This window comes from Myotis daubentonii, chromosome 16 (genome assembly GCF_963259705.1).
Source record: "Myotis daubentonii chromosome 16, mMyoDau2.1, whole genome shotgun sequence".
Lineage (NCBI taxonomy): Eukaryota > Metazoa > Chordata > Mammalia > Chiroptera > Vespertilionidae > Myotis > Myotis daubentonii.
Genome location: NC_081855.1, coordinates 34423766 through 34567944, shown reverse-complemented (window position 1 = coordinate 34567944; position 144179 = coordinate 34423766). Strand labels below are relative to the sequence as shown.

The window sequence follows — 144179 nt, the reverse complement described above, 5'->3', positions numbered from 1 at the left end:
CCTGCCCTGGCCCCTGCCTTGGCCCGGCCACTCTCTACCCGCGCGAAGGGGGTGAGCAGAGGAGTTAATGGATTACAGGGCCGGGCAGGAAGAAGAGAGGATTTTTCATTTTAAAATGTTCAGAAATAATTCATATTTGCTTTGCAGGGCAGCGTTGTGCGCTGTCAGCTCTGTAATAACTTCTAGGCCTTTATTTATTGTTTTGCCTTAATGATTTCATGTTGCTCTGGTGTGGAGAATTCACAGTGTCTTGTAACACATAATGGCAAAGAAGGCCCAGGCCGTGGCAGGCCCCAGCGGGGAGGGGAGTCCCGCTCCCCCACAGACCCTACCCGGCCCCCTGGGGATGGCAAAGCCTGGAGCAGGAGGCAGAGGAGGGCAAGCTCTGTGTAAGGGGCTTTACCCGTGAGGGCCAATTCTCACAACACCCTACAAAGCTGGTACTATTATCCCATTTTACAGAAGTGAAAACTGAACCTTGAAAAGATGACAAGATTTGTCGCCTGACTTTGGGTGACCAAGCTAGGAGTTAAACACAGGTGTGTTATATTCCAGCCTTCTGTATACTGGTGGGTCTTCAACCTTGGTATGTGCTGGAATGGGGACAATCTTTTAAAATATGGATTCCTAGGGCCCAACTCTGAAGATCGGGCTTCAGTAGTTCTAGGATGGTGCCTGATGCTCTCTGTATTTAACAAGCTGCCCCGATGAATCACAGCCATATTGGGAGACTCAACTGGTGGCTTGGACCATACTAGTCACACACTTGGACCCTCCCTGTTCCACGAGAGTCCCACAATCGGCCATCTCCCATAGCCCATTTCTCTAACAAATGTCACACCAGCTACCCTGTCCCCTTGTCATTCTCCATCCTGTATCCCCGAGAGAGAGCTCCGACTCCTCATCAGACCTCTATCCCCTTTGGTAAAGCCAGGAGAGGAAGGGAAAGAGAGGGAGGAGAGGCTTTCTTGGTTGTCATGGTGATTCTCCACCTCCTGGTCTGTGGGGGGAGGCAATTTCATTGTGAGCCTCCAGCCAAGGCCTGGAGGGCAGCAAGCTGTCCTGTGCGGGGAGGCGGCAGAGGGGTGGGAAGAGGACTCTAGTCACTGGGGAGAGGGAGGAGGGGAAGGAGGGTTAGAGGACAGGGTGGAAGACCCTGCGCCCGGGACAGCCAGAGAGCCAGCCCCTCCAGGTGCTGGGGCTGCCAGCCTTCAGCCAGGGTCGGGGAGGAAGAGTGCAGGAGCTGAGGCTGACAGGGCCTGATGCTCCCTGAGCCCAGAGCTGGCAGGAGACGCTGGGCAGGTGGTGACAGAGATGCAGGGATGCACGAGACAGCCAGAGGCTGGCACCGGATGGAGTCAGAGCCTCAGGGCTGGGACAGACCAGGGCTCCGAAAGCAAAGAGGAGGTATGGACAAATGAAACAAAGCGGCAGACCCCCAGACTGCAGCCCACTCCCACCCCTAGCCGGGCCGGGGCTGGCACGGCCTGGGATCCCAGCCTGCTGGGCTGGGCTGGGCTGGCAAGCCGGATGGCACAGGCTGTGGCAGAGGCAGATGGAGCGAGGAGGGGGCCTGACCCCCGGCCCACCAGGGAATGGCTGGGATTGTCTGTTCGTTGGAGCCCTCCCACTGCCCCCACCCCCAACCTCCCGCCTCTGGGAGCATGGCTGGGGAAAGGGGTGGGGGAAGAAGCAACATTTCAGAGCCAGTGTCTCCACCTCCTCCTGCTCCCTTTGGCTCTCTTTCCCTGCCAATGGCATGCACTGCCTGCTCCCAGCCTGGCTCTGGCAAAGGCTAAGATGTGTGTGTGTTCGGCAGCGGGGGGGGGGGGGGGGGGGGGGGGGAGGGGGGAGCCATGATGTGAGAGGGAGGAGGGAGGGAAAGAAGCTGGAAGGTGACATCCCAGAGAGGAGTAAAGGAAGACCAGGAAAGAGGCCTGAGGGGAGCTACTCCTTCCACCACCATGTTTTAAGCAACGACTTCCTTTGGATCAGGCCCCATTAAACACCTTACATGTATTAACTCATGTATTCCTCACAACAGTCCCAATCAGCAGGTGCTCTTATTGTGATCCCATTTTACAGATGGGGAAATGAGGCAGAGAGAAGTTGAGTGACCTGCCCAAGATCACAAGCTAGGAATTGACAAAGGTTCAAACCCCAGAAAGGTTCAAAGTTCATGCTCTTAGCCCCCACACTCTACTGTCTTTCAAACCCCCCCCCCACCCCACATGTTTAGTCTATAAATTTCTTCTTCCTTTTTTGCCTCATTTTTTCTCAGCATTTCTTTAACCAACCTTTATTCCTTTAGGTAGCTTGTTCCAGTCTACCCAGGTCCCCATGCCAGCACTGTTGCCTGAATGGCCATATCCACATGCGTGGATGCATGAACACTCACATGCGTGACCATTGGGGAGCCCACATGCAGGTGAATGTATGTGCATACCTCGTTCACACACGTATCCCCCAGACACACCACACTCTGGGTAGGTCTTGAGTGTTCTCACCAACAGAGCATTAACTGTGGCAAGATAATCCCAAACAATAGTGAAGCCAAAAAAATCTGTTTGGCTTTGCAATAAAGTACTGCTTGGCATATGGGGTTTTTGGCAATACGTTTACCTTTCTAGGTTTAGCTCAGGCTGGTGTGGTTTCCTGCATGTCCACAGCTTGGCAGCCCCAGATTCTAGGGTAATCAGCCCCTGAGAACCTGCCAGATGCCAGGCCCTCGGCAAGGCACCTCCCAAACATTCTCTCCAGTCCTCACAGCCATACACGAGGCAGGTCTCGCTGGTCCCATGTTATAGGTGAGGACACTGAGACAGCGAGCCGTGCAGTTACACAGGGAGAGTGAGGATTTGGACCCCAGGTCAGCCTGAGGGTCTGTAAGGCTTGAGTGCCTGCAGGTGGGTTGAGCCAGACATGTGACTTCCCAGGCGTGCCTCATCCGTCTGGAATGCGGCTGCCTCACCGTCTGGTCACGTCTGGGCCCCTCTTCAGCCAGGCTGGTGGGCGTGGATAGGCTGCAGGGGCTCCTGCTGAGCCCCGCTACAGTATGCAAAAGCCTTTTCCCCAGTGATGATGAAGAAGATAATGATGGCTCAGGCGATACAAAGACCCGACAGACTGATCACCCACCGCTGAGTCTTAGGCCTACCCATTCCTTTGGTGTTTCCCGAATACCTACTGTGTGCCTGGCATTTTACTGGGCTCTGAGGACAATGCAAACGGATTCAAACTTGAACTCTGTCTTCCTTCAGATAGCTTATGAGAACAGTTTTCAGTTATGGAGAAAGCTTTAATATAATGTTAAAAGAAACCTAAATGCTATAAGAGAGATGCAGATATAAAGTGAGAGAGCACTTCCAGCGTGAAACATGGAAGAAGCCTTCCTGGGAAAGAGGTGTGAGGTGGGTCTTGAAGAGTGGGGATGACCTAATGTGTCCGTGGAGAAGGGGATCTTGATTTCCCAAGGCACACCGTCCAAGGTGCAGGTGGGATAATGGCAGGTGGGTCTGGAGAGAGCAAATAGCTCCATTTTTCTGTGGCAAAGGCTGTGTGGAAGGAATGGTGGGAGGTGGGTTGGGGTCCAAGACCAGGACAAGGAATTTGGACCATACAGACAATAGGGAAGGAGCCATCAAAGAATGTTGAGCAGGGGAAGGCCTCAGGAGCTGTGTTTCATTTAGGAAGACTAATCCACGTTTGTGAGCAAAGTAAATTGGAAATGTACATGCATGTACATATACACATGTGTACATTTTAGGAAGGTGTAATACATGTGTGCACAGATGCACAGGCCCAAACGAATAGGGTTCATTCCTGAGCCCAGCTCTTTTTAAATTTTGAATTGTATCTGTTTGTTGAAACAGGTAATACATTCATGTGACCTAAAATTCAAGAGGAATCCCAGAGAATACCCTGAAAAGTAAAGCCACCCCAGTCCTTCCTCCAGGCCCCCAGTTCCTCTGCCTAGAGATTAATCCAGTGCCCATGTTAGGAGCTTCCTTCCACAGTTTTCAGGGGGTTTTTTATGTCAAAAAAAAAAAAAAACCACAGTGACTTTAAACATAATAATGGTACATGCAGTGATCCTTAATATTTCAATAAAAATGATTTTAAATATAATAATGTTACATGCAATAAACATTAATGTCTCAAGAAAAAATATATTAAATATGATGTTACATGCAATACACATCAATTGTTCAAGAAAAATGATTTACATATAATAATATTATATGCAATAAACATTAATATTTCAAGAATAAAAGGATTTTAAGTATAATAATATTACCAAAATTATACTAACATAGTATGATATCACAAAAGTTGTAGGAAATATTAAAAGTCTTCAAATAACAGGATTGCTTCTATTATATCTAGAATATTTTCCCCCTCTGGCTCTATTTTTGTTCATCAGTTTATGTTGTTCATTATATTTCACAAATGAGTGAGATCATGATATTTATCTTTCTCTGACTGGCTTATTTCACTTAGCTGCTCTCCAGGTCCATCTATGCTGTTACAAATGGTAAGAGTTCCTTCTTTTTTACTGCAGTCTAGTATTCCATTGTGTGAATGTACCAGTTTTCTAATCCACTCATCTGCTGATGGGCACTTAGGCTGTTTCCAAATCTTAGCTATTGTATATTGTGCTGCTATGAACATAGGGGTGCATGTATCCTTTCTGATTGGTGTTTCTGTTTTCTTGGGATATATTCCTAGAAGTGGGATCACTGGGTCAAATGAGAGTTCCTTTTTTAATTTTTTGAGGAAACTCCATACTGTTTTCCACAGTGGTTGCACCAGTCTGCATTCCCACCAGCAGTGCATGAGGGTTCCTTTTTCTCTGCGTCCTCGCCAGTACTTGTCATTTGTTGATTTGTTGATGATAGCCATTCTGACAGGTGTGAGATGGTACCTCATTGTCATTTTGATTTGCATCTCTCAGATGATTAGCAACTTTGAGCATGTTTTCATATATCTGTTGGCCTTCATTATGTCCTCTTTCAAAAAGTGTCTATTTAAGTCCTTTGCCCATTTTTTTATTGGATTGTTTATCTTCCTTTTGTTAAGTAGTATGAGTTCCCTGTAAATTTTGGAGATTAAACCCTTATTGGAGATAACATGGGCAAATATGTTCTTCCATGCAGTGGGCTTTCTTGTTGTTTTGTTGATGGTTTCTTTTGCTGTGCAGAAGAAGCTTTTTATTTTGATATAGTCCCATTTCTTTATTTTCTCTTTAGTTTCCATTGCTCTAGGAGCTGTATCTGTAAAGATATTGCTATGACATATGTCTGCTATTTTGCTGCCTATGGGTTCTTCGAAGATTTTTATGGTTTCCCATTTTACATCTAAGCCCTTTATCCATTTTGACTTTATTTTTATGTACTGTGTAAGTTGGTGGTCTAGTTTCTTCTCTTTTTTTGCAAGTATCTGTCCAATTTTCCCAACACCATTTATTGAAAAGACTATCTTGACTCCATTGTATGCTCTTGCCTCCTTTATCAAATATTAATTGAGTATAATGGCTTGGGTCGATTTCTGGGTTCTCTGTTTGGTTCCGTTGATCTATACGTCTGTTCTTGTGCCAATACCAGGCAGTTTTGAGAACAGTGGCTTTGTAATATAGCTTGATATCTGTTATTGTGATCCCTCCAACTTTGTCCTTCTTTCTCAGGATTGCTGCGGCTATTCAAGGTCTTTTTTTATTCCGTATGAATTTTTGGAGAGTTTGTTCTAGGTCTGTGAAATATTCTGTTGGTATCTTAATGGGCATTGCATTGAATCTATAGATTGCTTTGGGTAGTGTGGACATTTTAATGATGTTGATTCTACCAATCCATGAACACAGTATATTCTTCCATTTGTTTATGTCTTCCTCTATCTCTTTTTTCAATGTCCTGTAGTTTTCCAAGTATAGGTCTTTTATCTCCTTAGTTAAGTTTATTCCTAGGTTTCTTAATTTTTTCGGTGCAGTGGTAAATGTGATTGTTTTTTTAGTTTATCGTTCTGTGAATTCATTATTGGTGTATTAAAAAAGCCATAAATTTCTGGGTGTTAATTTTGTATTCTGCTACATTGCCAAATTTATTAAGTCTAGTAGTTTTTTTGATGGAGTCTTTGGGATTTTCTTTGTACAATATCATGCCATCCGCGAATAATGACAATTCTACTTATTCTTTTCCAACTTGGATGCCTTTTATTTCTTCTTCTTGTCTGATCGCCTATGGCTAGCACTTCCAGTACTATGTTGAACAGGAGTGGTGGGAGTGGGCATCCCTGTCTTGTTCCTGTTCTTCGGGGAAATGGTTTTAGTTTTTGCCCATTGAATATGATGTTGGCTGTAGATTTGTAATATATGGCCTTTATCATGTTGAGATATGCTCCCTCTATTCCAACTTCGGTGAGAGTTTTTATCAAAAATGGGTGTTGGATTTTGTCGAATGCTTTTTCTGCATCTATTGATATAATCATGTGATTTTTGTCTTTCAATTTTTTTATGTGATATATCACATTTATTGATTTACAAATATTGTACCAACCTTGCATCCCTGGAATAAATCCCACTTGATCATGGTGTATGATCTTTTTAATATATTGCTGGATGCGATTTACTAATATTTTGAGGATTTTACCATCTATGTTCATCAGGGATATTGGACTGTAATTCTTTTTCTTTATAGTGTCTTTATCTGGTTTTGGACTTAGGATAATGCTGGCCTCATAAAAAGAGTATGGAAGTGTTCCTTCCTCTTGAATTTTGTGAAATAGTTTTAAGAGTATAGGTGTTAGTTCTTTGAATGTTTGGAAAAACTCCCCTGTGAAGCCTTCTGGACCTGGGCTTTTGTTTGGTAGGAGTTTTTTGATTACTGCTTCTATTTAATCAGTTGTTATTGGCCTATTCAGGTTTTTTTATTCTTCCTGATTCAGTTTTGGGAGATTGCATTTTTCTAGGAATTTGTCTATTTCATCCACATTGTCTAGCTTGTTAGCATATAATTGTTCATAGTATTTTCTGACAACCCTTTGTATTTCTGTGGTGTCTGTGGTTACTTCTCCACTTTCGTTTCTGATTTTATTTGGGTCCTCTCTCTTTGTTTCTTGATGAGTCTGGCTAGTGGCTTATCAATTTTGTTTATCCTTTCAAAGAACCAGCTCTGGGTTTCATTGATTTTTTGTATTTTTTTCAAGTCTCTATGCTATTTATTTCTGTTCTGATCTTTATTATTTCCTTCCTTCTACTTACTCTTGGCTTTTCTTGTTGTTGTCTTTCTAGTTCTTTAAGCTGTAGGGTTAAATAGTTTATTGCTGATTTTTCTTCGGTTTTTTGTTGTTGTTGTTGTTTGTTTGTTTGTTTTAGGTATGTCTGTAGTACTATGAACTTCCCTCTCAGGACTGTTTTTGCTGTGTCCCAGAGATTTTGGACTGTTGTGTGTTTATTTTCATTTGTTTCCAGGAAGTTTTTTATTTCTATCTTGATCTCATTGGTAACCCATTCATTGTTTAATAACATGCTATTTAGCCTCCATGTATTTGAATGTTTTGGGGTGTTTTTACTGTAGTTGATTTCTAATTTCATTCCACTGTGATCTGAGAAGATGCTTGATATGATTTCAATCTTCTTGAACTTGTAGAGACTTGTTTTGTGTCCTAACATGTGGTCTATCTTTGTGAATGATCCATGAGCACTTGAGAAGAATGTATATTCTGCTGAGTTGGGGTGAAATGTTCTATAATGTCTATCTGATCCAGTGTATCCTTTAGAGTCTCTGTTTCCTTGTTAAGTTTTTGTCTGGAAGATCTGTCCAGAGAAGTCAGAGGGGTGTTAAAGACCCCTACTATGACTGTATTATTGTCAATCTCTTCATTAAAGTCCTCTATAAGTTTTTTTATATACTTAGGTGCACCTATATTGGGTGCATAAATGTTTACCAGGGTTATATCCTCTTGTTGGATTGATCCCTTTAGTATTATGTAGTGACCTTTGTTTCTCTCGTGATGGCCTTCATTTTAAAGTCTATTTTGTCTAAATATGAGTATTGCTACTCCAGCTTTTTTTTCTTTTCCATTTGCATGGAAAAAATTTTCTCATCCCTTCACTTTCATCCTTTGTGTGTCTTTTGTTTTGAGATAGGTCTCTTGTAGATAGCATATAGTTGGGTCATGTTTTCATATCCATTCAGCTAACCTACACCTTTTAATTGGAGCATTTAATCCATTTACATTTAGGGTTATTATTGAGAGGTACTTATTTATAGCCATTTTAATTCTGTATGGCTAGGTTTCTCGGTTTTTTCTCCTCAGTAATCCCTTACAGCAGTGGTCCTCAACCTTGGATGCACATTAGAATCACCTGGGAATCTTTTTAAAATGCTGATTTCTGGGCCTCATCCTCTGGAAATTCTGTTTCTTTGTTACTAATGTTGTGGCCCCACCCCATAACAAAGAAACAGAATTTCCAGAGGATGAGGCCCAGAAATCAGCATTTTAAAAAGATTCCCAGGTGATTCTAATGTGCAGCCAAGGTTGAGAACCACTGCCTTACAGCAATCCCTTTAGCATTTCTTATAATGCTGGCTTGGTGGTGATGAAGTCCTTTTGCCTTTTTTTTTTTTTTTTTTTTTTGTCTGGGAACCTCTTTATTTGACCATCTATTTTGAATGATAGCCTTGCTGGAAATAGTAATCTTGGTCTCAGATCCTTGCTTGCCATTACCTTGAGTACTTCATGCCATTCCCTTCTGGCCCATAGAGTTTCTGATGAGAAATCAGGTGTCAGCCTTATGGGAACTCCTTTGTAGGTAACAGTTTTCTCTTCTCTTGCTGCCTTTAAGATTTTCTCTTTGTCTTTAATTTTTGGCATTTAAATTATGTGTCTGGGCATGAGTCTGTTTGGGTTCTTCTTGTTTGGGGTTCTCTGTGCCTCCTGAACTTGTGTGACTTTTCCTTTACCATGTTAGGGAAGTTTTCTACCATTATTTCTTCAAACACCTTCTCTATTCCATTCTCCCTCTTCTGGCACACCTGCTATTCTAATATTGTTATGTGTCACATTGTCCCATGGCTCCCTTCAGCTGTCCTCCTGTTTGTTTTTTCTTTTTGGTTCTCTGAGTGATATTTTCAACTCTGTCTTCTAATTTACTGATTCAATACTCAGCTTCCCCTAATCTGCTGTGTATTCCTTCCAATGTGTTCTTTGTGTTACATCATTCTTTATCTCAGACTATTCTTTTTACATAGTTACTATATCTTTTTTCATACTGTTGAGCATTTTTACCATCATTACTCTGAACTCTGTTTCAGATAAATTTCTTATCTCTGCTTCATTTATCTCTTCTTCTGGAGAATTCTCTAGTTCTTTCATTTGGGGGTTGTTTCTTTGTTTCTTCATTTTGGTTGTCTGTTTGGGTTTGTGACTATGTATTAGGTCAGCCGTGGGCAAACTATGGCCCGCGGGCCGGATCCGGCCCGTTTGAAATGAATAAAACTAAAAAAAAAAAAAAAATAGACCGTACCCTTTTATATAATGATGTTTACTTTGAATTTATATTAGTTCACACAAACACTCCATCCATGCTTTTGTTCCGGCCCTCCGGTCCAGTTTAAGAACCCATTGTGGCCCTCGAGTCAAAAAGTTTGCCCACCCCTGTATTAGGTAGATCCTGTACACCTCTTAATCTCTAGTACAGGACAGTGTTAAAGGTTCTTTTTGACTAATTGGATCAGGCAAAGACTGAAAGCCTCCAGAGACAGCCTCTGTCTACAGAGTGATAGGATTCTGACTTGAATTGCCCCCAGGTAATTGTCCTCAGGTGTGCTGAGAGTTTTTTTTCAACAGGGTGGGGCATTTGCTTCTTCCTGGAGGCTAATTGTTACTTTTAATCTCTTAAGTGGCCTCAGGGCAAGGTGTTTTCCAGTAGGGTGTGTCGCCGGCCTCCCCCTCCCCAACTTCCCCCCCCCCCCCCCCCCCCCCGCAACACAAGGCAAATATCTATGTGGGAAAGATGTCCTCCACTGTGTGAGGGAATGACTCAGCCCAGGAAATTTGTGGTGTCTGCCTTCTGAGCTCTAGTCCCCAGGTCCCTAGTCCTGGGTTCTGCTCTCACAGCTCTAATCCACTTCACCCTCCCTTTGTCAGAGCACAAGGTGGGTAGCTCTACAGGGAATTTTTGTGCATTGGCCCTTTAAGAGGGTGCCCAACCTTTCAGCTGCCACTCCCTGGCAGACAGCACCCCACTGTTTTTCACAGCTAGATGTTATGTGGGTACCCTCCTCAGTTTGGTGCTCTCTGCTAGGGAGCCTAGCTTTGGGATTAGGTCCCAGAGTTCTCAGTGGCACCCCCCAGAGCGGAGATATCTTTTCGGGACTTCAGTTGCCATCTGTGGGTGCCCAGCCAGCCCTTTCGCGCCTCTGCCCCTCCTACCAGTCTCTATGCAGTCTCCACCTTCGGTCGTTGGGTACCAGGGTTCTCTCCTGTGAGGTTTCCTTTGATTATTCAGGAAGCCTTTCCGTATTTCAGTTGTATTCCCAGCTTGTTCCTGGGAGCATGAACGTGCAGCATCCACCTACTCTGCCACCAATTTTATTCTCTATCCAGCTGCATTTTTATTACACACATTTTTCTACACCTTGCTTTTCTCATCTAATAATATCTCTCAGAAATCCTTACACATCAGTACATGGAGAGCTGCCTTGATATTTTTAATAGCAGTATGTTATTTCATTGTAGTTGGAGACTTACATTATTTCTGGTCTTTGGCTCTTACCAAAAATTTTGTGATGAATAATATGTCATTTTACATATTCATCCATCCACTCATTCATTCATTCGTTCATTTATTCATTCATTCAACAGACATTTATTGAGCACCTACTATGTACTGGACAGCAATCCAGGTCCAAAGATAGAACATTGAACAAATGGGCAAAAGTCCTTGCCCCCACAGAGTGTATTTTCTGATGTGTCTGAGTAGATTTGTAGGATACATCCCTAGAGGTAGATCATTGAATCAAAGTGCGTGTGCATTTTAAAATGTTAGTAGATAAAGCCACATTTATCCCCAGAGAGGTTGTACCAATTTACCCTCACAAGGTAGGAGAGTGTCTGTTCCTTACCCTTTACCAGCAAAACATTATCAGACTTTTTTATCTTTGCCCATGTGACAAATGAAAAAGAACTGTAGTTTTAATTTGCATTTCTCTTATGATGAATGGGGTTAAACATGGTTTCATATATTTAAGAACACTATTCAGGTCCTTTTCTGTCAATTATCTGCTATCCTTTGCTCATATTTCTATTAGGTCATGGATCCTTTTCATGTTGATTTGTGGATTCTCTCTATCTCTTAAGGAAATTAGCCCTTTGCCTGTGATATGAAGTACAAATAATTTTTCCCTAGCTTGTCATTTGTATTTGAACTTTGTTTATGTTTTTTTAAAAATACAGACTTTTTAAAACATAAAAATAAAATTGAAGAAGAATTTTGCTCCTTCCCAGCTTTGCCTCCCATGGTGACATGCTTGCTAGGGTTGAAGGAGAGATAGGTCACAAGGACACAATCTCAGGTTCCAACCTGGGCTCTTGATAGACACACGAGTTCCAGGCAGAGGAAGGTGATAGTCCTCCCCTGTTCTGATGCCTCATCTCAAGAGGTCTTTGGACAAAGAGAAGCAAGTTTGGGGTGGGGGGGAGGATAACCAAGACAGTAAATCAAATCACATAAGAGATGGGGACGGAACTGTGTCTCTGAGCCTGGAGCAGATCGTTGTCTGTGATCGTTGTCTGTGCAAAACCAGGGCCTGGGGTGGAAGCTCTGGGAAGCTGTCCGATAATCAGGCTCTTTTTAAGGCAGCGCTGTCTGAAAATAGAATGGCCTACTTTTCGAGGAAGTGAGCTTCTTGTCATTAGAGATGTACAAAACTGAACTACCAGGACCACTTACTGGAGAAACCAGGGGTTAGGCCAGAAGCCTTTCAAAACTTCTTCTAATCGCGGGAGCCTATAATTCTAGAAGACCACAAGGAATCTTAAAGTTCCTCATTTTGCAGATGACAAAAGCCGGGGGTAGGGGGGACCTAACATGCATTGAGCACCTACTTTTGTCCCAGGCACTTTGATACGTGTGACCTGATTTAAAAGGATAGGACCAGAGAGGCTGATTCATGTAAGGCTGCATAGCAATCTAGTGGCAGAGCCAGAACTGGAACCCAGGTCCCCAGAATCCAAATCTAGAGCTCGCTCCACTGAACTATTGGTTCCTGTTCAGTAGTTAAATACACGTGGCCAATGTGAGCATATAATATGCAGGCTATTTGCAAAGCCTCAGGGTCTTTGCTCTGCAGAAGGTCACTGCCTAGTGGGCAAGTACAAGCACCACCTCTGTGTTGCCTGGCTCAGTGTGAACGGTGCTCTCTGGAGTTGTGGTAGCCCTGGGTAGACCTATAATGAAATATGAGGCAATTTGGTAAGTGCTGTAATAAAAATGTGTATAGAGTGCTACAGGAACACAGAAGGTATGATTAATTCTGCCAGGGTAGGGGATCCAGAAAAGCGGAGGTGACATCTGAGCAGGGCCTTGAAGGATAGGTAAAAGAACAAAGAGCAGAAGGAAATAATTTCTATATTCATCCCACATACATTTATTGAGAAGCTCCATGTTGCCAGGAAGAGATGAATAATTCACAGTCCAGTGGTGGGGGGCAGACAAGTCACCAATAAATTGCCATGGAGTGTAAGTGTAATAGTGGAAATCTGCTCATGGTACAAAAGTGAAGTAACTCCCAGAATAAAGTTGTGGGGGGAAGGCTCCTGGAGAAGTGAAGGCTGAGATTTGGGGAAGGGAAATAGGAAATTTCTTAGGCTGATGATAAGAGGGTTGGGAGAAAGGAGAAGGCATTCCAAGCAAAGGAAATGGCATTTGCAAAGTTCCTGAGTCTTGAAAGCGCATCCTGTCTTTAGATACGCAGAGTAGATCTGAAAGGCTCCAGTGTAAAATGCTGGCATGGTGGGCAGCCAGGCAGGAGGTGGAATTGACATACAGGCTTTTAGGCAGGATCTACCCGGCTTCCGGATGAATGGGGACGGAGCATCGGTGTGCACTAGGATTTAGCAGACTTAGCAACCTTCCTTCAAAGCTGTGCCCCAGATTGAGAGCTGGAAGAGGAAAGTGTGAGCCATAAATCCCCAGCTCCTCCTGCTGTGCCTGGCGCTGCCGAGCCCGGGAGTCTCCATGGCTCTCCAGTCCCACCGCTGCGACCCCGGCTAATCCAGCCTCCTGGCCCATCTGACACACACTTCCACTTAACATTTTGTTAGCGACTCTATAAACGAGCTCTCCCTGACCTTCAATCCCTGGCTAATTGCTGGTTTCATGTACAAGACTAGCTTAATTTTACGTGATAATTACCTGAGAGTGGCAATACATATGGCATTGCATGTTCGAAATGTCAGGCCTGGAAAACTACCAAGTGGCTGTAGTCAGGGGCAAAAGGAGGAGGCAGCTGGGTGGCGAGGGCCTTCAAGAGGCAGCCAGGGGATGAGGCCACGAAGGGAGAGAGAACATGCCCAGTGCAGACAGAGCCCTGGAGAACTGAGGCCTGGCCTGTGACAGGGCCCAGAATCCTCCACTGGGCCCGGAACACCCAGGGGCACGCAGGCCAGAAGAGCAGCACACACATTTCAAAGTCACACATGCACACACCTCGTGGAGAAACACGAACCAGGTCAGAGACACAGTTCATACACTCTCTCAGTCACCCAACAAATGCTCACGGAGCTCCTGCTACATGCCAGGCAGTGTGTGGGCACATCCACTGGTTTCAAGTCCCCACCCCGCTCAGGGGGGTTGGAAGCATGTGGAGGGCATGTTTGAGTTGTCATAATTATTTGGGGGGATGCTACTGGTACTGAATAGGCAAGGCACCCAGGAACACTAGAAGACTTGCAGTGCCCGGAGAAGTCCCATTCCATAAAGGACTGCCCTCCCCACACCCAGTGGAGAAACCTCACGCTAAGCCGGGCCACGGCCATGAAGATGCCGAGTGGCCCCTGCCTTCTTGGAGTCGACCAGAAGGATGACAGTGGCAAGGATTGGTTTACAGTGCGTGAGATGCCAGTGATGAAAGAGGACTCGGGACATTTCGCAGGTGAACGAACAAAGCCCAGGGTTCAGAAAGGACTTCCCCTAAAGTGTCATTTGTTCCCCCCGCATCTCCAGTTTGTGCCTAGAGCAGTGATTGGCACAAAGATGGGCAAATACCGAAGTGTCTTCCACTTAACATTGGGGTTCAGGCCAGTGCACCACATGCCACACACCTGAATACATTCACGCTCTACAGCAGCGGTTCTCAACCTGTGGGTCGCGACCCCTTTGGGGGTCGAACGACCCTTTCACAGGGGTCGCCTAAGACCATCCTGCATATCAGATATTTACATGACGATTCATAACAGTAGCAACATTACAGTTATGGAGTAGCAACGAAAATAATTTTATGGTTGGGTCACAACATGAGGAACTGTATTTAAAGGGCCAGAAGGTTGAGAACCACTGCTCTACAGAGAGATGGCTTGGGTTCACTTTTTCCTTATTCAAAATTCACGTTTCAGGGAGCAGTGCAGGCAGGTGGGGTCCAGCGCCCTGGGGCAGGGGCATGTAGGCCAAGAAGGAGAAAGGGTGCCCGGCCAGGAGGGAGGCCCTTCCACAGGAGCACATGTGCGTACCCACAAAGGCCACGGCATAACGCAGCACAATCCCCAGATTAAGGCGAGTCCCCTCTAGCCTCCTCACCCGTAGAATTGTGGACTCCTGAGCTGTGTTGGAGTAAATTACTTGCTTAATGAGATTTCAATTAACAAAAACAAATTAAAATCACTTTAGTAATTAAGCTGCTGTGAACCTCGCCAGCAGCTCTCCCTCAGACCTCAGATTTCCATGGGGAGGGAGCAGGGAATCGGGGTCCACTCAGCCATGCTGTGGAGGCCTGGCCAGGGCCAGGAGCTCCCTGCCTTGGGGATCCCACCCCGGAGCCACAGCTTCCTGGAGCCATTCTATAGGCACCAAAAATGTGGGTGGAAGGGAGGGGACAGCACATAGCAGCTAAACTGAGATTCAAATTGTAGCCCTGCCACTTGGCTGTGTGAGCTAGGGCACATTAATTGACCTCTCTGAGCCTCAGATTTCTCATCTGTGTAATGGGGATAATAATAGTCCCTACATCATTGGGTTGTGGGAGGAGTGAGTGAATGAATGCGTGTAACACATTTAGTAGAGGGCCTGTCCCACAGCAGGGGCTTTTAATCTGCTTTCCCCAGTGGGTTCAAGCCCCTCACAAGGTTGTCTTTCCAACCTTGCAATTTGCATTGGCCTGAACCTTAAACCCCTCCAGGGCAGCCCTATTGCTCTGAGTTGGGTAAGAATCTACCAGGGGGTTTCCCTTGGAGGTGAGATTTCGGCCAGGTTCTGTCCCACCTGGGCCCACGCCTCTTTCCATCAGAGCCAGTAGCTCAGATCTGGGAGCTATAACGTTATTTTTTCTCAGGTGACCTGGAAAATACACCTTTCCTTGGGTTACAGAATCACCTGAGAGGCCTGGAAAGTTACATAGTGCAGGGTTCACTGGCCCAGGGGTTGAAAGAGAAAAACAGTTCTCAGTGCTGGCAGAAATACACATTTGGTCTTGTGCATTTTTAGGAATAAAATTTTAGTTTTTGAGTCACTCTTTGCTACCTTCATTCAGAGGGACTGAAACAGGAAATTAAAATTAGTCAAAATTCACAAAACTGACTAAGTGTATAATAAATCTATATCGAGTTTTAAATAATTTCTTTGGTTTTTAAAGTTTGTAGCACTTATACTTTTGAAGTTATTAAAGCAAAAACTGCACTAAGCCTTTTGGGATATGTGTGTTCTATATAACATATTTTATTTATATGTAAGTACACACACACACACACACACACCAAATGCTATTTTCTCTGTGGTAGTTAAAATTACAGATGGTTCTGTAATTTTATGTGTTCATTCATTCAACATTTTTTTTCACCCTACACACTATTTAACTCAATAGCAGCTTTTTTAGTGCTCAGAGAGTGCCACAATGAACAGGCCAGACTTGAAGTCTGCTTTGAAGGAACTGAGAGCTTGTTGAAGATGGACATTGGACATGAAACAGTGAAGCGACTGTTGCAGAGAAGGGAAGGCAGGGCCTCGGGAGCTTCTCACAGAAAGGGCAATCCTGGGGGTGGCAGTGGGGCGTCTGTACTAAACATTTCTTTCTTTCTAAAAGTACTGAAATATAACAATTTATATATTTTTCAATGAATCCCAAGAGTCCCATAGCTAGTTAATATCAGGACTAAACGTAGACCTAAAAGCCTTCTGGTTCTCAGGCAAATGATTTTTTTTTTTAATCTGACACCAATACCCTGGTTAGTTTGGATAGCATCCCAATTCTGACAGAGGTGGTCCCATGATCTATGCACCTGTCAGACCTAGAAGGTATCCCATTCACACCTCCATGTCAGATGGAGGTGTGCCTGTGTGTGTGTGTGTGTGTGTGCGTACGCACGTGCACCAAGCAGGACTCGTGGATGGGTGTCTCACCTGCAGCATCTGCACCTTTTCAGTCCAAACACTGCTTGGTCTCAGCAGCACCACCCTCCCTGCCAGGCTGGTCTCTAGGGCTCTTTCAACCCACCCTGGGAACCAGGCCAAGGGGAGAACATCCCAACATCCAGAACCTCCCACCGTATGTTCCCTCCCACTCCCTGAGAAGCACTAACCATGTAGCCCCTCCCCTGCAAACCCCTCTGTCCTGGGGAGGGAGAGGGCCGGGGGCCCTTCTCCAAGCACCCAGCTCAGTGAGGGCTGCTGGCCACAATGCCCCTTCATCAGGAGATGCAGCCAGCAGGGTGGTCCTCTCCCTGCCCAGACTCCTCGTATCATATTTTGTGCTGACTTCAGGCAACCAAGGGAGGAGGACACAGTTGTACTTTCCAAGTAGCTGGAAACCCTTAATCAATGTTAATTGGTTCTAATTAGCATATGTTAATTAATGATATTTACTACAAATTAAAGGTATGAGTGCTCCCAGAGGGTTTCCTGTTCATCCAATTAGTGCCAATTAGTTGCAATTAACACGTGTAAATGAGATTCCATTGAACCCAAAACAAACAGCACAGAATCTCTCAGATTCCCTCTTGTACCTTTTCAGTCAGCCAGGGAGCTAGGGATGGAGGGTGGGAAGTGAGGGCGGGAGCTGGAGAGAGACACCCTTGGGCTGACCTCCTATAGCAAGATACTGAGTCTCTATGAACCAAGTTGGAGAAAAGGAAGAGCCAAGCTGGGTCAAGCAAGCTGCTGGACAAGTCTGGCCTCCCGAGGCCTTGACTATGCTCCTGGGGGCCATGGGCCATCCCTTGGGCATCTCTGTACCTGCCAGGGCCTAACCCAGTACATGGTGTATGGTAGGTGCTCAGTAAAAATTGGCTGAATGAAAAGTTGGTTCCTTTGCATCAAGGACCAGTGTCCTTGTATGTAACATTACAGGATGCATTGATTAGGAAAACACACAGTGTTCTCTTCTCCATAAGGTCTTCCCAAGGGCTCTACCAAAGAGCAAGATAGTATTTGCCTCTATGACATCATTTTACTGTGATCTTTGTATGTCTATGGAGATTTTACTTTACTGCCAATGTTGCCACTTCCTAATTTTATTTCCTTTCCACTTAACTACTTCCTGAGGCCCAAACTTCCATCATGGTGGTAACTGGCTATTAAAAAAGCCAGAAGGGGCCACCATGAATAATGAAATGCTACCCCAAATTCTCTACCCACACAGAACCTTCTCTGAAACTGTGATGAAAGCTACAGGCCCCACTAGGTTGTTCATTCTTAACTCACTTTTGCTATACCATACCTTCCATTAAAGCTGATTCTCATTTTTTAAGTATTTGCTGGGCACTATGCTGGGCACTATTCCAGGGGCTAGGGAAACAGCAGCAAACAATCCTCTACAGACCCCTGTGCCCGTGGAGCTCACATTCCACTGTCTTTACCTCCCAGTGGGATTGCGATGTATCTAGAATCAGACTTGGGTTCATATCCCAGCTCTGCCTCTCGGCAGCTGGGGATGGGAACAGGGTATTTTATCTACTGGGCCTTGGTGTATTTATTGTAACGTGGATATAATAATACCTTCCTACCCATCCTATAGTCCTGTTATTGGGAGGATTAAGCTTCCGTCCTTGTCCCATCCCTTGGCAGGGCAGGACTTGGAGTTAAGCTACAATGACGGTAGGAGAAAAAGAGACAAAACTCCATCTGAGCCCACAAATAAAAGTCTGATTAAGTCATCTCTACACCTGGATCTCTACAACCCGGCTGGCCACAGGCCCCCACTCCCTGCGCTGCACTTCACTGTTTATAAAGCCAGTGCACGACCAGCCTCCCTGCAAGCCAGTAACCCCCACGCTGTGTTACCTAAGTGGGGCAGGGAGGAATGGCTCAGAAAGAGGAGGTGCCCCTGGCTCATGTCGCTGCTAAGACTGGAGCCCAGACCTCCAGTTCCTCTGGGTACAGCCTCCTTCATCTGTGGCCTTTCTGTGTGAATGGGGTCCAGAAAGGTCACTCCCGCTGGCCAGGAGCGGGGGCTGGCCCGCCAGTGAGGGGGCGAGCCTGGCCCAAGGTGCACCTTTGTGTATCCAGGTGCCAGGACCCTTCAGCTGGGCCAGCCTCACCCAGGCCAGAAACCACAGCACCTGCAGCTTCTGTCTCCTCCCTCACCCTCTCAACTCTGCCCCCGTGGGTCCCCAGCAGGGTGTTTGATCATTTCAGATTGCCTGAGCATCCCCTTCGTAAAGCAAAAGAGTCTGCCCAGATGGTGTCTAAAGCCCTTTCGGACCTGGTATTCTAGGATTTTTACTATCCTCTGAAGAATGTACTGCAGCATATGCACCAACATCTGGGGGCAACTACATGGTTGATGGGCAATCAAAAATAACCTTGATTTCCCTCTTTTTTGGGGATCCCTCCCACCTGTGATGGCCTAATGGCTCCCACCCCACCCCACAGCTATTTCCCAAGGCTCTTACATTATCCCACTCCCACACAGACCTCCAGCAGGAAGGATGAACCACCAGCCCTGGTCCCCAAGACACCAGACTTCAGAAAAAGGTCTCCCTCACTCTGGTCAAATTCAAAGTCGATTTGGAAGGCCAGTGGGAGGAATGGAGCTGACAGTGTTTAATAAAAATTGCTCAGCTGGGTTATCTTCCTGGAGGGACATGCACTGGGCCTTCCTGGGTTCAGTATTTCTTTCCCACCACTGCGCCCCACCCCAGGGCCAGTGGGACATGTTGGGGGGATATGGAAGCAAGTGGAAAAGACCCCTTTCTGGCTGCCTTTCTGCCGGGGTCCAACCCCAGCAGGTCCAGGGATCCCCAAAGGCGTGGACGGAGTCGGCGAAGAAGGAATGACACAGAGGCAGCGTTCAGTTGATCAGCAGCCTAGCCAGGATCTCTAGCCCGGATCTCCAGCCAAGTTCTGGTCTGGATCTCCAGAGAGGTTCTGCTTCGGATCTCCAGCGAGGTTCTGTAGCCATGTTCCCTCGCTAGGTTCTCCAGCCAGGTTCTGTCCAGGCTCTCCAGTCAGGTTCAGTGTCCAGGTTCCAGTCAGGTTCTCCTGCCAATCTCTGTAGTCAGGTTCAGTCCAGGATCCCTTGCCATGTTCTCCCGCTAGGCTCTGTCTCTAGGCTCTGAGGCCAGTCCCTCTCCAGGATCCTCCGGCATGCTCTCTCCAGCAAAGTTCTTCTGTCTCTAGGCTCCTTGTAGGTTCTGTCTTCTTGATTCTGTTCTAAGTTCTGAGTGTTTCTGTCTTGTTACAACTGTATTTATACCAGTTGATTCAATTCTATCAATCTCTATTACAAAGGTTAGGGCGTTTCTTATCTCCATTCCAGGGAGAAAAGATTATGTAGTTTAAGCATGATTGTTCGTAGTTAAAGGGATTAATTACCCGCCTGGCACTTAGTTGAGGGGTTTTATTCCCTCCCTAACTTCAGGGGAAAATCCCTACCTGGGGATTCAACCTTTCTCGGAGAGGTGACTTTGGTTAAAACACAGCACCAAGAAGGTGAGCAAACATATTAAGAACCGTATGCCATATATGCCAGGTCCCTTGAAACAGCAAGGATGGACCGGCTCCCGGCACCTTTCCTTCCAGCAAAAATAAAATCACCACTATTGGATACCCGCCATATACTCGGCACAGGGCTCGGCCATTTACTCGCATTACTTCCATTCAGAAAGGATGGCATTGGCTCCGTTTTCATCTCTAAGTGCCTTGAGCATCCTGGGCAGGGCCAGGCTAGCATTGGGACCAATAACCAGCCAAACTTGACCATGGAAGGGAGAGCAGGAAGGCTGCAGTGAAAGATGAGGAGAGTGCTACTTGTGTGTCCCCACAAACAATGCACACACACACACACACACAGGCACACTCACCCTCCTCTCTCTTGGCCAGATGGGTGCTGGCTTCACCAGTCAACAGAGGATAGCCAGAGGGAGGAGGCTGCCACTGAGAAGGTTGAGTGTCAGAAGCCAGGGACACAGTGGGGGGAATTCTCAGCTTTCAAGGACAAGGAGGTTGCCTCCGAAAGCCAGGAGTTCTGGGAGCCCTAGAAACTCCGGGGTGGAGAAAAGAAAGTCAAGCGAAATGTCTGCTTTTTATCCCACTAATGCCTCTCGAGAAGTGATATCTCTCGAAAAGTCAAAGTTCCTGCGATGAGGCTTAACATGGCCACTTTGGAAAAAACCTCAGCTCCAGGAATGTAACAACAGAAAATAATTAAGGTCTAATAAGGTCACTGTTCCACCTTAACACCTTTTCAGTTCCAGTTAAAACCTCTACTAATTTGCCAAGAAAAACCAGCCTCACTTGGGTCTTATTATTTGAATCACGTCCTGTCTCTTAATTTAAACGAGAGGCTCACATAAGGATTTTTTTTATTTTAAATTACAATGCCGACTTTCTTCCAGTTGATTACGGTATATGACTCTCTGTTGGAAAGCCATTATTTTTTGCTATGATTTACAAAGCATTTAAAGCGAAATCAATGTAATAAATATTGAAGTATTGTAATAGATAATTCCATATATTTAACCGGAGACACAGTGCAGCCTGGTTCGGGCAGCCAGGAGAGGAGCCAGGAGGGGACGGGGTGGGCGAGTGACCTGATATTCACTCAGAGAGTGACGTCTTCTCTTCTCTCCTGGATTCATTCAGCCCGATTCACTGAGTGCTCCCTAAGGCCCTGCACCCTGGGCTTGGGACTGCGGGCAGTGTGGGGTGCCCAAGACGTGCTCTCTAGGTGCCAGACACTCTTTGGGAAAAATTTGGGAGGGACTGGAAATGGAGGCCACCAGACCTGTGTAAGGAGCCCTGTGATGGGGAAAGGCCCCCCAGTAAGGGAGGTACCACCAGTGGGTTGGCCCCCATAACATACCTCTGGTGCAGGCAATGTGCTCTGTCTGCAGAGCCACTTGAGTGCCTCGGAGGTTTTCGTACAGATTTTGTCGACTTGTGATGGCGCATGGATAGTGCATGCACACACACGCGTACACATGCACACACACATACACGCACACGCACGGCCACACATGTTTAGCAGATCTCAGAGGAGGAAGATATATTGTCCTTTGCCTTCCCACCCCAAGCCTGAACTCAAGCCCCAAGTCCCTAGCTCTGAACATTTTCCACCATAAATCCCAGGAGGGGACACACAGAGGGAAAGGAAGCAGAGAGAGGAGATTTACAGCAAACTTGCTTCCTGACACCTCTTTGGCCCATCCCATAAAATAACAATTTTGCCAGATAAATCACTCAGAGTCTCAGGGGTCTTACTCTTGTCCTTGTGGGGTCTTTGGTGGAAGTCAGCAGGACATGGTCAAAGGATTCCACTTAGCTGGGTCCTCAGTGACAACATCAATCCTGGACAGCATGGGGCAGGTGGTGACTCAGATCTAATCCCCGGAATATGGGGGTGGGGTGGAGAATGGGGTGATGGTAGAGAGCATTAAGCTATCATCACCCAAGAGAGAGCATGGCATCAGGGATTCAGCATGGGCTTTGAGCAAATCCCACCTCAAATTCCTAGCTGTGTGACTTTGGGCAAGTTATTTAACCTCTCTGGGCCTTGGTTTACTTCTCTGTAAATGCAGGACATAGAATGTCCACCTAACAGTATATGTATGAAAATTCATTGAGAATAATGTAGCCAAAGTGCCTGGCATAAAGTAGGTATTCAGAAATCGGTCTGATTCAGGGGAACCGAGCTGGCACAATTTTGAGGGAGTATGTGTGTGGGGCTGGGGGCTAGAGGGGGCATGCTCTGGCCTGAGGATCAGGAGTTCACCCGCAGGGCAGCTGTCAGCAGCTCAGTGGATGGATGAGTGAAAGTGTAAGAGGTGGGAGGCGAAGGTGCTGGGGAGGGAGCCATCTTCAAATAAAAATGAGAGGAGCATGGCGGCTGAAAGAACGGGGCTGTTTAATATAAGCCCCACCCGAGACATCTCTGCCCTGGGACCCATCCTTCCTGCCCCACTCCCTCCAGTCCTGTGTCCCTGTCCTGTTTCCTAAAGTTTCCCTCAGAACAGAGGCCCATTCGTGTCCCTGATCCTTGGGAAGGCCAGAGAGCAGCAGACACCTGCCCCCTCCCCCCCCCCCCAATCCTGGACTCCCAGCCCCTCCCAGCCTTCCCCATCTCCCACAGAGGATGGGGACCCCAGGCAACCTGCTCCCAATGTGATGTCTGGGCAGATAAGTGCCCAACGATGGCAGGCCTATTAGGAGGCCTTCGTGGGGGAGGGGTTGGGGAGGAGGAGGGGATTTTCCATTCTCTGAGCCACTGGATTACCCCGTCAGGGGATCAGGGAAGAACTCGCTGCTTAAACTGCCTCTTCACAGCCCAGCCGCTGCCCTGGCTCTCAGCCTTCCGTGTTCTCAGCAGGGATCTTAGCGAGCCTCGCCTTGCCTGCTTTTGAGGTGGTTTTTGTGTGTGTGATCTGAGTCAGCCTTGTGGGCAAAACAGTCTCCTCTCCCTCCACCCCCAAAGCTATGACACCAAAGAGGGACTCTAAAGGGATCAGCATGCCACCACCTCCACCAACCTCACCTTCCATGAGACCTCAGGTCTGAAGATGGATCCAGAAGGTGTAGTTCAGAGACGTGAAGTGACTTGCTCTGAGTCACACAGCAAGAAACAGGCAACCAAGTTGGTTTCCTGACTGTGGTTGGATTTATAGGGGCATGTTCTCTGCCGAGCGAGCCAGGTCTATACCAGGGACGGGAAGGAGCCCAAGACTCTACATTTCTCCCTTAATTGAAGATTTGCTGCTGAACTTCCCTCAGCCCCAATGTGAGCTTTAGAGGGAAGGGAACCCATTCAGTCTCTCCGGCTGCAGGGGACCAGCAGATGGGGAGGTGGGAAGGAGATTAGATTTAAAGACTTTAAAGTCGTAAGGTCTAGTCCCAGCCTTACCTCTTAATGTGCTGTGTGACCTTGGGCAAACCACCTCCCCTCTCTGAGTGCAGTTTGTCTTCTCTGCAAAACGAAGATAACATCTCTTTCAGAATTGTTTTGAAAATGCAGGAAGAGCATCAAGCATAGCCCCTTACATACTAGCTGCTCAAAATCATGGTGGAGGCAGAATTAGAGGTGATTTTATTTCCTTTACCCAGAGCTGTGCCCATTCCCCAGAACAAGAGTCTCCACTGCACATTCAAACAGCTGGTTCGTCCCACTGGGAGGGCAAATCCATCATGTTCGGCAGCTATTGGCCTCCCCCGCCTGGTGTAAGGTTATTGTGGGGTCATGCCCCCACACCTTGTGTCCACTTTCTAGAAAGAGGCCCAAAAGCCCCCCACCCCAGCCCCGTGCGGCCCCTAGGAGCCTTTAGCTGACAAAGTGGTCATCTGTGACCTTCCTAATGGCCTGTGTTCCTTTCAGTCAGAAAATTCTATGATCCTGTGACCCCGTAAAGCCCTGCCCTGCTAATGGTTTTATGATCTTCCAGAGGAATCCTCTCTTTGCCCTCCTTAACCCCCAATCCCCTTTCAGTAGGTCCTAGTCAAAATAAACAACGTTTATGACCAGAGAAGGATTCAAGGTCCGCATTGCAAACAAACCGCAGAGCCCTTTGAAGGTGCCTGGAGAATCCATCACTCCTGGGGTGTGATGCTCCCCAGGCCCAAGGGGAGGTGGGCCCTGGGAAGGGGCGGCAGGCCTGGGAAGCTGGGCTCTGGGTCTAGATTTAGAATCTGAGGATCCTGTGCCACGTCAGGGGCTCTCTCCCCAGCACCAAGCCTGCCCCCCTGCAGGGAAGTGAGGGGAAAGGTGGAAGGGGACTGGGCACAGCCCAGCGATGAGCAGACTTTTCTGTTGCATGTGCCTGGCATGTCATCAGGGGAGAAGGGGACAAAATGAAAGAGTGGGGGTGGGGGGGGCGGGATAAAGAGGCAAATGAAGAAACAGTGAGCATGAGTGCATGAGAGGGTTAGAGCCGAGAAACCCGGAGGTCTCAGGCCTCATCACTACCTCCACTGCCCTCGTGGATGGTGGCTTAACGGTAGCCACCTTAGGACAACTTTTCTTAAAGAAAACTAGTCCAACTGCCCTCAGGAGAAAATCAGCCAGCCGAGCTAGAGAGAGCGGGAAAGAGAGAGAACCGGACTCTGTTCTGTGTTTCCCTGGGAGGCCCTGAGCATCCCCCTTAGTGAGTGAGAAGTGGAGACCCTCCATCCAGAAGGAACACTCCTCCTCCCCCTACCCCAGGTGAAGGCAGAGCCCCTCCCCCACACTCTTTCAGCACCCTCAATGGGAGAAAGGGGCCCACGGTGGTGGTCGTAGGTGGTCCATAGCCCATGTTGTCTCAGCTCTGCCTTCCTCTTGCCAAGTGGGTCCCATGTCTCGCCTGGGCTCAGCCTCCTCCGGCAGGTGCAGCTGAGAGCGGATGTGTTTTCAAGGAGGACCGGCTCGGCCTGAGGAACGTTTGTTGGAGAATATTAACACAGAATTCCCAGAGGCCCAAGTCTGAGAGCAGCTTTCTAGGACATGCAGCTCAACCACCGTACCAGCCCCCAGAATTGGGGCACGGGCCTGGGGGCCGGCATGCTCTGTCTCAGGGCTGGGGGAGGGAGGAACCCCCTGGGGCCTGTGCCTTATCATTTGCCCGACTAAAAATACTGTGCTACCGGCAGGTTGGGTGAGGAGCTAGGCAGGAAATATGTGCAGGTAGCAAGGTTTCTATCACATTGATCAGGTACCAGCTTAGAGCATTTGCATATGTGGCATTATAATGAATGCTCGATGAGTGGGAGTCAGGGAGCTGGGAGACTGGAACAAAGATGGAAGGGGAGATAGCTGGAAATGCAGGCACGAGTTTTTCCAGGACAAATATAGTTTGTCCAAAAAGTATCCTCTGCCTAAACTAAAAGAATAATTTCAGTGACTTTTTATGATCTCATATGAGTGAATTTAGAACTTTCAGCAGAGTGCCCTGGTGCCCAGCACAATGCTTTATATATAAAAGGCCCTCCGTGACATAGAATTTAAGGGCTAGAAGGGCCTTGGGAACATCTAGGCCAGTAGGTTTCAATGTTGGTTGAATATGTATCGAATCCCCTGGGGTGCTTTTTAAAAAAATAAAATAAAATGCTGGGCACCCACCTCCGGAGATTCTGATCTAGTTGGTCTGGGTGGGAGCCCAGGTGCCTGTGCTTTTTAAAAGCTCCCCAGATGGTTTTACTGAGCAGCCAGGGTTGAGAACCACCAGTCCAGGCCAGTACTTCACTTTCCAGAGGTAGAAACTGAGGTCGAGAGAGCAGTTTACCTAGGCTAACTGGCAGCAGAACCAGGAGAGAAGGTACCCTGACTCATGTGTTAAATGAGCAAGAAAAGATGGGTCCTCTTTTGGAGGCATCTTTATCTGCAGAGACCAGCTACCCAAACCCCTCCTCCCACCCCCACATTTTCATATTGTTTTCATCAGGGGCCAGGCAGGCTGGCATCTTGACCCTGCTCCTCCTGGCCTCCCATCCTGAGTCCCTGGGGACTCATAGAGGGCAAACACCCAATTCAGATATTGTCAGACAGCCCTGGAACCTCCGAGAGTAACGGGGCAGCTGCATCAGCATATGCCCCAGAGCAGGGGCGCAGGAGTGTGTGTGTGCCAAAGTGCACATGCACCTAGACGCACACGGATGTAGGAGCCTATGCAGATGATCCTCTTGCATATGGGCACTCTCACGTCTGCAGTGAGAGCACTCACGTGTGTGCGCATAGATAGCCACATGTGGGAGGGTATGCATGTTCATGTCAGCGTCATCTATGAGGCAGTGTGGGTGTGTGAGAAATAGGTATAAATGTACCAACGTTTCTAGAATGCTGATACATGTGTCTGTAATGATGTACAGGTGCAAAAAGCTAGGCCAACCTTTACAGAATCTATACTTCCATTGGAGACATATGTGGGACGATGCATACGGAGCTGGCCAGCCACGCGAATGTGTGTGACTGGCAGTCTGTGTGTGCAGGGTGCAAGTAAATGTGGAGAGAGAAGAGGTTTCTGCGATTCCCATCACATGTCTCCTAAGTAATCATTGGGAAATATGTGTTGGAAAACTGTATCGTTCATGCTTAAATATATCTCAGCATATACAGAGGAAACATGATTATTGTGCCAACTGAGATGCTACACATTAACATTGTTTATCATTGATAGAATTAAATAACCCATGCAAGGCCCTGGTAGCATTTCTTACAATTTTATTTAACACTGTTTTGACCAAGCAGCATTTGGCAAACGCCACATATACACTGTAGATGACCGGAACAAATGCATACTCTGTGAGATATAATATACAACACATGAAAAGTGTTAACAGAGGAGTGTTAAAAAATTCCAATTGTCCCCATCTTTCTTTGGGCTCCACTCATCCCCCTTCCTTCCCCAAACCTGATTAAAATCCATCCCTTCACACTTCCCTAGGAGGTCCCTGCATTTGTATTTGAGAGATAAATGGAGGGTGAGGATTTGGGGTGGGAGAAGAGATAACATTCTCAGACCTGGTCTCTGGAATGTTTCTACTCCTCCCCAGTCTGTCAGAGGCAGGCCCGAGCCCCAGCATGTGTTAAAATAAGACCAAAGGAAGCATTTTTATAGGTTCTGCAGACCCTTGGGTTGACTGACAAAGTTATTCATTCAGAATGAGTAAAAAGTGCAATAAAATTAGTAGTAAATCCTTCATTAAAAGATTCATAGAAATGGTTCCCTGCTTCTCTTTTTTTAAGGACAAACCATATCCTTTCTTGTGCCCAAATGAGAACAACCCGACACATAGTTAGAGGTCTGCCATCTCACCTTTCAAAATGTGTGCTGGCCAATGACCTAGCATGTGGGCGAAATGATGCACAGCCTGAGAGAAAAGAACAACTCAGGAGCCGGGAAGCTGGGGTCTTCATTGACAGTGCAGACTGGAGCACGAGCAAGAAAATGGTAGAACTACAAATGGGGGTCATACCAGCTGAAAATGCTCCCTTACCAGCCACTGGGCAGTGAGCGAGGTTGCATTTATTCCCAAAGATTATGAATAAATGACACTTGTAGGCCTTTCCAAACTTGGAAAAGACGTCTTAATCTCGTGGGAACCAGGGCTGAAATTACACATGGAACCTCAAAGCCTAGCTCCCTTGGGTGTGTTTTGTCACCATGAGGCTTCCTTTGGGCATGAAACAGGGGACTCCCTACACCTACCTTCCTGAATTCTAATTTTCTCTAACTTCTCTCCTACTGATACATAAAGACAAAAATGGCCAAGTAGAATTTGAACATTGATTGGATCCACCCCACTCGCCAAATCCTTTGCCACCTGCAATGAAGCAGTCCTCAGAACTGTCTTTCCAGACAGCCCCTGGCCCCTCTCCGCCAGCAGGGATACCAGCCAACCTGCACCAAAAAGCATGGCATCATCTTCACACTGCTCCAGTCAGGACGTTGGCTCTCCGGAGGTTGGTGCCATGCACTGTCTCCTGCATGAATATAGAAAAAAAATTTTCCTAATGTTTGGATTAGAAGTAAGAATGGTGACAAGTACCCATCAATGTGTGTGCCTCTCCCCAACACACACACACACACACACACACACACACACACACACACTCCCACTCGCACACACCCACACGCACCCTGTCCTTGCAGATAAATCATGAATCATCTCCGTGGCTGAACATTTTAGCGTTCGGTAATATTCTCAGAGGCCCAAGGTTTTCAGGCAAATCCCAGGTCTGTGCACAAGGACATTGCATAAATCCCTCCCCTTATGAAAGGCCAGGCCGAGCAGATGGGACCACTCTTAAGTAAACTACCGAGCCCTCCCTTGTCCATCTCGGGAGGAGCAGCAGGGAGCCAGCCCTACCAGCCAGGAGAGCAGAGAGCAGCAAAAGCTGCTAATTCTGAGGCTAATGTTCACATCCCCAACTTATCTCTCTGAGGGAGGTGTCCGTTTGACCACACAATCCTCCCTCCTCTCCCCCAAGGGGAAATCAGATCTTGAAGTCAGATTGGAGGAGGTCTCAGCCGACCAAGTGGTGGCCAGAGTTGGGAAAGCAAACAGAGCATTGGAGAGCCAGCCTGGGCCAGGAGGAGGTGAGAGGCCAGAGGGCCCCTCAAACCCAGTTTCTTTCCGTGCTAAGTCTGGGAAATAACCTCACAACAGCTCCACTTTCCGATAACCCGCCTCATTAATATATATTTTTAAAAATATATTTTTTAAAGAAGAAGAAAGGGCAGATAATTAACACTCGGTGGAGGTAGAGGCTTCCTCCATTCGGTTCTCTGCCTCCGCCCCCCCCCCGCCCCCTGCAGCCTAGGCCAAATACATACACTGTACTATCTATCACCCCAGCCCCTACTCATCTCCCCAGGTGTGTCAGGAAGACATAAGGCAGGTGGATGGAGAGAGAGACAGACTCGGCACCCCAGGTGCTCACAGGGAAATGCACGGACTGTGAAATTACACCAGGGCTGGACAACTTACCACCGTACTGGAACCCTTGGGGTACTGAAATAATTAACTTGCTAATCAGCTACACCTTGCTTCTTTCCTTTCTTTCTGGAAAAAACACACAATTGCAAATCTCCTTCACATCAGGTTCCTATGTCAGTCGCTTGGAGACAAGTGATGCTTTGGAAGAAATACACTTTGTGCCTCCATGTAGACTGAAATGCACCAGACCAAGTTGGGCCTCCTCCTCTTGCCCACCCCTTCCCACTAGGCCTGGGGGCCACACAGGGACAGAATGTTTCTGGAGATGCAGGGTTTTTTATGTCCACGCCGCGGAGCTTTTCCATCTCCGCTAAGCTTTCTCGCTTTCGGCCCTCTTTAACTTGCTCGCTGGCGCTAAACAGCCAAGATCCATGTGGAGAAAAGAGGATTGATTAGAATCGTAATAATAATCCCCGATTCGTCCGGCTTTAGCGTTCACAAAGTGTTTTCACACATTATCTCCTTCGGTCTGAGGAGTTGGGAGCTGGAAGGGATCTAAGCAACTATTTAGCCCCACCCCCTTGTGTTACACAGGGGGAAACTGAGGCCCAGAAAGGGTAAATGTCTTCTCCAAAGGCCACAGCTAAGGACAGTGTGGCCAGGTCCCCACTGAGACTCTGTGTCGACTCTGATACTCCGAAAAGAGAGAAAGGGCATGGTCATCTCTTTGCTCCACGGTGGATATATAAGCCAAGAAATCAAAAAATTAAAAATAAGACATTAGAACGAATAAAGGTAATTCTCGTAAGAAATTATTTGGCGGGTGGAAGGCTGGGAGTAGGGGATACTAGTCTAAGTCCTAAATGGAACATGTTAATTAACACACTTCCCTCGCCTCCCTCTCTCTGTCTCTTTGTCACCTCACCTCCCCCTTCTCTCCAGGTTTAAAAATATGAGCATTATGTAGTTTGAGATCTAAGGCTTAATGTGGGCATAGGCCCTGAAGGAGAAAGCATACTTTTCTTGGGTTCAAATCTGGCACCTACCCCCCATCAGGATTCACAGCATGATGGGCTCATGTGTGCATGTGTGTGTCCGCTCAAGACATTGGATTTAACGGTGAAAAACAGGCATCTTGATCCTTTCACAGATCAGATGATTTGCAAATTAATAGCTCTTCCTCCCACCACCAGGCTCTGAGGAGGTGAAAAAAGATTTCTGATGGGAAAGGGGAAGGCAGAAAATTATAAAACGGGGAAAGGAAGTTAAATGACATTGTATTCTGTGGAAAAAAATACTTCCCTGTGAACGGCGAGAGTATATTTGGACACGGGGCTCTGCGTTTCCACAGGGCCGCCTTGCCCCAGTTGCCCGAGCCTGTTGGAAGGTAAGCGGTTCCTTTGTGTGTTCGTTTATTACTAAGCCCAACTCTTTTCCCTCTAAAACTCCTTCTTCTCCCTGTTGAGCTGACCATGCTTCTGGATTTATGAAGAGAGATGTTTTAGCAGAAATCCCCCAGAGTGTCCCATCAGCCCTAAATCCCAGACCCACTCACCGCCCCCCCCCAAGACCCTATGACACACAGCATGCCAACACGGCTTCCTCTTGCCTATGCATTAGCCATCCATTGTGGCAACCTGACATCTCTCACACATAAAACCGTAAGAGAGAAATAAAATATCTGTCTCTTGGCGAAAATAAAGCTTTGCCTCCCTCCTGATGTATAGGATATAAAATAAAGCCGCGGCTCCAATAGTGGCTTTTCCTTATGCCGGAGTTGCCTTTGCACACACAGAGACAATGAAGACGGATGGTTTGGGACAAGGCCCAGCCTCCTGGGGCCACCTTCACCTTTTTTTATTATCCTCTCTTCCCCCCTCCCTCCCCGCCTTTTTCTTTCTTCTTCACTTTCTTTCCTTTCTGGTTTGGATTTGCCTTTTATATGCCCTTCTCTTTCTATCCCCTGGAACTTTATTCCTCCTGCTCACTTTCTTTCTAAAGCATGACAGACAAGAGAGAAGAGCCAAGTTTCTCACCTTCTCACGCGTGCCCGCTATCTCCCCACCTCCCCCTTCTCCAGACCCCAACTCTCTCTGGACTGCCAGCCCCTATGACGAATTTTGCTGTTACTGCTCAGGGATTTGCTTTGGTCAAATATATAAATCCTCCCAAGGGACAATTAAGAATGTGTTTAGTGGGGTGGGGGGTGGATTTTTTTTTTCCTGGGGAGCTGCTCTTTCCCTCTCATTCCTCTCTCTCTCTAGGCTGGCTGGTTTATGGATCTCAACAATTATTTATTTAGTCTCTGAGGAGGCCAGCAGGGCAAACCTGCTAACTCTGAGGGGTGAAAGTTAACATTCACCTCCCAAACTCAAGCCTCAAAACTGCATCATAGACAGCCCGCAGGCCTTGGGCCTCTTCCTGCCAAGTCCAACATTCCCCTGCCTCTTTTTCCAGTCCTGGAAACAGAGGGTGCTTCGGGGGAAATAAGAGGAGCCCCTCCCCAGGGTCACACAGATAGAACCGTCTCCCTAAGTCACACAATCACAGAAACACCGTCACCTTCCTGCCCTCCCCCACAGCACATGTGCCCATCTCTCTTCTCTTCTGTGCCCAGGGGCCTCACACCTGCCAGGTGTGCATCCCTCTCCACTGTGCTTCTGCGTCTCCCCACTTCTGTCTGGGCGCGTTTGTCCCTAGAAGACTCTTCCCATCCTTGCCCTGACCTCATCCCTCCAGCAGCCCTCTATCCATCTACCATTCAAAACCTCCCCACTCCCACCCAGGGCTGCAGGACACACCTCAGGTCCTGGGAAAATAGTGACTGAAAGAAGGGGCTCAGGGTCTGGGCTGGGCGTGGGGGGACACTATGGGAGGGGGAGACTTGGTGTTGCCTGAAGGTAGGAAATGTCCCACAGAGGGGCAGTGGGTGGCTTTCAGCCTCTGAGATGGATGAAGGGCGTGTGTGAGTGTGTGTGGAGGGCTCCTGGTCACCCCTAATCGGAGGAGATTTTTATTAATGCAAACATGGAGGGGCTGGTGAAGCAGCACCATCTATTGAACTCTGCCCCCCCCCAAAAAAAGAGGGGAGGGGGGCTTAGAGCAGCCAAGTCCAGAAAGAATTCAACCCCATTCCCAAAGGTAGTTAGCTTTGGGGTCTCTCCCCCTCTGTGTCTCTTTCCACTTGATCTCTCTCCAGATCTCGGCAGTGACCACCGCCATTAGGTAAGGGGAGAGAGTCAATTAGTGGGAGGATTAATTACTCGGCGGCGCGAGCCCCGTTTGTCTTCCTTACGGGGTGTGTGTGCTCAGACCGGGGAACACGGGCACGCACCCAAGTACACATTGTTGTCACGCCGTCTTAGACGTTTTATTTATTTGTTGGATTCCTGCCCAGAGCCGCTCACACGCTTCGCTTTTCCACGGGCGCCGCGTCTCCCACCAAACACACCGCCTCCTCTTCTCCCGCCTCGGAGCGCGCCTGTCACCCCCCCGCCGCGTCCCCCTGGTCCCCAGTCCCGCAGGCCGCCCCTCGGCGCCTGTCCCCGCCGCTTTTTTATTTTTTGGTGGTTGTTGCTGCGTGTCTCCCCGCCCCCCCGCCCCTTTCTTTTCCTCTACTCTTCCATGCGTTTCCCCCAGCACGTCTTTTATTGCGGCTGACTCGTTCACATTCCTCCCTCTTCTCTCTGGTTTTCCGCCCTCATTCTCTTTCCCCGTCCCTCTCCCCTCACTTCTCTCTCCTGCCTCCTCCAGCCACCCCACCCCACCCCCCACCCTTCGGAGACCGCCGCGCCCCGTCTTGGCTCCGCAGCACCGACTCGCATCAGCGATCACCGAGCTCCCTCGACCTCGCTCCGCTCCGCGCCCAGGATCTCGCCAGCCCCCGTGGGAAGCCGGGCTCGTTGACCCAGCCGAGCGCTCACGTGAAACCCCCGCCGGATGCTGCCCTTTCCTGGTCTCTGGGTACCCCCCCCCTTCCCCCGCGCACTCCACCCCCAAGCCTTCGCTTGGGAAAACCTGGCCGAGGCCAAGTACGTGGGTGATAAGCCCCCCCAAACTTCTCTCCTTCCGTCAGGCCCCGCCTGAGGGATCGCCAGCAAACCGGCTAACTTGGGTTTCTTCCCGGGGAAGAGGAGACAATCCCGACCCCGCTCTCACTGTGGGGGCCAGGGGACCGAGGGCTGTAAACTGTGAAGTGCTGCACACAAGCAGGTCATTTCCAGGACAGAGTGATGGAGTAAGATGAAGGCACCCGGAGGCAGGAGCGAGTGGGAGAGGAAAAGGAGGGACTGGGAGCTCGGGTCAGATGCGAGAGGCGCGGGCCAGTTTCCCGCGTGGCCTCGGGGCGTCCTCGCCCGGTCCGTGCAGTCTGCGTGGCCTCTGGGACCGGCGGCGTCCAGGGCTCCTCGGGCCCCGCGGCCTCACCGCCGGTCCCAGGGGGTGGTGGGCTGGACAGGAGCGCTGAGGGCGAGGAGGGACGACGGCATCGGCGGTCGCCGCTTTTGGGAGATGAACAGCGGGGCAAACTCGGGTCCTGGGCCTCAGGAGCCACTCTAGAACGTGGGGGAGGGAGGCGAAGCGGGGCTCGTAACTAAGGAGGCAGCGGTGAGCAAGGAGGTGTAGGATAGGGCTCGTTCCCCGCCCCCCCAAACTGCAGAACGGCCGGGAGGGCTGGCAGAACCCAGACTGTCCCGGTTCCCCGGCGGGATCCCACCTCGGGGCTGACCCTCCAGGCGTTTTGCTGAGAAGAAAAGCCTATCCTGTGAAAACCGGCTCCTGGGCCTTCCCCAAGCGTGTCCGGGGGAGGTGGGAGTGCCCTGGGGCGCCCAGTCCAGAGGTTACGGGACCTGAGGAGGTGCGGGTGTGCGTAGAGGGAAGGTTGTTGCTCTCCGCAGAGCAGCCGTCGGTTTAAATGCAGAGCTGAGCTGAGCTGAGCAGAGCTGAGAGGCCTCGGAGAATTTGGAAAGCTCGGTCAGTTTCTTCTCCACGTCTCTGTGCCCAATTACATTTTAAAATAAAAACTCAGTGGAAACCAAGAAAACATCCATCTAGTCACTAGATTCTAGTGTGCTGTGCCCCTGGAGGCGTTAAATCTGGACTTTAAACCTAGAAGCCAGAGCCAGGAGGCGCGCCTGGAGTGGCGCGCCCTGACCTCCTGGTAGCCGCTTGGGTTGGTTCCCGCGGACCTGTTTACTAGCCATCTGGACACAGGGACGAGCAGAGGCCACTGTCCCAGAGCCGGCATCCTGTCCTCACCCTCCGCTCCTCTGCCACGCTGCCCCCCCAGCAACAGAGAGGGTTCCCTGAACCCCCAGATGGGTGCAGCAACCTCCTCCTGCCTAACCGAAGGGAAGCGGCAGCGGGTGTGGGGTTCAGGAGGGGCCCGCAGCCGGGTCCAGCTGTCACCTCGCAGGTCCCCCGCCGACCGCCCTCCCCAACCCCCGTGGCCCGTCTGCTTTGCATAAGAAGAAGCCCAGCTGGGGTGGGGGCGGTGGCGAGCCGCTGGGACCAGGTCCACTATAGATCCCAGGAAGGGGCGGTTGGGTCCCGGGCGCTAGCGGCGAGAACGCAGACAGCTGGGGGAGGGAGGAGCGTGGGGACCGCGACACTGGACCAGCCCCTCCCCGCGACCTACCCAGCACGGCGGGCTGGGGAGACGCCTCGGGCCCCGCTGGAGGCGGCGAGGACCCCGCGCCGCGTATCTCTAGGGTCCTGGAGCACCGGGTACGGGTCGGCTTGTTCCTCTTGAAGTGTCGGTCCGCGGGGGGAGCACAGAGCCAAGTCTAAGCCTCGAAGCCCGCTTGCTGGGTTGGAAAACGGCCTCCTGCGGAGCCCGAACCCAGGTGTGTGTGTGTGTGTGTGTGTGTGTGTGTGTGTGTGTGTGTGTGTGTGTGTGTGTGAAGGGGGTGCGCGGCGAAGGCGTTAGGGGCTGCGCACCCAGAGGTCAGGGTGGGCGGAGCGCCAAAGCGGTGCGCGGCGGGGCCGGCTTCCGAGGAAAAGGTGGCTGGCGGCAAGGCGGGGGCCATCCGCAGGCCCTGGGGGTGTAGGGTGGTGCGGACTGAGACGTGGAGGCAAAGGAGGGGCGTTGGCAGAACTCAAAATCCCAGTCCCACTGAGGCTCAAACCAAACTCGCTGTAGCAGTTTGCCGGTTCGCCGGAAGAGGGTATTCTATTTGCAAAGGGCTCGATTCCCTGCCCCACCCCCAGGCTCAGTGCAGGTGGGGTCCAGGGCTCATTTCCCCCTCGTGAGCCCCGGAGCTTGTGTGGGATGTCTGACCCTGCACCGCGAGCCGGGTAGAAAGGCCAGTCCCCAAATCCCGGCTGGACCGGGCTGGCTGCCTATCCTTATTTTCTTCCACGCTAGGGCCGGATACTGTCCCCCAGCACCCCTCCTTCGAAAGAAAAACAAAAAACAAAACGGGGAGCAAAACAGCAGGACTGCCTAGCTTTGTCGCCTTCAAATTTCACTTCGGGAGAAATCCCAGTTACTGCATAGAAACGGTGCTGTGGAAACGGAATTTGGTATTTGACTGGTGTGGGCCGGGGAGCCAGACTGACCCTTCGAGGCTAAGGCTTTCAGGACCCCGAAGCGACCCCCATGTCCGCGATAATCCGCCCCCGTGGAAGGTGGTCCCGCGTTTATACTCTGAGCGGGGAATTGGTGAGGTAGTAGGGCTCCCTGAGAGGGCACTCCGGAGGGTGTGCACTGTCGGCGGTTGTCCGGGAAAGTTGAGGCCAGCCCGAGGCCTGGAAGAGGGGAGGACCGGTAGCTAGGCTCACCCTGCCCGGGCGCTGCACACCCCAATCCACGGCAGCCTCTAAGTGGTGGTGCCCCAGGGACGACCCCCTTCCCACCGACACCCCCATCCCCACACGCCCCTGTAGCCCTGCGGTTTCCCGCCTCGTCGCTTGTTTTTAGGTGTAAAAGGTGTCTCCGGATCACAGCTTTCTCACAACAACTCGTCCGGGTTGCAACTCTTCACCCAAGGCGTTTCCCCACCCACTCTTGTCCCCTCCCGGGCGCCGCGCCTCCGGTCTCCCCCGCCCCCATCAGGAAACCGCCGGAATCAACTTTACAAGACAGCGCCGCGGGAAACAGACACCCAGATCTCCCAGCGGCCGGGACCCCGTGGACTTCGGCTGGATTGGGGGAGGGGGAACAGGAGGAAGGACCGGAGGAGGGAAATTCTGCTGCCAAGGGCCCTCCCTTCACCACTCCCCCAAAGACGCGCACTGCGGTCGGGCCAAACTTCTAGGCCAAGATAGCAAGAAGAAAGGGGGGGGGGGGAGGCCAACACTCAATGAATTACACTAGGGCCGCCGGGCTCCCAGTCCCAGTTGCACTCCAGTCTTCAACCAGGTTTGATCTTGGAATACGTCCACCCTCCAGCAGAACTGTTCCGCCTGACCTACTCCCGCGTCCCCACCGAAACCGAAGCCTTACCGGAGTAGGAGGGGGCCGGGGCACCTTGCAGCCCGCCGCGCTCACCGCGCCGGGCCGCCGATGCGGCCGCCACTGATCCTCTAAACGCGGTCTCCCCGCACTCTCTCCGGCCTGGGGATGCAGGATGGTTTACAGAGGGACCGCGAGCCGCTGATTGGTCGCAGGCCGCGGTGACGTCGGCGGGCGCTGCATTAAGGCGAGGGGGCTTCTAGAGCTCAGCCAACAGCCGGGAGCAGTGACCGAGCCGCCGGAGCCGGGGAGAGACGCGCCGGGACGGCGGACTGAGCCAGGAGACCAGGGACTGAGGGACGCTTGTCCAGGGAGAGCCAGCCACGCACCGCGGCCCGGGCGGCGACAGCGGCGGCCGGTGCCGAGCTGTTCTGGCCGCGCAGAACTAGCCGCTGCAACCAGGACGTTTTAAAAAGCGCTCTAAGCTACTCCCCCTCTTCCCGACTCCTCCCGCTGCAAAAGAAAAAAAAAAAAAAAAGGAAAGAAAGAGGCTAGAAAGGAAGCCCAGATTTGCCACCACAACGAAAAAAAAGAGGGGACAAGAAAAAGAAAAAGTCGAGCGACTGTGGGGTTGGACGCCGGCAGCCGGAGCGTGGGCCAGCGATGCGGGGCTGCGTGCCCAGGCGGCCGCGAATTGTGACTGGAGCCACGATGCACCGCCAAGCGCGGTGAGGAGCCGGCCCGAAACACCTCCCGACGGAGTCTGGGCGCTGGGAGGGCGGTCCCGAGAACGCGGAGGCCGCCAGGCGGGCCCTGGGCCGAGGTGACGGGGCTGGGGCGGTGGGAAGCTAGCGAGCGCGCCCGGCGGCGACCTCCCGGAGTGGTCCCCCTCCTTTCTCGATTGACACAAACACTTCTCCAAAAGGGGAGAGACCTGAGCAACAACAACAGTCAACTACGAGATCTTCCTCCTGCCCTCCCCTCCGCCCCTCCTCCCGCGGTCTGCCCCCGCCCCCTCCCCCGGCTCACCCCGGGCGCCCAGCACGTCCCGACCCCGCTGTGCGATGCCTGCAGTTTAGGATCCAAAGCTTCTCTACTCGTTTTGTTCTTTTCTTTTATAAAAAGAGGAGGGGAAGTCCGGTGGCGGGCAGCCGGGCACACACACAACCCGCCCTCGCACCCCGACAAAAGCAGATGCACCTTGACTTCTGACAGCTCTACCTCAAGCCCGTGAGAACTCCCTGCAAATAGCTCGTCGCGTGCGTCGCCCTCCTGCTTCCCCGTTTTATTTATTTAATTCGTTACCCTCACCGTCTCGGTGACCTTCACTCCTCCGCGGGTTCTGGGCAGAAGAGTCGCTTTCGCACCCGCCGGAGACTCTTTTCCTCACCCCAGGAGCGGTGGTGGCGCTGCTGGGCCCCGGGCCTTGGGACTCCCAGGCTGCACACCACCGAGGCGCCCAGTTTGCCTCGTCCGTCCCCCTCCCCCACCCCCATTTTGATTTCCTGGTGCGGATTTCGGCTGGCACCGCCGTGTGTGTCTCCTCTTTTTGGAGGGACTGGGGAGCTCCTTTCGGGAGTCAACCCCTCTGCCCTACCTGCTCTTCTCTCTCCGGGCCTCACCCGACTAAACCAAAGACCATGGTGCACTGTGCCGGCTGCAAAAGGCCCATCCTGGACCGCTTCCTCTTGAACGTGCTGGACAGGGCCTGGCACGTCCAGTGCGTCCAGTGCTGTGAATGTAAATGCAACCTGACCGAGAAGTGCTTCTCCCGGGAAGGCAAGCTCTACTGCAAGAACGACTTCTTCCGGTGAGTACTTCCCTCGCGGGCCGCTGCCGCTCCCTCTCCGCGGGCCCTTCGGGGCCAGCCACGGATCAGAGGTCAGCGTGGTTGCGTTAGGGGACTGCCTTTGGAGAGGGCAGCCAAGTCCCGCAGGCGCCCGCCTCCTCGCCAGCTGGCGCGCTGGGCTCCCGGGACGCGTCCCTGCTTGCATCCTGGAAATTGTGGGTCGCGGCTTAGCTGCACGTGCCCAGGAAAAAAGGGTCTGAGCCCGCCTCGGCCCAAAAGCCCCTCCGAGCTTGGAGGAAGGCAGCGCGGCCTCAGGCGTGGTAGCCCTGGCTGCTCTCCTTCCCAGTGCGCGGAGCTCTCCAGCAGCTGCATTCTCACGGCCTCCTGGGTTGCTTGCCCTCCGGGCTGAGCCATGAAGCCCCGTCTAGCTCTACGCCGCCGCGGCTAGAGGTCTCTAAGAGGTCTTGGCGGGAACCGCGGAGCTTTTTGCACGGGGTGTCACAGCCGCTTGCCCAGGCATCGGCAGGAAATAGCCCCTATCCTACACATCCCGGGGCGTTCCCGAAACCCCGACCAGCCTCCCGGCGCTTGCCTCGGCAAACTGCCTCTCCGCCACTGTGAAACGCCCAGAGGCTGCCGCCTCCCTGAAGATCGTTTCCCCTGCTCACCCCGCTGCCTGGGGTTGGCGGGAGGTTTGGCCTCCGCCCTACGCGGACTTTGGCTCTGGGGCGGGGGATCCACTCGGAGCTCTCCCAAGCACTGCCCATCACCCCGCCACCTCCTTGCGGAAACTTGGGGGGGGGGGGGGGAAGCCACGAATTCTCCCGAGGCCCCTCCATTTAGCATTTTAATCGTATTCTCTGAAATTCACTGTTTGGGTCACCAAATCCACACAAACGCACAAGTCAACAGAGAACTGGAGCGAATTCGAATTGTCATTCCCCGTGCGGTGCTGGGAACCTCCCAGTTTCCTGGGCTGACTAGGTCTCTATTTTCTTCGGAGTCTGTAGTGACAGATCAAACTGGGAGAGGGGGGTGGGTGGGAGTTCAAGCCACCTGTCCCCAATGCCACCCCAGGACGCGTGGCTCTGGTTACGGGAGACTGTGCAGCAAAGCGCGGTGCAGGCTGGTATTGCCAGGAGAAGCCCAGGCTGAAGCTCTGAGCCTCGGCAGGCCATGCCCGCTTTCCCTGGCGCTGGCGGGAACCCAGCCGGGGAGCCGCGCACCGTGCCAGTGGGCCCCAGAGGCCTGGCCCTCCCGCAAAGCGCGTCCCGGTGTCTAAAGCCAAGCCGCGGCTCTAGCTTGCGCCAACCTGCCTGTCTTTGGGCTGGAACGTGGCTGCGGTCCAGCTGCGGCCGTCTGGGCTCTCCCAGGCTGTTTGTTCACCTGCAGCGGGACTGGACCTCGCCAACCCCTCCACCCCCCATCCCCCGCCAGTGCGCGGGTCCTTTGGCGGTGAAGGAGAACGCGCGCTAGAAGAAAAGCGGCGCTAGGGTGGCGTTTATAAGGCGCTCTAATTAGAATTTGACTGTTTTCTGAATCTAATCGGAAAATAAGTGCCTCCCTCCCCCTTCCCTTCTCCGCCTTGCCGCCTTCTCTCGGGCAGCGCTTTTTTCCTCGGGGACACATCGGGCATGAGGCTAGGAGTGGGGGCAGTTTGGGCTCCGCGCTCTCTCTCTAACGAAATGGATCTCCTCCCGCACTTTTCGTGGTGCCCACGCTCTTTTCTGCTTTCTTGCCTACTTGATCGGCATTCTGTCTTTGTTACTTTTTTGCTGTCTCTCTTTTTTCATTTCCCCCTTCCTTTTCGCCTTCCTCCATTTTCCACTTATTTATTTCTCCCTGTCTTTTCCCCTGCCTCTGTGTTCTCTGCCCCTTCCCCCCGCCCCCCAACCTCCCTTGCAGGTGTTTCGGTACAAAATGCGCAGGCTGCGCACAGGGCATCTCCCCTAGCGACCTGGTGCGGAGAGCGCGGAGCAAAGTGTTTCACCTCAACTGCTTCACCTGCATGATGTGTAACAAGCAGCTCTCCACCGGCGAGGAGCTCTACATCATCGACGAGAACAAGTTCGTCTGCAAAGAGGATTACCTAAGCAACAGCAGCGTCGCCAAAGAGAACAGCCTGCACTCGGGTGAGGCCCCAATTCCCCGAGCACCCGGGGCGGGCAGGTCCTGGGCAAGGAAGGTAGGCCAAGGCCGCTGCTCACAACTGTCCCTCCCTTCTCTCCAGCCACCACGGGCAGTGACCCCAGTTTGTCTCCGGACTCCCAAGACCCGTCGCAGGACGACGCCAAGGACTCGGAGAGCGCCAACGTGTCGGACAAGGAAGGGGGCAGCAATGAGAATGACGACCAGAACCTGGGCGCCAAGCGGCGAGGGCCACGCACCACCATTAAAGCCAAGCAGCTGGAGACGCTGAAGGCTGCCTTTGCCGCGACGCCCAAGCCCACGCGCCACATCCGCGAGCAGCTGGCTCAGGAGACGGGCCTCAACATGCGCGTCATTCAGGTCAGGGTCCACTCGGTTCCCACAGATCCACAGGACTCCTCCAGGCCAGCTCGCAGGAGTGGAGTCCGGCCTTGGGGTGAGGAGAAGCCCAGACACACCCTTAACCCTTTGGACATTTGAAGCTCTGCCCAATGTTTAGAACGACTGGAAACCCTTAGGTCTCCTCTTCCTGGTGAACGTGGTGGCTGAGGGGGGAGGGAAAGGGAGCTAGGGAGCTCCGCAGGAGTTTGGAGGAAGGGACATGGTGGGACACTCCGTGAGAGTTGGGACGCTTTTTCTCTGCGCCACCTACCCCTGTTCCGAAGGAGCCCAGAGGTCAGTGTGCATGTGGAACTTAATGGATCCTCTGGCTTCTGCACAAGGAGATCTCCCTCTGCATCCCTAACCCCAACTTTATGGGTCTCTTGCCCTAGTTAGACAAGTCCCAGAGCAGAGGCTTCCCCTCTGGAGAGAGTGGGGCATCCTGGTTAGAAGGTGAGGTGGTCAGTCTCCGGGGAGTCAGCCCTACCTCATGGGCCCAGGTAGGATGGGGAGGGAGGTGGCCGTCTGGGCAGCTGTGCTGGTGTTGTAAGCATCTGAGACTGCACGTGCTTCGGGTGGAGGCTCTGGCCCAAGTTCAGTTGTCCCGTTCATGTGCCTGGATGCTCTTCCGGGGTGTGCGTGAATGCGCCTGGGAGGCTGAGGGTGCACACTCGTATGCAAGCTGCCCCGGGGGGATCCAGCGTCTGGGAGGTTGTGCCAAAGTGCACGCACGTGAATGATAGGCTGCATGTCTGTGTCACTATGAGTGAGCGGCTGCGGATAACTATCTTTGGCAGTGGAAGATTGTGCGTGGGTGTGGAAAGGATATTGTGCGATTTGGTGTCACTGTCGTTGGGAGATTGAGTGTCAACAGGAGGCTGTTTAGTTCTCTGTCTGCTATCATGTGGAGGAGGGAGCTGCCAGGGACCGTGGAGGAAAACTGTGTGTCTGACACTACTTGGGGAGGCTGAGTGTCTGTGCATGGCCCCAGAGAAGCTGTAACTATGACAGTGTGACTTAGAAACAACTCCAACTGCCCCACGTTGGGCAGGGCGGCTTGCCCAGGTCCTCCAGGCGGGAATCCTGTTCACCGTTGGCTCAGGGGCCGCCCAGCGCTGCCCTACTCAGAGGACCCCACCCCCAACACCATACACAACCCGCGCGTATATGCGCACGCACACACGCAGCTCTGAGAGCTAGGCTGTGGAGTGTAGGGGCCGGCGGGGCGGCTAACCTGAAATGGGGAGTGGGGTTTTGTGGCTTCACCCCGTGGCGTGTGTGCTTCAGGTCTGGTTCCAGAACCGACGCTCCAAGGAACGGAGGATGAAGCAGCTGAGCGCGCTGGGCGCCCGGCGCCACGCCTTCTTCCGCAGCCCGCGCCGAATGCGGCCGCTCGTGGACCGTCTGGAGCCGGGCGAGCTCCTCCCCAACGGGCCCTTCTCCTTCTATGGAGGTGGGTGCGCTGCCCCGGGCAGGGCTCGGCTAGGCCTGGGTTGGCTTCGTTGGAAGCGGGTGGCAGCGCGGGAGGCGCTTCTCTCAGGCTACAGATCAGAGGAGAGATGGGGGGGGGGGGCTGGGCATTAAATGAGGGGGGAGGTGGAATCCCCGAGCCTGAATGAGGCGGGTGGGCAGTTAGCGAGCAGCTCCAGTGTGTGCACCCAGCCTCCTCCCCAGCTCCCAGCCTGGAAGGGAGCCCCCAGCCGGCTGGCTAGGGTGCCTCCCTGCCCTTTATCCCACCCCGCCTTGACCTCTTCCCCCTGCTCCGCAGATTACCAGAGCGAGTACTACGGGCCCGGAGGCAACTACGACTTCTTCCCGCAAGGCCCCCCGTCCTCGCAGGCTCAGACACCCGTGGACCTACCTTTCGTGCCATCGTCCGGGCCGTCCGGGACGCCCCTGGGCGGCTTGGAGCACCCGCTGCCGGGCCACCACCCGTCGAGCGAGGCGCAGCGGTTCACCGACATCCTGGCGCATCCCCCGGGGGACTCGCCCAGTCCCGAGCCCAGCCTGCCCGGGCCTCTGCACTCCATGTCGGCTGAGGTCTTCGGGCCGAGCCCGCCCTTTTCGTCGCTATCGGTCAACGGCGGGGCGAGCTATGGGAACCACCTGTCTCACCCTCCCGAAATGAACGAGGCGGCCGTGTGGTAGCCGGTCCGCGGAGTTCGTGGTTGTACAGAAATGAACTTTTATTTAAGAAAAATAGAAAAAAGAAAAAAAATCATAAAAATCAAGTCACACACCCCCCCCATTACCACCACTTTCCTCCAGCCTCGGGGACCATTTTCCGTCTGGGGAGACTGGATGGGAAAGGGAAACATGACATAGGATTGAAATCTGCCTGGAGGTAGGACTGGGATCCGCCAGCTGGCTGTCCCGGTGCAGGACTGGGCTTCCTAAGGGAAACACAGACCTCTCCTCGCCTCCCACCTTGACCCGACTCTGTGGACAGACAGCGCGGGCGTGCGAGTCTGGCCGGTGGGCGGCACAGGAATGACCACAGCGGCCTCCGGGGTGCACAGCTCAGTGGTGACGCCAGGAGGGAGGCTGCGCCCACAGCCGGGCTCGGGCTTTGGAGGAGAGAGGTCCTCGGCGCTCCCAGGCCAGCCCAGGGGGCTCTGGCTGTGGGAAACCTAATAGTGTTGGTCTCAGTTCAGCAACAGCGACAACAAACTTAATAGCTTCAGAAACGTCGACCTGCTGTGCATCAGGTGGGACTATATATATATATATATATATATATATTTTGTCTCTCTGGGTTTTTTTGTTTTGTTTTGTTTTTGCCAAAATTGCAAAATTCTAAATGTAAAGCCCTCAGTATCAACTCTTCTACCTTCACAAAGCTCTATACACCTATACACACAGACACACTGGATAGGACGGTCTCCAGCCAGACCTCTCAGTAAAATGACTTGAACATCATCTGTACAAGAAAAGTATTCTACTTTCACACACACACACACACACAGAGTTTTAAAAAAGACTATTGAACTAAAAACAGTCAACTGTTTACGTATAATGTTAAATTCAGGAGTTCAGTGTTTTACTAATACATCCTGTTTTGAAACCTCTTGTTCAAAAACAAAACGTTTTGAGCAGTCAACCAAAATTGTTCATTTTCTTTTCCTGTAGATGTTCTGACAGATTTGCAGGGCTCGCAGCTCACTGTGCTAGTATGTAAAAAGGTGTTTACACAAGGCAAAAAGAAAACACGATATTCAGACACTTGCCAAATAGAATAATTATAGCACAAATACTGTAAAGGTGCCTGGCACCACAACCTGAGAAAGTGTTAAAAAAAAAAAAAGTGTTACAAGGTTTAAGGAAAAAAAAACAAAAAACATCTTTGCTAATTTTTAGTCCTGTTGAACATTCATGGAATTGTTAATATGACTTATATAGACCCACACAGGTTTTATTTTTGTGTCTTTAAAATAAAAGTCCAAAATATTTAAATTTTATGGTCAAATATGCAGTCAGCAGCTGCTACTTTTTTCTTTATATATTAAATTTCTCATATGTCTTTTATTGTTCTGATAAACCTAAGCTTGTGTGACCTCCAGTGCATATTAGACCATTCACTGTATGAAAGAAAACATGATGTTGAATAAATTTGTGAGTTTTTAATAAAAATAGAAAATCTGATGTTTAGATAATCGGTGTGTTATTTGATGTTTTAAGAACTAGAAGGGAGGCAAGATGGGGAGCCGAATGACCCCTTAGAAGTGAGGCAGGACTGAGCTCTCTGCTTTCACCTTGGTTGTGGTTGAACCCCATTGCTAATGCCAGCCAAGTTTTCTCCATGGCTTCCTGCTGTTATTAACTACAGATTTGCATTCTGGGGATTTAACTGGCACAGTTGAAGAGATCTTTGCTGATAAGTTAATATAGAATTTGAAATAGAAATAAAATCCATGGCTCAAAATGAATAACCATAGTCTGTGGTTAGGCATGAGATCCCATGCACTCTTCTCCCCCCTCCCACCCCCCTGCACAAACAAGACTGGACTTGCGAATGTCAGCTGCAAATATATAGTCAGAGGTGGTCTTTTTCAGTTTCAATTCATTTCCCATAGATAATCCTGTTTTCTAATTTGGTGGTTTGAAAGATAATGTAAAATGAATGTACGGTACAGCTAAAAGTGAGATACTTTAATCCCTTTCACAGAAATGATATGAAATAGTTGTTTTATAGTATTTGTTACATTTGAAGTTCCCCGGAAGGAAAATTATTTTGCCGGTACAGATACATATTACGTTTCTTTGAGAGATGAGTAAAAATAACCAATATAGAAATCAAATGTCAACTGGCAGTTGCCCATTAGTTCTGAAAAGTGGTTCAGTCCCTTCCAAGCCTTCATTAAATGTGGAAGGAATTTAAATGTTTTATCTACTATGAAATACATGTGTGTATTTCATGTTTTAATATCAAACGCTATTGGAGTTCCAGGATTTCTTTTCCGCATCACCTAGATTCCACACTGGGTTATTTACTTACCCCTCTTTTTTAAATCAAGGTTTTACATTAAAAGGCATGTAATTTCTAGTGTTGTTTTCATATTTTGTTAAGACACAACCAACTGTATCTTGCCTGACAAGAAGGCTTTAAAATAAGTAATATTTCACTGCACCCATAGGATGGCTTATCGAATGGGGAGGACTATCAGGGAGGAATCTGATGGTGTCCTTGCAGAAATCCAAATTTATGAAATACAGGAGAGACTTCTGAAACACCTAGCCTCTGCACACTGTACATTTCTTTATCCGCTTTGTATGCAATCACTGGATGGGTTTGTTTTTCCTCCCCGTTTAGCGTTTATTTGTGTTAAATCATAGCCAACTTATTTATTATAGCCACCCCCTTTAAAGACATTCATTTAACTGCACCTCATTGGGAAGCTGCATTTTCCTATCAAGCCTACTGAATTATTTAGCAGCTTTATTGTGGAATCGGGTGCTTGATAAGAATCGTTTTAGAGTTGGGCGCTCCGAGGCAGCAGCTCAGTCTTTCCGCCTTGGCGCTGTCCCCTGAACCCTAGCGAATACCTGAACAGGTGGCAAAGCTTAGCAGTCAATTTTGGAGCTGCCCGAGAAGAGGAGATCTAGAAATGTCAGCAACTGTTCTCCTTCCCGTCAGAGCCTGGCTGCCCACCTCTAGCTCTGAGGTGCAGAAAAGCACCTCACCATCCCCACTCCGGTGGGGCTAGGAGCTCCCAGAGAAAGACACAGCCAGCCAGGCAGAGGGGAGCACCAAGGCAGTCCCCTCCTGCCTAGGAGGGCACTCTCCTCTCTGGTACCCTGGTTTCTCCCTGCAGCCATCTTAAAGGCACCACTGCTTGTGCCTTTTGCCGCCTGCCCTCAGGGTGCCAGCAGCAGGGTCGCCATCTGCCCTGGGAGAGAGAGGTGAAACCCACCCACCCAACTTCTCCAGGCTGGGGGAGGCTGTGGGGATCTGGGGGGCTACTTTAAGGTGAGACAAGGTTGGGGAGGACTAGTCAAGGAAAGCCAGGACAGGCATTGGCAGGGCCTGGGACCTGGAGATGGATAGTATCAGAAAAGAGAAGAGAGGCAGTGAAGAACCTGGTTTCCCCAAACTCTTGGTCATGTGACAGGCCGTTGATTGGGACAAGGGGGTGGGGTGATATCTAAGGGCACCCTTGCCCATACTCTGGTATTCCTCCATCTGTCTGCCACTTTGCAGCCCTTAGGCGGCAAGCAGAGGGAGTCCCTCTGACCTTCTCTGGAGAGGACTGTTCTTTTCGGAGTGTGCTCCCATTTACTCCCATCCCCCTGCTTATCTCATCTGTTCTCATCTCTAGAGCAGTCAGAGGTTTACATTTCTTCTAGGAAGTGAAGTCTTTGAAATATGTCCTCCCATAGTCCACACTCCTCTCCTTCCCATCCCCACCAGGAAACCCCTCTTTCCTTCTCAAGAAACTGGAGGGTGGGGGACAAAGAAACCATGGGAGGTTGCTCCCCTGCCCCATGCCTCAGTTTCTCTCAGTTGCAGCTTAAGTTTTAGAATTATCCCTCTTTTCTCCACTCCTGGAATCCTCTCCCTACCCTCAGTATGGGGTAAGAAAACAGGGGAACATTTGGGGGCCCTGGGATGTATGAGACAGGAGTGGCTGTGTCCTGTTCCCATGACAGCTTAGAGGTGGTCTCTCACCTGCCTTTCCTTCCTCCCCCTTTCTCGCTTTTCTTTACCCCCAGGGCAGATTTCTAAGCAGTATTAGGGTTCAAAAGAGGAAGGGAAGAGGATTGTGGGAGGTAATTTCCTAAATATGGGCTGAGAGAAACATTTTTGTCCTTCAAAGCCCAGGACAATGGCCCCTTGTCACAGCCTGAGGAGCATGCTTTTGCTCTGAGGGGGCACCAGACTTCAATTCCAGGGGATATGTTGTGTTTGTTTTTTTTAAAAAGCTATTTTCTAGCTTGAATTTTCTTGCAGACAGTAAAAAGCAGGGTTTGGTTGTGTGTGTTTTTTTGTTGTTGTTTGTTTTTTGCCTGAGTCCCCTGTCCAGGGTGCTCCAGTTCTAGCCTGGTGTTCTTTCCCTTCCATGTTTGTGGGGGAGGTCAATTCTAAAACAGGTCTCCATCCCCTATGCAGCCACCCAGGAAGGGACATATGTATGACAAGGCACACGGAAGTGGTGGACTCTCATTGATCTTGATCCTGAAGGCATATGACGACTGTGAACATCAGGGTTTCCTACTTCCCTTGGGTCCCCCAGTAAACACTGGGGAGCTGAGGGTTCCCTAGGAAGTTCAGCTGTGGGATGCAATTAGCCTGGGCTGTACCCAAGAAGGGCATGGGACATCTTTAACGTCTGTTTTCTGGATCCTTTTGGGGCAGTTTCTGTTTAGGGGTTTTCAGTTCTCTACAAGTGACTTCAAACAGATACTGGAAGGGCAGACGGCTCTGTAAGCACACTCATCTCTTATCGTTGCTTCTATTTACAAGTTCGTCTGCTCATCTAGGCTGATCACCAAGGAGAGACTCTAACTTACTCATCTTTGCATCTCTTCTAGCAGTGCCTGCCACATAGCGGGCGGTCCGGGAATGCTTGAGGAGGAAAGAGAATATTAAAGGATTGTGTCTTCCCATGTGCCTGATTGCAATTAAATAGATCTTATTAAGTCTTTATATTCTGAGTCTACCAGTACCCCTCTAATGGTAGACTTGAGGTTTTCTGTATTTGTGTATCAGTTCCAAGTGTCTGAGTATGCCCTCATCTTTGAACAGCAGAGACATCAATAGGATGGGTGTGAATAGTAGTAACCCCCTCCCCACCCTCTTTTCCCTGTTCAGACAAGGCTACTTGGAGAAACTACATAATCAATCTTTATTTATGCACAACCATAGCGATTCCTAATTATTCCTATTAGTAAAGATGCCAGCAGTCTGCCGTACACTTACACATACACATCTCTGATGTAGGATTCCCAAATGCTGGCTACTGCGGGGCCGAAGTCTTAAGCCCGGCCCCTCCAAATGGAGAAATGCCAGAGCTGCTTTTAGTCCCAGTCGGTGCATGCCCGAGAGCGCACCTGAAGCTCGAGACGCTTACGCTAGACTCCCTCCTTCCCAAATCAACCGCCACGGGTCACGGCTACACTACACTTTATTTCCAAGCAAATCTCGGAAAAATCTGGAGGAATATTTTACTCGAGGGGACAACGGCCGCTCGCATCGCAGTCCCCGCTGAACGCTGGCGTCAGCCACGCACCCGTGCGCGTCCCCGCGCCTCCCAACACGCCCCTCAACGCGCACGCGCGCGGCCGCACGGCGACAATCCCGCCAGCCTCCCGGGCGCTTCCGCCTTCAATCTAGTAGTGACGCCGAGGCCCCGCCCCCTCCCGGAAGTTGCCGGCCGGGAGCTGGGCGCCAGGCGCCGCGCGGTTCCTGACTGGCTTTGGGAGACGCCTCCCGGAGGGAGGACCCCGTGGGGAGAGAGCGTCCCGAGCGAGGGCCGCACGTTCACGTGCGCGGCCCGGAGCGGAGTGAGACCTGGTGAACATGGCGGGGCCGCAACCCCTAGCGCTGCAGCTGGAACAGCTGTTGAACCCGCGACCACGCGAGGCGGATCCAGAGGCCGACCCAGAGGAGGGTGAGGTGACTGGGGCAAGGCCACGTGCGGGCCCGCGCCGCGTGTGAGGGCCGCCTCCTCCTTCCTGTGTGGAGGAAAACTGCCCCCCGGAGGGTTGCCCCGGGCCCCGGAGGGCGCCTGGGCTGCTGACCCGCTGTCCGAGGTAGACTCGGTGCCCGGTGGGCGGGGCGTCCCGCGGACTGTGGCTTGGCAGCTGGGTCCGCGGCTGCCGCGGGGAGCCAGAGTCTGGTCGCAGGCGGGGAGTTCCTGTCAGGGAGCTCCTGCAGGGATTGTGTGAGGAATGGGGAGAAGGAAGCCGCCTCCGTGTTTTAAACCCTGCCTGCCCCTAAGAACCTACTTGGAGAATGAAGACGTGGGTTTCCGTGGTGCGGCTTCAGTCTCTGTAGACCTCACGGCACTTGCTCAGGGGCTGATGAGTGAGGCTCGGCTCTGTCCGCTCAGGTTCGAGGTCTCGACTTGAGTCGGAAAGTGTGAGGAAGGGAGAATGATGACGGGTAAAAATGTGAGTGCTGGACTGTGTTTTAGGAATATCGGTTGAAGGAACTGGGGCTGTTTAGCCAGGATAAGCGAAAAGAAAAGAAAAGAAAAGACACCCCCAAAACTCCGCGAGGGATAGGATGGAGTGAGGACAGAGCATGACGATGGCGGACACAGTGTTTGAGTGACTGTCATACACGGCAGAGGAATGACCCTAGTTCTGTGTGACCCAAGGCGGAGAAGTACCTACTACTTAGCAGACACAGAGTCGGCCTTCCGTGCGGGAACAGCAGGAAGGCCGCCGAGGGCTCCCTTGGGAGGTGGCGAGCTCCCTGTCCCCGGGAGTTGGTAGGGGTTTCGTAGAGGACGTTCCAGTGTGAATGGAAAGGGTTGGCCAGGGTTACCACTGAAGTTGGAGATTCTGATTACTTTTCCCCTCGCCCACAGCCACTGCTGCCAGAGTGATTGACCGGTTTGAGGAAGGAGACGATGGGGAAGGTGACTTCCTGGCCGTGGGCAACATTCGGAAACTGGCATCAGCCTCCCTCCTGGACGCAGACAAAAGGTATTCTGGCAAGACCATCTCTAGAAAAGCTTGGAAGGAAGACCAGTGGGAGCGTCCTCTGTCAGGTTCATCTGGTGAGTGGATATGTTTGCATGTTGTTGTTGTTTTGGGGGGGGGGGCGGTGTTTGTTTTTTTAGCATGGTACTCTCTCTTCCCTAATTTTTTAAGGTTAAGATCCCACCCCCCCCCCCCTTTTTTAATGAATTTTGCAAGACTAGTCTATGTACCCCCACCTATGATCTTAAGAGAGACCATTGATTTAGCTTTAGAAAGGGCCTTAGAGGTACTTAATTTCACTTCATAGGGAAGCAAAAGCCTGAAGGTATTAAGTTGCTACACTCCTTACGTTTAGATTAATAGTTCACTGTAAAATGGAGCAAGAGAAAAGGCAGTGCACATTGGACATTGAAGAGGCTGTGTGTTGAAAAAGCATTGCCTCTGATGAGCGTGCTATTCAGGGATTTTGATCCTTTCCCTTCAGTTTTTCAGTCTTATATTGGGTCATTGTATGACATTAATTTGTGAAACTCATCTTTTGCCATTGCAAAAATAACATAATCCTTCCCTATTCCCTGCAGAAGTGTTAGAAGATGTGAGTTTATAGTTTTAAAGCAGAGTGGAAGGAGTGGTTGCATATGGTAATTACTGAGTGAATGTCATTTGATTTTCATTAGAGAGATCAGAGGTGCTCTGTCGAGAATCCACAGATAATATAAAAGGAACTTTCATTTAGGTTATGATATATATATGATTTAGTCCTTGATATAGTTCTGCAAGTTCCTGATAACCTCATTTCACATTTTTTGCCTAGAGACTGCTAAAGAGACCAGTATGAGACAAATATTATAGTACTTATTGTGTTGTCACCATGTGTCAGGCACTTAGAAAACCCTTTAAATTAAATTCCAAGAACCTGGGACACAGTAAGTCTTCAAAAAATGTTATCACCATTATCATTACATATATAATTTCATTTAATCTTCCCAATAGCCTTGTGAGGTTGATACTATTTATTCCCATTTTACAAATAAAGAAATGGAGGGATAGATTGATTAATTTGTTCAAGGTCATATAGGTAGTAAGTGGAAGATCCCAGACTCAGGTAAGGCAGTCTGACTCCAAGAGTTCTCTTAATTAGTACACTGTAGGAATGTTTCTTCATCTGAAAAATTGCATACCTTTAAAGAACTTTGCATTTAGTTTTTGTATTTATGTATTTGACAGATTTCCCCGTGTCTTTAGTTTATATGTAATTTTAAAAAAAGTACTGAAGGCCTCTCCACATTTTCATGAAATCTTTATTTTATTGAAGAAAGTTGTTGGTAACTGGTTCCTGTGTCTGTAATAGTTATGTTTGCTATACATGGGACCTTTATGTTCTACCATGGAAGAGATAGGATAATCAGTGAAGACCCTAATCAGGTGATACCCTAAGGAAAAGTAAAATCAGGAGCTGAAATTAACATTCCATTTACTGTAGGATCAAGTTCAAACTCCTTCCCATTACAGGTAAGACTCTCCCGATAGCAACTTTATAGGCTACCTACCATTCTGCACTCTAGTGTACTTTTATGGTGCTGGACCTTTGCATATGCTGTTTTCTCTTTCCTTTCCCCTTTCTCTATATGATGAGCTGTTACTTATTAAGTAAAATTATAATGTCTCCTTCTATACACGAAGCCATCTCTTACCTTTCCAGGTGAGTTAAGTGGTTCCTTCTCTATATACTGTACTTATGACATTGTAACATAATTACTGGTGTGCATATTTACCACTCTCACCAGACTATGAAGCCCTCCTCATAGGTATCACATTCTATTTGTCATTCCTTAGCCTTTTTCTATGCCTGGCTCATAATGGGTGCTTAATCCTATATAATAAAAGGCTAATATGCAAATCGACCGAATGGTGGAACAACTGGTCGCTATGATGCACACTGACCACCAGGGGGCAGATGCTCAACACAGGAGCTTCCCCTGGTGGTCAGTGCACTCCCACAGGGGGAGCACTGCTCAGCCAAAAGCCAGACTCACGGCTGGTGAGTGCAGTGGTGTTGGTGGGAGCCTCTTTCACCTCCGCAGCAGCGCTACCGAGTGGCGGTGGCAGGTGCAGCAGGGCCAGGATGAGCGGGTCCCAGATTGCGAGAGGGTGCAGGCCAGGCTTAGGGACCCCACCCGTGCATGAATTCGTGCACGAGGCCTCTAGTAAGTATATAACAGTGTACATTTGTGTGATAGAAATTATGCATTTGGGATAGTTAATGATAACGTATATATTTTTAGATGCAGATTTGAGAAAACTGGTAATTCCCTCACACCATTGAAATCTGACCATTCGTCAAGGTCCAGACCAAAGACTATCTCTTCCTATTTAAGTGTACTTAAATTCACTTGTCCCACAGTTAAAATTTCCCTCTTCTCTGGGTTATCGAAACTTTGTTAAAGCACTTTTAAGTCTTTTCTGTATTATAATTTTATGGGTCTTTCCCACTAGAACCTTTATGGTAGGATTGGATTTATGTTTTGTTCATCTTTGCTTCTCCATTAACATTTTATAGATAATAGATGTGTAATAAATATTTATTGGATTGAGTACAGTGTATAATACTTTTTTTAAAAAAATAACTGCTATGGCCCTTTAGATGAAATGAAAAATACAGCCTGGTATTTGCCTCAAGGTAACATCCATTTCCTTTCCTTCTTCTCTCCCTTGTTTAGACAAGGAAATATCTGATGAGGAAGAGTCTGGAGATGGCGATTCAGAGGGGCTGGGGCTGGAGGAATCTGATGAGGATGCCATGAGTGCTGCTGAGGAACAGGAGTGTGGTGATGATGGGGACAGTAGTCTGGCCTGGAGGAAGGGGAACAGAAGCCGCTCTGGGAAAACACCAGGCTTCACTATCCAGAATATCAGTGACTTTGAAAAATTTACTGAGGGAATGGATGACCTTGGTAGCAGTGATGACGAGGAAGACGAAGAGGAGGAGAGTGGCATGGAAGAAGGGGATGGTGAAGAAGATTTAGAGGGTGCCAGTGAGGAAGACAGGGCTGAAGACAGGAACAGTGAAGATGATGGTGTGGTGATGACCTTCTCCAGTGTCAAAGTTTCCGAGGAAGTGGAGAAAGGCAGAGCTGTGAAGAACCAGATAGGTTTGTACATGGTTTGCTGTTTGCTTATTTTTCAAAGTGTCTGCATTTGATGTCCTTTTTGTTTGTTTTTGGCTGTTCACTCTCTCCTGTGTCCTCCAATTAAGTTTGCGACATGCCCCACTTACCTAGAAGCCTAAAGCCCCATTCCTCTATGCTTAGCCAGCCATTTCTACACTGAGCTGCTTAGTTGGTTCTGCTCTAGTACTTATGGCAACTGTGGAAGATTGAGGAGGAGAGTGTTTTCTCCTCTGTTTGGGCTTTAGCATTTTCTCTCATGTAGCACATATTTGCTTCCAAGATACTGAATTTATTTCCTATAACAGAGAGTGTTTCCATGGCATGAAAAACTGTGATAAAGCTGTGTTGCTTAGAGACAGACTGGTGTGATTTCCTGTCCTTTCCCCCCTCCCTTCCCCAGGAAGATTGTGTAACTGAGGAATGGAATTATTTTTTTCTTTCTCAGCACTGTGGGACCAGCTCTTGGAAGGAAGGATCAAACTGCAAAAAGCCCTGTTGACTACCAATCAACTTCCTCAACCGGATGTTTTCCCTGTTTTCAAGGACAAGGGTGGCCCAGAATTTGCCAGCGCCTTAAAAAATAGTAAGCATACTTATTGGGATACTTTGTAGCATCACAGAGTTGAAAAAGAGAAGACATGATTTTAGTGATAATATGGTATAAAATAGTAGTTTTTAACTTTTTTTTTTAAAAAAGCAATATAGTTTTTTTTATCAAATGAAGATAACTTTGGTTGAAATGGATTGGGTGCGGAGTCATGTCTGTTCTGCTGTTTTTCTTACCTCCCCCTCTCCTTGGCTTTCTGAGTTACTTCTTTTAATGTTCAGAGAACACTCGTTGGAAATCTACTGTTACAGAATGAAAGGGAGAGAAGGAATGACTAAAGTTAGTTCATTTAAGTTGGTTGTATCACATACTTAAAAGATGCCCTTTTTTTTATTGTGAGGTTTCTAGAAGATGCTAAGATGATCTTATTCATATCTTCCTTTGAGTTGCATAGAGTGAGGCAAGATGATGACTGCAGAAGGAGGAAAAACGTTTTAGAAGAGAATTGCTGAGCTGTGAAGGCCAGAAATTTTAGGAGAAAAAAGGAATTTAGAAATATTTTGGTTCCCAGTCTCTTCATTTTACATATGAGAAAACTGTGGCCCAGAGAGAATGAGTTGCTGAGAGTTACAGAGCTTGTGTATACATTGCAAGGCAGAGAGAAAACTCCGGCTTTTCTGCCTTTTGATCTCAGAGTCCTCCTTCTGTACCACACTGCCTCCCGTGTGCTGTGTGCCTGTACGCTCAGAGGCACCAAAAGACTGGGGTAGAGAGAGATTTGGGGCTAGTGCACTGTGGTTGGGATCTCTATTCCTCATTTACATGCTGAGGGTTAGTGTTTTCATTTGTTCTTTAAAACGTATTTTTATCTTATGGGGTTAGGTTTGGAAGGGAGCTGAGGAGGATTTGGCATCTACCTTTAGGGAGCTTACACCATTCAAAATAAATAGGTAGGAATTCTAGGGAAGGAGATTTTGTGGACCTTTCATGTAGGAAAACGTGGTTTAATTAAAAATTACGTCCTAGAGTCCAGTCTTTAGATTGTATGTCCTGCCATACTTGAAGTCTGTTTCCTATGTGAAAGTCCTGGTTAATCCTTCAGAAACCCTGCTGATAACTGTGAGGGTGGGTCATTTATATCCCTCTCCCGGCTTTCCCCCTTTTCTCCCTTAAATAAATGATAGATGGCCAGTTTTCAAAATTTTTGAGATTTTTGGAGCATTTCTCTGCTATCTTTGACCTAATGCCTGGTTTGGCTTGTAATGAGACCAAAACTGTCTGAAATGTTTTTGCTGAAGGCTTTTTCCATTTTGTTACTTAATAGTCTTCTTGTTTGAGCTTTTCCATTTTTATTTATGTATTTATTTATTTTTTTAGTCATCTTAAAATATTGATAATTTTAAGTCAGTATCATGTATAATGGACACATTTTTATTCTTGGATATAATTTATTATCTTTAGCAGTTTTAATGTTATATTTAACTTTTACAACAGTTCTTATTTTTTTTATTTTTTATTTTCTGGTATTTCACCAATTGCCTCTTTGCCTCATTGGTGAACCCCAGTTAATCTGATGGATGTCTATTAATCTGATGGGGTGGGCTATGGTGGAAGAAGGAGAAGAAAGGAATGTTTGTTTGATATCATATATTTTACGATGGGAAAGTGGGGAGTTTTCTGATAACCAGAATTTCTGCACATCTTACAGGTAGTTAATTTTTGTTTGTTTTCAACCTTCTGATGACAATATGATGTAACATGTTATATACCTGCCTGTCTTGGTAAACAGAGTTTAAGAAAAATGTCTTGACTACTTTACTCTGAATGAAGAATTTATACTGTGTAGTAAAGCTGATGTGGAACATAGGCTGAATTTGTGCTTACCTCAAGTAAACACTGAAACTTAACTGTCTTTAAGTAAATTTCTTTTCAATTTGCTTGGTCTTGCAGTAGTTAAAGTCAGACTGCGAGGGTTTAGATTCCATGTCTGTGACCTTGGGCAAGTTACTTAACATCACACTAAAATGGCGATAATAAAGTTGTGAGATTAAAGGACATGATCTAAAGCAGGGGTCCTCAAACTACGGCCCGCGGGCCACATACAAATACAAATACTGTATTTGTTCCCATTTTGTTTTTTTACTTCAAAATAAGATATGTGCAGTGTGCATAGGAATTTGTTCATAGTTTTTTTTAAACTATAGTCTGGCCCTCCAACGGCCTGAGGGACAGTGAACTGGCCCCCTGTTTAAAAAGTTTGAGGACCCCTGATCTAAAGCCTTAAGCACAGTGTCTGGCACACAGCACACCACAAATGTTAGGGATGAGTATTATCTTTTTCTGCTGAAAGAGGTATTTGGCAATGTTAAGCTATGTGAACGATGGGCATCATTGTGTCATTGTAACAAACTATCCCCACTGACTTCAGTGTTTTTTGACTTTTTATTAGTATTTATAGTCCCTGTATAATCTAAATTAACCATTTGTGCTGGAAAGTGGATAGTGTTTTATTCTACTAGAGGCCTGAGGCACAAAAATCATGCAAGAGTAGGCCTTCCCCGGGCTACCTGCACTGGCTTCCCTCTGGCACCCGGGACCCGGGCTTCCCTCATAGTCCTGGCTTCGTCAGAAAGATCATCCAGAAGGACATCCAGAAGGACGTCTGGTCTAATTAGCATATTGCCCTTTTATTATTATAGATAATACTTACAATTCACCTTATGCCTATGGAAAGGTGAGCATATATTTTCTTATTGCCAAACCCAGCCTATTGCCTCCCTGAAACGTTCAGTCTTTCCTGGAAATATTTCTCTTTGACTTTGGTGACATTACATATGCTGTTTGGGTTTTCCTGCCTTTCTTTTTTTTTTTTTTTTTTTTTAAATATATTTTATTGATTTTTTACAGAGAGGAAGGGAGAGAGATAGAGAGTTAGAAACATCGATGAGAGAGAAACATCGATCAGCTGCCTCCCGCACATCTCCCACTGGGGATGTGCCCGCAACCCAGGTACATGCCCTTGACCGGAATCGAACCCGGGACCTTTCAGTCCGCAGGCCGACGCTCTATCCACTGAGCCAAACCGGTTTCGGCTTTTCCTGCCTTTCTTATTTCTTCTCATCTTAGACTCTTCTTTTATGCTGCCAATGTCACTGTCATTGCATTTAGGATCCTGTTCTCAGGTAGTATTTTCTTGATATATTCTCTCCTAGGCACTGTCATTTACCCTCATAGTCCTAACAATAGTCTCTAAATCAGCAGACTTCCAGCTGTATTTTAGCCACAGTAAACTTCTGAGCATGTCTTTGTACCTTCAGTACCCTAATGTCTACTTTCAGAAACTAAACAAATATCTCCTGCCTTCAACAACACATATATGCACATAGTCCCCAATCACCTTGACATTACATGTTGGTAATTAACTCTTTAACTGTGAAGTAATTTCAAAGACATTTTGAAAATATTTTAGTAGCAGCATAGTGGTAAATCATGAGGTAACCTTGGCAAAATTAAGGGATCTTCTGTGTACAAAACCATTTCTCTAAACAGATTAGCTTTTCCTTTGATTTTCTTTTAAAAAGTTCTCCAGTACAGTATTTGGAGGAAGGTCTTTTATGTTGGTAGCAATGATATACAAGGAAGAGTGCAAGTTACTTAAGGAAAACTCAGCATAAGTTATTTAAAACTTTTCATTATGGGATATATCAAACCTACATAAAAGTAGAGAGAATTGCCAAAACCGGTTTGGCTCAGTGGATAGAGCGTCGGCTTGCGGACTGAAAGGTCCCAGGTTCGATTCCGGTCAAGGGCATGTACCTGGGTTGCGGGCACATCCCCAGTAGGAGATGTGCAGGAGGCAGCTGATCGATGTTTCTCTCTCATCGATGTTTCTAACTCTCTATCTCTCTCCCTTCCTCTCTGTGAAAAATCAATAAAATATATTTTTAAAAAAAAAAGTAGAGAGAATTGTACAATGAACTCATATACCGTTACCAGCTAATACCAGTCTTATTTCATCTGTACTTATACTAACTCTCCCCTTATTTCTGGATTATTTTGAAGCAAATACCAGACACCCTATTATCTTATCAGTAAATCAGCATGTATCTGTAAAATAAAAGGATTTTTTTAAAAATCACACCACCATAATTTCACATAAAAACATTAACAATGATTTCTTAATAAGCATAACTGATTTTAATGAATAGGGAATTGAGAGAACATTTTTGTAACAGGTACTCTGTACTGTCTTTTCCAGAGTTTGCTCTACAGCTTTAAATGAAGTGATTAAAGGAAAGCCAAACTCCAGCCATAATAAGTTGACCTTTTAGTGAAATGCATGTTATTAATGTATTTAATGAGATGCATTACAAACTGCAGTGAGCACCATGTTTCATTACAGGTCCAAAACGCAATATCATTAAAGACCTTTAATAGAAACAATGGTTGACATTTTGATATTTCCCATAAGCAAAAAAATCCAAGAACACAGTATAATGTAATATAAATATAGAGGCAGTGTTGGAATTTTTTACTTGCCTAAGAGTGTAAAAACAAATTCCATTATTAATAAATCACATTTGTTTGCTCCCCCTCATCTTCCCACATATGATTCATACTCATCTTCTCATCTCTCTGTGGTCTTTCCTCTGGCCCCTCAACTATTTTGACTTGAATAGATTGAAAACTTTAATTCTCAATTGACCTCAACACTAATAGATAACTTAAAGAAGAACTTATAAAAATTTTTGAATAAGTCATGAGCAACCACAGAGCCTTGATAAATGTTTCTGTTGTTTTTACATTTTATTTATTTTTAAGTAAGCAGTACATTCACATGGCTCAGAATTCCAAAGATACTAACAACTACATAGAATTCTCCTTCCCATTCTTTCAACACCCCCCTCCAGTTCTCTATCCCATAGACAACTGATGTTATCAGCGGAACTCCTCCCTTTAATTACTTCGTTGCCTTAGGTGACAAATTCATGAACATCTATTTCAGTGTTCTCTCTCAATTAACACTTTATGGGTTCATGACAGAGTTCTCACAAATGGTCTGTAGAACCCTGAAATATTCTTAATTACTTGGAATAGGTTTAAGTATTGCTTGGGATGAAGACACTTGCAAGCTTCTCCAAGAGTAGCATTGTGTAGAATTAAGGACCTTTATCACTGTGGACTTCATTAAGCCAAGGTGATGTAAGATTGATCTTTTTGTTTCAGCTGATGGCTGTCGTTTTTTAAAATAGCTTTACTGTTCTAATTATAAAATTATGTTACGCTTACTTCAAAAATTCAGGAAATACATCTATATATATAAAAGGCTAATATGCAAAATGTCCCCCTGGGAATTTGACCACTTGCTATGATGTGTGCTGACCACCAGGGGGCGGCATGGAACGAAGGAAGGCCCTGGCCAGCAGCCAGGGAAGGGAGGCCCCGACTGGCATCTGGAAGGCCCCAATTGGCCCTAATCGCTGGCCAGGCCTAGGGACCCTACCCGTGCACAAATTTTGTGCACCGGGCCTCTAGTAAAAGCATAAAGAAAAAAATAAGGATTACCTGTATCCTGCTGCCCACAGGTAATCACAGTTGTCATTTTGATGAATATCCTCTCAGATCTTTTTCTGTGATTACACACACACCCCTTTTTAAAGTGAAATTGGACTCTTAAAAATATGTACTATTTTGTAAACTTATTTTTTTTACTTAATTTGTCATTTCATGTTAGTATATTTAGATATACATCAGCATTTTCTGTGGCTACAGAATATTCCACTTTATAGATTTACTGCAATTTGTCTAACCAATCTGTGTTGATGGATGCTTAGGTTTGTTCTAGTTTTTCACTTTTATAAAGCATGCTTTGATAAACATCCTTGTACATACATATCTGTGTAGTTTGTCTAAAAGTAGCACTGTCCAATAGAAATGTAATGCAAGCCACATGTGTAATTTTAAATTGTCTGGTAACCACATTATAAAGGTAAAAAGAAAGAGGTAAAGTTAATTTAATTTTATTTAACCCAACATAGCAAAACATTTATTATAATTTTAACATGTAGTCACTATACAAATACAAATGAGGTATTTTATGTATAGTTTTCCATGTTAAGGGTTGAAATTAAAAGTGTACTCTACATTTTTCAGTGCATTTCAAAATTTGGACTAACCACATTTCAAGTGCTCAATACTCACATGTGGCAAGTGGATACTGTATTGGACAGCACAGATCTGCATTCCCCGGAAATGCAGTTGCTAGGACAGGGATCGTATGGTACCTTTTATTAAAAAAGGCTTTTGGAATATGTTGAGAAATTGGCCATAGAAGAATTGTAACAATTAAAATTACCATCTGTAAGTTATTGTCCTGCACTCCTGCTACCACAAGAATATTATTTTTTTTAATTTTTTTCTTTATTGATTAAGGTAATACATATATGTCCTTACTCCCCCTGCCCCCCAAAATATTATTTTTTGATCTCTTCTCTTTTCCTAGATGGGAAATGAAAGCAATCATGTCTTGATGATAACTTTCTATTTGATATTTATATCATACCTGTTGACTTAGCATTGAAATGTATGATATTTTTTGTCTATTTATTAGTGAATGAGCTCTGTGTAGGAAGACATTTGGTCCCTCTTGAACTACTACCTATTTTGTCCAACCTGGTTAATTAGGCACTTATATTATGTAGAGAGTAAAGCAAGTGCTTTTCCAAAATAATCAAGTAGTGCAAGCAGGAGTAGAGTGTCAGATTTCCCCAGTGATTCCTCTTGCCCTGAAAAGATGAGATGGAGCCGTGAAAGCTTCAAAATTATGGAAATTTGTTTTGTTTTGGGTTTGTTAGGGATTAGGGTTGTCTTTAGCCCCAGAAACAATTAGTAACTCATTAATAGTAATGAGTTAGATAAGGCAGCAACCCTGGCTAGTAGTAGCTTGTAGGAGTTCCAGGTAGGATACCTCTATCTGTTATTCACGATGGAGTTGTACACCGAATATTGGGACCTTTGTATGGACATTTAATTAACCTTTTACTATATTCCTGGCCAAAAGAAAAAGAGGGAGAGAGAAACAGCTTCAATAGTACCAGCAATTCTGCCTGCCATTTTATTGAGTGTGTGAGTGCCCTGGAGTAAGCATGAGAGGGCAACTGGATCAATTATTTTCTGTTCCTGAATACCTCTCATCAGACACACTATGTATGAATCTAGTGTTTAAAGTTACAATATTCAAAAAAACCCCAAAGTGACAGCATGCAGTCTTTGTATAATGGTCCTAAACACAATTATCTGTTTAATCAATGAAGTAGCTGCATATTCTAGTGTTTGAGGGGAGGAACTGAATATGTTGAACTTGTGGAGAGACAGCATGGTGCTGAACTTTAAGGGCAATTTTAGGGATTTTTAAAGTAGTTCGCTTAGAACTTGATTTTTACTTTATTCTCACACTTTAGACTTCAGAGCCTAGCCACTGCATAAAATGCTTACTCTACTTTATTGTTATTTATATCTTAAAAGCTATTTTTAAATCATTTTATGAAAATTACACTTGAATATGATAAACAGTACAGAAGTATTCTGGAAGACGAGTTCTTTGTGTTATATTTAGTCTCATTCTATTTCTGTTTTACTCCTGTAATTGTAGATACTTTGTTTTATGTCAATTTATTTATTCTCTGGTGTGAAAGATGAGAATGTGCCTGACAGGTTAGGTAAATGAGGATTGAGAATTGAACATTTAGTTTTGCAACATGGTGGTCATCTGTGATCTTAATGAGTTTTTAAAATTTATATTTTTATTGATGTCAGAGAGGAAGGGAGAGGGAGAGAGAGAGAGAAACATCAATGATGAGAGAGAATCATTGACTGGCTGCCTCTTGCACCCCTCCTACTGGGGATCAAGCCCATAATCCCTACACATGCCCTGACCAGGATTCGAACTTGTGACCTCCTGGTTCATAGGTCAACGCTCAACCACTGTGTCACACTGGCCAGGCTAGTTCTTTTTTGGTTTTGTTTTCACTTTAGTTCCTAAAATTGTCCCTATCTCCACCAACTTTTCTGTTTACCTTAGACCATTTCCCTTTCTTTTAAATTTTCACGCAAGTTATACATGTATATAATTTGAAGAGTCAAATAGTTTGACAAAGCTTGTTATGAAAACCAGATTCTGCTGGCTGTACACATCACCCCCTTGCCATAACCTGCTCTCCTAAAGCAACAATTAAATTTTTAATTATTTTGTTTTTTTGAGAATCCATAGGATTTATCTTTATATCTCTAGTTAACATGTTTTGTTTCTACTTGATTTTTCCATTTTAGGCATTATCTATTGACTCTTCATTATGAAAATGAGGATTTAGCTCTCCTACTACACTCATACACACCTCCTTGTGTCTTCATGGTTATATTGTAATTTGGTTAGATCAATAGTCGGTGTTTACAATATTATGTCTATGTAAACACTGTTTACAGCTGAGCTGAGTAATATATATACTGTGATTATTTTTCCTTTTCCACACTCCATTTTGTTTTCTAGAGTTAATAATTGTTCCATTTTTGTTTATTTTGTTTTTTATGCAGTAATTCAAGCCCAAACTTTACTCTGGTTGTCTAAATCTCCCCTCAGGATATTCAGTTGCATCAGATATTCTGCTGATTTATCTTCCTACAAAAGTCTCTTAGAGCCTTTTGACTTGCTCAGTCTGAACTGTTCACCTTTTGTGGCCAGCTAATGTGCTGGCATTACCTTCACTTCTTGCTTCTGTGGATCTCTCCATATTCCAGCATCTTTCTTGGCTTATCCCCTTAACGTTGGTAAAGCACATTCTCTTGTGGCTTGCTAAGAAAGGGTGCATGAGAGCAACTTTTTTAGACCTTGCTTGTTTGAAAATACCTTTATTCTGTAATGACACTCATCACAATTCTGTTTGTATATTGAGTTCTATAGAATATTCCATTGCCTTCCACCTTACAAAGTTGCTATTCATAAGTCAAAAGCCATTCTGATTCCTGATCTTACTTTTCCCCCCTCCATTTTTGGATGTAGTAACTTCCCTTTGTCTGAAGAATTCTGAAGTTTCATGATGCTGCCCCTTGGTGTACATGTGTCCTCATTCATTGTGCAGAGTACTTGCAGGGTCTTTTCAGTCTGGAAACATATCTTCCAGTCCTGGAAGAGTTTCTTGAAATTATTTTGTTAGTGATTTTATTCCCTCTGTTTTCTCTCTTTCTGGAAGGTCTATTATTTGGTGTTAGACTGTTCCTCTGGTTCTCTTCTTTTTTTTTCAGTTCTCTCTTTTTCTTCTCTATCTCTGGTTCTACATTCTAAGATAATTTCTTTAGCTTTATTTTCAATTTCTTTGAATATTTTTTTTCCTTTTTATTGAATTTATTGGGGTGATACTGGTTAACAAAATTATACAGGTTTCAGGTGCAGAATTCCACAACACATCATATGTTCATTGTATTGTGTCTTCACAACCGCCAATCAAGTCTCCCATTTTCCCCCCATTTACTCCCATACTCTCAGCCCCCTCCTCACTCCCCCCTCCCCCAGTCTTCACCATCCTATTGCCTGTGTCCATGGGCTATGCATATCTTCCTATATAATAAAAGGCTAATACGCAAATTGTCCCCTCGACCGGGAGTTTGACCAGGGGGGCAGGGCTGGCTGGCCAACCTGCAGCCCCTCCCCAACAGGCCCCACCCCCGATCAGCCCCCCATCCCGATCGGGGGCGGGGCTGGCCAACCAGCCTCCCTTGGCCCCTCCCCCTGGCTGGCCCTGCCAGACTCCACCCGTTCATGAATTCATGCACTGGGCCTCTAGTACATATATGGTTATATGTTTAATTTTTAAAGAAACTGCCAACCTGTTTTCCAAAGTGGTTTTACCATTTTAAAATCTCACCAGCATTGTGTAAGAGTTCTAGTTGCTTCACATCCTCATAAACATTTGATATGGTCAGTCTTTAATTTTAGACATTCTCATAATTGTTTCGTCCATTGGCTTTTTAGCTTACCAAACTGAGTTGCTGTCATCTCTCTCATACTTTGTCCTCTCATTGTGGGTTTATTTATTCTAAAAGTTACTTTAATCAGTGGAATAGAATAGAGAGTTCAGAAATATGGGTAATTGACTTTTTACATAGGTGCAAAGTCAGCTCAGTTGAGACAGGATAGTCTTTTCAATGAATGGTGCTAGAATAATGTACATTCCTTGCAAAAAATGACCTTTAATCAATAGCTCACACTTTAGACAAAAATTGACATGAAATAGATCATTGACTTAAAACATAAAACTATAAAGTGAATAACACATGGGAAAAAAATCCTCATGACTTTGTTAGGCAAAGAGTTCTTAGATACAATATCAAAAGTACAATACATGAAAGAACAAATTGATGACTGGACTAAATCAGAATTAAAATTTTGCTCTGTGAAAGATATGTTAACAGAATGAAAAGACAAGCCGTAGGCCTAGAGAAAATGTTTGCAAATCACATATTCAATAAAAGACTTGTGTTCAGAATATATAAGGAACTCTCAAAACCCAACTATAAAAAATACCCATTAAAAAGAGAACGAAAGCCCTGGCTGGTGTGGCTCAATTGGCTAGGCTTTGTCCTATGCACTGAAAGGTTGTTTGATTCCTGGTCAGGGTATATGCCCAGATTGTGGGCTTGATTCCTGGTAGGGGGTGTGCAGGAGGCAGCCAATTATGTTTTGTTTTCATATCACTGTTTCTCTCACTACTTCTCCATTCCTTTTTAAATATATATTTGAACAGAAACTTCACCAGGGAAAGTATATAATGGCAAGTAAGCATATGAAAAAATGTTTAATATAATCATTAGTGTTGAGGTAAATGCAAGTTAAACTCACAATGAGGTACTACTACATACTTATTAGAATAGCTAAAAACAAACACCTGACAACACTAAGTGCTAGCAAGGATGCAGAGTGACTGGAACTTACATCTGTTACTAGTGGGAATGCAAAATAGGACAGCCACCTTGGAAAACAGTTGAGCAATTTTTTTTTTATAAAGCTAAACATGTATTTGCCAGATGATCCAGCAGTCCTATTCTTAGATATTTACCATAGAGAAATGAAAATATATGTCCACATAAAGACTTGTACAAGCTTGTTTATAGCACCTTTGTTGATTATCACCCAAAACTGGAAACAGCCCAAATGTCCTTCAGTGGCAAATGGGTAAACAAATTCTCGTACATTACTCAGCAATAAAAAGGAACAAACATGATAAATGCAAAAACTTGTTGAATGTCAAAGTTATTATGACAGTGAAAGAGTCCAGTTTTAATAAATTATGTACTTTAAAGAAGACATATGTAATATTATATGTAATACTTTAAACAATAAAAAAATAAATTATGTACTTTAAAATTCCATTCAGATGACATTCTTTTTAAAAGGGATGGAGAGCTGATCAATGGCTGGCAGAGGTTAGGGGCTAGGGAAGGGTTTGACTATATAGGGGCAGCTCTGCTTTCTTTGTAGTTTCTATTTTCCTCTTCAGTAGCTTCATTTCCTTGGAGTGTATCCCACCTGTTTTTCCACAGTGGCTCACCGCTGAACTCTGCAGTTTGGCTTGATTGTGAACATTTTGCTTGGATTGAGGGAGGGGCTATAAATAGTTGTGTGCTGATTCCCAGATAACTCTGGGAATATTTCTTATAGTAATGGATACGTGATACAGTACTTCTAGGGATGGAAGAATGAGCTGCATCAACCTATAATGTCATTTTTGCTTGAAATATATCTTTGGTACTAAAACCTTACCCAGAAGAGAATAATAGATTACACAGAGCTTCTAGATTTTGATGTGGGTTAGAACTGAAAAATGAGATGTCTTTAAACTCTTTTTCCTTCTCTCTTTGATAAGTGATATGATATAATGTGGTTTGGACACTCAGAGATTCCTGAGATTCCAGGTTCTGGTTGATGATTTACTGCAAAATTGCTTATAAATTGAAGTAGAAAATGTTTTGCAGACCTGGCAGCTTTCTGGCCTCACACCCATTTGTCACCCAGCATTTCCCTTTGTGTATAGAACAAGAATTAATTAGGCTGCACTGCAGGAAAAGTTTATGGCTATAATTTATATAGGATGAGTTTCTTTTTAAAGAGACAGCATTGTTTTGTTATACCTATATATATATATGTATAAGTGTGGATATAGAGAGTGTGTTTTTTCCCCTCCTTAAAGCAGTGTCTATGAGCTTCTGGAGTCAACACTCGTTTTTCTGCTTAATGCAAGTATTGGTGGAATAGATGCTTTTATAGTGATTGCTTTCTGATTAAACTGTTGGCTTTTTTTTCTGGTTTTTTAATTCATTGTGTAGTAGTGAGCAGCACTGTTTTAGGTTTGCATTTTGGACATTGGTCGGACTTGTCTGGTTCGAGAGCTTTGTATTCTTTTGGTCTCTTCAAAGACTTAGGATTCTGTTGTGTGTGGGTTTTTTTTAGGGTCTTGCTCATTCAATTAATGTTTTCATAATCAATGCAAGTCAGAACTTGCCATTTGTTCCTGATTTGCACATTAAAGAGCTCCATTAATTAAGAATCCTAGTGTTTGGCATGTTCCCGCAGGATCTGTGCATTATTTACATGGTAAAAATGCAAGATGCAAGTTTCTCATTGTCTAAGCCAGAGGTGGTCTCCTTCTTGGTGTATAAGAAAGGAGTGTAGCCCTGGCTGATGTGGCTCAATTGGTTGGGTGTTGTCCCATGCACAGAGAGTTGCTGGTTCGATTCCGGACAGGGCACATGCCTGGGTTGTGGGCTTGACCCCCCAGTTGGGGGCCTGCAGGAGGCAGGAGAGTGATGTTATGCTCTCATATAGATGTTTCTCTCTTCTCCCTGTCTAAAAAAAATCAATAAACTATTCTTAAAATAAAGGGAGTTGAAGAATGAAAGACAGCTAAAAAAGAAAGGGGATATGAATAGCAGTTGGAAACACGGAATCAGTTCATTGGTTCATCAGGTTCCTTCTTTTCAGTTTTAACCATGGCTAATGCTTATCTACTCGTAATGTATCTTTCTAATAGTATTTTTCTTATAGAGAATGGTGATAACTACTTTAAAAATACTGTGCGAAGCTGCAAAGTGTTTTTCAAAAGTGTAGACATTTTTTCCCTAAAATTATAAACTTGCTAGGGATTTTATAGGACTTAATTTAGTTTGTCCTTATGCTTTTCCATTAATCCTATATAATAAAGGCTAATATGTAAATCGACTAAACCACAGAATGACCAGTTGCTATGACGCGCATTGACCACCAGGGGGCAGACAATGCAGGAACTGCTCCCTGGTGGTCAGTGTGCTCCCACAGGGAGAGCGCCGCTCAGCCAGAAGCCGGGCTCACGGCTGGCAAGCGAAGCAGCAGTGGCAGTGCTAAGGATGTCCGACTGACGGCTTAGGCCCGCTCCCCACCAGGAGCCCTCCCGGGAACGGGCCTAAGCCATCAGTCGGACATCCCCCAAGGGCTCCCAGATTGCGAGAGGGTGCAGGCTGGGCTAAGGGACCCAAATTTCGTGCACTGGGCCTCTAGTATATATATAAGTCCTGGCCAGATAGCTCAGTTGGTTAGAGTGTCATCCTGATATGCCAAGGTTGGGGGTTCGCTCCACAGTCAGGGTACATACAAGAATCAACCAATGAATGCATAAATAAGCGGAACAACAAATCATTGTTTCTCTTTCCCCCATCTCTCCCTTTCTCTCTCTCAAAGTCAATCAATAAATAAAATTTAAAAACTAACATAAACAGTATAGATGTATGTAAAGGAGAAAGTAAAAGTTCTCCCAGTTTTCCAAATCCCTACACCTCCTCCTCAGAGAAAACAACATGGGATGTATTATTCCAGACATTTTAATATGTATATATTTCCTCTCACTAGATTTATTTTTCCATTAAGTCTTAATGGAAGTTTGACAAGGAGAGGAGATGGGATAGGGATAGCAGGCGGTGAGAGGGGGAAAAAAAAGGCTATAATGTTACTTATGAATTATCTTAGAGAAAGTCTATATCATGATACCTTTAAGACATAATTCTCTCTTGATTATTATAATTATTATTTATAACCTATCCCCACATAAGTTTGCCCAAATGATTTGCTTTGAAAATTTGTTGTACTTGGACAACACTGGATTCTAGCTGAGTGCTTTGATAAATTTTAATTACCTTTCATATAACATTGATTGTTTTGCTGAGTGTTTAGTCTCAAATCTACCAGATTTTTTTTCTGGGGGCAGTTGAATAAATTTGCCTCTAGATAAATCCAAATTGCTACTATTTTGAGAAAAGTTCTTACTAGCTATTCATTCTGTTTTTTTGCAAGGGGAATTTTTAGAGGTAGAGAAGCTGTTCAGTTTTGTTTTATTTTAAAATATTTTTTAATATATTTTTATTGATTCCAGAGAGAGGAAGGGAGAGGGAGAGAGAGAGAAACATCAATGATGAGAAAATCATTAATCTGCTGCCTCCTGCACACCCCCTACTGGGGATGGAGCTGGCAACCCGGGTATGTGCCCTGACCAGGAATTGAACCATGACCTCCTGGTTCATGGGTCAGTGCTCAACCACTGAGCCACATCAGCTGGGCTCAGATAGTTTTTAAAGGTTCTTACATCCTACAGATGGTACATAATCTAGGCTACATAAATGTCAGCTATGGTGAGGGTTGGGGAAAGGGCAGAGACAAATGTTCTACTCCAGTAATTATAAAGTATTTCTGGTGTCTTCAGTATGACTTATCCTATATAATAAAAGGCTAATATGCAAATTGTCCCCTCAACTGGGAGTTCAACCAGGAGTTCGACCATGGGGCGGGGCCAGCCGGCCAACTGCCCACGGCCCCTTTCCCTGGCTGGCCTCACCCCTGATCGGCACCCCGTATCCCAATTGGAGGCAGGGTCGACTCACCAACCACCCGCGGCCTCTCCCTGCAGCCAGCCCAGCCTAATCGCCCCAATTGGGGCAGGCCGGCTGGACCCCACTCATGCATGAATTCGTGTACTGGGCCTCTAGTAAGATATAAGAACATGAATAGAAAGCCATCAAATGTGATATTTTGAGAATTGGGATAATCAGTTTACGTCCATCTTGTAAGTATTGTTTAAGTATAATACTAGATGCCCATATAGACTAAAAATAATAAAAATAGCTTCCATCTGTTAATTGTGCACTACTCCCCATGTACTGTATTAAGTTCTTCACAAATGTCTCATTTAGTTCTCACAGCGGCCTGTGAAATAGGTACTAATAACTGTACTGCACATGTGAGGAAATCAAGTCTTGGACAGGTTAGTGAGTAACTAGTTAAGGTCACGCCATTAGATGTAAAGCTAGTACAGAAACAGGTTTGCTCTTGGCCAATCATACCTATAGTTTAACTATTTTATTTTATTTTTTCCAAGAAAGTGTGAGGGAATAAAGATCAAAGCTTAAAGGAAGTCAGGAGAGCTACGGAGATGAATTTGTGGTAAAACAGAAGCTTAGAGTGCAAGTAGTAAATGCATCCTTCCATTTTTCTAAAGGTTTTTCCTGCATACTGTTTTTTTCAGTAAGAGAGCTAGAAGGGTCCTTGGGAGATCACCTGACCTAGTTCCTCTACTATAGGCAGATATGACATTTTTTAAGTGATAAAGAAATAGATAAACAGGTTTATTTTTCTTATAAATGTAGTACATATTCATTATATAAAATTCAGAAAATGGCCAAGGAAAAAAGTAAGGAAATTATGTTCCCTGATCCAGCAGCTAGAGTTAAGTACTTCTAATATTTTGGTGTGTGGGTATGTGTATCTTTTCTAGTTTTTTCCCCCTTGTGGGTGTATAGTTAGAACAAAAATGGAACTATATTCTATATTGCAATCTGTTTTTTCCTACTTAACAGAGATCATGAATATTTTTCCATGTCATTAAATATTATTCTACAACATTATTATTATTATTATTAATGATTTGAGAGAGAGAGAAGAAAGGAAGGAGAGAGAGAAATATCAATTTGTTGTTCCTCTTATTTATGCATTCATTGGCTGTTTCTTATATGTGCCCTGACCAGGGATGGAACCCGAAATCTTGGTGTATGGGTATGAAGCTCTAACTGAGCTACCTAGCCAGGGCTCTACAGCATTATTTTTAATGCTAGCATAGACTTCCCATCATATAACCAGTTCTTTATTGTTGGACATTTGGATTGTTTCCAGTTTTTCATTTTTATAAATAATACAATAAACATCATTGTTACTAAATCTTTATTCACATCCATGATTACATTATTGCATAAAATAAATTCCTGTATGTGGAATTAGTATGTGTTTTAAGGATATACTAAATTTTTAGGCTTTTGATCTGTATCGCCAAGTTGCCTTCCAGAAAAGTTATATTCGTTCACATTCTTACATTCTTTACACGAATGTCAGTTTCCCTTTTCCTTGTCAACACTGGATTTTATCTTTTTTTTTCATCTTTGTCACTTTGATAGTTGGAAAATGGTTTCTGCTTATTTTAATTTACAATTTTAAAAATTTACATTTCCCAGTGTTTAATGAAGGTAAACAATTTTTCCCTTATATTTATTGGTCCTTGGTATTTATTTTGGGAATCGTACAGAGAAAATTTTAAACTAGTTATAGGAGTGGATATTCTCCTTGTCAATAAATCTTCTGGCCACCTCTAATCTTTCCTCTTTTTATTTTAATGTTTCTCTTTGTTTGATTTTCTGTTTACAGAAAGAATTACATCTACCTTAGAAGACCTCTCTGCATTTTGAAATATATTTATTTAATCTTAATTACCTTTTAAAAAATCATAATAATAAAATTTGTTTGTAGTAAAAAAAAAAAATTTTCAAATAGTACTGCCTCCTGCCCCCAAACAATACTGAAATATGTAACATAGATCAAGCAAGTCCCCCTTTTCCCTACTCTTAATAGTCCTCTTCAGAGATAACTATATTTAGCAATTTGGTATATATCTTTCCATATACTTTATGTCAATTTAAACGTTTTTAAACGCCATAAATGAGATTATGCTTTATATCTTCCCATGTTAATGAATATAATCTACTTTTTCTTTCTTTAAAAGCAATACTTTGCTATCTTTTCTTTTTTCTATATATTTTTATTTATTTCAGAGAGATATAAACATCAATGATGAGAGAGAATCATTGATTGGCTGCCTCTTGCACACACCTACTGGGGATCAAGCCTGTAACCCCGGGCATGTGTCCTCAGCCAGAATCAAATCTGGGACACTTCATTCCGCAGGCCGATGTTCTGTCCACTGAACCAAACCGGCCAGGGCTGGACATAACATTGTAACAGAGCCTCGTATGTGTGTTTAATTGTGTAAGGGGAGGACAGTTTTGTCATTTTTTAGTAATTGAAATTTTATTACACTTTGTTTTCCAGGTAGTTTGTACCCATATATATATACATTGACCTAGAAAATGAAAAATGTGCAGGCTTTTTTTTTTTTAAGCTTGTAGGAGTGTTTCATTTTCTTCATCTGTATACCAGTAATCTATCTACAGATATAAAAGCCTAATATCCAAATTGTCCCCTTGGGAGTTTGACCGGGAGACTGGGAGTTCGATCACTAGCTTTGACGTGTGCTGACCACCAGGGGGCGGCGCACAACGAAGGAAAGCCCTGACCAGCAGCTGGGGAAGGGAGGTCCTGGTCCCTATAGGCCCTAATCGCTGGCCAGGCCTACGGACCCTACCCATGCACGAATTTCATGCACCAGGCCTCTAGTGGTAGTATAATAATAGTAACTAATCAAAGGGTTGTTGTGAGGATTTAAATGAGTTATACATACAAAGTGCTTAGGGGCTAGTGCCTGCTACTTAGTAGGTTCTTAGTGTTAACTGTTAATCTTCATAGTGATAGTACAGTCTTTTCTTAGACTGCTCTATGGCCAAAGGATTTGTTTCCCTCTTCCTAAAAGGGTTATATAAATAAATTCTGCACTTACAGTTAGTTCTTTGATGACTTGAAATGCACATACAAAAAGTATGTGCCAAGAAAAATATTACAGTGTCATTTTTTTAGTTATTCAGTCAGCAACATAGAGTCCATCATTTGCCAACACCAAGCATACCAAGGTTCATAGTCCTTGCCTCAGGGAGCTCATAGTAAGGTGTAGAGATGGGTAAACCACTTTTAAAGCATAAATCATTTAAGTGTTTTTTTGTTTATATGAAAGCATCCTCTCAAAGTGTTTCATTTTGAGTCGGCAAATAAATAATGCTTAGTCTTCCTAATATTAAAAAAAGGAAAACTAACTTTTATTGTCTGAGCCTTGGTTTATCCCTCTACGTGGTGATAACTACTAAATCTTCATGAGACTACATTGTAGCAATTTTAGGTTCTTAAATCTGGTAAGATGGTTTTGAGACTCTTAGAGTAACCTATACATTTATAGTTGGTATATTATAATAAGGGAAAAGTTCAGTTCGATTACTTTGCTTCTGTTAACAAAGGTCAGCTTGTGGAGGATACATATTTATCACCGTTAGCAGATATGGAGTCCACAGTTTGTTTGCTTGTCAGCATTAGATTTGGAAATGATAGTGTAATAAGATGTTCTGCCATGTGACTTAGGCATCCTTTTTCTGGAACTAAAATATTGTAGGATACTTTTTATGGCCCAGGCGATGTGTTGGATGCTAGAGTGACAGGGTGAGGTCTCTGCTCTCAAGCAGCTAACAGTGCAGTGAAGTCAGACTCATGATACAGTATAAGTGTGGTAGCAGTGACATGAATGATACTGAGAAAGGAGTGATTAATTCTGCATAGTAATCCTCATTTTCAGAAAGGTATTCTCTGAATCCCGATTTTCAAAGGAGTTATTTCCAGACCGGTACTCTATGGAGAATTTTGGCGTTTAGTTAGGGATAGTTTCACTACCTAAAAATCTGTTTATTTAAAGGCTTTTTAATGTGAATGGGTCAGACTATTTTATATGAAAGAGAGGGTGGCTTGGATTGTGTTTCTAATTTTATTTTTAATAAGTTTTCTTACTTTAAAGTTAACTTTAAATAGTATTTTAAATTATAAAAGTAATATATGCATATAAAATATTCAAACAGTTCAAAAGTCTAATCAGATAAAAGTGAGAGTATCCCCACTCTCCCTGGGAACTCCTGTTAGACAGTTCAACAATTACTTGTAAATAAACTTGGATTTGAAGTACCTCATATTCTGAGCGGTTACTCTTTCTTTTTAAAGGGGGGTAATCAATTTCCCTTTTTAGGGAAGTACTCCAGAGCAATAGAGATTGTAACTATGAAGTGGAAGGAAACTGTAGTGGATTTCGGGAAGTACATTGATCAGTTAGATTGCTGTGTCCTATAGGGCTTTTTAAGGATTTATTGACACACTTCATCAAGGTGTTTGAAAGAGTATTCAGGGAAACCTAAGAAATTCTGCAGTTCTTTCCCCCTCCTTATAAATTCATGCCTGGTCAGAAATTACAGCTTGAGTGGGATGTCCCTCCACAGAACTCAAATGCATACTATCTATCATGTTACTTAGTGTGGCAGTAATGTAAAATGTTAAGGATTTTTTCTTTTTGTTTCTTTCTGTTAGGGGCTCACCCAATATATATTTTATCATATGTCTCTTCATCTCTCCCTTATTTCAACTTCCACTTACTCCCCCAACTCCCCACATCATTCTCTTAAGAGAAAAAAATAAGTTTTGCCCACTGAGTCCTCTTTCTGATTTGATTTAATATGTCTTGGGCTGAATGTTTCTCACAAAAACACTTTGCATTCCGTATTAGCCTATCAAACCTTTTTCTCCATAGACCTCTGCATAGATTGCATGCCTTCTACTGTGGTACCCTCAGAGGTATGAAAATCCAAGTCTGCTTTTGGCTTAGCCGTCATGATTTAGAATAGAAGTCTCCATGCTCTGCTTTGAAAACGTTATCCTGGTGGTTATTTTGTACCATTTTTAAAAAAATTCTGCTTTTGGTCCACAGAACCAACCAACACACTGGGGCAGTACTCCTTATACTGTTCCAGTTAAAACCACAGTCCTCAATGATAACACAGCCATGTATCTATATCTGGGAATCAGGATGTGCACACACCTGTATATATGTATTCATACATGGATATATAAAAATTCTAGTTGGACACACATTGGAAATGCTAACAACTCATCCATATGGTTGGTGTTAAGGAATTTGTTACCTGCAGCACTCTTTCTTACTGGTAACACCATTCTGCTTGGGGAATAAAGTACAAGCCCAAACAGTAATACTGACAGAATTTGGAATTATGATACAGTGGAGCCTTCACGTAATTCTTTGTTGAAGAAGTTAGGGCCTAAATGTTAAGGCTTATTGTTATTCTGAGTTGATAATCTCTGCCTTGCTTTAATAATTTTTCCTCATGCCTGGGTAGCCCGCGAGTTGCACAATAATCACTCACACAGCTTTGTAATCAATGCCCAAAGTAATAGGATTCCTCTGGCCACCGGCAATTAATAAATTTGTGTCTTTTTTAAAACACTAGCAAGTCGGGCCTGAAATACGACTGACTGGCTCTCCTCATTTGCATATTTATTGCAGTGGAAAAATTCTTACCAGATGATTGATGCTGAGCCTGCCTCTTGAATTCCAAGCAGCACATTATTATGAAATGAAAAATGCCGGCCATACAGTTGATTAAAGTTGAAGACAGTGGAATCGGTGTTTTTTAAGATTGTGGGAGAATTAAAGGCATATTTTAATAGATGTTGACAAGAAGTGAACTAACAAAAGCAAAGCAAAGGATTTGCTTGAAAAGATTTAATCAAACGTCTTTCTTGGGGGATTAATTGCCGGGGATGACTAGTGCAAGTGGCAGGCTTGTGTGGATTTGAATGAGAAGTATTGTTCTCAGGCCAATATATTGTGTGTCATTTTGACCTATAGTTTAGCTCTAGTTCTAGAGTTACTTTTGAGGGAGAAAAAAAAAATGCCCTTGTAATATGTACATTCTAGTTCAATATGTTTATTTGGGGGCAATAGGAATGTGGCAGTTTATTGTACATAAATAATTGTATGTTTGCATATTATTTTAAAAATAACGGTATAGATATTTAAAAACTGATAAGGTAAGCTTTATTTTACTTTATATATTCATTCTTCCCATTCTACCTCCACCCCCTTACCAAAGTTTTATGTATTGGGTTATAATCTAATGAATGAACTGTGCACCCATGTCCAAACTTATTCTCTGCCTACAATTTTGTTTTTGTTGGACAGCCTAGATGAATCAGGAGAAAAAATAAAGCTGTTAGGTGAAAATGGTTTTTAGATTGGTGACATTTTCTATATAGAATGCTTGCATATGGGTCGCATGCAAATGAATACTTCATATAGGACTGTGAGTACTAGCTCAGCCCTAGTGCTGTAGATCAGTACAAGCAGAGCTTAAGAATTTTCACCATGTGAAATGATGATTTTTATGGAAATATTCTTTCCATCTTTATAACATTAAAAATTTTTAAATACCTTAATATATTAAAAAAATGTGTTATTTTTCATTTTCATTCTGTGAGATAAACAGGCAAAGGATTATCTGTCTTTTATAGATGAGAAAATTGAGGCTGAAAGAGATTACACTGGTCCACTCAGTATATAAAATGACTAGTTAGTGATAGTGTCGGTTAGAATGTGGGATTCCTGACCATTAGTAAAGCACTCTTTCTATTTATTATCTACTTGGAAAATTATTCCTAAAGCTGGTGCCTAGATGCTTAGGTTGAATCTTGGTAACACGGTGAGGCATATGTTCTTGCTCTCTTCTGGAAATTGACCATATAGGACAAAATAAACATATATCTTTGACAGTCTCTGTTGTTGTTTTTGTTGTTGTTTGGTTTTTTTGTAACCACTTGCCAAGAAGGAGAGTGAAGAAAGTATATGCATCTTTGCTGCTTTTAAAAACTTAACTGTAACAGTAATGGGTGAAAAATTAGAAGTGAATTAGAAACTGTTGATTCCATTCTCTTTATAATTTATAAGGTTGAACAAACAATTCAGCCCTATATGAATGATAAAGAGGGTTTGTTTTGGTTTTGTCTGGGAAGAATTCACTGTTAGATTTGAGCCTCCCAGAGAGAGTCTTTCCTCACTCTTGTCAGTTGTGGCTTTGAGGAGGCCTACCACGTCCAGCAAAGGATTGCTCCTTGTCTCCTCAGGTTTTACATAAAATCTTGTTAGGAGGAAATGTGGCCCTTTATTGCAAAGAAATGAGGATTGGGTTCTTTCTTCTAAATCTCTTTATAGGAAGTTGTCCGTTGTCCATGTGTTGGCCACTAGTGACTTTACTTTGATAAACTTTTTTTTTTTTTTTTTTGGTGTGGTTAGAAACACAGAATTGCAGATTTCATCTCTGGTAGGTCTCTTGACACTTTGATGCATGGTGGTGCTATCCCTGAATGGAGCTTAAATACTTCAGGGCTACTTTCTGACTGAGTGAAGGGGTGTATAAAATGAGAACATATGAGAAAGTATTAACAGAAAGGCACACTTTGATTTACTGATATTGGCTCTCTGCTTTCTTGTTGGATTGATAGGCTGTCTAATATATCTGCAGTGGATTTTTAAAAACTGACTTGAACAAAATAAAAGGGCTTGTATAGCTATTTGAGAGTGGCCCTTAAAGTACTAGGCTTTCATTGGATGTTTTCACAATTCTTGGTTATGTTACATGTAAGAGTCAAATTATGACTTGCTTGTTGGGGGCAAGCAGCTATAAACATTATGGACTGCTCTGCAGCTTCTTCCCTGCATGGTTCTTGATTTCATATTTTAGAACATGACATATGGTACCTAGTGGAAGTAAGGGACAGGCACTTACTTGCCTTTTCTGTTCTTTTAAATTTTTTATTGTGGTAAAAAAATGCATAATAAAATTTACCTTACTAATCATTTCTAAGTGTACAGTTCAGTAGTGTTAAGTATATTCACATTGTTGTACAACCAGTTTCTAGAACCTTTTCATCTTGCAAAGCTAAAAATATTTACACTTCATTAAAACAACAACTCACTATTTCCCTCTGCCCCAACCCCTGGAAACTACCCTTCAGTTTTCTGTTTGTATGAATTTGACTACTCTAGGTACCTTATTAAAGTGGAATGATATAGTATTTGTTGTTTTGTGACTGTCTTATTTCATTTAGCATAGTGTCCTCAAGGTTCATCCATATTGTAGCATGTGTCAGAATTTCCTTCTTTTTAAAGGCTGAATAATATTCCTTCTCTCCCCCCTTCCCCAACCCCCGTTCTTTTTGATTATTTTGTCTAGGATGGTAGAATTATTTATTATACTCTGGTCTTGGGATTTTTTAAAGTGTTTAATTGTGGTAAAATATACATGACATAAAATTTACCATTTTAACCATTTTTCAGTATACAGTTCAGTACCATTGTGTACATTCACATTGTTATTCAACCATCACCAATATCCATCTCTAGAACTTCTTCATAATCTCAAACTGAAACTGTGTCCATTAAACAGTAAGTCTCCATTCCCCCTTCCCTTCAACCCCTGGCAACCACCATTCTACTTTCTATGAATGTGACTGTTTTAGGTATCTCATGTAAGTGGAATCATACAGTATATGCCCTTTTGTCACTGGCTTATTTCACTTAGCATAATATTTTCAAAGTTAAGTCTTGGGAATTTTAGAAACTAGTGTGCAGATGTAAGATTGATTTGTGGTTTCACTTTGGAAAATATGGGCCCTGTCTCTTAAGATCCAGACATTTCTAGAAAAGAAGTTATAAAATAGTGGTTAATACATAGAATTTGAATGAGATGACAATTCTCCGTTTTCATGGGCTTCCTTCCAAGTATAAGTGTCTTTTCTATTTTCTTAATCTTCTTGCTACAATATATACTTTAGAACAGGGGTGGGCAAACTTTTTGACTCGAGGGCCACAATGGGTTCTTAAACTGGACCGGAGGGCCGGAACAAAAGCATGGATGGAGTGTTTGTGTGAACTAATATAAATTCAAAGTAAACATTACGTAAAAGGGTACGGTCTTTTATTTTTTTTTTAGTTTTATTCATTTCAAACGGGCCGGATTCGGCCTGCGGGCCATAGTTTGCCCACGGCTGCTTTAGAACCTTAGCTGCTTGGGATATCTCTTATTAATTCTCGAGTCTTTTCACAGATGGCCATTTGTGGTAACCTAATATTTGTACTTATCATTTGTATTCTTTGTTCTACTCATTCCTTTTAAAATTTCCCATATATATTTACATAATTTGTGTTGTTCTACTTATACACTTAGCACATTTAGACTGACTGATTTTAGGCTTTAAAGTTGTTACATCTTTGTTCTATTTTTCCTTCTGGCCTGTGTTATCATCTTGTTTATACTTAATCCATTTCCTGAAAGCCGACAGAACGAAGGATAATGCTGTATTACTTTTTTCTTCTTCATGAGTATAAGTTGTCTCCATATTTAGTGAAAATTTTGTTATTTTGTTTTTTAAAAGTCAGAGCATGCCGAAACCGGTTTGGCTCAGTGGATAGAGCGTCGGCCTGCGGACTGAAGGGTCCCAGGTTTGATTCCAGTCGGGGGCATGTGCCTGGGTTGTGGGCACATCCCCGGTGGGGGGTGTGCAGGAGGCAGCTGATCGATGTTTCTCTCTCATCGATGTTTCTAACTATCTCTCTCCCTTTCTCTCTGTAAAAAATCAATAAAATATATTTTTTTAAAAAAAGTCAGAGCAACAGATTGGGAATTTTGGTTTGGAACACAAGGCATTTTGGACTTTTCAGGTAATATGTACTGCAGGTGTTCCCAAGTGGTACGAATATACACTGATTATAAAAGGATTAGAATACAGAATTTAGAAAAACTGTGATCAAGCGTCTTTTTTTAAACAAGGAAGTATTTATGTAGTCTTATATGCAGAGTATTTGAAAGAATACAGCATAGTTATTGGGTTATTGATTTCCTTCTGACCAATCTGAGAAGGCTGTCTCAGCAAGGTTAGCTTGTTTAAATCAGGTGTTGGTGTACCATTGATGAAACAAGTTGGGATGTAAATAGTGAGGAGGCTATTCATGCTGGGTCGGGTAGAAGCAGAAATGATAGAACAAGACTTACAAAAATCACTTAAGCTGAAGTTAGTGTGGATTGTAAAACAAAAATGAATGTAGGGGTTGCTAAATGAAAGTAGGGTTGCTTGTGAGAAGACTGCAGTTATTTAAGGGGAAAAGGGAAGGAGCGATAGAAGCATGGCCAGAGATAACTATTAGCGTGAAAAATACACAATGTAATCAATTAAATGTATAGAATAAGGGCACCAAAATGTCAGTGACCTATGAAAACACGTTAAACAGAGAAGAAAAAAATGAGACAAGGAAGAAGTATTAGGAAGAAAAAGGTTCTGTTTTTGAAATGGTATATATGAAGGAGTGATGGAGCATCCATGTGAAGATTTTCTTGGAGTTGCTGGAAATGTGAAAGTTTGAGCTTAGGAGAGATGTCTGAGTGCTATCAACACATAAATAGTGATGACCAGTGTCATTAGCCTCTTTAGTAGGACTAAGCTGATAAAAAAGGTAAGAGTTCAGTTCTCAGAGGGCCAGTTTTTATTCTGAAGTGCTTAGCCATCGACTATATACTGAATCCTGATGAGCTTTTTTATATATGCATCCTGTTGGCTATGGGGAAAGCTGGGTAAGAACATATTTTTGAAAAACAGAGTTCGCAAAAGGAAATACTAATAATGCCTTCCTCTTTGGGTTGTTGTTCTTAGTCCCTGCCCCAGCCCTTACCCTGAGCCAGAACTGCTCAGGAGCCATGACAATTGTTCCTTCTCTGTGCTTTGTTTCCCAGGCCACAAGGCACTTAAAGCACTGTTGAGGTCATTGGTAGATCTTCAGGAAGAGCTGCTCTTCCAGTACCCGGACACCAGGTACCTAGTAGATGGGACAAAGCCCAAAGCAGAAAGGTAAGGAGGAATGCAACTGTGGAGTTGCTTATTTTCTTTTCATCTGAATAGTTTCCCATCATTTATGAAAAAGAAAGCTAAATCCTTTCCATGCAGATACCAGACTTAAATGTTAGTAAAATAGAACCACTTATATTTACCTGCTCTTTTGGCCAGGATAGCACAAAAATTGGGAATTAATTTTTGAATTTTAATACTTAGTTGTGCCTGATTCTCTTTGTGACTTCAGCAAAAGACTTGCCTTCTCTTTAGAGCTATTGAAATTAGTAGATTAAAGCACATTTTAATGTCAGTGCTTAATTAATGTTTATGAAGCACTTTGTGCCCATATCATGGAATCTCTGGTCACAACCATCTTCTTTTCAATGAGGGAAGAAGTTATTTTGAAGGGTGGAAAATTTCAGGAAACAGTAGAATAAACCCCTTTATTGAAATTATCACATTCAGTGAAGCATCTCCCTGCCTCTTTGTTTGAGCCCGCTGTGTATGGTACCTGCTTACTGCTTTCTCTTTTGCTTATCCTTTGCTTCATTCTTTTCTATGGAATTGGAGGGATAAGTAGTAAACTCACATTTATTGAGTACCTACTGTATGTTGGGGTCTGTAATCCAGTGAGTGCAATTGGCTATATAATTGGAGGTTGTATTACTTTCTCATGGCAGTTGCATATAATATTGGGGCTTAATACCAGTTCTGTTGCCTACCCCTTTGAGTTTTCTTCACATTCATCTTCTCTTCATCTGGTTCAACTAATATTATTTAGTTGTCCTGAGCAATTGGTTATAGGGAGGCATTTGTTTTTATTGATTTGGGGATTAATGTCATAAAAGTATGATTATATGTTTAAGTTTTAAAGACCTTCTTGTAACCAGTATAGGCTTGGTTCATATGCATTTCTAATAATGTTTTTGCAATCTCATGTAATTTTATGATTTGCTTACCTTTTAAGAAATATTTTGAAATCAGTTATATTTATTTGAAAAGTTAAATGAGGTTTTGATTGACCTCATGAATATTCTTTCAAACAAAAGAAAATCCATTCTCACATCTGTGGTGCTATTTAACATGTAGACAAATAGGGAAGGCCTAAATACTCTCAACTTCACGCAAGTCTAGCTTTTTATGTGGGTAATGTTTATTTATATTGGACTCATTCTTCCTGGTTTTCTAGTGAGGAGGAGATTTCAAGTGAAGATGAAGAGTTGGTAGGAGAGAAGAAGAAGCAGAAAAGGGCCCCACCAAAGAGGAAGCTGGAAATGGATGACTATCCTGGCTTTATGGCAAAGCGTTTTGCTGACTTCACAGTTTACAGGAACCGCACACTTCAGAAGTGGCACGACAAAACCAAACTGGCTTCTGGAAAACTGGGGAAGGCAAGTGTGTGTGTGTGTGTGTGTGTGTGTGTGCGCGCGCACATGTGTGAGTAACATGCTGTGGCAACCTGAAGCAGTTCTAAGAAATTGGAACTACAGCTCGTTTGTATGGATGATGTCACTATGGTAATCAGTCATTTCTGTAGAAAAAAATTTACTGAACTCCTACCATTGGGGTTTATACCATTGAGACTTGTGATTTTAACTTTATTAGAAAGAATATTTTATTCTAGAAATCGTGGCCTTGTAAGTGTTCAAGTGTTGGAAATACAAATAAAGAAGTTGATGTTAAACAATAATATTAAAAGAACAGATGTTAAACAATTATTATTAAAGGAGCAGAAGTTAAACTCTGGGTGTAGGAAAGTAATATAATCTACTAACCACTTTTTTTTTTTCTGAGAACAATTACAGCCATTCACAAACTCAGTCTTTAACAGAAAGTCTCTCTGGAAACAAGGTTTGTCTATTTCTCTGCCGTCACAGAAAGAGAGAAACCAATGTAGCTGCCTTCAGCACAGACTTTCTGCATTATCTGACACTGGTTAATGTTGTTGCAGGGTTTTGGTGCCTTTGAACGCTCAATCTTGACTCAGATTGATCATATTCTAATGGACAAAGAAAGATTACTTCGAAGGACACAGACCAAACGTTCTATCTACCAAGTTCTTGGCAAACCCGAGCCAGCAGCGCAGCCTGTCCCAGAGAGTTTGCCTGGGCAACCGGTAAGAACTCTGTGATGCGTGCAGGATGATTATGGGGAGCAGTTTCTGTGAGGTTTATTAACTGAAAAAGCTGATCACCTCCTTGTAGGTATTACTCTTGATATGAAAAAATAATGAAAGAAAGTGGGGAAAATACTACTAGATTGTTAAGAAATGTGTTTTCTTTTCAAATGATTTTTAAATGTTTTTAAAGTATGGAGCTATTCTTAACTTGTGTGTAGTCTTCTCTTAATTTTGAAGTTGATGTGAGTCTGGTAATGGAAGCATTTGTAATCCAAACTTTAAAATTCATTTTTAAAGCAGTTTCTTTAGAAATGTCAGTATTGAAGCAAGTGTGTTCTTTAGGCTTAATGTTGGATGTTTGGATACTCCAGAAATGGATCCAAAATTGGAATAGTCACATTCTTTTGTTGAAAGGAAACTCTTTTATTTATAGTAGAAATATATATTTAATACTTTCTTAAGTTCAGAAGGATTTTAAATGAAAAGTAAAATTCCTCCTAGTCTGAAAATTTTACTCCTCAGATTTAACCAGTGTTCATAGTTGTAACATGCTTTCGGGTTATTTTCCATTCATATATATATATATATATATTTCTCTGCTGACACAGAAAGATATAAACACAGCAACATACATAAATATACATATATAAAATATGGTTGCCTTTTCTTTTAAACTAAATGATATCGATATGTATGTGTATATAAATACATAAAATGTTATAAAGTATTTATAAAATCTTACAACTTTTTAAATTTAATATATCCCAGATATTTTTCCATATCATTACATAGAGACCTACCTCATTTTTCCTAATGGCTAGAGTATTCTATTGTATGGATGTGTACTATAATTTATTCAAACAATGGATGTTTTTGTTATCTCCAGTTTTAAAAATAATGCTATAGTAAACATTCCTGAGCATTTATATTTTTGTATTTGTGTGAACATATGGATAGATTTCTCGAGGTAGAAATATTAAAGAGAATATGCATTTTAAATCCCTATGAATGCTGCCGAATTGCCTCCAAAAAAGGCTGTAGTAATTTCCAATCCTATCAGCTGTGTTTTCCAGTACTGAGTGTTGCCAGTTTTAGAGGTGAAAAATGATGTCTTTTCATGTAAATTTGCATATATTTAATTAGAATGAAGTTAAACATATTTTCAAATGATTTTTCACTATTTGTGGTTCTTATTCTGTCAAGTTCCTGTTTATGTTTTTGCCCATTTTTCAATTGGATTGTTTTTGTTCTTTAATTTTAAGAGCTCTTTATATCTTACGGAAAACAGTGCTTTGAATGTTTATAGTACTACATTACTTTGATAACCTAATGGTTATCTTCTTATTGATATAGGAGATTCTTCCTCAAGCTCCTGCCAATGCCCACCTGAAGGACTTGGATGAAGAAATCTTTGATGATGATGACTTTTACCACCAGGTATGATTTTTACACTCTTTTCGTTTGTTACAAGTCAGGTTTTAGCATTTTAAAACAGCTGGTAGACTTCTCTGACCAAAGGTTTGGGGATAGAGTCACACAGGGAGTTAAAACTTCTGTGTTCAGAATTAACTTACTGTGTAGTTCTGGATCTGTTGCTTTTCTTTTGTCTTATATTTTTCTTTTTGAAATGAAGATAGCTATAGCTACTTTGTTAGTTGTTACAGATTATGAATTATCTGTAAAACAGTTTCAACTTTGAGTCAGGTCTATTTTTTCTTAACCGTTTTTGATAATGTTAATGGAGGATTTTTTGTTAGTTATTTGGTTTTTGTCCTATCTATAATAATAAAAGGGTAATATGCTAATTAGACTGGATGTCCTTCTGGATAAAGCCAGGGCCGGTGGGAAACCCAGGTCCCAGGTGCCGGAGGGAAGCTGGTGCTGGCAGCCCGGGGAAGGAAGGCCTACTCTTGCACGAATTTTTGTGCAACGGGCCTCTAATTACTATTGTATCAGAATATGGAGCTAAAGGCCTGGGATCTCAGAATTCTTTAATTGTACTTCTGGTTCTATTACTTATTAAGTCTCTTGTCTTTATTTTTGTGCCTGTTCAAATCAGTTAAGTATGTATTGAGATTGCTACTGTTGATTATAATAATACTAGAGGCTCAGTGCACAATTTTGTGCACAGGTGGGGTCCCTAGGCCTGGCCAGCTATCAGGGCCGATTGGGGCCATCTCACCCAATCCCAATCAGCTAGGCCAGTGGTTGGCAAACTCATTAGTCAACAGAGCCAAGTATCAACAGTACTTCTTCAAAATAGACTTGCTCAGGCCGAAAACTGACTTCTGCGCATGGGCCATGAAGCTTCAATCGCACTGTACTCGCGCCCGCATGTGGTATTTTGTGGAAGAGCCACACTCAAGGGGCCAAAGAGCTGCATGTGGCTTACGAGCCGCAGTTTGCCGACCATGGAGCTAGGCCAATTGGGGCCTGCTGGCTGGGGGCGAGGGACGGGCAGGGACCATAGGAGGTTGGCTGGCCAGCTGAGGGGAGGGACTGGCCAGGGGGAGGGATTGCGGGAGGTTGGCCGGTGGCCCTGATCAGGGCGGATCTGGGATGGCTGGCCATGGGGAGGGACCAGGGGACGTTGGCCGGACACTGGAGGTTGGCTGTGGGAGTGTACTGACCATCAGGGGGAAGCTCCTGTGTTGAGCATTTGCCCTCTGGTGGTCCGTGCGCATCATAGCGATTGGTCAACTGGTCATTTCAGTCATTTGGTCATAACGGTCACTTAGGCTTTTATATATAGAGATATATAGATTGTAGTGCTTTGCAGACAGAAAGAATTGGTAGAAGTTGAAATGTGGTTCCACTGTCAATACTATCTCTTCACAAACATCCCCCAGTTCTTTCCCTGACATCATACCTCTTAGCATGATGCTCTTTTTAATGATGTTAATGAATGCTGAGGTAGACTAAACATTTGAACTATTCTAAAGAACTAAGATAATTTCCTATAATCCTGGGTCTCTTGATAAGTCATATTTCTTAATGAAATGTGCTTTAGGATGTATACTTTCTAGCTCTAGAGAATTGAGGAGGTTGCTCAGCAGTGATATATCAGTTTTTGTTGAACCATTATTTATCAAGATAATTTTTTTCTCTGCTAAATTTTTAGTGTGTTAACTTTTGCAAAGATTTTGCAATAGCTTGTTGAAGGTTTAACCATGATGACTGTATTATGTACATGGAATATGAAGGAAGGAACTTAGGAAAATTACACTGTGAACCCAGTAGAACAAGTGATTCTTTATTGCAGATACCTCTGGTTTTGTCCTAAAAAGAGAAAGAAACTTTCTATTAATCTTCCTATTCACTCTGTGGTGTTCAATAAAATTATTACCATAGTGAGTCTTAAAAGTAATGAGAGGAAAGAGGATTGGTGGAGCCTCAAGTGTTCTTAGTCAGAGGTCCTGATTCCTTTTTCCTTTTCTTCTCTTATTATATCCATTTGTCAGAAGAGTAGGGAACTCTATTTTATTCTAGAATGTCTAAGGAAATACCTGATATAGGATATTAATGGTGTATAGTTGCATGAGATCATGGGAGACAATCAAAAATGTTTCAGTCTTCATTAATTGAAGTGTACATTATTCAATGGAGAGTATATCATAAATTAAATAGCCTTAATAAAATAAACTGAAATTATGGGAAAGAATTGCTTCTACTGGCAATCCCTTGACTGAAAGATTAAAAAAAAAAGGGGGGGGGGGGTTGGCCTGGAGGTCTGTTTAAAAAGAAATAGCATTACTTGATTGGCCCTTCATCCCAATTAATAATTTTAACTTCGGTAAATTCTGATTTCAGAGTTATGACTAGTCACATCTTAGCTTTTCCCCTTGCTGGTTAATTGGGGTGCTGGGGTTAATCTAAATTAAAACTTAAACTAATAGAGGTCAGCAAGGCAGCTGAAACACCTGAGTGAAACAAATGGGACTGCCAGGCGCAACTTTATCTTGGCTGTTTCCCAAGAGGGAAGTGGCAGCAAATTGGAGTTGTTTCAGCCTTCTGTAAAGGTGAATGATGGGTGACACTTGTTAATGTGCAGTATCTCCGGAAGCATTCCAGATTGCTTTGCTGCTGTACCAACTGCTGCCATCCATGCACAGTCAGTAGGAACTGGACCGGTTGCCAACATCTGGCAGCACAGCAAGGAATGGGTGCAAGTCTTGAAACCCCGCAGATTCTAAATATGGTGCTTAGAACTGTGCAGGCTTTAATCACTTACCACTGTTTGGCAGCAGGCTACGACAGCTTATCCTAGCCTCGTACATCACATCCCGACATCTGCTGAGCCTCAAGGCAGCTGCACATTCATTTTCTTTTCTTGCCTTTTCTCTTTGCCTCCTATTCCTGTCCTTCCCACGTTCCCCCTCCTCCCTTCAGTTTTCCTCCCCCTTCCCAATATGCTTCTTGGGAGAGATGATCTGTAAAGATTACTGCTTCATTGTGTACAAGTAATTGTGGTGATGCCAGGCCCTTGACAGACACAACGTAGCACCTGTTCTGCTGACCTGGTTAATTTCTTCTGTTGAGTGGGATTTGCCAGAGATTGGAGCTGAAGCCAATTCGATGATAAGGCTAAAGAAAATGGCTGTATGTTTTCTGTCACCTCCCAATTAAATTGGCTTCATAAAGTGCTTTCCTTTATTTGTCAGGGTAGTAAGCCTGAGCTAAGTGTTGCATTCAGAAGTGGTACAATGTATTACAATGGGCTTGTGAGTTTTCATTTGCATTTTTTTGTTTTTGTTTTTTTTTTGTTTTTTTATGTGATCATGGGTGGTGAATATAATACATTTCACCTTTTTGTTTTTTTAAACCATACTTGAAGCCAGACTCTTCGGGTCAATGTTTTGTAAGGAAGAGATTATAGCCACATTGAATTTTAATGTTTCATTGTAGGGGTTTAAAGGCTTACTTGGTTAATTCAGGTGTCACGAGGCTTGTAAATGCCCTAACTACTGAGAATAATGTTTGGGGTCAGAACACCCAAAACACACACATTCACTCACTCTCTTTGTTTCATAATGGGTCTTAAGTTACTACAACCTTAAAATATGTCTGTGTTATTTAATAAAGGTACAAACATATATATCTGAAGAGTATCAGCATTTCAATTATATCATTTTTGAGGTGAAAAGAACCTTATAAGAAACTGATTCCCTGAAAGGTTAAGTAACTTTCTGAAAGTTATACAGTAAATGGCAACTCTAGTACTTGATCTCAAGACTTCTTAGACCAAGTCCTGTTCTTTCCATACCTTTATTTCTTTAATATTTCATCCTCGAGTCATAAAAAGACTTCACTATAGTATTACTTTTCAGTGTGTGAATAAATAAGCTTCATTTCCTTAGACCTGGACGAAATATTATGTGTGTTAGAAAGTAGTGTCTTTTCCTTAAAAGGTAAATGATTTATTGGACTCTTGTTTCTTAACAATTCTAAATGAAAAAAAATTAGCTTTATAGTTGTGTTACTGGTTTGTTTGGGAACCTGACTGCTGAAAGCTTGAAGTATATGGTGGTGAAACTTTTATCAGAGAAACTGTTCACCTGCTACAAGCGGTGCTGTTACTCTCAAGTGGGGTTAGTTTGCATTTGGCCTATTTCTTGTCAAAGTTCATCCCAGAAGACGATTTCACAAAACGTGAAGGTTGTAAATGGCCGTGAATGATGAGCCATTGAGAAATATTTTCAACATCTATTATTCATTTTCATGATCCTATTTGCTACTTTTTAACATTAATTTTTTTAAAGATGTGTTGTCTAGATGACCATTTAAGGTTTTTCGTTACTTTGTTTTTTAAGCCATCAGTTGATCTTTGACTTGATCAGTCTGATTTGAGTTCTTAAACAATTGAGGAAGGGCTAACATTTACTGAACACTAGTTGTGTGCCAGCTCCTGGACTAATTAGATAGGTACTTGGCCAACATCTTTATTTAATCCTCACAAGATTTCCATATTGAGAAATGACTGTATTTAGCTGTAACCTATGGAAAGTGACTCGTTTTATTCTTCTCAGAGCCAAGACTTCAAACTAGTTTCTTGTCACCTCATGAGGTATTTTGTTCTGAAAGGCCTAATTGAGCTTAGATATTGACAGATCGATATCTGGATTTCTAAGGGTTCATTAGGGTTTTGTATGTTGCTTCTAGCTTTGTTTAGTTTTGATCTGGTTTGTCCTGTCACTTTAAATTTAACCAGGAGTGTATGGAGAAAGGCATAATAGGTTTTCCACTTTTGATGACCACTCTGATGGGTGAAATTTCTCCCTTTATATGCCATCAGGACATGTCTATAACTGACCTTACCACACATTGGATTTTTGTATCCAGGACATTTGATAATGCCACAAAGAAGTAATTACTGATGCGGTGAACTATAAGAATTGATAATGTTAAGAAATAGAAAAGAGGTAAGCTTTCTGAGAAGATGGTTTACCTTAATTAAATTGGTGAGTGATTAATATGGACAGTCAATGTGGTTGGTGGCTTTAATTGTATGCATTTAGATCTTAGTGTGAATAAGAGATGTCTGAAGCCATTTCTCTGGTTAATGCTAATACAATGGGACATTCTTACTTTTGGCATGTATCTTTCTAGTGGTTCAGTTGATGGTTGATAATATGTTTTCAGTTTGATCTGAACCTGCTCCTTTTAATTAGTTGTTGGAAAACAGATACCTGTGTTCAGAGTAGTATTTCATTTTAAGTTTTACTTTAAATGTTGCTATTATTTGAAATGTGTTTCTTAAAAGTTTAGTAAAACTTATTACATATAGGCCTTATTGGCGATTTTAGAGAAGACATTCAAATGAAGTACATAAATTTGAAAATTGCAATTCTGGTTAAAGATATAGCAGAGAATCAGTCAAGTTTCTTGAGGTATAGTAAAGGTGTTAAAAAACAAAACGAACTAAATACTAATGTCCAAGTAAACCCCAGTTTTAATAATTACAAGATTATTTTGCAACCATATGTACAAATTTTGAGCTATATTCTGCTTTCTATGCTGCCATTGTCCGTCTGTCAATGTTTAGCCCCAAATACGACATCAGTCTTGGCATTTATTTGCTAGTGTAGGCTCACTATTATGGAGGATGCACAGACAAGAGGCCAAAAGCCACATTTTAAATGCAAGGTCCGACCGAAATTTCATGAAAGCAGCATCAAGGGAAGGTACACATGAATGACCCTCATTTCTTTCAGTTTCCTTGCTTTAATAAACAGAGCATGATTTCAGTATTACTACTTCATTTAACAAAGGTAAAACCTCAGAACAGAGTCTAAAACAGTACACTTTAGGAGCCAGCTGGGAAAGAGATAAGAATTGGCTTAGAACTATTGAAGAAACATTTCAAACACAAATGGTCATGGGAGTTTACTAAGCAAACATATGGCCAAAATTGTCTTTTCTATACTAATAAGCACAATGTCAGCTGGCAGACTGTAAATTGAACCCAGGATTCCAGCAGCATTTTAGAATTTGGCACTTCTCAAGAAATGGGGCACACTACCAGTTCACTAAGTAGTCATGGTGTCTTCTTATTAAATCATATTCAATGTATAGCTTCTTTAAAGTAAATTATAGGGACAAGTTTTAGCATAGAAAGGGGAAGTTTAAAAGCATCTTGTAAAGGGATGTGTATTGTGGATGTAGACTAGAACATAATTGCTTTAAAGTTAGATAGCATCCTTGAAGACCATCAAGTCCAAACTAAAAGACAGTTTTGTCTTTTTACAAATGAGCCTAGAGAAGATAAATGACTAGTGTAGGATCACTCCACTTAGTGAGTTAGGACATTAAAGCCCAGGTGTTCCTTTTCCCAGTTTGATTTTCTTTCCAGAACATGATGCTGCCTTTTGACCTGACATGTATAAAAATCCACATGAGAGTTTCCTTTTCAGATTAATATCTGTTTAGGAAATTAGAGATCCAGTGTATCCATTTGCACTCTGACAAGTCACATGTATCACTTTTGTGCAATTATGAAATTCATTCAATTAACATTTATTATACCAGATGCTAGGCTTATAAAGACTAATAAGACAAAATCAATGCCCAAGGAATTTGTGTCATCTAACAATAGTAAGGTTCTCTGCAATTTTGTGTAGTCATATAGCTCCTCTTTAAGAGTATGGCTTTATTAAAATTTAAGTGGAGAAGATAAGTGGTGAAAGAGAGCAATCAGGTCCTTGATATAAAAACATACATCCAGTTCTCTAGTGTTGTATTATCACAAATACGCTTCAAACATTTATTAGCATACTGGTATTTCTCTCAACATACACCTGATCTAATTCCTAAAGTCATTTTTTCATAGCCTGTAAAGGTCTCTAAGAGATGCTATTAGATATAAACTTGGGTTAATATAAATTCTCTATTTTTCAAGAATATAGTCACTGGTAGAAGCCAGATTGAGATATCCACTGAAACTTATTTCAGGTTAGAAAAGACTTCTGGGTTTTGAGGGTTCATTCGCTATGGCCTGCTTTTTGTGTATCTCCAAAATTTTTTATGCTAAAGGAGAAGATTTCTTTCTTCCTTCAATTAATTCATTCAACAAATATTTGGGTACCTATTATGTGTTTATTGAGTGACTACTATTCTAAGCTGTGCTGTTTAATGCAGTAGCCACTAGCCACATGTAGCTATTTAAATTGAATTAAAATAAAATAAGTTAAAATTTCAGCTCTTGACTCAGTTATACTAGCCACATTTCAAGTGCTAAGTAGCCACATGTGCAAGTAGTGGCTACTGTATTAGACGGTGCAAACAGAATATTTCCATCATCACAGAAGTTTCTATTGGAGCTGTGTTAGGGGCTAGAACAAAGCAAAGTCATGTCCTCATGAGCTTTATCTAGCTTAGAAATAGGGTGAAATTGGGGAATACATTGTGACACTGCAGTAGAAAATGATAAAACTGGCCCTAGCTGGTTTGGCTTGGTGAATAGAGCATCAGCCTTCGGACTGAAGGGTCCCAGGTTCAATTCCAGTCAAGGGCACATACCCGGGTTGTGGCCCCTATCCCTAATGTGGGCCTGATCCTCAAATGGGGGGCGAGTAGGAGGCGGCCGATCGATGATTCTTTCTCATTATTGATGTTTCTATCTCTCTCTCTTTCCCTCTTCTTCCTCTCTGAAATCAATAAAAATATTTTTTAAAAAAAGAAAAAGAAAATGATAAAACTGAGTATAGGTAAAGGAAGTACTAGAGCAGTGGTTCTCAACCTGTGGGTCGCAACCCCTTTGGTGGTCGAACAACCCTTTCACAGAGGCACCTAAGACCATCCTGCATATCAGATATTTACATTACGATTCATAACAGTAGCAACATTACAGTTATGAAGTAGCAACGAAAATAATTTTATGGTTGGGTCACAACATGAGGAACTGTATTTAAAGGGCCAGAAGGTTGAGAACCACTGTACTAGAGTAAAGATGGGATGGTTACTGTTTTTACATAAGACAGTGGTCGGCAAACTCATTAATCAACAGAGCCAAATATCAACAATACAAAGATTGAAATTTCTTTTGAGAGCCAAATTTTTTAAACTTAAACTATATAGGTAGGTACATTGTTATTAACTTAATTAGGATACTCCTTAGCTGGCTTTTGCTAAAAACGTCCTCAATCTGATTGAGGTACGTTCACTGAGGTCGACCCCTTCCAACTCTCCCATCCACACTCATCTTGTATACTTGTTTCAGATAGACGAGTGTGGATGGGAGAGTTGGAAGGGGTCGACCTCAGCAAACGTACCTCAAAACAATGTACCTCCCCCGCGCTGCGTATCCCGCGCCTGCGCCGCATCCCCCGCTTCTCCCATCGCCCGACTGACCGACACCCCCCACTTCTTCTAACATCACTTCTTCAAAATAGACTCGCCCAGGCCAAAAACCGACTTCTGCGCATGGGCCACGAAGTTTCAATCGCACTGTACGTGCGCGCCCACACGTGATATTTTGTGGAAGAGCCACACTCAAGGGGCCAAAGAGCCACATGTGGCTCACGAGCCTCGGTTTGCCGACCACTGCCCTAGGCCAGTGGTCGGCAAACTCATTAATCAACAGAGCCAAATATCAACAGTACAACGATTGAAATTTCTTTTGAGAGCCAAATTTTTTAAACTTAAACTATATAGGTAGGTACATTGTTATTAACTTAATTAGGGTACTCCTAAGGCTTAGGAAGAGCCACATTCAAGGGGCCAAAGAGCCACATGTGGCTCGCAAGCCGCAGTTTGCCAACCACAGAGTTAGGCATATAGATCAATGGAATACAATTGAGACTCCAGAAATAAACCCTTATTTTTATGGTCAATTGATTTTCGACAGAGGTGCCAAAGCAATTCAGTGGAGGAAAGAATAGTCTTTTCAACAGATAGTGCTAAGTCAACTTGATATCCACACACTAAAGAATGAAATTAGAGCCCTCCCTTATACCTACACAAAAATTAACTCGTAATGGATCATATACCTAAATATAAGAGCTAGGGAGAACCAAGATGGCGGCATAGGTTAACGCCGGTGTTTGCTGCTTTGAACAACTACTTCAAAAGTGAAACCAAAAAACGGAAGGGACATCACCCAGAACCACAGGAACGCTGGCTGAGTGGAAGTCCTACAGCTAGGAGGAAAGAGAAACGCATACGGACACTCAGAGGAGGCGCAGTGCTGAAGTCAAATTCTGAGGTGCGGAGTGCGCAGAGCGGGCTGGCGGCGGAGGGCGCGGTTGTTGTTTTCAATCGGGAGGGAGTCGCAGACTCTGAGCACCAGATCCGGGCGAGTCTTTAGGGACCCAGACTCAAACGGGAGAAACGGGACTGTCTGGCTTCGGTCAGAGCGAGTGCAGCTTTCTCTCCGAGCTTTGCAGCGGGTGCTGGGACTCAGAGAGGCAGAGCCCCTGGGGACAGGACTGAGAGCCGCCATAACTGCTCTCTCCGGCCCACGCTGTTGATCCTGTTCGACCCGCCCTGCCCAAGCCCTGCACAGAGGCATTTGCCGGATAGCCCCAGGCAAAGGCATCTGCCGGATAGCCTCAGGCAAAGGCTAGATTAGCACCTCCCTAGAGGACAGAAGTTCTCTCACTGCTGACCCAGCTGATTCTCATAGCCACTTGGCCTGGAGGTCAAACCCTCCCTGGAATTAGCTACAACAATCAAGATTTATCTATAAGACTGCGAACAAAGACCACTAGGGGGTGCACCAAGGAAGCATAACAAAATGCGGAGACAAAGAAACAGGACAAAATTGTCAATGGAAGAAATAGAGTTCAGAACCACACTTTTAAGGTCTCTCAAGAACTGTTTAGAAGCTGCCGATAAACTTAATGAGATCTACACGAAAACTAATAAGACCCTCGATCTTATATTGGGGAACCAACTAGAAATTAAGCACACACAGACTGAAATAACGAATATTATACAGACGCCCGACAGCAGACCAGAGGAGCGCAAGAATCAAGCCAATGATTTGAAATGCGAGGAAGCAAAAAACATCCAACCGGAAAAGCAAAATGAAAAAAGAATCCAAAAATGCGAGGATAGTGTAAGGAGCCTCTGGGACAGCTTCAAGCGTACCAACATCAGAATTATAGGGGTGCCAGAAGATGAGAGAGAGCAAGATATTGAAAACCTATTTGAAGAAATAATGACAGAAAACTTCCCCCACCTGGTGAAAGAAATGGACTTACAGGTCCAAGAAGCGCGGAGAACCCCAAACAAAAGGAATCCAAAGAGGACCACACCAAGACACATCATAATTAAAATGCCAAGAGCAAAAGATAAAGAGAGAATCTTAAAAACAGCAAGAGAAAGAAACTCAGTTACCTACAAGGGAATACCCATACGACTGTCAGCTGATTTCTCAACAGAAACTTTGCAGGCCAGAAGGGAGTGGCAAGAAATATTCAAAGTGATGAATACCAAGAACCTACAACCAAGATTACTTTATCCAGCAAAGCTGTCATTCAGAATTGAAGGTCAGATAAAGAGCTTCACAGATAAGGAAAAGCTAAAGGAGTTCATCACCACCAAACCAGGATTATATGAAATGCTGAAAGGTATCCTTTAAGAAGAGGAAGAGGAAGAAAAAGGTAAAGATACACATTATGAACAACAAATATGCATCTATCAACAAGTGAATCTAAGAATCAAGTGAATTAATAATCTGATGAACAGAATGAACTGTTGATTATAATAGAATCAGGGACATAGAAAGGGAATGGACTGACTATTCTTGGGGGGGAAAGGGGTGTGGGAGATGTGGGAAGAGACTGGACAAAAATCGAGCACCTATGGATGAGGACAGTGGGTGGGGAGTGAGGGCGGAGGGTGGGGCGGGAACTGGGAGGAGGGGAGTTATGGGGGGGGGAAAAAGGAACAAATGTAATAATCTGAACAATAAAGATTTAATTTAAAAAAAAATAAATAAATAAATATAAGAGCTAAAACTATAAAACTTTGAGAAGAAAAAATAGGAGTAAATCTATATGACCTTGGAGTAGGCAGTGGCTTCTTAGATGTTACAGCAAAAGCACAGTGACAAAAAGCACACACACAACAGATAAATTTGGATTTCATTGAAATAAACTTTTGTTCTGTAAAGTTATCATTAGGAAAGTGAAAAGACCCATAAAATGGAAGAAAATATTTGCAAAACATATATCTGATAAGGGACTGGTATTTAGAATATATAGAGAACTCTTACAACTCAATAATAAAAGACAAATAGTCCAAAAAAACGGCAAAGAATCTGAATAAACATTTTTCCAAAAATATATTTAAATGATCAATAAGTGCAGGAAAAGCTGCTCAGTATCATTAGTCTTTAGGAAAATGCAAATCAAAATCACAATGAATACCACTTTACACCACTAGGACAGCTATGGTCAAAAAGAAATATTAACAAGTGTTGGGGAGGATATGGAGAATTGGAAACTTTCTTACTTGATAGTGGGAATGTAATTTGGTATAGCCTCTTTGGAAAACAGTTTGGCAGTTCCTCAAACATTAAAAATAGATTACCATCTGATTCAGCAATTCCATTCTTAGGTGTATACCCAAGGGAAATGAAAGCCTATATTCACACAAAAACTTGCATGTGAATATTTGCAACATTATTCATAACTAGGGGCCCGGTGCACGAAATTCGTGCACTGGGTGTGTGTGGGGGGGAGTGTCCCTCAGCCCAGCCTGCCCCCTCTCACATACTGGAAGCCCTCAGGCGTTGACTCCCATCACCCTCCAATCGCAGGATCGGCCCCTTGCCCAGGCCTGATGCCTCTGGCCTAGGCGTCCGGCTCGGGGAGCGGGGACCCGCAGCTGCAGCGGCCCCACGATCGTGGGCTTCGCTTTAGGCCCAGGCAAGGGACCCCTAGCTCCTGGGACTGCCAGCTTCGACCATGCCCAGCTCCCATAGCTGGCGCCACCCCTACTTCCTGCTATCACTGGCCTGGGCGGCAAAGGCACCTGATTCTCCGATCATGGCTGGGGGGCAGGGCCGCCTTTGCCCTGCCCCCCAGCTCTTAGCTCCCCCCTGGGTTTCCGATCACTGTCAGTGGCAGGGGGCTTCTTCCTGCTTTCCCTTTCGCCTCCCTGCATTGTGCCTACATATGCAAATTAACCGCCATCTTGTTGGCAGTTAACTGCCAATCTTAGTTGGCAGTTAACTGCCAATCATAGTTGGCAGTTAATTTGCATATAGCCCTGATTAGCCAATGAAAAGGGTAGCTCGTATGCCAATTACCATTTTTCTCTTTTATTAGTGTTGATAGCCATTATGAATAGGAAACAACCCAAATGTACCTCAACTGATAATTGAATAAACAAAACATGGGGTATCCATACAATAGAATATTATCCTATATAATAAAAGCCTAATATGCAAATTGTCCCCTTGGGCGGTCGTTTGACCAGGAGACCGGGAGTTCGACCACTCGCTATGACTTGCGCTGACCACCAGGGGGCGGTGCGGAACATGGCTGGAGTCGGCTACATGACGCTGGCAGCAGGCGGCAGTGGAGGTGCTGCTGGTCCTGATGGGCCCTAGGAGAGCGGGAGCCCGGTGGGATGGTGGAGCAGGTGAGCAGGCAGCGCCAGGCCAAGGCGGGTGCGAGTGGGGCCCGATTGCCCTGCTGATCACCCTGCAGACGGTGACCAGTGTGGCAGGAGGGGCAGGGCTGCTACCCGGATCCCAGGTGCTGAGGGAGCGGGGGGGGGGAGGCGACCCCAATCGATTGCCCCGCAGGTGGGATGGTGGAGCAGGTGAGGGGGCGGCGGGTGATGTTGGGGGTGATATGGAGGGTAACAGCTAATGGGTAATAGGTTTCTTTTGGGAGTGATGAGAATATTCTAAAATTGATTGTAGTGATGGTTACACAACTCTGAATATACAAAACCTTGAATCATGCGATTTAAATAGGTGAGTTGCATGGTATGTGAATGATATCTAAATAAAGTTTTTGTGGTTTTGTTTTAAAGAAGAGAGTGACCTACTATGTTAAATGTTGCGGACAGATCTTATAAGATAAGTACTGAGAATTGACCATTCATTTTAGTAACGTGGCAGTCATTGGTGACCTTGACAAAAACTGTTTTGGTAGAGTGATAGAATGGGTTAAAAAAAAAAAGAATGGAGCACTTACTGGTTTGGCTCAGTGGATAGCGCGTCAGCCTGCTGACTGAAGGGTCCCAGGTTCGATTCCGGTCAAGGGCATGTACGTTGGTTGCGGGCACGTCCCCAGTAGGGAGTGTGCAGGAGGCAGCTGATCGATGTTTCTCTCTCATCGATGTTTCTAACTCTCTATCCCTCTCCCTTCCTCTCTGTAAAAAATCAATAAAATACATTTTAAAAAAAAAGAATGGAAAGAGAGAAATTGGAGACAGTGTGTCAGCAGCTCTCGATCAGATTTGCTATAAAGGGAATAGAGAAAATGGGGCAGCAGATGGAAGGGCAAGTGTAGGATCGGGACAGTTTTTTTGTTTTGTTTTAAGATAGAATTTGTATTTTGTATGCTGTTTATATGCTGATGGAAATGATGGAGTAGAGAGGGAGAAATGGATATCTCAGGAAAGAGGTGAGAATTGCTAGTGAGTAGACAAAGTAGAGAGGAGGGGGTGGACTGACGGACAGTTCATCCATAGATATTGGAGGGAAGGCAGAATATATGGATACAATTTCAAGTAGATAAGGGATGGGAGCATATGGAAGTTCTCATCTGAATCTGAGTGCTTTTATTTTATTTTACTTTATTTTAATTTTATTTTATGAATTTAAGAGGCTAAGAGTGAGAAGTGGCAAAATTTGAGAGAAGAGAGGGTGTGGCAAAGTCACTTGAGAGGATGGGAGAATGAGTGGATAAGGAACTGTAGTGAAATTGTCAGGTAGCACTTACCACAAAAGGTAGTGCTAACGAATTTAAAGTGAGACCAGTTCACATGAACTTGGCCTTTTCTTTAGCCAGTTCAGTTGTGTGGATGCAGGTTCTGAGATTTAAGATGGTTGGGGTTTTGCCAAGGAAGTACAGGTACATAATCCTATATGCAATTCTAAAATTTAAAAAGTTCTAAAAACTCTGTTTTTTGTTTGTTTTAGTTTGGCAAACCATTGTGGCAATATCTGATCTGAGTGGTCATGAAGCTATATATAAACCTGTAAGGCTTTATTTATCCCACTTAGTTGGAATAGTCAAGTACTCTGCTATAGAAATATTAATATGTTTCACTGTGGGACACTGCCCCAGGCCCTGCTGGGGCATTTATGGTGTATCCTAAAAATTCTGAATTCCAAGACACATGGATCCCTAAGGGATTGTGGATCTGTATGACAAAAGGACTGCCTGCGAGGGAGTTAAGGATGTATACCAGGAGTGATTATCCTGATGAACTGAGTTTGCATCCACCTCAGGAGGGAAATGAGCACATGAGGAGAGGAGCAGTGTTGCTGAAAAGGTAGCAGGATCAATGCGTTATTGATCCTGGTTGGACTGAAGAATTATTGGAGTCTGAATGCTAGGGGGAGAATGCTAGAAAGACAGGTTGAGGTTTGTTTCAGCTGGATTTTTAGTCCTCAAAAGGGACATAATTACAGAATATAAGTTAGTACTACCCTTTCGGTTTCTTTCTTGTGAATCCTTTTTAGTTAAATTGTCTCTAGTTCTGAATGACTTCTTCTTTATTCTTTTAATACAAATGATGTATTGTATGGTGCCATTAAAAGAAACATTGCCAAAGAATGCACGGAAAGTCTTTGTATGAGCTGGTGTCCCAAAGAATATGTAACCCTTCTGCCCACTTTTGTTTTAGACAGAAGAAGAAAAAAGATACACACCAGGACATCTGTCTGCTGATGAGGGGACAGAATACTGGAAATAGAGCTATTGGAAATTCTAAAAAGTAGCACTTTCTGTATATTCTTACTTTTGGTATGGATTGGAAAGAATGGCTTAATGCAATCACTTAGTCTTTGTAAAATTCATTTTAGTTGTAGGAAAAAGAAACAAGAAGCAAATTGGCAAAAAGAAATTCCTTAGCATTTGCGTTGCCCAATTCTTACTCTTTTTTTTTTCTTATCCTATCTTTAAACATCAGATCCTAATACTGATAGTGATTTACCTACAGTTCTAGTTAATAATTAGACCTTGGGAGCATTCTGTCATGCCTAATGGAATATATGGGATCTGATGAGAAAGTTTTCTGTTTTGACTAATAAATTTTAACGCAAATGGCCAAGCCTAGTGAAATATTATAGCCTTTGAAATATTTTAGGACTTGTGCTGAGAAAACAGTGTTACTTTATTCAGTGAATGAATTTATTTATCATCCTTTCCAAACCACCTGCCTTAGCTCTAGCTTTGGGGTGGGGGGGGATGGGGAGGGGCTGAATCAGACACTGGAAAAACTAATCAAATCCTTAAAGACTAAGGGCAGTGAGGCAGTTAGGCTGACTTTTTCAATGGTAGCCTCTAGCTATACATTTTCTTATTTTAGTAACCAAAGGTGGGTTATTTGTAACTTCAGTATTAAGATACATTTGGATTTTATTCTCACATCTCGATTTCCCTCCATTTTTCCCTATATCATTTTTCTTGTAATTATTGTATTTGCCATTGCAGGAGTTGGATGCTTTTCATCCTTGATCACAAGATCTAGAAGACTGCTTGCTATCCCTTTCATTTTAGAAATATTGTTGAGTAATCACTATGCGAAAGGTAGTATGCAGAGTACTATGGGAGGTAAGAATTTGAGTCAGACTATACCCTGCCCTCAAGAAGTTTACAGCCAAGCAAAAGAGATGACATAAACATAAACAACCAGGAGGTTTGGTGAGGGGATTTTGAAGAATTCAGAAGAAGGAGACATTAATAACAGTTTGGCAGAATTAGAGAATGTTGCAGGGAGGAGGAGATGGTATTTGATCTAGGTCTTCAAAGAAGGATAGATAGCATTTTAGATAGGATGAGATTGAGAGGGAGGGCCTCTGGGTGGAGGGAACTTGTGATCAGAGTATGAAGGAGGTAGTAGCAGGTTATGAAAAGGGAATAGCCATTAGTTGTTCAAATAGAAGTGATAATGGAGATGATCACTTTTGTTCCAATTTATCATGGTTAGTTTGGAAAAGTCCTGCAAATAATAGCATATTTTTCAAGTATTGACTTACTATTTTTGTATTTTCTTCTTTTCACTCTGCTTTTCCTTCATTTCACATTTTATTTTTTTATCTACTATTGAAAATCATTAGAAAGGAAAAATAGAATTATTGTGCTTGTTCATTGTTAGTAGCTGTAGTGATTTAGCTAAGGAAGGTGTTGAGTTTTTTTGGTTTTTGTTTGTCCTAAATGGGGTTTTGGAATTACAAGTATTATTATCTGGTGCTGAAAATATTTCTATTTATCAAATACTTACATTTTGTTAAATGCTTTACTTTTATCATTGTTTAAAATCCCAAATCAACTTGATGAGGTACAATTACTGCTACTTTATAGATGAGGAAACTGAGTCCCAGAAGTGCAATAACTTGTCCCAAATCACACAGCTAGTAGGGGGCATAGCTGGAATTCAAAACCCAGATATGTCAGACTCCAAAACCACGGCATTATTCTGACTCGTTGGTAGATATTTACAGTTATATTGAACTGTGCAGCACACATGCACATGCACTTGAAAGCTCTTATCTAGAAGCATTAGATCTTAGGAAATGGGAGATGGAAACCCGTGACTGTGATTTGACAGACCTATTTCATAGATAAAATATATTTAAATAGAAAACACTATATTGAAATTGATGCAGATCTTTATATTACAAAAATGTCATGATACCTTTCTTGTAGTAAAAGGACCAACTCAAGAGATACCACAGAAAGGGCCAGGGTATGAGGGGTGGTTAGAGGAAGCAAAAACGAACGAACTTTTTCCTTTGGGAAATGAGACCCAAGAGGGAGGATAGATCTACATTATTTTAACAGTAAAAGAATGAGAAATGTTTTAATATCTTTTCATTTAGTTGCATTAAATAGGTTTTTTTAAAATATATTTTTATTGATTTCAGATAGGAAGGGGAAGGGAGGGAGAGATAGAAACATCAATGAAGAGAGAATCATTGATTGTCTGCCTCCTGCACGCCCCACACTGGGGATTGAGCCTGCAACCCAGGCATGTGCCCATGACTAGAATCGAATTTGGGACCCTTCATTCCACAGGGTGATGCTCTATCCACTGAGACACGCAGGCTGGGCAGTTTTTTGTTTTTTAATCCTCACCTAAGAATATGGTTTTATTGATTTTGGAGCGAGGGAGAATGGGAAGAGAGAGAGAGAAACATTGATTGGTTTCCTTCCGTACGCGCCCCGAATGGAGATCAAACCCGCAACCTTTTAGTATACGGACTACGCTCCCACTGAGCCACCTGGCCAGGGCTATTTTTGTTTTTTAAATTCAGGTACTCTTGCCGAAACCGGTTTGGCTCAGTGGATAGAGCGTCGGCCTGTGGACTGAGGGGTCCCGGGTTCGATTCTGGTCAAGGGCATGTGCCTGGGTTGCGGGCACATCCCGGGTGGGAGGTGTGCAGGAGGTGGCTGATCGATGTTTCTCTCTCGTCGATGTTTCTAACTCTCTATCTCTCTCCCTTCCTCTCTGTAAAAAATCAATAAAATATATTTTAAAAAAAAATAAATTCAGGTACTCTTGAGATGATTAAATTAAAAAAGGTAATTCTCACCCATTTAAAACAAACCACCTAGTTCTCTAGGTCTTATGCAAGATCCTTTAGAAGGAGAATATTGTTTGGGAGGAAGAATTGCTGATAATAGTAATGATAAAAACAAGTAGGTTCCTCAGTTGTTTAGGTGGATAGTTGTACTCTGGATTAGAATCAGGGTATTATATAATGTAATCTTTTGTTTGAAAACAGTGACAAGGAGTGTGTGTGTGTGTCTGTGTGTAATAAATATTTTATCTTTTCCCCCCAGAAATAATTTCCCCCCTGTGTTTGTGTGTGTGTGTGTGTGTGTGTGTGTGTATTTTATTACGTTTTTATTGATTTCAGCGAGAGAGAGACAGAAACATCAATGATGAGAGAGAATCATCTATTGGCTTCCTCCTCACACTGGGGATTGAGCTCACAATCTGGGCATGTGCCTCTACCAGGAATCAAATCATGACCTGGTTCATAGGTCAGTGCTCAACCACTGAGCCACCCCAGCTGGGGCCCTCTGTGTATATATTAACTGAGCTCCTTCAATGGGCCAGTGCAGGGGATAGAATGATGAGCACAGTCAGATACACTCTCTGCTCTCTGTGAAGCATACAGTCAGCTAGTGGAGGAAGTAGACGTTAATCAACTAATCCACTAATAAAATGTAAATTAAGTACAACAAAAACACAGTGTGTATGTGTGTGGAGAGATGCATGTAAGAAAGGTTTCCCTGAGGAAGAGATGATTAAGCTGAAATTTAACGAATGAGTAGAGAAAGAGTAGGATATAAGCAGGTAAATGGTTAGGGATGCATGTTCCAGGCAGTGCGTGCACACAGAGGGCTCTGTGTTGGGAGTGAGCCTGGGAGCATTTCAGGTATAGAGCAAACAGTGGTGGGACTGGAGTGTGGAGGTGGAAGGCTAGGCTGGAGAGGTAGATAAAGGGCCAGACTATGTTAGGCCTTTACGCTGTAATAAGAATTTTATCTTCTGGCATATTTACATTTTTAAAATATTACTCTGATATAATGAGGAGAGCAAAATGGAAGAGGGGAAAGAGTACATTTTGCTAAGGAAATTATACTAACACAGGTGAAATCATGTCTGTTTTATTCTTCATTATTTTCCTAGTGTGCTTAATAAGTATTTATGGAATACATGAAGAAAATAATAGCCTGCCCGGCTGGCATGGTTCAGTGGTTTGAGTGTCGACCTATGAATCAGGAGATCATGGTTTGATTCTCAATCAGGGCACATACCCAGGTTGCGGGCTTGATCCCCAGTGTGGGGTGTGCAGGAGGCAGCCAATCAATGATTTTCTGTCATCATTGATATTTCTCTCTCTCTCCCTCTCCTTTCCCTCTCTGAAATCAATAAAAATATATTTTTTAAAAAAGAAAATAATAGCCTCTATTAGGGTATAGGCATTGGAGATAGAGAAAAATGGACAAATTCCTGAATTAGTGGATCATATATATAAGACTTGGAGATAGATTAGGTATCAAGCGTAAGGAAAAGGAATTCCAGGGATAACTCTTAGGTCATTGAAGCCTTGAGAATAAAATGAAACTCGGGGAAAGCATATGGAGTGAGAAGAAAAAAAGCTTGGAACTGACTCTTGAGGAATGTTAGCATTTAGTGTTTGAATGTGGAGTAAAGCAAAGGAGGTGCCTCAAAGATTCTAAGAAAAGTGTTTTAGGAAGGTGAGAATGTCTAGTGTCACTTGCTGCTTCAAGAAGTCTGGTAAGATGAGTAATGACAGATGTCCTTTAGATATGGATATCTGGAATTCTTGGCATACGTTGTTTTAGTAGAATAATGGAGGTAGAATATCCTAACAGTATAGAGTTGGTTGAGGAATGAATAGGCAATGTAGAAAGGAAACAGAAAAAAGTTACCCAAGAGGAGTGGAATCATTTTGTGACAATTTTATACTATAGGCATGTACAGTAATTCCTTCCCAGATATTTGAAATTACAGTATATGTGGATTTATTTTTTTGTACACTTCAAATATAGTATATAGAAATTGCATGTGACTCCTTTTGGGGATAATTTGAAAGGCTGGAGAGCTGAGAACAACAACAACAAAATTGATGATAAAGTAGAAGGCAGAGCAGAAATAGATACATTTTCACTAAGAATTCTTAAGGGAACTAGAGAGGAAGCTGAGGGAAGAGTAGATCCAGGCCTTATGAGTCTGCTTTTTGTTATCTCTCAATGACAGAGGGACAGAAACACATATAAGAGGCTTTGACTTCACTTCTTTCATATGCTCTCTATGTGTTGGGGAGAGAGTTTGAGAAATCCTGACTCAGCAAGGCTAAGTAAGTTAAATAGAGGGTTGCCTCAAGCTTTTTTCCATATCATGCATCTGTGAGCCAGGGAAGCCTGAGAGGTATGAATCAATAATTATGGGTCACAAATTCAGAAAGGCAGGGAATATGTAGCCATAAAAACAAGTGCTTTAAAAATTACTTGGGTTTTAGACAAGAGTGCCAAAAAAATTCAAAGAATAGTCTTTCAGCAAATGGTACAATTGGATATCCACATGCAAAAGAATGAGATTGGACCCCTACCTCACACCATGCACAGAAGTTAACTCAAAATGGATTATAGATCTATATATAAGAGCTAAAACTATAAAATGCTTAGAAGAAAACATAGGAGTAAATCTTTATAACCTTGGTTAGGCAGTGGTGCCTTAGATAGAACACCAGAAGTACAAATGACAAATGAAAAAAATTGGACTACATCAAAATTGAAATTACTGGAAATGATGCCATCAAGAAAGGTGAAAGACAACCCACAGAATGGGAGTTGATAAGAGACTGATATCTAGAATATATAAAGTACTCTTACAACTCAAGAATAAAAAGACAACCTAAAATTAATTAAAGAATTAATTTTAAAAGCATCTGAATAGACATTTCTTCAAAGAAGATATACAAATGGCCAGTAAACACAGGAAGATACTCAACCTCATTAGCCATCAGGGAAATGCAAATCAAAACCATAGAAAGATGAGATAATACTTTACACTCACTTGGATGGCTATCATCAAAAAGATAATAACAAGCGCTGGCAAGGATATAGAAAAATTGGACCTCTCAAACATTGCTGGGAACATTAAGTCATGCAGCTCCTTTGCAAAAACAGGCAGTTCCTCAAAATTTTAAACATAGAGTAACTGTATGACCTAGCAATTTCATCCTAAGTATAGAGAAATGAAAGCATATATTTGCACAAAAATTTGTAATGACTGTTTATAGCAGTTATATATATATATATATATATATATATATATATATATATATATATATATATATATATATATGCCTAATATGCAAATTGTCCCTTTGGCAGTTCAACTGGGAGACAGGGAGTTCGATCTCTCACTATGACGAGCACTGACCACCAGGGGGTGGCATGGAATGAAGAAAGGCCCCAGCAGGCAGCCGGAAGGCCCTAATTGGCCCTGATTGCTGACCAGGCCTAGGGACCCTACCCATGCATGAATTTCGTGCACCAGGCCTCTAGTTATTCATAATAGTCATAAAACAGAAACAACTAAAATGTCCTTCAATGGATGAATGGTTAAACAAAATATGGTGTATCCATACAATGGAATATTATTCAGCCATAAAAAGGAATGACGTACTGACACATGCTACAATATGGATGAACCTTTAAAACATGTTAAGTGAAAGAAGCCAGTCATAAAAGGCCATATATTGTATGATCCCATTTATATGAAATTAGGGGCCACATGCATGAATTCTTGCACCTTGAAAGGTACTGTGGGCTGTGAGGCTGCGGTGGGCACAGGGGCAGGTCTCCACCCATTCTCTGTGCCCCTGCCCGGCCCCTCCCACCGTGGTCCCTGGTCCCCTGTCAGCCAGCAGCCCCACTCCCTCCACTACTGCTCCCACGTGCTGACAGCGCCAGCCCTGCTTGCACCCGCTGATGGCGTGGAGCGAGTGGGACCAGCGCCACCAGTGGGTGTGAGCGGTGGCTGCTGTCCTGATCGCCCCTCAGGAGCAGGGGGAGGTGGAGAAGCCCTTGGGCGATCAGGGCCAGCTGCTGCCACTTGCACCTGCTGACAGCGCCAAGTGATCGGGACCGGTGTCAGGTGCCGGCAGTGGGTACGAGCGGCAGCTCCGATGCCGGCTGTGGGTGCGAGCCGGGCCGTCACTGGCAGCAGGTGCGACATGCACCAGGCCTCCAGTGTAAAATAACCTATTACTTTCCCCTTCCTTCTGTCTTTTCACCAGAGACCTTCCTCCAGAGGTCCCTGGACTTTGTTCTTTCTGGAATGGCTGCTCCGGGGCCACTGTCATCTGTGGTCTTGCCTTAGCTTCTTTCCTGAGTTAGACCTATTTCTGAACATCTTACTCTTTTTCTTTCTTGCTGTATGCTCTCATTTTACTGAAGCACAACTTCCTGTGAAAGGAGTATGTGGAAAGTAAATTGTTGAGGCCCTGCATGTGTGAAAATGGCTTATGTAACTCTCATACTTGGTTAACACTTTGGCTGTGTATGGAATTTGAAGTTGAAAGTCATTTTCCTTAGAATTTTTAAGGCATTGCTCAGCTGTCCTCTGGTATCTGCTATTGCTATTGAGATGTCTAATCCCATTTAGATTTTCATTCCTTAAATGACTATATAATTTATTGTCAAAACTAGGACACTTAAGGTGCTTGCCTTGAAAGAATATTAGGATAGCAGCATAACCGGGACTCTCCGGGGTAAACTGGGACATGCAGTCACCTTCTTTAATATGTGACCTGTTTTTCTCTAGTCATTTAGGATCTTCTCTTTGCTTCTTGTGTTCCACATTTCATGATGATATGTCTTGGGAAAATCTTTTTTCATTCATTGTACTAGATCTTTGTAGGTTCATTCCTGTCCTTCGATTTTGGGAAATTTTCATTGTTTCTTAAATAATGTTCTCCCAGCCTTTGTTAGTCAGATGTTTGACATTCTGGATTGTCTTCCAGATTTTTTTTTTCTCACAAATAAGCAAGGGGGATATTATTTTTTCACCTCTTGGTTTTGTATCTGAAAGATTTTTGTATTTACCTTCCAGTCATTCTATTGAAATTGAATTTTTTTCTGTTTGTGTTTAATTTCTTGTTTTACATTTTTTCTCAGCATCCTGTTCTTATGGAAGTGTATTCCCCCCCACCCCACCCCACCCCACCCCCCTTGCTTTCTTGAGTCCCTTTTTTTTCTGTTTGTTTTGGTCTATGTCTGAGGCTTTCTTCAGATGCTGATGATCCTTACCTGTCTCTTCATATTTAAGAGGAAGGCATTCAAAAGTATCTCTGAAAACTGACCATAGCTTTTTTGGCTTCTTTATAATTGTGCTGTGAACTCACCCCTTTTGACTGGAATATTCTCAAATGTCAGAACTAGGACATTTTATTTTCTGGGGAGGGAGAACATGGATCAGCCCTGCAGTCTCTCCAGAAAAGACTCCTCCTATGCTCTGCTGCCTAGATGGTTTAATGTGTGGGCGCTAGCATCCTGTGCCTAGGGAAGGAAGCTGAAGGGCCCAGAGAGAAGCACAGTGTCTTTCCCTTATGCCTCATCCCAGCCTTCAGTGCCTCCGGTTTCTCTGTCTGGCGTTTCTGTGGCTCAATTTTTCCAGAGAATCAAACTTCCTTACCCCCTCTTCACCCCCCACCCTCTCCAGTGAGAGGAAGTGGTGAGGGGGTAATGGAGAGGACCCAGTAGTTCTGCCCCCTCCCCTTCTCCACCTTTCATGGTAACTGCCACTCCAAGAGCTCATCTTCCCAAGGCTTCTGTGGGTCTAATTAGCTCCACCCCCACCTTATTCCCTCTGGGCACTTGATAACTTCCTTTTACTCCTCCATCTCCTGACTGTCTTTGAAAAATTTATGAAAATCTGCTCTCATTAGCTCTTCCTTTCTCTTCTTTCTTGTGGGTTAATACATTTATTTTATTCCTCTACTGTCTTTTAGAGGCTTGCGAAGGGAGAAGAAATAAACTAATGTGTTCAATCTGCCATTTTTAACTGATTCTGGCATACATTTTTCTAGGGAGAATATTATAAATGCTGATTAGATGCTGCATAGTACTAGCAATGCTATTCCTCATGTATGTTGTTATGGGTTAAATAGGTTTCTGTGGGCTGACCTGGAAACCTAACGCTATCTGTGATTTTCCCCTAGAACTCGAGAAACAATCCAGCTTTTCTGAGTTGACTCTCTGGAGGAATTATAACAGGCTAGAACAAAAATATTTCACACATCGCTCCATTTCCCAAGTCACATAGAAAATTACAAATATTGTGTCATCGTCAAAATTAAAAGCTCCAATAACTGTAACCAAAACCTGAATTTTAATGGAAAAGTTTGTTCATAAAGTTCAGCTTATAAAAATTGAACTGAGAAGCAAAATTGAATTCTTCAGCAATATCCCTAAAGCTTCATTTTTTTTCTGCAACTTTTCTGAAAGCAGTTTTTCTAATTAAATTTAAACCCAGTGATAGTGATAGCTGTGGGAAATAGTAATAGCCATGGGAATAGTTTACTTGTATTTTCTTGCTACCTTTTTATTACTACTATACACACAACAGGATCTTTTGAAATATTGGATTGAATAAACTAGACAGCCAGATAGACCAAGAAAACCATCTTCCTAATCACGAATGACTGAGAATAGCCATGCAAGGCACTTGGGTGGTGTAAATGCAAACCAGCATATGTAAAGTACCCAGAGTGCTGGAAAGTAAACACTGCACCAGCCTGGTGTTTGGATTGCAGAGGCCACTGCAAGTGTAATGGATCCACTGCAGTTGTGCGGCTCCTATTTTCAGCCTCCGGAAAGGACATATGGGGCTTTCTTCTAGAGGATCACCCCTTTTGTGTTGGGGCAGCCTTCCACGAGCACTTGCTCCCAGTGGCCATGACAGCCCCAGTCTCAAGGGATCAGAGCTGATTAGGAAAACCAGGAACGGTTGTAATTTCTTATGTGGCTGGAACAAGGTAAGGGCAGTGAAATGCAGTCATTCCATTTCTGTTTTATTTCTCTCTCTCTCTTCTTCTTCTTTATCTAAAAAAAAAAATTTTTTTTATTACTAACCTCTCCCTCTTTTCCCTCCCAACCTTGCTTTTGACAGCATATTGACTAGGGACCAGAAGCCCATTTTTGCTTAGCCTTAAGGGCAGCTGTTTACAGAGTAGCAGTGTTACAGAGGTTTACTGTGTCGTATGTCTGTGTAACACTGGATTTGGATCTTGTATTTAGCTGCCAGAAGTGACTGTGATGAAGTAGGAGAGATAAACTGATAGATTGGCTGCCAGAAAGGTGTTGGGAATCAATCAGATAAACAGGGTAGAGAAATAGCTTGCTGTTTTCTAGTGATAATAAACCAGTGGCCTCTGGTCCCCGCATTTTAAACATAATTGCTATAGTAATAGTGTCTAAAATAAGCAAATGAGAAAACATCACAGGCAGTTCTTTAATTGCAATTGAAATATCCTTTTCCCTTTTACAATTAAGATTCATCTTATATGGAAATTAATATTTTTATAAATTTGTTTTATTTCTTCCAGTGCCTACTTACACAAATGAAAATGAGAGCATGAACTACTTTCATAGGAGTTTATTCCACCTTCTCCATCCTCCCACAGTCTTCAGTTATTTAACTTGGTGAAATATCTGTATTGCTGCCATGCCTTACCTATTAAGCAATTACTTATTATTGTGAAGAAACAAGTTTTATAGTCAAACTAGTGTTATTGACAGATGATTAGCAAGAACTAGTTTATTTTGGTGTCTCCCCTTAGATTTCTCTTAGAAGATTTTTGGAATTTTAATCTCTGTTCCCATTCCCCTACATACTTACAGCACCTATATAGGAGAGATGATATGCAGTTTTATTATTGTAATTTAAAATTCTCCTCTTTTAATGTTTACCTTTTAAATCCATTGCTTCTCTTTACCTAGGACTTTTAAGACCCAGTGCAAATGGTTAGGTCTGTGTGAAAGATACAGATTTATACTCTGATTGCATGCAGTGGACTACCCAGGATTAAGAGGAGAGTAGAAGAGTAGGCTAGAGTTCCTATGGAGTTAATTGTATAGGATGAGAGACTGGTTTTCTGTGTTGTATTTGTAATGCGCACATGCCTTTTTTTAGGTTCTCTCTTAAAATTATTGTGGCTGTGAATGTGTTGGTGTCATATATGGTTAATTCACTTAATAGTTAGCAGGGTAGAGTACTAGCTATGGAAAGCAAGAGAATGAAGTCCACACCTTTAATTATCCTATATAATAAAAGGCTAATATGCAAATTGTCCCCTCAACCAGGAGTTTGACCAGGAGGTGCAGCCCTGCCCTGATAATCCCCCCACCCTGATTGGGGGCAGGGCTGGCCCGCCAATCACCCACAGCCCCTCCACCCCGATCAGGGGCGGGGCAGGCCTGCCAACTTTCCCCGTCCTCTCCCTCTGGCTGGCCCAGCCCGATCAGCCCCAGGGCCGGCCGGCCAGATCGCACCTGTGCATGAATTCATGCACAGGGCCTCTAGTATATAATAAAGGCTTTTGCCTGAGGAAGACCTTCCTGACTGCTGGAGATTATAGGTCAGAAGTTAACTGTGTACCATGATCCTGTTTGTGAGAAGCTGATGCATCTTCCTTTTTGCCACATAGCCCTTCCCACCTGACCTTTTAAAGATTTTCCATTGATATCGATGAGGTGGACAAAACTAATCATAAAAACAATGAAGGGGATGTTGCAGATTCATTGATCCATTTGAAATGAACTGCAGTACAATAAGTCTTCCAAATGGACTTCTGTTCTCAGCTACTGCTCTAGCCACCTTTTTAAGGATATATAAATATGAAAGGGTTAATGGGAATTCAGTCATGCTCTTGCCATTGGGTTGTCCCTTATTTATTGTAGTTTTAGAGATGTTGCTATGCCATTCAAAACTCCTACAGTGTCCTTTTAAAGTTAGTTGGTGCTGGGAGAAATAAATAAACCAGTTGCTTTTTTTTTTCCCCTAGCTCCTTCGAGAACTCATAGAACGGAAGACCAGCTCATTGGATCCTAATGATCAGGTGGCCATGGGAAGGTAATTTAGATATGGCTTTCTATTTATGCAAGCAGCCTACATAATAGTTTCTTCCTTTGATTTCCTTTAATTCTGCCTCCAAGGTAATGATTGGCCCTATGATTATAGAAGTTGAGTAAGATTATAAGAGCTAGAAAGACAAAGTGATGGAAACCCTAATTGTTTACCCTACATTCCCTTAGGTGCAGTTGGAATAAGAGAATATAAATGCATGTTTGTTCTAGGGTTTTTCAAAATCCTTCTTATGCTCTGTGCTCTCTGATTTGGATTGTGACTGTATCTGTATCAGTCTCTGACCAGTGGATAAAAAGAAACCCCAAATGTGTGCTCTCAGCTGTCAGATATGGCACTGCCTACAACAGGTTCCTTGCTCGTAGTTGAATCTGCTTTGTTAGAGTCTGCCCTAATTTAGACCTCCACCCCTCAGTAAAAGCTTCAGCACAATTAGAAATGGAACGTGGCAGCATTACCCAGATGTCAGGGGAGAATGCAAAGTAGTGAAGGAAGGCTCTTGTGTGTATGCTTCATCCTGTGATTGGAAAATAAAAAGGCCATTTAGAGTGCTACCTAATGAATAGTGTACATTTAAATAGCCATGAGCCATAATTTGCAAAAGCCTGAAAGGAAACAAAAGCTGTAAGTGCCAGAGTAGATTCTTTGCAGAGAAACATTTGAAGAATGCAAAGAAAAATTTGTGTTGACGAAATAATTTTGAGTAAAACATTATTTGAATTTTAGGATAGGATGTTGTTGGTATTTTGTGTCTCCCTGGAATGTTATAGAGAGCTGTTCACTATAAATTTAATGTGATAGCGTAAATTGTATTTAAGTGGTGATTATATTGTACATTTATCTCACTTTACAATAAAATAGATTATGGTAATTAAGATTATATTAAGATTACAGTAATTGGATTTCCCTATTCCCCCCCCCCCCCTGTTGAATTTTCATTGTATAAATCAGGTAAGATGACGAGCTTCTACTGTTTCTCCTTCTTCATTTTTCCCCATTTGTTCATATGAGCAATTTATGAAGATTTTTTTAGCCCAGTATCTTTTACTTGAAAAATTAATTCCTTTTCATCTAAAATGATTGTAGAAAACGTAAATCTTGTTTGGATCCTGACTCAAACAAACTAACTGTAAAATTGAGACAATCTGGAACATTTGAAGACTGACTGAATATTTGATAGTAAGGAATTATTGTTAACTGTTTTTAGGTGTGACAGTGGTATTGAGATTATACTGGGGAGAGGGGAGGAGAGCCCTTACCTTTTAGCAACACATTCTGAAATATCACAGATTAAATAAAAAATAGTAAAGTTACTGTAAAGCTGGTATCAGTAGTGGATAATTATTTTAAAAATTAGCAAAAAATGGAAAGCACAAGAAAAAGCAGTTGGGTATTAACAAAGGCAAAATTAGATTTAAAGAATTTATGTGTTTAAACCACACAGGATTTGCAATATTAGTAATAGAACTTGCTGCACAGCTAAAACATTAAAAGCAAACCCAAGCAGCTGTACTCAATTTGATGGGTTTTTCTACAGACTGATAGATTTATTTAGTGCTTGTCACAGCAGCTCCAAATACTAAGGAGCATTGTTAACCAAATTTGCTGTAGAATTTCCCAGCTGCCATTTGTTTTTTTACCATTGCACAAATCTTCTTCAATTGATTAGTCACTTTGGCCCCAGACTATCTTGAGGAACTTCATGTAGGTTGATGATTTCTTTCTGCAGGGTTGTTAGTGGGAAAAATTCCAATTTGTCAATACGTATAACTATTTCTGTTAGTGATGATGCATAACATTGCTTGTGAATTTCCCAGGCAGTGGCTTGCAATCCAGAAGTTACGAAGCAAAATCCACAAGAAAGTAGATAGGAAAGCCAGCAAAGGACGGAAACTTCGGTGAGTTACTTTTCAGAAAAAATTTGAACATATTTGTTAATACCTCTCTTCTCTTGCATTTTGCCTATTATGTCATTTTACTATTTCTTCTGGTGATTCTGTTTTTAAGGATCAGAAAAATAACAAACAATATTTGAGACTTTTTCTGACCCAGTTTTCCTTACTCTAAAATGGAAATAATGGTCTTAGGATTTTTCTGTTCTACTCTTGTAAATGGGTAGGTTATGTAATATCTGCATTTCTCTGAAGGAGAAATAAGTAAACAAGGCAAGATAGTTGAAATGTCTTAGTTTAAAAAAGTGATTTCTGTAGAATGCTATAAAATTTTTGTTTTGGCGTTTTATTTAGAATAGGATTATATTGGTTCATTTCATGATGCTATACATGTACACACTATGCTAAAAAGTTATAATTAAAGATTCCAGAGAATGTTAACAATGTGCTTAAATGAGATGAGAAGTATAATTTTTATGAGAAAACCAAGAAATTTCTGACTATAGGAAAACTCTCAACCCTGTGATTTCTTTAAGGTGTCTTATAAATATGCAGAGAAAAAAAGGAATGAGAATAGGAGTGTTTTAAATCTATGCTTTTAGATTTAGATTCCTTGTAACTATATGTATTACATTGTATCATTCACACCAAGAAACTACTTGTAATTCAGGTGCACATTGAAAAAAATTCTTAAACTCATTGTGTTAGGATAGTTTTAGGCAGGTGGCTAATCCCACATCCTTATTAGAGCCTGCCTGTCATTAAATTCCCTTTGGACAAATATGGATCTCTCTCATTTTTAAATACCTTCAGGGAAGCAGATTTCACAACTACTTTAATGAACCTGTTTGAGTGTTTAACAGAACTTCTCAGGAAATGCTTATTTTTCGATAGCTTTGCAGAAATTACCTTTTTTCACGTGTTGAAATTTCCAAATCTTCATAGTTCCCCAGGTTCGTTTTTAGAGTAGTGGTTAAGAGCATGTACTCGAGAGCCAAACTGCCAGAATTTAAATTCCAGCTTTGACATTGACTAGTAGTTACTTTGGGCAAAACCTTAAACTCTCTGTGCTGGTGCCTTCATCTGTAAAATGGGGGTGATAGTAGTACTGGATTGTAGGATTGCTATGAGGATTAAGAGAGTAAGTATATTTGCTACTCTTAGAACAGTGTCAGGTACATAGTATAAATATTTGTTGCCATTATTACCATTATTATTATTGCTATTATTACTCCAAGACCGGGTCTGTCTCCTGCTCTAGTGTTCATTTACTTGCTGGTTCACATGCATGCGTCTTTTGTACATGTCTCTTCTATACACGCCACCCATGTACGGACTTGAAAAAGAAAGTTATTAATAGTACTGTATAATTGGCCAAGCTTATTCTTTAATTTTGAGATCAGATTTTCCTCCAGTATTGTGCTTTAAAAATTATAGCTATATGAGACAATACATGTTCTCTAGAGAGAGAAGCCCAAGATTTCAAATTAGAAGACTTGGGTTCAAATCCTGGCTCTGTGTGGCTATATAATTTTGCTTGTTCTTTAGTCTCTGTGCCTCACTTTCTCACTTATTAAGTGGAGATAATAATCTCTACTTTAAAGATTTCGTTTGACATTACTTTGGTTGTAAGCCTTCCCCAACTCCATCAGGTATTCCCTTATTCTCCTCTCTGTTGTCTCATAATATCTTATAGTGTATTAAATGCCTAGTTTGTGGGCGGATCTGTTTTCCCCATTGCACCATGAGCTTAAATATAAAGGCCATGTCCATATTAAAAGTTTTTAGGTTGCAAATAAAGGAAACCTATTTAAACTAAAACAAAAAACAACAAGATTTGGTTTGAGGATTAAAATAATGTATAAATGTCTGGTACATAGTAAACATTCGAAAGTGTTAGTTTTTTGTTGTTGTTGTTTCTCTTGTGTGTATCTCTTGGCATTACTGTTGCAAATATATGCTCTTCAAAAGAATTGAGAGAGGAAAATAATGCCTTTTCTACATATTTTACTGTTACAAATTTTAAACTATTGGGACAAGTAGCTATAGTTGTGTGCCTCTTGAGAGCAAGAATTACGCTGCTTTATCCTTTAAGACAATTCCAACCTTATTATCTGCTATAGTGCCTTATAGACATTAGTCAGCCAGAAAATGTTTTTGGATGATTATGACAATAAAATGAACATGCTCATCGGGTAATGAGAAATGGTAGGAAGTCTAAACATAACACAGATTAAGAAACCTGGATGAGTGTTGGAGAAGTGAGCATGGCAAACACCTCAGGAGAGCTATGGGTCTGTTGTTTTCCAAATCAAAATGAATTTATCGCCCTAGCTGGTTTGGCTCAATGGATAGAGTGTTGGCCTGCGGACTGAAGGGTTCTGGGTTTGATTCCAGCCAAGGGCATATGCCCGGGTTGCGGGCTCGGTCCCAAGTGGGGGGCGTGCAGGAGGCAGCCAATCAATGATTCCCTCCCATCATTGATATTTCTGTCTCTCTTTCCCTCTCCCTTCATCTCTGAAATCAATTAAAAAAAAGAAATATATTTTAAAAAATGAATTTATCAGAGTTGTTATTTATTAGGTTAAAAATTTTAGAAAAAAAAGGGTTTTGTTTTAATAGCAACTGCTTTTCTTATATTTATTAAACCTCATTAAACTGTTCATCAGAGGTATGTGTTACTAATATATTTCTGTGTTTGTAGCATTTTGATAGTGATTGAGATTATAAATCTCCATAAATCCAGAGGCATTTGACATCTTATTCTGACAACAGGCAAGCAGGAGATAGACATTCTACTCAAACAGGACTAAACATAAAAAGATAAGAAGTGATTTTTTAAAAGATAAGAAAGGTTTCTTCTGAAGTTCTAGGAGCCATATTAGGAGCTGGATAAGACCCATTCTGACCTTGAGGGGCATGTAGTCCGGAGACATGGCAGACAATTAGCCAGTAAGTGATGCTGTGTGGGAAGTGCTATGGTAGAGATCATCCTGGTACAGGGGTTACCTGACTCACTCTGGGAGAACGCAGACTGCTCAGGGAGACTTCCTGTAAGGTTCAGCATCCACACTTCACACTGAGCAGTCTAGGAACAGTTAGCCAGTGAAAGGCCAAAAAGAACAACGTTTGCAAAAATGTGTCTTGAGAGTATACATGGCCATGTGGGGAACTGCAATTACTTTGTTTTGGGAGAGACCTAAAGTGAATAAGAAATGAGGCTGTATGCGTAGTGAGTGCTCGATCATAGCCAGTTGAAGAAACTTGGACTTGATTCTGTAGACTATAGTGCGTCATTTAGGACTTTGGGCAGAGGGATGTTATCACATTTCAGTTGCATTTTAGAAAGATGAAAGGAGATGAGGAAAGTGAGAAGGTTAGAGTTGACTCTCAAGAGTTTTCAGAGGGAAGCTGGAAGAGGAAATCGATTTTTTGTCTTTGAGGGAGGGAGTAGATTCAGTTTTTTAAGATGCTGAGTTTAACACAACCTTGAGAAATTCAGGTGCAATGTGGGGTCCCTAGATTGGATCCTAGAAAAGAGAAAGGACATTGGAGTAAACATGGGTGAAATTTGAGTAAGATATGTAATTTAGTTGATAGTATTATACCAGTGTTAATTTCCTGATTTTGACAATTACACTATGTTTAGGTAAATTATTAACATTAGAGGAAGTTGGGTGAAGTTAAACATGAATCTCTACTATATGTTTGCAGCTTTTCTATAAGTCTAAAATTATTGCAAAATGAAAAGTAAAAAGAAAAGTAATGAATGTGGTCATGTGTTTTGGTTTTTCAGTTTTGTCATCTGTGTTCACCTGGCTCTCGACCATAAACATGAGGGATGTGGTCAGAATCAGAGAATGATCTTTACTAATAGTATTAGTGATAGCTAACATTTATAAAACTCTCACCGTTGGGCCCTGCAGAGATAGAAAAAGCACAGGCTGTGATGCTAAACTGTCTAGGTTTGAAATCTGACTCTTCCACTGACTGGCCTTGAGACCTGGGGCATGTAACTTTATATCTCTGAGCTGCAATTTCCTCATCTATGAGGAATGAAAAGTCACATCTCATAGGTTGTTGTGCAGGTTAAATTAGCTAATTCATGTAAAGTGGTCAAAGAAAACAACTTACCCAGCATTACAGAGCTAGTTAGTAGCAAACAGGGATTTGAGCTAATTGGTCTGATTCCAGAGCCCATGCATATAACCTCTGGATGTTGAATTGTTTCTCTGGCAGGACCAAGTGGCCACAGCAGGCGCCAGAATGACAGCTGGGCTACATTAGCATTCTGCCCTGAAAGATTAAACCAAGTGGCCCAAGCTAGATGAGAATATTATGAATACTTCCTTAAATTAGACCTCAACTAGCTATCATCATTGATACTAGGTTCTACCATTGAGCAAGTTTTGCGCTTTGTTTGTGATAGGGTTGCAAAGATAAGACTTCCAGAAATGTTATAACAACAATGAACATTACCCTGTGGAAATATTAGTTGAAATGTAGCAGGTCAGTGGCATCAGCCTGGTCAGACTGAGCATGGCACCTTGCTGGTTGGATACTGGAAAATAATTTACAAAAAAGAAGAATATTTTGGTCTGGCCGCAGTGGCTCAGTTGGTTGAGCATTGTCCTGTGCACCAAAAGGTTGCATATTTGATTCCCAGTCAGGGCACATACCTGGGTTGAGGGTTTGATTCCTGGTTGAGGAGCATATGGAAGGCTCACGGTGTTTCTCTCACATTGATGTGTCTCTCTCCTCCCTTCCCCACCCCCCCCCCCTCTTCCTCTCTCTAAGCATCTCCTTGGAAGAGGATTAAAAAATGTATATATTTTGATTTTTAGAAATAATTATAACATAACTATTGATTATCAGTATTTTACACAGCAGCATATATAAGTGGATTTGACTGTGATTTAATCAGAATCTGTAATGTAAATGAATTAGATTTTCAGGTCTTTAATAATGAGATGTCTACTGTGTTTGTCTCTATTCTTCTGCACAGAATTACATTTATCTTTTCTTAGTATGATTGGTAAAAGGCGTTTTAATACTAAAACATGCATTCATCCTCAGCAGTACTGAGAGTAGATGAAATGCATTGCTTTAAGTACACATTACTAAATGTCTTTAATCTGATAACTTCTTAAAGCTTGTCTTTCATCATGCAGTTAATAGTTATTGAATATATTGTATTACAGTGTAAAGGTATTCCACAGAGCAGTGCCATCCAATAAAAATATGTATTATAGCCCTAGCCAGTTTGGCTCGGTGAATAGAGGTCAGCCTATGGACCGAAGGGCTCTGGTTCAATTCCAATCAAGGGCACGTACCTCGGTTGCAAATTCCTCACTGGCCTGCACCATGCTAGTGGAGAGGGAGGAAGGTGTGCAGGAGGCAACCAATCGATGTGTTTCTCTCACATCGATATTCCTCTGTCTTTCCCTCTCTCTCCCACTCTCTCTAGAAATCAATGGAAAAATATCCTCAGGTGAAGATTAAAAATAAAAAATAAATAAAAAAAATACACACACACACACATTATGTATTACATATGTAATTTTAAATGTTCTAGCAGCCACATTGAAAAACTAAAAAGAAACAGTGTATCTTAGATTTACAGCACATCTCAGTTCAGATAAACCACACTTTAAGTGCTCAGTAGCCATAGGTGGCCAGTGGCTACTGGATTAGACAATACAACTAGGGAGTATAGTTCATAGTCTTTGTCCAGAAAGTGAATTATTGCCTTTGGACACAGCCAAGAATAGTATTCATTTTTAGATGGACACCAAAGTTTGGTGAAACCTAAGGTATTAAAATATATCTATTAACAGTATTTATGTTTTATACTTATATAAAAAGGTTAGGTAAATACAGGTATCCCCCAGAAAATATGTACACTCTTTAACAGCTGATAGCCCAATTCTGAAAATGAAATGTATTTTGGGAGAACCAAGATGGCGGCATAGGTTAATGACGGAGTTTGCTGCTTTGAACAACTACTTCAAAAGTGAAACTAAAACACGGAACGGACATCACCCAGAACCACAGGAACGCTGGCTGAGTGGAAGTCCTACAACTAGGAGGAAAGAGAAACGCACACGGACACTCAGAGGAGGCGCAGTGGTGAAGTCAAATTCTGAGGTGCGGAGTGCGCAGAGCGGGCTGGCGGCGGAGGGCGCGGTTGTTGTTTTCAATCGGGAGGGAGTCGCAGACTCTGAGCACCAGATCCGGGCGAGTCTTTAGGGACCCAGACTCAAACGGGAGAAGCGGGACTGTCTGCCTTCGGTCAGAGCCAGTGCAGCTTTCTCTCCGAGCTTTGCAGCGGGTGCTGGGACTCAGAGAGGCAGAGCCCCTGGGGACAGGACTGAGAGCCGCCATAACTGCTCTCTCCGGCCCACCCTGTTGATCCTGTGCGACCCGCCCCGCCCAAGCCCTGCACAGAGGCATTTGCCGGATAGCCTCAGGCAAAGGCTAGATTAGCACCTCCCTAGAGGACAGAAGTTCTCTCACTGCTGACACAGCTGATTCTCATAGCCACTTGGCCTGGAGGTCAAACCCTCCCTGGAATTAGCTACAACAATCAGGATTTAACTATAAGACTTCGAACAAAGACCACTAGGGGGTGCACCAAGGAAGCATAACAAAATGCGGAGACAAAGAAACAGGACAAAATTGTCAATGGAAGATATAGAGTTCAGAACCACACTCTTAAGGTCTCTCAAGAACTGTTTAGAAGCTGTCGATAAACTTAATGAGATCTACACGAAAACTAATAAGACCCTCGATCTTATATTGGGGAACCAACGAGAAATTAAGCATACACGGACTGAAATAACGAATATTATACAGACGCCCGACAGCAGACCAGAGGAGCGCAAGAATCAAGTCAATGATTTGAAATGCGAGGAAGCAAAAAACATCCAACCGGAAAAGCAAAATGAAAAAAGAATCCAAAAATGCGAGGATAGTGTAAGGAGCCTCTGGGACAGCTTCAAGCGTACCAACATCAGAATTATAGGGGTGCCAGAAGATGAGAGAGAGCAAGATATTGAAAACCTATTTGAAGAAATAATGACAGAAAACTTCCCCCACCTGGTGAAAGAAATGGACTTACAGGTCCAAGAAGCGCGGAGAACCCCAAACAAAAGGAATCCAAAGAGGACCACACCAAGACACATCATAATTAAAATGCCAAGAGCAAAAGATAAAGAGAGAATCTTAAAAACAGCAAGAGAAAGAAACTCAGTTACCTACAAGGGAATACCCATACGACTGTCAGCTGATTTCTCAACAGAAACTTTGCAGGCCAGAAGGGAGTGGCAAGAAATATTCAAAGTGATGAATACCAAGAACCTACAACCAAGATTACTTTATCCAGCAAAGCTGTCATTCAGAATTGAAGGTCAGATAAAGAGCTTCACAGATAAGGAAAAGCTAAAGGAGTTCATCACCACCAAACCAGGATTATATGAAATGCTGAAAGGTATCCTTTAAGAAGAGGAAGAGGAAGAAAAAGGTAAAGATACACATTATGAACAACAAATATGCATCTATCAACAAGTGAATCTAAGAATCAAGTGAATTAATAATCTGATGAACAGAATGAACTGTTGATTATAATAGAATCAGGGACATAGAAAGGGAATGGACTGACTATTCTTGGGGGGGAAAGGGGTGTGGGAGATGTGGGAAGAGACTGGACAAAAATCGTGCACCTATGGATGAGGACAGTGGGTGGGGAGTGAGGGCGGAGGGTGGGGCGGGAACTGGGAGGAGGGGAGTTATGGGGGGGAAAAAAAAGAGGAACAAATGTAATAATCTGAACAATAAAGATTTAATTTAAAAAAAAATCAGCACATGTAGTATTAAGTTACATAGATCCAGGTACAACTTGAATTACATGCAATTCATATGAATTTTATGAATTACATTAAAATAACATAATCTTAAAATTATCAGGAATGTTTCACTTAATTATTTGGTCTCTAGTGGAATGGCTGAGTTACTTTGTTTTCGTCTAGTCTTCTCCTTTGTGAGCTATCCTTTTTTTAAATAAAACTTGATGAAAAAAAAAAAAGAAATGTATTTTAACAAACACTGCTTTTGTAATTATTCAGAGTGTGTGTATACATTTTTTTTGAACACCCTAAAGTTATACTCTTACATATATATATGTTTTAACATATCTTTATTGATTTCAGAGAGGAAGGGAGAGGGAAAGAGAGATAGAAACATCAATGATGAGCGAGAATCATTGATTGGCTGCCTCCTGCATGTCCCCTACTGGGGATCAAGCCCGCAACCCAGGCATGTGCCCTTGGCTGGAATCGAACCTGGGATCATTCAGTCTGCAAGCTGACGCTCTATCCACTGAGCCAAACCAGCTAGGGCTACTCTTACATATTGACATAACCTTTGGGAGGGCATTTTGACTCAGTTTTTAATTTTAAATATGTATGGCTTTCACTTCATCAGCAGTTTCACAATTTACCCCACAGAAATATGTGAACAAACATAGAATAATTTGTATAACTATCTGGAGTAATGTTTAAGGGAGTAACGTTTAGTACATTGCTAAGGGCACAGTGTATCTCCGTTTGGGGGCTGAGATATAAATGGATCTGTGTGAACTGCTGTCATTTACAAGGTGCTGTTACCAGACTTTTCTCCTGGGGAGGAAAAAGGGTTCTGTAGCTGTGAGTGTTACATGCCTATCTTTGTCCCCTACTCAGCTCTGGAGCCAAATGTTCCGAGTTTGTTAGCTCATAGAATGTGCTTCCTTTTCTAGTTTATTAGTTACTAATGTTGCTGCCTGTTTCCTGCTTTATTTAGGTTTCATGTCCTTAGCAAGCTACTGAGCTTCATGGCACCTATTGACCATACCACAATGAATGATGACGCCAGGTGAGTAATAGATTAATTATGTGTCTCAAATGGCTTCATGACAGCCTTATATTGACCTGTTCTACAGCCCATCACCCTCTCCATTTCTTCTTATCAGTTAACCATTTGTCATTGGCATCATAGCAAGGGTACTTGTCACATCTCTTCACTCGCATAATTACTGTAAAACCAAAACAAAATTTCCATACATCTCAATGTTGCCTCTGGTAGATTTTTGTTTGATTTTGCTGTTTTGTTTTGTTTTTAACTTTAGCCACCTGCCCAGTGCACCTGAGCTCTTGTCTAGGACAGACAGGTCAGGACAGCACATGCACTTGATTTATGTTCAGGGGTTTTGTGCATATGCTGTCCATTTAAAAATGGCAGTAGAGATGTGATTTATGTTGTGTGTGTTCAAGCTGCTGTTGAGGATTGTTGTGTGTGTTTTTTTTAAGTATTTTTATGAAAGAAGTACATGCTCACTTTATAAAGCTGAAAAAAAATAGAAATGTATACTTATAATATTAGAGTTCAGAGATAACCATTTTAAAAATAATTCCTTCTATATTTATTAGCTGGCAGACCTATATAATAAAAGGCCAATATGCAAATTGACCAAATGGTGGAACAACCAGTTGCTATGACATGCACTGACCACCAGGGGCACAGACACTAAAGACAGGAGCTGCCCCCCTGGTGGTCAGTGAGCTCCCACATGGGGAGTGCAGCTCAGCCAGAAGCCAGAAGCCAGGCTCCTGGCTGGCAAGCACAATGGTGGTGGTGTTGGGAGCCTCTCCTGCCTCTGCAGCAGCACTAAGGATGTCCGACTGACAGCTTAAGCCCGCGAGCTCCTGGACTGTGAGAGGGCGCAGGCCAGTTGAGGGACCACCCCTTCCCTCCCCGGTGCACAAATTTCGTGCACCAGGCCTCTAGTCTACACTAATAAAAGAGAAAAATGGTAATTGGCGTACGACGATACCCTTTTCATTGGCTAATCAGGGCTATATGCAAATTAACTGCCAACAAGATGGCGGTTAATTTGCATATGTAGGCACAATGCAGGGAGGCGAAAGGGAAAGCAGGAAGAAGCCCCCTGCCACTGACAGTGATCGGAAACCCAGGGGGGAGCTAAGAGCTGGGGGGCAGGGCAAAGGCGGCCCTGGGACTGCCTTTGCCCTGCCCCCCAGCCATGATCGGAGAATCAGGCGCCTTTGCTGCCCTGGCCAGTGATAGTAGGAAGTAGGGGTGGAGCCAGCGATGGGAGCTGGACACGGTCGAAGCTGGCAGTCCCGGGAGCTAGGGGTCCCTTGCCTGGGCCTAAAGCGGAGCCCACGATCGTGGGGCCGCTGCAGCTGCGGGTCCCCGCTGCCCGAGCCGGAGGCCTCAGCCAGAGGCATTAGGCCTGGGCAGGGGCGGAGCCTGCAACCGCGGGGAGCTGGGGGTCCCCTGCCCAGGCCTGACACCTCTGCCGGAGGCCTCAGGCCTGGTCAAGGGGCTGATCCGGTGATTGGTGATCGGAGGGTGATGAGGGTCAACTCCACTGGCCGAGGCATCAGGCCTGGGCGGAGGGCTGAGCCGGGGATTGGGGGGATATGATGGTCCCCTTGCCCAGGCCTGAAGCCTGGGTCAGAGGCGTCAGGCTTGGGCGGGGGGTGGAGCAAGCGATCAGAGGGAGATGGGGGTCCCCTGCCCAGGCATGATTCCTGGGCCAGAGGCCTCAGGCCTGGGCGGGGGCCAGAGCCAGTGATCGGGGGGAGATGGGGGTCCCCTGTCCAAGCCTGACACCTCTGGCGGAGGCGTCAGGCCTGGACAAGGGGCCGATCAGGCGATCGGAGGGTGATGGGGGTCTACGCCTCTGGCGGAGACATCAGGCCTGGGCAAGGGGCCGATCCTGTGATTGGAGGGTGATGGGGGTCAACGCCTGAGGGCTCCCAGTATGTGAGAGGGGGCAGGCTGGGCTGAGGGACACTCCCTCCCCACACACACACCCAGTGCACGAATTTCGTGCACCGGGCCCCTAGTCTATATAATAAACGCCTAAGCGACCAACCGTTATGGCGGAACTACCAAAATGACCGGTCGCTCTGATGCGCACTGATCACCAGGGGGCAGACATTCAACGCAGGAGCTTCCCCCTGGTTGCTCAGCCAGAAGCCAGGCTCACAGCAGCACTAAGGAGCAGTGAGCTGAGTGGTAAGGAGCGAGCAGGCAGGCAGTAAGGAGCGAGAGATCCTGGATTTTGAGAGGGATGTCCGCTTGATGGCTTAGGCCCGATCTCCCTAAGCCGGCAGGCAGACATCCCCCGAGGGGTCCCAGACTGCAAGAGGGCACAGGCTGGGCTGAGGGGACCCCCTCCCAATGCACGAATTTCATGCACTAGGCCTCTAGTCTATTATAATATAACTAGGGGCCCGGTGCACGAAATTCGTGCACTGGGTGTGTGTGTGGGGGGGGGGGTTTGTCCCTCAGCCCAGCCTGCCCCCTCTCACATACTGGGAGCCCTCAGGCGTTGACCCCCATCACCCTCCAATCGCAGGATCGGCCCCTTGCCCAGGCCTGACGCCTCTGGCCTAGGCGTCCCACCCGGGCAGCGGGGACCTGCAGTGGCAGCGAGGGGTGCCGCGATCACGCGGGCTCTTCCCCTGCCCCTGCAGGACGCCTCTGGCTGAGGCGTCCGGCCCAGGCAGCAGGGACCCGCAGCTGCAGCGGCCCCACGATCGTGGGCTTCGCTTTAGGCCCAGGCAAGGGACCCCTAGCTCCTGGGACTGCCAGCTTCGACCGTGCCCAGCTCCCATCACTGGCTCCACCCCTACTTCCTGCTATCACTGGCCAGGGCAGAAAAGGCACCTGATTCTCTGATCATGGCTGGGGGGCAGGGCAAAGGCGGCCCCAGGGCCGCCTTTGCCCTGCCCCCCAGCTCTTAGCTCCCCCCTGGGTTTCCGATCACTGTCAGTGGCAGGGGGCTTCTTCCTGCTTTCCCTTTCGCCTCCCTGCATTGTGCCTACATATGCAAATTAACCACCATCTTGTTGGCAGTTAACTGCCAATCTTAGTTGGCAGTTAATTTGCATATAGCCCTGATTAGCCAATGAAAAGGGTATCGTCTTACGCCAATTACCATTTTTCTCTTTTATTAGTGTTGACTAGAGGCCTGGTGCACAAAATTTGTGCACTCGGAGGGGGTGCGTCCCTCAGCCCGGCCTGTGCCCATTTGCAGCCCAGGACCCCTTGGGGGATGTCCACCTGTTGACTTAGGCCCACTCCCCAGGGGATCAGGCTTAAGCTTGCAGTCAGACATCCTTCTGGCAGCCAGAGAGCCTTTGGGGGATGTCCGACTAAAGGCTTAGGCCCCCAAGGGTCGGGCCTAAACTGTTAGACATTCTTAGTGCTGCCACGGAGGTGGAAGAGGCTCCTGCCACCACCTCCGCACTGGCCAGCCATGAGCCAGCTTCTGGCTGAGTGGCACTACTCCTCGGTCTGACCTAAACCCTAGAGATTAGTACTTCATTTTACAACTTTTTCTCAGTTTATAGGCAGCAGCAAACTCAGACCACACAGTCGGGTATGTGAGAAATGTTGCTTTCTTTATTGTTTAGTAACCAAACCTAACTTCAACTTCAGCCCCCATTCTGCCAAGTGAAAAAACAAAAACAAAATATTATTTAACTTAGGTTTCCCACCCCCTTCTCTGGAGTTGTACTTCCATGTCAGACAGTTTATATCTCAGGCAGAGGTGCCAAAGAACCGAGCAGGGTCAAGAACACCTGGACCTCAGTCTTCTGTCTGGGCTGGCCCCCACCCAGCTGCCCTTGACCCTCACCTCAGAGCTCAAGTCCATGCTGATCCCTTGTATATTCTCCTCATCTGGGCCTTGAGGCCTCTTGAGTCCAATTTGCTCTCTCCCTCCCTCCCTGCCACCTTCTCTCTCTCTCACACAAAGAGCTATTGGGTTTTCTGGGGTGAAGTCCTCTGACACCTCCTCAGCCCCGTTGCATGGACACCATCTTGGTGCCTTGGTCACGGCCACAAAGCTGTGTGGCTGCTCTCAGACCCTCCGTCTCCTGCTGCCTTAGGGAGTGACTCAGTGGGAGGGGAGGGTCACAGTCCTTTTTACATGGCCGCCAACCAACACTCAGTGTTCCTTCCCTCTAGTTCTCCTTCTCCTCCTCACCCCAGTCCAGGCACGTCTATGGGCAGGGCAGGGGAGGGTGGGAGGCAGGCGTGTCTCTGACCCAGCACACAGGCTTCCAGATCCACTGCTCCCCCAGGAGGTCTTCCACGCTCTGGACCTCAACACCCAGAACCTGCCCCCTCTCAGCTGTAGGTCTTTGCCTGCAGTGGTCAGGTCTGTTTAGAGCAGTGGTTCTCAACCTTGGCTGCACATTAGAATCACCTGGGAATCTTTTGAAAATCCTGATTTCTGGGCCTCATCCTCCGGAAATTCTGTTTCTTTGTTACTAATGTTGTGACCGCACCCCATAACAAAGAAACAGAATTTCCAGAGGATGAGGCCCAGGAATCAGGATTTTAAAAAGATTCCCAGGTGATTCTAATGTGCAGCCAAGATTGAGAACCACTGGTTTAGAGGCTTGATGTCAAGAAGTGCCTCTTTGTTCTCTGGTTTCTGGAGGCGGTCAGCGTGGAACATTCCTGCCTGGACTGGGGAGGGGTCTCTGGGTGTTAAGAATACCAGGAGGGGGAGCACAGACTCCTCCTAGAGCTCCGAGATGGGAAAGGCAGCACCCCCTCACCTCTAACCCCAGGACGTTTCTTTAGAAGCAGAAGCCTCATCCTGTGCAGGGGCCTGTGCTGGCTGCCTCAGTTTCTCAGAGACAACGAATCTGATGAACATCTTTTCCCCACTGCAGTAGCTGCTTCATCTGTTCGTTCTCGCATTTTTCATTAGCTGCTAAATCGCCCCTGTGGCTGCAAACCTGTTGTGCCTGACTCAGCCAGTGGGGAGCTATGGGAGCTGTGCAGGGACAGGGGAAGGGGGAGGGGGGCCCGGCCTGCAAAGAGGGTCAGTGGTGCCTGCCGGCCTGTCTCAGAGGATGTGGCTTAGGTTAGGTCCTGTCCTTTGGCGACTTTAGGAGGGGAGGCCGTGTCCTCGGCTCCCCACTTTGACTCAGGGGCGGAAGTTCTCCTTGCTCTCTGGCCTCATAACTCAGTGGATCGTAGTGGGATGTGGCAGGCAGGCAGGCAGCTTCTGCGACTGCACACAGGCGCCGGCCGGAGGTTTCTACGGCTGCACACGCTGTGGGCAGGCGGCTTCTGCAGGCGGCTTCTGCGGCCGCACACGGGCGCGAGCTGTCGGCTTCTGCTGCCGCACACGGGCGCGGGCAGGCGGCTTCTGCGGCTACACACGGGCGCCGGCCTGCAACCGGGACCGGATTGGGTCACGGGCAGCGGGCAGGCGGCTTCTGTGGCTGTACACGGGCGCCGGTCTGCGGCCCGGACCCGATAGGGTCACGGGCGGTGGGCAGGCGGCTTCTGGGGGGTCCGGGGTTGCCACCTGGCCTGCACCCCAGCCCTCCCGCCCTCTGATCGCCTGGGCGCAGGCCCTCCCGCCCTCCGATGGCCATGGCGATCGCTGGGCGCAGGCCAGCCCGCAACCCCAGCCCCTGGGGTGGAGGTTGCCACCGGGATGGCAATCACCGGCTGGGGGGTGGGGAAAGGCGGCCTTTGCCCACCCCCCAGCTCTTGCCTGCCCCCTGGGTTGCGGATCACCATTCTTCAGTCCTTCCCCTTTCGCCTCCCATCATTGGGCGTATGTAAATTAGCCGCCATCTTTGTTGGCGGTTAACCGCCATCTTAGTTGGCGGTTAATTTGCATATCGTCCTGATTAGCCAATGGGAAGGGTAGCAAAGTTGTGGTTAATTACCATGTTTCTCTTTTATTAGATAGGATACTTTTGTAAGATTGTTTATTTCTCTACCATTTATTTATATCAGTATGGACTCATACTTTCCTGTTTTATTTAGTGAATTATAATCTATTAGTGTCATTGTTTATTTTGATTTTAAATTGTCCCATATTAATGGAAGCCCCTTCAAGCTGGCTTGTGCCCTTTTGAGATGTTCCTAGTTATTCTTTGAGCACTTCCTTACCATCTGGCACAAAAACGTTATTCTAGGCTTATCTTATACTTTCCCTGTCCTAGCTCTGGAATCAGTCTTTCTCCAAGGAGCCCTGATTCTTTTCAGTTGATTGTGGTATTTAGAAACCAAAATCTGGGTGCCAGGGGTGCTCATTGTCACTAGGCTCTTTGAACATTCAGAACTAGGAAGTGTGTGTATACATGCATAGGAGATAACCACTTTTAACATTTCAGAATATTTTCTTTTAGTCTTTTGAGTTAATTTGCTTTTTGTATGTTCTTGTTTTTCTTTCTTACATAATTAAAATTATATTCCATTACTATGAATTTTTTCTTTAAATACTTTGTATGCTGTGAACATTATACCATTAAAACCATTCAAAAATTTGTAATGACTATATACACTTTTTTTTTTTAAATGTATTTTATTGATTTTTTACAGAGAGGAAGGGAGAGAGATAGAGAGTCAGAAACATCGATGAGAGAGAAACATCGGATCAGCCGCCTCCTGCACATCCCCCACCGGGGATGTGCCCGCAACCCAGGTACATGCCCTTGACCGGAATCGAACCTGGGACCCTTCAGTCCACAGGCCGATGCTCTATCCACTGAGCAAAACCGGTTTCGGCGACTATATACACTTTTAAATATTATTTATTTAGCCATTCACTAATTATTGGGCATATAAATTATTTTTAATTATAATTGTTGTAAATAATGCTGTGCTTGACATTTTTAAACATAAATCTTTACCAAATGAATTGATTGTTTATAATGTGGCACATGTGGGTTTTGCCAGCTTTATACCTCAAAGTACATTTAACCCTTTTATCTGCATATATTTAGTTTACTACTAAATCCTATCAGGTTCCCCTCCTCCCCCTTGCCTGCAAGTTTAGGTGAGCACTGTGATTATTAATTTTTTGTTTGCTTTGTTCAATGCTTTGAGTGTAAACAGCTTGTGGGTAGTTCTGAATATGTTTATACTCAGAACTTTGTGACCTCTTATTTTCTCTTGTGCTTTGCAAGTGAATGCCTATGTATGGCTGTTTTTGTTTTTCCTTATTCATTTTTTAAAACAGCATTAAATGAGTATATTTTGCACCCCTCCCTGTGTTACCAAATTTCCCTTTGGGGCTTTTCTTTCTAGATAAACTATGGATACTGCTTTAAATGCCTTTATGTGCCTTCAGGTCTCCTTTGTTAGTTAATCTCATATAATTCCTGGGCCAGTAGATTTTTATTCCATTAGGAGGTAGGCAGTTGGCTTCTCTTGCAGGTTTGATAAGCATTCTCAGTATTGAGAGAAAAAAGAAATCCCACTTTGCCACGTACTACGTGTTTGCATGTGAGGAAAGATATTACCATGAGCCTAAAAATGGTCACTGGCTTTGCTAAACTCTTGGGTACCCTTGGCAAGGGACAGCTCAGCTCCCAGAGCATCTACTGTTTGTCCTTCAGACTCATTTTACTAAGAGGCCAAAATATCACGGGATGTTGTAGAGACAGTGATCAGTGGGCTAAGGAGAAGAGGCTTGCCATCTCGTTGGTAGAGAATTCCCCTAAGCACATTGTTACCACCAAGAACAGGTCAGAATGTCACTTGCAGGATGTACACGAGTGCTGTTCACTTCTGTGACTATTGAGGGGCCCGAAGCTTATCAAGGACATTTCAGAAGCAGCTTACTTTACATGGCGTGAATACCCTGGTGCTATCAAACCAGAGGGAGTATGAAGTAAAATTCAGATGATCTCTTCTTATAGTTCTAACGAAATGAAGAATTTGGAGGTTGTGGGAAAAAATCACCTGTTTTTGAAAGCCTCTCTGAGGCAGACTTGTAATTCTTCCTAATTTGTTGTGTTGATAGAAATCAGATAGTAAAATGTTAGTGTGGCAAGTAGGAGAAGCACATTTTGAGTAAGACCTCAGAGATAGGTCAAAAGGGGCCACAGCCTCAGGGAAAGGGAACCGTGCAAACTGCTTGCTCTGTTGGCATGGTGAGTTTTGCTGTCAGCGTGGAACAGTCAGCTTGATATATGCCAAGGAAAATACGCGTTTGCCTTGCGTAGCTGCTACTTCAGGAGGGTCCTGATTCTGGTATGGACCCTTAGAGCTCTAAGAAGCTTTTTTTTCTTACTACAGAAACAATAGCAGTATTAACATTTTGTAGGTACTTCATTCCTTAAAGAAATTGTCAATAGGAATAGTAAGAATTTCCATGCCCCTTAAATTCTCCCCCCAAAGTAAAAAAACACTTTTCCCACTCCTTTCATAAAGGTACTGGCATTTAAAAAAGGAACCCAGAGAGGATGCTTTAATGACAACTACTAAGCACCAAATACATTATCATTCTACATCTGGAGTTTTATAGAAAAGAAATGCACAAATGTGATCCAGCCTTGTAAAGTGCTTTGTCAATATCACTGTTCGTGAGGGATTGTATAGGCGATTTATCTTTGGTTTGCCACTTTTGTGTGTGGGTCTGTACCCTAATTGTTGGGGACATTATACCACTACTGAATAGGTTCTTTTCCCCCTACTTGGTAACCCAGAGGTTACTTAAACCATTTGTGATTCCCCTGTTGCTAACTTTATCCCTTTATGTAATAGAAATAGGCACTGAATCATGGGGCAGTTTGCCCAGCATTTGAAAACACAACAGCTAATAACCCCAGAAATACCCTCCACAGAGTACTTTTCATTGGTTAAAAACTTGCAAGCAAGAACAGTTAAGATACAGATGTTTTCTCTGAAGCTTTTTATCTCCTAGAAAGACACAGGTTGTTCTGACAGGTGAAACAAGTCCAGGCGAATATGCAACATTGATCTTATCGGTGTGAACGAGAGCAATATTTTCTCTGTTGCTGCCTTCCACAGCATCATTAAAGGCTCCCATCACTCTTTTATTAGAGGTTCCCTCTCTTCCTTATCAGATTACAGAATGAACATAACTCATGGCAGTGATTTGATCTTTATGCTCATAAAGAGGATTACAGCTTTGCATTAACTCGGATTGACACAGTTTATAATTCCCGTGTTGATGCTCTGGATGGCGGTGGCACATGTTTGAGCCCCCAGTAGTGCTGAGGGGAAGGGACCCCATACATCATCATTAAAGAGGGCGTCCAGCACAGAGATAGGAGGCACAGACCTTCCTCCTCATAACATCAGAAAGGACAAAGGAAATATTCTCAAGTTCAAGCTCATCGCTTGGGCCAGAGTTCTAAACCTTAGTTGAAAAGAAAACACTATTGTTTCCTCTATTTTTCCTGATTGCTGCTTGTTCAGTCTTACACAATTCTAGAGAATTTGCATTCTCAGATTGAAGCCTTGGTTCCAAACAGGATGTAGAATGATAAAAAGTACATCTTCTAGAAAGAAATTGTAAATGCTGAACAGATCAATCTTTCCTCAAAACGGGGATTCTTGACGGTAGTTTTCATTCCTGCAGTTACATGCCCATCACTTCTTCAGAGGATTATGAATCCTTTTTATTCCCCAAAGAGTATTTTACATTCTTTAGAGTGAGTGTAAATGTTTCTCCTAAGGACTTACTGTTTTTAAGTTTTTGTATTTTATTATTATTTTATTCTACTTAAAATATAATATGGTATAGATATTATATTGTATTGTGGGTAGGCAGGAGCCAGATGTCTTTTCTGTTAATTTACATTGGGCATTTATACAGCTTAATACATTTTCCACAATGATCACTGAGCCAGCATTAGATTGCTAAGATATGTAGACCATTTGTTTTTAAGTGCCTTCATCCTTTGCTCTGCCACCTATTTCTGACGGGCAATGACATGACTTTGAATAATATCATATTCCACTTATTGAGCATTTACTGTATGCCAGACACTGCACTAGGCCATTCACATACAATTTGATTAAATACTTGTAAGAAACCACTAAAGTGTTTGACATTATCTGCATTTTATGATAAAAATACTGAGGCATAGAGCAAATAAGTAACTTTCCTAAGTTAAACAGCAAGTAAGTAGTGGAGCTGGTATCATTTATGCACCTAGGAGTGTGGCCCCAAACCCCTACCGCTGTGTCCAGAAAATCAGCAAGCTTATAGAAATATTTGGAAATGATGTGCCAAGGGGACACTGCTTCTTCCCACCCCCGGTACACATACACAGAACCTCTCACAACTAAAAACTTGTTTGGGAAAAAGAAACAAAACAAAGAACTTGTTTGGATTAAAATGTTTTTTCTTTTTCCTTTCTAATAGAGATGCTTTCTATATAGGAAGGTTTTGCCTATGAAGTCATTCACATTTTAGTGTGAATCCCTGAATTTCCAGACCTGCTCTTACCATCATACAGTTCTTCTGATTACAAAGACCCTAACTCTTGAAATTAGCCTTGACACCTGATCCAGTATATTCAGTTAGTTTGCTCTTATAGTTCTACCGCTGCCATACTTAGGCACCTGTTACTTATTTTCATTAGAAACAATATATTTCCTCCCTACAATAAACACAATATATGCTTATGGATTTTTTTATGTCCCACATAGACTGTTGCACTAACAGCTTCTTGACCACCAGCCTGATGTAACCAATTCTATGTATCATTGCCACATTAAACTTTCCTAAGCATCACTTAAAGCAAGTTAATAGTCTTCATTGTCTGTAGAATAAAGGATATAGTCTTGAACCTGCCACTCAAGGCCTGCAGTGAAATGTCTCCTTGCTAGCTTCCTCTCTTCATCACCTGTTTCGGTTGCATGCCTTTGTGCAATGCCAGGACACTCCATACTCCTCCTACTTGTGTCTCTTAATTCTGCTCACTTAAGCTGGAGCACCCCCTGACCCCATTCCACCTCAGTCTCTCCTGTTGCCATGTTCAAGTGCTTGGCCAACACCAGCCTTTCCAGGGAGGCTTTTAGGATTCCCTACCCCCCACTGAGTGGGGGAGCTCTTTCTTCCTTGAACCCCTATTTTTAAAAAGTATGTATTTTTATTGATTTCAGAGAGGAAGGGAAAGGGAGAGAGAGAAAGAGACATCAGTAATGAGAGAGAATCATTGATCAGCTGTCTCCTGCAGGCCCCGACACTGGAGATCAAGTGCACAACCTGGGCCTGTGCCCTGACCGGGAATTGAACCGTGATTTCCTGGTTCATAGGTTGAAGCTCAACCACTGAGCCTCACTGGCCAGGCTGAACTCCTATTATATTTGCTCCTAACAGCATTTCTGACAGTTCACAAAAGCACCTATTAGTATTTTTTCTTGCTAAGAATGCTTAACTTATAAGTCAAAGTAGTATGCATGTTTACTGCAGTCTTTTATTTGGTACCAGCACGGGTTTATGCTCATATATTTGGATTAATGTACAGGCATACCCCAAGGTACTGAAGGGTTGGTTCCAGACCACCTTAATAAAGCAAGTATCACAATAAAGTGAGTCGTAATCATTTTGCTGGTGGATAGTCTGACCTTCAATTTGTAGAAAGCGCAACATCTGTGAAGTGCAGTAAAATGAGGTATGCCTGTATTATGATTCATTGTATCTTGCCTTATTATATAGCAGTTGGTAGCACAGGTATTACTTGCAAAAACAGTTTATTTAACGCCTTTTCCCAGTTGCTGTCAGCCTTCCCTAATCTAGAGAACTGATTCAGGATTCTTCAGTCTTGGCCCTCACGTGCTGTGTGACCTTAAAGTCCTCATGTGCCTTAGTTTCCTTCTTTTTAAAGTGAAAATAATTCTTTTTGCTCATTAGATTTTTGAGAATGAAATGTTCTTTTTAACTTTTTGTTTGTAAGAAGGACTTTTAAATTAATCCGTATGGATAGTTATTTAAATAAAAAAAGTTTTCACATCTGTATGTCTATTACATCATGTCCCTTTGCTTGCAACACAGATCTATCCATTTTTGTACAAACCTTTAAAAAGTTGGCTACTGGTCTCCTATCTGAAAAGTCTTTTTAAAAAAATATATTTTATTAATTTTTACAGAGAGGAAGGCAGAGGGATAGAGAGTTAGAAACATCAATGAGAGAGAAACATTGATCAGCTGCCTCCTGCGCACTCCTCACTGGGGATGTGCCCGCAACCGAGGTACATGCCCTTGACCGGAATCGAACCTGGGACCCTTCAGTCCGCAGGCTGACACTCTCTATCACTGAGCCAAACCCGTTAGGGCTATCTGAAAAATCTTTTAAGGTTTTCAGCTTATAAGGCTATTTACAATGTGTTGGTAAGATTATTTTTGCAAATAGTCCTATAAGATGGATGAACACTGGCTTCTTGCCATTTATTGATATTTCTGCAAATCACCTAGCTCCTATGGTACACTCCCCTCTGCTCCCTCCCTCAGCACTTTGTGCATGACCACATGTAAATATAGTGTTCACCACCAGGGCGCGCCTTAATCACCTGCGGGCTGTCTTCATGCTGGAATATTGCACTGCTTGAGGGCCAGCTCCATGTCTTCACTCATGGCCCCCTAGGAAACAAGAGTCCAGATTTAGGACTCCACATTCCCAACCCTTTACCCAGAAAGTTTTTGAGGTCATGTTTACTTAGCATGAACCCTGGGAAAAGATCTTTCATGAATACCCTTGTATTTCCCTCACTAAGAGTGTACACTATAAACTATATTATACCATTGGGTTTCTCCTGTCTGTCGTGGCTCTGATATCTGTACTGGGTTTGGTTTCTGGTTGTCCTCCTCCAAACTGTTGGTTACCATGGAAATATGGTGAACACAGACTGGTCGCGATGAACAATTAAAGCTTTAGGTCTGTTTTTTGGACTGCTTTCAGGATGTGTTTAGTTTAAGAAGAAAACAGCTCTGGAATGGATTCTCTCTGTGCATTAACAAGGCTTAATAGTCCCTGGTTACCTTTTGTTATTTTTAGTGTTGGTATTAAGTGTCAAACCAAAAAAAAGGATATTTAGATAAAGGACATTGCTTCATTGTACCTTGAGTTCAAGGTGCTGGGAAACCAGCATTTGTAACAGAAGCTATTATAACTAACCTGGAATTGAGGTCTTGAATGAGCCATAACCACACCTTGTGTTCTACCCATTGTCTCCCTCTGGGGAGCAGAACACTTTATAAACATTAACTCTTTTACCCTCTGGGCATCTCCACGTAAAAGTAAATAAGACTGAAGGCACTTTCTTCTCCATGTAGATGAGGAAACACCAGCCCAGAGAGGGAGTTACTTGGTCAGAGGCAGGGGCGGTGTCTGGCCCAGGTGTTTGGAGTCCCTGCAGTGGAGCTGGTCAACGTGGTGGCCACTGACACTCAGGGGACCCAGTTCTGTGGTGCAGCTCGCCTGGCTCCCCTTTCAGCTTCGCAGAGGCAGGTGGGGGTTGGGCCTTTTGTCTCGTGTGGAATGTGAAACGCTGCAAAGAAGAGCAATTGTTCTTCAGTGCTTTGTGCTCCTTTATAAGAAAGAAGGAATCGATACACATTTTCTCCTACATGCACTTGGCAGCATTCCGCCTCCTCGCCCACCTCTCGTCCTGCAGGGGAGGCACAGCTCTGCAGCAACATAGACTCGCCAGCTTTCAGGGGCAGAAATGCAAACTGTTCATTTTGCACTGAGCAGTCAGGCTTTTAAAAGCCAGTCACATAACCGCCGAGGTCATCCAATTGCTGACTTCAGTGATGAGTTGGTGAAGTGGGGGGAGAGGAGGTCGGGATGGCCAAATCCTGGGAAAGTTTACCGAGGAGGTGTCTGGGACAAACCTTCCCTTTCCCAAATTGTTCTCTGATTTACAGAGGAGAGGGGGAAGTTCTTTGAAGAGTACTATTAAAACCACAAAGATGAACAGAAGAAGGGCATCAATTTAAATTGTCTAAACAAGAGCCTATCTCTGGGTGGATTTTATTTTTTAATAAAAATATATGGTATTGATACCTGTAACTCTGTTTATAGCTTCCTGTTATTAAATATTTAATTGTAAGATGTGAATAACAAAGAATTTGCTGACATTATGAACAGAAACGATAGTTTAGGTGACAGGCTAGCCTTGCAGGGCCAGGGGGCAGGATTCAGTGCCTAGGTGAGGAGGCAGAGCTCTGGCTCTGGGCCTCCTCCTCCACACACAGATGTTAGAGCTGAGAGTGTGGGTGAGACTCCAAGGGAGAGCGTCAGGAGAAAAGAGAATTTAGGAGAAGATAAAAAAGACAAAGAGGGAGGAGACCAGAACCCAAGATCCCCTGCACCTTAGGGAGGAGAAGGTGGAACATCGGCTGGTCAGCAGTTAGAAGTGCTCACTGCAAAGGGTCATGGCATTGCAGTCACTGCCTGTGTGCGTTTGCTGGGTACTTGCTCCTTTTATGTTTGAATCGGTGCTGGTTTTTTTAGTAAAATAACTCTAACTTATCACCAGAAGTAATAGAAGCCCTTGCTGGAACCCTGCAGGTTGACAGTAAATACCCTCACTAATTTCCATGTATTTTGACCCCCTAAAAGTAGAAGTTACACTGAGCTGAGAGATGTGGCATCTGCTGCCTCCTATCCCCCACGCCCCACCCCCAACCCCAGGCCCCTGCCTCGCAGGGCAGCAGCCTTGATAGGGATACAAATGTAACTCCAGTGTCAGCCTCACCTCCGTGAGGTGGAGGAAGTGATTCACGTCTAAGCAGTGAAGCATTTCCTGCTCCCCCCTCCCCCCATCGCTTTTAGCAGGAGCTGTTAGAGGGGCTGCTGTTTGAACAAGGAGCTTCATCTTCCTGAAGCCAGCAGTCACAAAACCGTAAACACAACACCGGCCAACTCTATTGCCAGGATCGCAGCGGCTTGACGTTAATATTAAACATCTCCAGCAAGGCAGAGAGCTGCAGCTCAGCCACAGAATAAAAATAAATAAAGTAAAGAGAAAACCCTGCTAAAAGCAGTGAGATGATTTGTCGTCTTTCCTTTGCGAGGCCATTTGTCTTCTCTCGCATCAGATCTGTTATAAAACAGTCAAACTGTGAAAGTGGAAATCATCTCAGGAATGTGGAATATTAATGTACAGGGAAGGAGGGATGTCCCCTTTGTCTAAAGAGCACTCCTCCCCCCCACCCCACCCTCAGGTTTTTGCAAATCCGATACCAAGGCAAACTATTTTTCTTTAAAAGAATTTGAGAGTCTTGAAGCTATTGGTAAGGATGATGGAAGTTTCAAGTATTTCTCTTCCTTTGTTCACTGAATTTGTAAACTGACTTGAGAATCCGGAGGGAGCGTAAGTGAGGAGAAAACCTTACCAATTTACCGCTCCTTCTGTCCTCACCTTCTACCCCTTTCCTTCCCCTTCCTTTCCCCAGCCTTTCAGTTCCTTTGTTTGGGGCCTGAACCTGCTTCTTTGAACATTTATAAATCTTCCCGTCTGTCTGATCTTTAGGAGACAGGCCAGAGGCCACACGTCACCATTGGTAATTTAAAGCTGTGGGGCTAAAAGCATTTGCAGAGGTTTGAAGGACCTAGTTCTGACCCAACCAAAAGAGAGAATTGGAACAGACCTAGAGTCTCTGTCAAGCGCTGGGAGGATGGTGATGACAGCAGACACACTAGGTAATTTATGGGCTCAGTTTGCTGGGAGCCTCGCTGGTTGCCTGGTCCGATCAGAAGTGCGTTGTGTGCTGCCACCTTGTGGCAGATTGGGGAAGTCGCGGTTTGGCTGTTTTGGAGCTTCAGCCAGCATCTGGAGATTTGCCCTGTATCCGTATTTAAGTAATTAGTGACAGATGGGCGTTCTCTGAGTCACTGCTACTTTGCTAGCTTGATCCTGTTAAGAAATAAGCTCTAGGTAAGAAAAGGTTGCTTTCTTTTCTATTCCCCTCATTTCTTTGTTTCTTTGTGTGTTTTGTTTTTTGGTATGAAATTATTATGAGATTTCAAAGAAAGAAGCCTGTGCTCCACCTTTTGTTGCTGGGGTAGGTTGGGAGGAGAGAAGGAGAGCTAAGAGCGGACCTTTCCGCTGCACTCAGGACTCTAAGTTGTCTACGCTCATAGTGTGTGCATGTCCTTCTGACCAGATGACACTACCTTCCCTGTAAGAGCTCTGTCTTGTCTTCTCTTCTCTTGGACCATCTTCCTAATAGTCCAGTCTTCGTGAGAGATGGATTCCAGTGTGTCCTGCTCCCATTCCTGCGACTGCATAGCTTTACCCTCTGCCATGCACCCGCAAGGAGCACTGGGCAGTTGCTTGCCATTTGGGTCTATGTATTTCCTTCTTCAGGTCATAGAAACATTTCTCAAACACCTCCCTCTCACCTGTAGAGTCACTGACACAGAGGAGCATGGGTCCGGTCAGAAGAAGCAGAGGAAGGAAAGATTAAGTGAAAGATTTTGTCAGGTGGTTGGGGTCAGGGTTGGGAGGATCCCTTCATTTGGTCGCATTAGCACATGCCCATGGTAATTGGCCAGTATCTTTTCTGTTGATGTTTGCAATGCTGGGAATATTGGTGGGCAGATCAGAAGAGAGAGGAAGCTCCGTGAAGGCAGGAGGAGGGTGTGCTGAGAACAAAGGAGGCTGCAGAGCCCTGGTCTGCGCTAACTAGGCTGCCCTAGGCGTGTCGGGACTGGCTCAGAGGGTACAGGGGCCTTGCTGCCCGTTCTTTGGCAAACTGGAGGGCTGAGAGGAGTTTGGTTAGGATGGCAAGAGAACTCCAACTTTGTCATAGCAGAAATGGAGTGAACTCTTTCTTTTTACCTAGAAAAGAACAGATTTAGTTAGGAGAAGACATCAAAAGTTGAAACACTGCCACAAGGAAGAACAGTCAGCCTTGTTCCTCTCCTGGCTCTGGAGGGACAGGGCCTGGTCACCAAACGGCTGAATCGGGGTCAGCGTGAGGTAGAATGCTTATGTGTCTCTCTGCATGGTATGGTTTGTCCTAGACAGACTCACTGGCTACGGTCACCTTCCCAACTCAGCACTGCCATCCACAGCCCTGGGTCAGAGAAACGGGCACTCATCACACCTCTGCAATCCTCCAGAAGTCTTACAAAGTCAACAGGCATCCAGATGTGGTTTATGAATTTATTGTATCGTTGTGTTAATCTCTGAGGTCAGAGACCGTGCACATTATAAGCTTCCACAGCATTAAGAAGTCAACCGTTTTCAAAGCACAACATGTATAAAAAGGCACACATTGTAACCTCACCAGTAATTTTTAAGAGCACATCTGCCATCAGCAATCACGCTGGTCATGGGTTTGTGTTCCTACTGCCTCAGGAGGATCCGGATTGGGTCGGGATTCCTCTAGACGTGAGCAGTGCTGGGATTGGAGCCCTTCCTCTCCCTTTCCCTTTGTGTGTTTCCTCATCCTTTGATTCTAGAATGTATGTCCAAGGGATTACGGTAAGCAGGAACAAACGCTGCACCACTTTTGTGTGCAGCACAGGGTCCTGAGTGTGCAGAGTGGGGAGGATTAGGAAGGAGTGGGGCACCAGGAGGCATTCTGGGATGTGTCTTGTACATATAGGGAGACTACCTTCTCACCCCATTGAAGTAACAAATGAACAACTTCAAAATAATAAGGGCACATTACGTGTATAATTTTAAGCAGGAAGGCGGTGACATCGCCTCTCCTCTGGCACATTGGGAAGACTGTTCAGAACTCCTGCGCATAATACTTGCTCAGAGAACATGAGGTACTTTGGGAAGTTGTACACGTTTCTTTAGGGAGCAGTGGCATTGCTGCTTTCCCTCCGCCGTCCGCCTGCCTTTGGTCACAGGGACAGATGAGTACAGCTCGGGCATATCTTGGAGGTGCGGGGGTTTCTGGCCAGAGTCGGGGGAGTGTAGCATTCTGGGGGGCAGCGGTCTATTTTCCTCAGAATCCCAGATGCTGCAAGCTACTGACCTAGCAAATCCAAGCCCCACACAGATCCTCTGCAGGTTCAGTATCCTCTACAGTGTTTGCCCAGGTAACAGCGTGGAAGGTGCTGGTCTGTGTTGCAGTCGGTGAGGAGGGACTGTGGAGCTGAAGGAAACATCGGGTGCACACGTATGGGGCTGCATTATTACACACGTACACCACCGTCATCCAGGACAGTTTCAACCTCACCTGCACTAAAGTGGTCACATTTCACAGCCAAATAGACTATGCATACTTTAAGTCTGTTCAGGAGAATCACATATAAATAAGCTGAATCCTAACATGCACACACACACACACACACACACACTTCTTTATGGAAAATGGCTGCTAATCCATGATCATTTTTCCCCCCAGAAACAGGTTTTATGATAATATAGTAAAAATATTAAATTAGAAAATGCCTTACTAAGGGTTATAAAACCTTACTACACTAGAGATAGGTAATTATCCCCTCTACAGCCTAAATGACAGTTTAAAAGAAATAAAAATGTTAGTGCTCATTACTTGCTTTTGTAGGTTGCAATAAAGGGTAAGTTAAATTTTAATTCAAAGAAGAGCCCCTGCTATCGACCTTCTACCTCAGGTCCAAGTCCTGTTAATTACTCTGCAGGTTATTCTCCTGCATGAGACCAACATTAATACATTTTCTACAGTGGACATTCCCACTGGCCATTGAGGCCAAGAGTGTGGGGGAAGGGCTTACAAAGGGGGAAGGCATTTCAGCTCAGTGATTCAACTCTTGATTCTTAATGTGGGAGAGAGCAGGAATTATGTATTAAAAAAAAACAAAAACAAAACAAGTTCATCATGCATAGCCTTAAGAGAACCTCCAGTATTAAAGTACAGTTGCCCAGAGAATCAGGTGAAGACGAGATTAACCTGAGGATTGATAGCTGAGCTTGTGGCTAAATCCTGGTCAGTGGGGATGCTGCAGGCACATGTCCTTGCAGCAGAAGGCAGCCTGGCCCTCTGTCCCATGGTGGCTTTTTGGTACCTACTTTTATTTTTAGCTTTGTTTTCCTAGGGATGGGGCAGGGGGTGTGGACACATCCTATTTCTTTTCAGATGCTTCTACCTTTCTCTACGCAGTGGCACCAGACTAGCACCTGTCTGGGTTTGGGGCAGAGCTCAGTGCACCCACATGTCAGTCTTCATCCTGGGGTGTGCAGAGACTTCCCCAGGGAAAGTACACACACAGTGTCCAGCGATCCAGATGTGCACTCATCCCTGAAGCACATCTGTCTGTGAGTGCGCCTTTGCGCGGGCCTGGCCCAGCTGTCCTCTGCCCACCTGGCACCAGCCCACCTCAAGTCCCTCCTTGGTCTGACCTGGGAGGTTGCCCTGCAGTGGGCAACACAAAAGGGACAGCTCAGACTATAGGTGCAGGGATTGAGAATGGCAGTGACTGAGGGCTAGGTAACAAGTCCCTGCAGGGCCTTTATTTTTAACAAAACTGCAGGAGAAGTTGATTGAGTTGTCAGCTGGTAGACCATTAAAACAGACTTTTGGTGGCAGATCACTATATGATTGGGGGGGGGGGCATATAATTCAGAAAGAATTAAAAGAAATGAGTGATGTTGCTCTAACAAAATCCTCCCATTCCCGCCTACTTGTTAATGTGACAGGGTCTCTCAGTACTTAACAGCTACAAAACTACAAACAGGAACAGGGTCGATGCTGAACCCTCTCCTTCAGCAATAGATAAATCTCAGTCATGGAGACATGAATGGAGGGGAAGCCTCTTCTGTGTCATCAAGAGATGCATTTCCAGTAATGTTTTACTTATATATGTACATTAAGTTTCTACCAAAAGTATAATACACTTTGTTATATTGTTATTGTATATATGAATGTGTCCTAATAGTAATGATAACACAATCCAAAAATAATTTTTTTAAATTAATTAGACCCTTACAGTCCCAAGAAATTAAAATATTTTTATTTCAACTTTTTAAATTTCAAAAAATATTTCAATTTACATATTTATTTTTGTGGCCAAGAAATATGATAGGGTGATCAATAAAAGACTTTCAAGCATAAAACAATTAGGACCAAAATCTCTAGGGAAAAATCAAATGGAAATACACATTTAAAAAGAAAAATGCTGTAACATTTCCAAATTAAAGAGTTTGTTTATGTGTTATTTAAATGAGTGGTGATGGGTAGCAAATCAATGTGACACATAGATTCCATTGGGTGTATTACAAAAGGGATGTGATTTTTATTTTAAAAATTAGTGTTCACAATATTCTGATAATTGTATTCTTGTGATTATTAAATTTATAGAAAACATTCATATGTAAACTTGAAAATGTATGAGGGTTTTGTCAAATTCTGTTGGGGTGTAGTAAAGCTGTTGGACCAGGGCCTGAGGCCCCACCGGTACTGGTCGGGGTCCGAAGGTGGGAGGGAGGCCCAGCCACGTGTAGCCTGTGCAAGGTCCAGGGGAAAGGAGGAGCTGGATCTTCATCCTGGTGGTGCTCCTGGACCTGGGGAGGGAGCCAGGGCTGGGGAGGGAAATGCGGAGGAGACCAGGAGGAGGGAGCAGAGAGGTCGGGTAGGAGCTGTCACATATTCCTGGTCAGAGATGGTAAGGCCTTGAGGAGCAGGGAGCTTGAGGTGCTTTGAAGGCACAAATGGTCCCTGATTGGTGGGTGAGGGAGACATGGAGTTGTAATTCCTTGGGGAGTTTTAGATTGGAATAACCCCTTGCTCATATTCTCCCTCTCTCTGTAAAAAGATTTTAAGAATCCAGAGCACTCCACTTTCCAAGTTGCTTTGCCATGAACAGCCTCGTCTGTTTGTCAGCTTTGCCCACCTGAGTGTGAACTGATGTTCGATCAAAACATGGGTTTCAGCATTGCATTCTCTGCCTGCCTCTCGAACCCTGCTGGGATGGTAACTGCTGCCCCAGCCCAGGTGCTTCTCTATTGCCGTGGCGCTGAGTGGAAGCATTTGCTGGTGGTAATGGTGGGTCGGATGTGGCAGGCTCGGGGAGGTGGGGAGGGTACTATTGTGAAGGCTGAATAGCATGTGCCTCTGCATTTCCCTCTTGTCCGATGCTGCAACCTTAAACTCACACTTTCCTATTTGTCATGGAGGCTCTCCCCTCCGTGCCACTTGATTTTTTGTGAAATGGCAAGAGAGACATGTACTTACTGGCAGACAGGCAGGCCATCGTGTGATAAGGGCAGCCTGATCAGGGTCTTGCTGTCGCTTCTGCGATGGAGCTGATGATTTGGAAGCAACTGGAAGTGAGGCTGCTGCCTCAAATTTGCATTTAGCATGAAGCTGCCTTCCACTTCCTAGGCTGGTGTCGGGCTGGCCAGGGGAGGCAGAAACAAAAGAGATGATGGAGCTCAGAATGAACCTGCCTCCTTTGTCTGGAGGCCTGGGCTGGTCCAGTGTTCAGGGTGAGGGTAGCAGCAAGTTCTTGCCCCGATTTCCTGCACCGGGATTGGAGAGCGACTGTTCTCTGGCCCGACTTTCCACGTCTGCCCTTGTAGTGCTCAGAACCATAAGGTTAGTTGACATTCTTGGCTTCTGTGGTTTCTTTTTAAAGATTTTTTTCTTTTTAAAAAGCTTTAATATGCTATTTTTATTGCTGGATTTTCTAATTATAGACCTCTATTCCTACCACAACTATAGTGGGATAACTTAAAAAACGGACAAATACGTTTTTATGTTAAAATCTTGCTGAACCAAGAAAGCTGTTTGAAGGGTGGTGGTTTTGGGGAGGGGGGGTTGTTTGCTTTATTTTGAAGGTCAGATTTGCTGATGATGATGACTCTCAGATAATAAAAGCACTTTTAAAGGCCTGTTTTCTTAACAAGAAGAACAAGCTACATTTGGGGTTAGATCTTGAAAGTATAGAACAGAGCAGGCACAGCTTTCTTCTGGGACTGTTTACTCCCTGGCGGGGAGCTTTAGCCCGTGCCAACTCATCCCCCTTCCCTGAGAGTTAGTGGCCATGTATCCCCTGCCTCCATTGGCCATGTCCTCCACAGGCCACCTCCGTAGTGGATTTGACCTGTGTGGACCTTCGTGGTTCCTCTCTCTCTGCCCACAGGGGAAATTGTTCTGGAGTTTCTGCCATAAAGATAGGAGAGGTCCTCGTCTTTTTGAGACTTTCCAGGCCTTGACACATGACTGGCCGAATAGTTGTGTGTATGTTGTATTTTAAACAGAGGTTAGACATCGTTTACTTTATTTCCAAAGACTCAAGACCTTGGCATGTTGTGGCTCTCATAACGTCAAATCCCAATTTTAGAAATAATAAATTAGGCAATCGAATTATTTATTAGATTGAGAACAGGGAAAGGGGGCAGGGGAGCGGGAAGCACCTTGGTCCTACTGAATGGCTGCACATGTGACAGTAATTGGAATCTAGTTCCTGGGTCATTTTCATTGTTTTTCAAGTACTGCCAAGTCCAAGAAAATGTATGAAAACTAAATTATATCCCTACATCCCATGTCTGATTGAATCCTCCTCATCGTGTGGCAATCTCATACATCCTATTAAAATATTCAATCTTGTTTTCTTACTTGAAGAGCCTGTCTGTAAAGGGCAAACTTACAGAAAACTCATTCCCTGGAGATGGGGGATGCAGCCACACTGGACCGTTTACATATCTCACTATTCGATTGGCTTCTAGTTTCTCCCTGTCTTTGTATTTGTGAATAAGAGCTGTGGGATGCATTTTTAATTACATGGCTGTGGTTTCAGTTCAACAAACGGATTGGGGTATTTCCCAGCTCCTCAGTTCTTTTTTTAACCTTGGAAAGTTAACCAATGTGTTAACCAATTTGTTTTGTTTATCTTCTAGGACAGAGTTATATCGATCTCTTTTTGGCCAACTCAACCCTCCAGAAGAAGGCCACGGGGATTGACAGCACCCATCTCTCTTTCTGCAAGGCCTTGAGGGTGGCCTCCAGCCTGGCAGCGCCTTGGCCAGGTCGGCTGCTCATCCAGCCCCAAGTGGAGGAACCCACTGGCCTATGGGGTGGAGTGAATCAGGGACTTCCTGGGAAGGTGCGCTGTTCAGAACATACGCCTAACCAAGTCCCAGGATGCCTGGAATCACCTGTCTCTGTCTGTGGCACTTCCATGTGCAAAGCACCCTTCCCCCGTGTCCTTGAGCCGACACAAATAAAGAGCGTTGTTACTGGCCATGTGGTTTCTTGAGCAGCACGAAGTGAGGTCTGATTTAGAGCTCTAGCAAGTCATGTGCCTCTTACCACATAGAGCTTCACAGGAGGAATCATTTGGGGGGATGCTGCTTTCTGGGTGGACAATGTTTAGCAGTTGATTGTGGCTCTGAGGAGCAGGGAACCTCTAAGTTATGCCCTGGAGACTTTGTCACTTGGGAGTATTTGCCGATTTGTTGCTGAATACAAATCTCTGACTTGTTC

At 44.1% G+C, this 144179-nt stretch overlaps 2 protein-coding genes across 2 annotated transcripts; both read left to right on the top strand.

The window, feature by feature from the left end:
* Positions 1-35493: 35493 nt before the first annotated feature.
* Positions 35494-44641, top strand: LHX1 (LIM homeobox 1). Its single transcript, XM_059669713.1, has 5 exons — positions 35494-38247; positions 40132-40358; positions 40457-40734; positions 42043-42208; positions 42524-44641. The coding sequence occupies exons 1-5, from the start codon at positions 38078-38080 to the stop codon at positions 42901-42903; spliced, it is 1221 nt and encodes a 406-aa protein (XP_059525696.1). The 5' UTR covers positions 35494-38077; the 3' UTR covers positions 42904-44641.
* A 3969-nt stretch (positions 44642-48610) lies between these two features.
* Positions 48611-143937, top strand: AATF (apoptosis antagonizing transcription factor). The gene is made up of 12 exons (XM_059669712.1): positions 48611-48863; positions 49788-49979; positions 52623-53054; positions 53518-53655; positions 79516-79630; positions 80802-81003; positions 81564-81728; positions 83085-83168; positions 109969-110036; positions 111866-111946; positions 120779-120850; positions 143594-143937. The coding sequence occupies exons 1-12, from the start codon at positions 48773-48775 to the stop codon at positions 143655-143657; spliced, it is 1704 nt and encodes a 567-aa protein (XP_059525695.1). The 5' UTR covers positions 48611-48772; the 3' UTR covers positions 143658-143937.
* Positions 143938-144179: the final 242 nt, after the last annotated feature.

Coding starts and splice junctions, on each gene's coding strand:
- LHX1 (XM_059669713.1), top strand. CDS start 38,078: ATGGTGCACTGTGCCGGCTGCAAAAGGCCCATCCTGGACCGCTTCCTC. Junction 40,359..40,456: donor AGAGAACAGCCTGCACTCGG/GTGAGGCCCCAA, acceptor CCTTCTCTCCAG/CCACCACGGGCAGTGACCCC. Junction 42,209..42,523: donor GCCCTTCTCCTTCTATGGAG/GTGGGTGCGCTG, acceptor CCTGCTCCGCAG/ATTACCAGAGCGAGTACTAC.
- AATF (XM_059669712.1), top strand. CDS start 48,773: ATGGCGGGGCCGCAACCCCTAGCGCTGCAGCTGGAACAGCTGTTGAAC. Junction 81,729..83,084: donor AGAGTTTGCCTGGGCAACCG/GTAAGAACTCTG, acceptor TTATTGATATAG/GAGATTCTTCCTCAAGCTCC. Junction 110,037..111,865: donor GATCAGGTGGCCATGGGAAG/GTAATTTAGATA, acceptor TGAATTTCCCAG/GCAGTGGCTTGCAATCCAGA.